This window comes from Sebastes umbrosus, chromosome 5 (assembly GCF_015220745.1).
Source record: "Sebastes umbrosus isolate fSebUmb1 chromosome 5, fSebUmb1.pri, whole genome shotgun sequence".
Lineage (NCBI taxonomy): Eukaryota > Metazoa > Chordata > Actinopteri > Perciformes > Sebastidae > Sebastes > Sebastes umbrosus.
Genome location: NC_051273.1, coordinates 11237174 through 11371481, shown reverse-complemented (window position 1 = coordinate 11371481; position 134308 = coordinate 11237174). Strand labels below are relative to the sequence as shown.

General features: G+C 40.8%; 7 protein-coding genes and 2 long non-coding RNA genes across 21 annotated transcripts in view; 4 read left to right on the top strand and 5 right to left on the bottom strand.

The window, feature by feature from the left end:
- The window catches only part of hps3 (HPS3 biogenesis of lysosomal organelles complex 2 subunit 1), a 17155-nt gene extending 9041 nt beyond the window's left edge, over positions 1–8114 (top strand). For all 5 annotated transcript variants that reach the window (XM_037770870.1, XM_037770868.1, XM_037770869.1 and 2 more), the window contains 10 exons: positions 2221–2329; positions 2872–3134; positions 3677–3854; positions 4312–4545; positions 5771–5968; positions 6119–6322; positions 6512–6616; positions 7003–7209; positions 7295–7382; positions 7823–8114. In XM_037770870.1, the coding sequence (XP_037626798.1) occupies positions 2221–2329; positions 2872–3134; positions 3677–3854; positions 4312–4545; positions 5771–5968; positions 6119–6322; positions 6512–6616; positions 7003–7209; positions 7295–7382; positions 7823–7950 (1714 nt within the window). In that variant the 3' untranslated portion in view covers positions 7951–8114. The remainder of the gene's footprint in view (positions 1–2220; positions 2330–2871; positions 3135–3676; positions 3855–4311; positions 4546–5770; positions 5969–6118; positions 6323–6511; positions 6617–7002; positions 7210–7294; positions 7383–7822) is intronic.
- A 3856-nt stretch (positions 8115–11970) lies between these two features.
- Positions 11971–24164, top strand: LOC119489002. 2 transcript variants are annotated; one of them, XM_037771101.1, is made up of 15 exons: positions 11971–12373; positions 13607–13762; positions 14166–14240; positions 15022–15140; positions 15594–15768; positions 15921–16046; positions 18287–18330; positions 18441–18516; positions 18653–18864; positions 19599–19779; positions 20048–20131; positions 20209–20354; positions 20520–20761; positions 20841–20950; positions 23199–24164. In XM_037771101.1, the coding sequence occupies exons 1-15, from the start codon at positions 12242–12244 to the stop codon at positions 23391–23393; spliced, it is 2073 nt and encodes a 690-aa protein (XP_037627029.1). In that variant the 5' UTR covers positions 11971–12241; the 3' UTR covers positions 23394–24164. The 2 variants fall into 2 exon arrangements, with proteins under 2 accessions (XP_037627029.1, XP_037627030.1); XM_037771102.1 differs by lacking the exon at positions 14166–14240.
- Positions 24165–36577: 12413 nt separating this feature from the next.
- Positions 36578–38498, bottom strand: LOC119487858 (salivary glue protein Sgs-3-like). Its single transcript, XM_037768915.1, has one exon. It carries the CDS (start codon positions 38185–38187, stop codon positions 37315–37317), a length of 873 nt encoding a protein of 290 aa, XP_037624843.1. The 5' UTR covers positions 38188–38498; the 3' UTR covers positions 36578–37314.
- Positions 38306–46511, bottom strand: LOC119488481 (mucin-2-like). The gene is made up of 7 exons (XM_037770202.1): positions 41328–46511; positions 41024–41289; positions 40622–40813; positions 40220–40351; positions 39713–39844; positions 39363–39595; positions 38306–38631 (listed from the first exon to the last, which is right to left on the bottom strand). Exons 1-7 carry the CDS (start codon positions 46509–46511, stop codon positions 38306–38308), a joined length of 6465 nt encoding a protein of 2154 aa, XP_037626130.1.
- Positions 46512–46577: 66 nt separating this feature from the next.
- On the bottom strand, positions 46578–59091 carry LOC119489129. Of its 2 annotated transcripts, none has more exons than XR_005207100.1 (3): positions 58831–59091; positions 46909–46985; positions 46578–46796 (listed from the first exon to the last, which is right to left on the bottom strand). It is a non-coding gene; the product is annotated as an uncharacterized LOC119489129 (long non-coding RNA). The 2 variants fall into 2 exon arrangements; XR_005207099.1 differs by lacking the exons at positions 46578–46796; positions 46909–46985 and adding exons at positions 53915–56895; positions 57010–57086.
- Positions 59092–68664: 9573 nt separating this feature from the next.
- Positions 68665–97958, top strand: ttc14 (tetratricopeptide repeat domain 14). Of its 3 annotated transcripts, XM_037770678.1 has the most exons (12): positions 68668–69257; positions 70980–71107; positions 72097–72296; positions 72738–72822; positions 73874–74003; positions 75768–75923; positions 77291–77362; positions 77499–77618; positions 78228–78350; positions 79289–79406; positions 81174–81280; positions 81394–82813. In XM_037770678.1, the coding sequence occupies exons 1-12, from the start codon at positions 69124–69126 to the stop codon at positions 82433–82435; spliced, it is 2415 nt and encodes an 804-aa protein (XP_037626606.1). In that variant the 5' UTR covers positions 68668–69123; the 3' UTR covers positions 82436–82813. The 3 variants fall into 3 exon arrangements, with proteins under 3 accessions (XP_037626608.1, XP_037626609.1, XP_037626606.1); XM_037770680.1 differs by lacking the exons at positions 81174–81280; positions 81394–82813 and adding an exon at positions 95068–95443 and having other exon boundaries at positions 68665–69257; XM_037770681.1 differs by lacking the exons at positions 81174–81280; positions 81394–82813 and adding an exon at positions 97506–97958 and having other exon boundaries at positions 68666–69257.
- On the bottom strand, positions 89689–113349 carry LOC119488784. Its single transcript, XR_005207031.1, has 3 exons — positions 112876–113349; positions 109510–109535; positions 89689–91526 (listed from the first exon to the last, which is right to left on the bottom strand). It is a non-coding gene; the product is annotated as an uncharacterized LOC119488784 (long non-coding RNA).
- fxr1 (fragile X mental retardation, autosomal homolog 1) lies at positions 112834–129088 on the top strand. Of its 5 annotated transcripts, none has more exons than XM_037770683.1 (19): positions 112834–112985; positions 116280–116332; positions 116451–116544; positions 116646–116717; positions 117034–117182; positions 118628–118721; positions 118911–119027; positions 120074–120244; positions 120578–120656; positions 121371–121480; positions 121628–121714; positions 123788–123913; positions 124074–124338; positions 124506–124599; positions 125202–125323; positions 125425–125634; positions 125962–126039; positions 126787–126872; positions 127212–129088. In XM_037770683.1, the coding sequence occupies exons 1-19, from the start codon at positions 112935–112937 to the stop codon at positions 127380–127382; spliced, it is 2229 nt and encodes a 742-aa protein (XP_037626611.1). In that variant the 5' UTR covers positions 112834–112934; the 3' UTR covers positions 127383–129088. The 5 variants fall into 5 exon arrangements, with proteins under 5 accessions (XP_037626611.1, XP_037626610.1, XP_037626613.1 ...); XM_037770682.1 differs by having other exon boundaries at positions 121619–121714; XM_037770685.1 differs by lacking the exon at positions 123788–123913.
- Positions 129089–129362: 274 nt separating this feature from the next.
- Positions 129363–134052, bottom strand: dnajc19 (DnaJ (Hsp40) homolog, subfamily C, member 19). Its single transcript, XM_037770687.1, has 6 exons — positions 133902–134052; positions 131654–131705; positions 130749–130822; positions 130525–130604; positions 130246–130316; positions 129363–129541 (listed from the first exon to the last, which is right to left on the bottom strand). The coding sequence occupies exons 1-6, from the start codon at positions 133902–133904 to the stop codon at positions 129468–129470; spliced, it is 354 nt and encodes a 117-aa protein (XP_037626615.1). The 5' UTR covers positions 133905–134052; the 3' UTR covers positions 129363–129467.
- Between the last annotated feature and the right edge of the window lie 256 nt (positions 134053–134308).

The following is a 134308-nucleotide window of genomic DNA, read 5'->3' as shown; positions in this document are numbered from 1 at the left end:
AAGTATGAAGTTCATCATGGATTTACATCGGTGCCACTAATGCACATGACCTTTTGATATAAAGTATATGAAGAATGACAAACCATATTAAACATTTGACGTGGATATTGAAAATCCACAACCTGCTGAGAATTTTTTTTACTTTTTGATTATATTTGACAGCAGACATTTTTTCCATTGGATAAAACAATAAAGTATCCATGTTCTACAAATGCTTGGAACATTTTTTCCTGTATCAAGTTTCTCCGTATGTCGATATACTAAAACCATAGAACAGCCAGTGAATTCAGCCTGTAGTTAATTAATAAACTGAATATCTGTGTGCCTTTGCAGCTTGGTCTTAAAGTGACAACACTTCCTGTTTTAGTTCCTAAACCAATCCAACCGTAACCTACCTAACTGCCCCAGTGTGTGACTTTTTGCTCACAAACTAATTATCTTTGGACTGAAATAAGAAGCTCTGTTGTGGATTTTACTCAGCTAACCTAATAATCCAGCCTCACGGGACAGGTTCCTGGTTTCTTGTTAACGATGCATGCAGACACGTGTTAATTTTTTTAGATATACCGTATATATTTTTATAAAAATGAAAATTAGTAATGCATTCGTTTTATAATTGCATTTACTATTTAGATGATGTCACCTTCTCCAAATATGGCTACTGCCCATAATTGCACGTACGCAGCAGTAGTATATTAGCGTTTGTTTATATATATATATATATATATATATATATATTCATGTCATCTGTGACCTCCTCACCAGACAATTCTGGACACCCACACTGCCAAATATAGGCAAAAGTATTTGAAAGATAATGTAGGAACTCCTAATGGTCCCAGCAGTGGGCTACCTGTCGGTCTGAAAAGTGAAGCCAATGTGGAAGGGACTTAAACTTGCATTATTTCTCATAGCCAGCAGGGGGCGACTCCTCTGGTTGCAAAAAAGAAGTCTGATTGTATAGAAGTCTATGAGAAAATGAGCCTACTTCTCACTTGATTTATTACCCCAGTAAACATTGTAAACATGAGTTTATGGTTTCAATCGCTATTTTAAAGTCTTCTTCAATACAGCATGATGTTCATTTAGTAAAGTATGGTCCCATTTAGAGTCAAATAGACCATAAAGCATGTTGTGCTTTAAGGCTTGGCTACCTTGTGATTGACAGGTCGCTACCACGGCGTTGTCCTGTCTGGGAGTTGTCCGTGTTTTCGTCTTACAACTTTAACCCTTTCACAGTGTGATTTAAGTTAATTGTAACATTTTGGTCGCCTAAAAATGTCTTATTTAGCTCCACCCTCTCGTGACACTTCTGGTTGCAAAATACCAAGATGACGATGGCCAAAATGCCAAACTTAAGACTTCAAAATGTGTGTGCTTTGTAGATCGTAAAATATGCCTGTTTGTATTAAAAATAAAACGACGGGTCTGAGGCCGCATGTCATGATTAGTGTGACCAGCGGCCATAATAACACACACAAATAGATTCCCCATCATGGCCATGAGCCACAGGAGCCCCAGATTGACCATGTTAACCTGCTCACTAACAGTTCACTAACTGTTGTTTGTTCATGTATAACATAGTAGTGTGTTGTAGTATTAGGCAGTTGATTGTACTGTATTACAAATGTACCCAAAATCTTGTTCTTTAATGGTAGTATGATGGTGATGTAGACAGTAGTATGAAACCCTCTCTGGTTTAGTAGTTTCCAAATACATGTTCAATGTCATAAAACGAAAACAGGAAGCATTTCTCCACTTGATTCATAGAATACCTGTTATTAAAATGTGTACTATAGTGTTTATGCATTTAGTGCAGTGTATTGTCAGTATTCTGTAAAGATTCATCCAGTTACAGATAAAAAAAAAACACTGTATTGAAAACCTGTCCACAATAGGAACAAAATATGAAGGTAAAGAAACTGCAGTTGTTATTGACATTTGCAGGAGTTATATAATCCTATATCTTTAAAGGATCTTTAATTAGGAAATATTTAGGCTCAATCCCTGTTTCTAGATACACATTCACATTCACATTCACATTCACACTTGTTGGCCTTTCGTGTGAGTCCATGAATCATGGGAAATTCCAAATGAACAGTCTGCAGATTTGGAGATTAGCTAAACATCTACTCTGTGAGATAAGACATTGGGATTTAGCTCATCTCTCTGTACTTGATTATTATTCTCGTTACCCCTGTGTTTAAACTCTGACCTCAGGAGCAGGAAGTGGACAATGTCTTCTCCCAAAGAAACCAGCACAGCAGGACACGGCTGGAACGTCTACGTGGTCGACACCGTCTCCCCTCTCGCTCTTTACCAAGAGATGGTAACACAAACACACACACTTCTTTAACTGTGGAAAAAAGATCCACTTAATCTGAACGTCAGTTCTTGTAGTTGTATACTTGTGAATTTATTTTCACAGTTATTAATGATAATCATGAAAGACTAAATAAATAAAGAAGAAAATGAAAATCGTAATTATATTGGGTCGTACACCTTATCAAGTCATTCTGTCTGTAATTGATTCCTTAAAGTTTTATTTTCTTAAAAAAGTACAACTTTGATAGTGTAATGAGATTATTTCAACTTGTTTCCATTGCAAATTATTTTGTTTCAAATATTTTCCAAGATCACATTTAATTTTTTTAAATCTAGTGCGACGATCTGCTGTATTCTTTCTTTTTTAAAGATACAGACTAGGAGTTCAAAGAAACATTTTCTTACTGTTTTTTATATTTTTTAAAACTTCTTTTAATAAAGTAAAGTTTTAGGACTAGATTACAGACAGAAAAGATAGATACAAATTTTGCACTGTGAATATGTGAAGCTTATGTTTAAGAGTCTGTATGCTCACCCGTGTGTCAGGTTGAATACAGCCAGCGATACGCGGAGACCAACCCGCAGGCCCAAAGCCTTCGGCACCTCCTGAGTGAAGCTCACCTCCTCCTCCGCGCCTCCTTACTCCAAACATCAGAGCAGCAACGTAACATGGAGGGTGACCCCGCGGTGTCTCTGCAGACGGATACAGATGGACCAGCTGAGGGACAGACAGCTGCACAGACAGACAGTCAAGAACTAGAGGAGGCACTCAGGCAGAACTGTGCACAGTTGGGAGACTGTTTCAGCAGGTAACACACACACACACACACAAACAAACAAACTTGCACTAAAGGAAAAACATTTTTCTCCCATAGAACCCATTTTCATTCACATATCTTGAGGTCAGAGGTCAAGGAACCCCTTGGAAATTGGCCATGCCAGTTTTTCCTCGCCAAAATTTAGCCCAAGTTTGGAGCGTTATTTAACCCCTCCGGGTGACAAGCTAGTATGACTAGTATGATTCCTTATGTTTTCTAGTTTCATATGATGCCAGTATCTGTAACTAGCTTTAAAACTGAGCCCGCTACAACCTTAAAATCGCAAGTTGCATTAATGCGTTAAAGAAATTTGTGGCGTTATCAAATTTGTGTTAACGCGTTATTTTAGCGTTAACTTTGGCAGCCCTAATATAAATATGAGAAAAGCAGCAAATACTCACATTCAAGAAGCTGGAAAGAGAGAATGTAGGTACTGTTTCTTAATAAATGATTTATTGATGATCGATTGTTGTTTTCTGTTGATAGACTAAAATATATTTCAGCACTAATTCTAATCTTTTCTGTTCTGTAAGGGGCAACCCGAAGGACTGCCACCTGGCTTTACCGTACTACAGGATGTCTGGTCTGTCAGTCACCGAGATCATGGCCAGGAACCGCCCGCTTCGTAGCAGCCCTCACTCCTACGGCCCTGGCTTCCTGTTCTACCTGAAGCATTACCTGTTCGAAGAAACAGAGCAGATTCTCAGTCAGGTAAAGAAGAACATAAAAAAACATAAAGCTTCACATGCTGCTTTTACCGTGCAAGGCTTGTTGTGATGGGAGACTTTTACTAGTAGAGATCTGTTTTAAGGTGCTATATGGAATAAATTAGTATTACATTTCCATTGCAGCCTTGAATGAAAAAGTCAGTCTCTCCATCTGCTTCTGTGCACCCTAACGTAGACATTCACAGCCGAATTTCAATGTTAATGTCTTCATAAAGGTCGTCCCTTAGCTTACATGGAAAAGTGACTATGAGAAGGCTATGATACAACCTATAAATTGTCTGTAAAACATGTAGTTAAGTAGTTATTCAAGTGCACTGTATCATTTTTTATACTCATCAGTTTATCAGCTGTTTTACACAACAACACTTTTAACACCAGTTCTCCAAAATAAGATAATTAATACACAAGGAAACTAAAGAAAAATAATTGTCTTTCTGCAGGAGGCAGCTGATGAGGTCATTAACATTTTCAGCCAATCAGAGTCCTCACAGCTCGTCAGCGTGTGTGCCAGCCCCTCCATGATAAACATCAGTCCTGCCCAGACGCTGCAAATCTTACAACATCTGGAGGACACAGCTGGCGTGTCTGTTCCTCTGACAACCACCATGGCAACCCTGATGCTGCGTTTGGACGACCTGCCACAGTACACACAGCTGATGGAAAGACACGCTGAGGTTAGAGGGGACAGGGGGTGTAGTGTGTGTGTTTAGGAATGCTACCTAGTGAAGAAGAAACTGAAATAAGTTTCTTTAACAGTATGTGTATGTCTGTAGCATGTAACAGTCTAATAATCAAATCTAATAATACACACTTACTATATCAAAGCACATTCATATTCAGTTGCTTCTAACTAGATGAACTACCTCCTAACTTTCCTAGAAACATGTAATAGGTCTATATCAATTAATTATGTGGACAAATAATGACAGTAGATTATTTTTAAATGCAAATAGGAGCAGTTTGACACCAGTGTGGTGCTATTTGTACAGTTTATTTTGTTTGTTTGAACATGCCTAAACTTTTGTTTGCATTCAATAATTATTGAACATACTGTCGTATTTCAGAGGAAAAGCATGGTACAACTGGACAACCACCACTGGACACACCTTGTTTACACCTCAACATAATATTCCATACTAAAATATTAACTTTTAATTTTTGCCGATGTTGTAGTAGTTGACTCCTACAGGACGCAATAAATAATTTAGCCTAACTTAAGGTCCGTAACTGTTTATGAAACAATCCCAATTTAATACTGATGCCTCTGTATGACCTACACATGTAAACGAGACCATCAGCGAGAAGATTGGCTATTTCTTTCTAGTTATTCTAATCAGAAACAAGCCAACGCAGAGCAGACTGTCAGACCCTGCTGCAGTAAAATGCGAAGTTTTTTAAAAGGGACTCTGTTGCTCAGAAACACTCCTGCTTTTGTCCACAGGAAACGCCAAAATCAACACAAAATGAAAGTTCCTCATAGTAGCTTTAAGTCAGGATGTGCTGTACACTGGCAGGAAACTGTAGAGATACACAGGAAGTGACACTGTTGTCTTGCTCCTAATGAACGGAAATGAGAAATACAATGTTGCTTGCAGATCGCAGTGGATTGAGAAACGTGTGGAATGGTAGAAACTGTTTTTGTCTGATATCATCAATATGACCCAATATCGAGTGCCAATATTGTGCTATGTTATAAAGCTTTAAGACACTGTACATTTGCTGATTTTAAGCCTTGATGTTGCGAGGTCTCCTTAACATAAACTCTTGATCGTAAAGGGACAATCTGGCTAAGTAGTTATACAACATACAGTATACGAGTCATTCCTGCAATGTAGTCAAGGGCAAATGGATCAATAATTTGGAACATGAGAAACCAGAGGACTGTCTGTTTGTGTCCAGATGCTGCTGGTGTACGGGTTCATCGAGGAGCCGAGGCTGTTGCTGCATGGCGGAGTCGGAGGCCAGCACACACACATCCGTCCCACAGCGTTGACTCGCCAAATGGCAAAGTCCCAACCAGGACTTCTGGTGGCTGGCATGGTGGCTTTACATGAAAACAACAAAGTCCAGCTGGAACAGGCAGATCACATATTCAAGGTGTGTGTGCGTGTGTGTCATTAGCAGCTAGAGGTGAAATCTTACTGATTTGTCTCATCGGTTACAAGCTTACAAGATGATGTTTGTCCATTTTGATAGACAAATGGTGGGAGAATGGCAATAAAAACATATATGTGTGTTTGCTTCTAGGAGCTGGGCTGTGAGAATTGCTTACAGGTGGACTTCTGGGAGGCGATGCTCATGGCCTCCTCACAGGACGCTGTCATCCAGGAACTTCTGTTCCGACTGGCATCTGTCTACATCGACCGACTGTCAAACACAAACTCGGACACACACGCCAACGAACCACAAACTCCTTCAAGACGCAGGCCACTGAAGAGCGCTGACGATCTGGTACGGTAGCTATAAATGACTGCCGTTAGCTATTCAAGATTCCAATGTCACCTTTTATTTTCTGTTGAACACCACCTTAATCTACTGTAAAAAAAACATCATTGTGTATAAAGCGTGATGTTCAGAAATCAGTTCATATGAACATCCCTCTCATGCACTAAGACACCTGCATGTCTGTGTGTGTTTCAGATAAACTCGTGCTCCCATTACGGTGCTCTGTACCCGTGGCTCACTGTTCTCAATCCAGCTCACACTACCAGCTCCCAACACCAGGAGGCGCTATACAAACTGCAGGTAAACAAAAGTAAAAAAGTCTGCTTCTATATGTCAAAAATTAAGTTAAAGCAGTATGTATCTCAAAGTTCAAAGTATCTTTATTGTGGTCGTGTCTAGAAGGTAACCCACAAGTTGCGAAAATGTGTGAAAACTCTCTCTATCCTAATCTAAGAGAGTTTCGCAATTTGTGGGTTACCTTCTAGACATGACCCTTTATTGTCCCTTACAGGGAAATTTGTTTGCAGCCAGGTTACATGCAAAACACACAAAACCCTAAACACTGATGGACAGCAACGTCAAACAACAGGACATAATTTACAGAGTGGTTCAGTAGGAACTTCTGAAGTACAAGTAAACAATCTTAAGTAATCTGTGCAAATGACCAATCTACAATCTGTCTCCAGTCTCTCCTGTGTGGTCCGTCCCTGTCTGTGGGCTCCGTCGTGCCTCTGATGGAGCGTCTTTCAGAGGAAACCTTATGGGGCTTCAGCCTGCACCTCCTCTGCACCACCAGAAGGGGGCAGTACGACACCAGCATTGAAAAGCTGCTGGACCGATGTCCTCAGGCCATCATAGCCTACGCCAACCACCAGTTACAAGACCAACACATGGTTTGTACTGACTCTGTTTAACGTCTGTATGTTCAGTATATTTTTAAGTTTACACCAGGGGATCTGTCTTGTCTAATCTCTGCAGGTGTTATGGTGGAAGAAGCTACTCCCAGAGCTCTGTAACAGGACGAGAGCTGCCGCAGACAACAGCATCCTATTGGCTGCCCTCAAAGGTAGAACCTTCTCCCAGAATACCATCAGTCTGTAGAAAGTAACCCAGCACTTTGTTTAGAGTTTAAGGCCACTTGACAGAGTTTTGTCATAGAACATCTAATATTTACCCACAAATTGCGAAAACTTGCAAAAAGCTCTCACAAGACTCGCTGTCCGATGACCTATCCTAACATTAACCATTCGAGGTCAATGCCTAACCTTAACCATCTCGCGAGAGTTTAGCTATTTGCATCTTACCTTCTAGCCACGATCCCCAAAAGTGAAGCCAAAACATCTCGATCGCCCCCTGGTGGCTGGCTGCGGTATAAGTCATAAGTCCCGCCTCCTCCATGTGAATGGCTGGGACACGGGCCAAACTAAAAAAGTCAAAGCAAACGTCAAATAATTTTTCCTAAAGATGGTTTCTGTCTGTTGATGTGGCCGATTTCAATGCCAACAGAGACGCTGGTTGTGGTTGCCATGGAGACGAGCCCAACAGATTTCTTGGAACTGATACCTGACGACGGCACCGCTTCCTACTTCCTGCCTCACCTGTTGACGTGCAGCCAGAGACACCTGCTGGCCTAACATAAACACACACACACACACACACTGGCTCTCTAATCTCTATGCTATGATCAGCACTTTGTTTGTCCTCAGACAATCATGTACAGATTTATGCATGTTTATGATGGCACAAATACTTTACCAACTTTTGAGTATTAAGCTGTTAAATTGAACATTTAATCAGTTACTCTGGTGATGTATCCTCTGTGTTTTTCGCTGACCGAGTAGATATAGAAAACAATAGTATATGCGGGATACACAGGAACAGACGACAGTATATACTTTAGAGCAGGTCATGCTGAGCAGATATGAATCTTAAAAACTGTTTTTAGGTGTCCCTGCAGGTTCATGTTACTGGAAGCTACACATAGACTGTATATAAGAGGTGGATGCAGTCACCATGACGTCACCCGTTGGTTTGTGGACTGCCGTTCTGAAGCCTCGAGTTCAGCATTTTAGCCGACGCCATCTTGGTTTTTGTCTGTCGTCATCATGGTTTGCTGCAACCAGAATTAACACGAGAGGGTGGAGCTAAGTACAACTGAAGGCTGAATAAGATGCTTTCAGGCGACCAAAATTAACTTTCATGAACTGAAAACACACTGTGAAAGGGTTAAAGTTGTGAGACCAAAACAACTCCCAGACCGGACAATAATAAACCGTGGTAGCAACCTGTCAATCACATGGTAGCCTCGCCCTAAAACATACCCTGATTTAAGGTCTATTTGACTCTAAATGGGACCATAATTTACTAAATGAACATCATGCTGTATTGAAGAAGACTTGAAACTAGCGATTGAGACCATAAACTCATGTTTACAATGTTTACTGAGGTAATAAATGTGAGAAGTAGGGTCATTTTCTCATAGACTTCTATACAATCAGACTTCTTTTAGCAACCAGATGAGTCGCCCCCTGCTGGCTATTAGAAAGAATACAGGTTTAAGGCACTTCCTCATTGGCTTCACTTTTCAGACCCGCAGGCTGCCCTCTGGAGTTAGTCCAGTACAGTCCGGCCTATATACCCAATATGCTTTTTTCTTGGATTTTTAGTTAGTTGTTTGTACGTCTTTGCATTTCTGACTTTTGTTTTCCTTCGTTTGTTTGTCATATTGCAATGCATTGTCATCTTTGTAGTATTTTTGTAGAGGATGCTCCGGTGTTTATCTTGTAGACTGAACTGCATGCTACCATCTTTTCAACATGTATGTGTACACTCCCAACAGAAAGGAAAACATCTTGGACATGTGTTATGGCAACATTACCAATGCATTCCGTTCCCGTTCATATCCACCGCTCGAACATGCCAAACACAGTATTGTTTCTTTACTTCTGCTGTACGAACAGGAACTGAAACGTCATAAGCCGCGATGTTACAACACCCCACAGCGGTTGGAGGACGTCATTATTCAACTCCAAGGCTCCCTGGCATGCACTGACTGGGATATTTTTGATGGAGATCTGAATGAAATGGTTTCTGTCATTACGGATTACATCAACTTCTGCATAAACAGCACCATTCCAGTTCAGACAATAATATCCCAACTCCAAACCTTGGATCACTCCCCAGATAAAACAGAGCCTGGAGAAAAAAGCACAAAGATTTTAGGCTCTAAGACTAGGCTAGCCTCAAACCGAAGAATAAAGAATGAGGTGTGGAATTTGGTAACATGGACACCACTTCAGAAGGTGAAATCCTTAGCTGGGTGTGAACTCATAACCAACCTTTTCCGCAATTACCACGCCCGCTTTGATACTCAGGGTTTCTCAGCTGAATGTGAAGAATGGTTTAGAGCTGTCCCTCCACCAGACCCTGAAGAACCATCGAGCTCAAGATCCCTGCAGTCATAGCTGCTTTAAACAGCAGCCTCACTGAATAGACCTGAGTGTGTACTGTTGTCTGTCATGTTGTTGGGTAACACTTCATTTTACAGGTCCGCAAATTTCATGGTATTTAGGTGATAATTAGCAAGTAACCCATTTTGTAATTTCTTTGGAATTACTGCTAAATAACCTCAACAATTACCTCAAAATGTATCGAAAATTACTTTATTATAAACATTATTTAATAATTATATTCCGCTATTTCCCAATAGCTCGTAATTTATTTAATACATTTCCAGGAAGAGAATACAAAGTTAATTGATATGCTTTATTTCCATGTCTGCTGATAAAAAGATGATAGTTAGCAAATAACTTCTTTGAAATTTCTTTAAAAACTCCCTGAATCATGACATTAGCTACCAGGTTTCATTTGTGTAGACAATAAGTCACACAATGGTGAGATTTGTGCTGATCAGAAGTGTCTTCTATTAGTTTGGTTTTCCACCTCTGATGAAGAGCAGCGCACAGCCGCTTCTCAAGCCTAAGGTCCCTATTTTAACCATTATTAATTTAGCATATAATTATAAATAATAGGTTACAAATAGTTTACTTGCTAATATCACCTAATGAACAAGTGTTTCCTGTTGTTGCTGTTGTATGTAATGTTGTCTGACATGTAAAGTGCTGTGGAGAGGAATTTTCCCTTGGGGACAATAAAGTCTAAAGTCTTAAAATATGTTTGTATCTAAATATGGTCCATACTGTATGTGATGATACAAACTTAATGTTTGGCTACTATGAGAATAATTGTTTATTTATTGGGTGCGAAAGCTGCTAACAATCCATCCTCTTCTACTGCAAAAAAAGTTATTATTATTCTGCTGCGTTTTTTGTCACTCAACTCCTTCAACATTTTTCAACGTAGAAACTCCATTGACACATCAAAACGTTCAGCTCAATTAGGTATGTGGAGGAAGTCAGTACGTTTTTATAAAGCACTTAAGAGCTTCATAAACCAAATTTCTGTCCACGCCATTTTTTGATTTGATTTTTTTTTTTTTAAAACCTTAAGAGTTTCATGTTTTGTTCTCCAACTCGCATATCCTTGGGATTTGTTAGAGAGCGTCATAATTCTACAGCTGTTGAATAGGAAAACATTTCATTGGATCAACAGTTACATAATGCAACAAATGTCTCGACAGATACCAATCAGCCTTTATGTTTCTGTTTCAATTTATATTGCCACTGTTACGTAAAAAAAGTTGTGATGTGAGATTTCTTTCAGGAAGGAGGAAAAAGATCCTTGTTTATCACTTACCGTAATCAACAAGTACTTTGGACTTTCGCCAAACTGCATTCAACATTCCACCAAAATTGTTTTGTAGCTAAAGTATTCTTACTCACAACTTCCTCCTTCCTTTAACTTGATTCTTTTTTTTTCTCACAAGATAAATCTGAGAAGCGTTAATTCCTGTCTTTGAAGTCCTATCTGGTTGAAACTGGTTTGACTGCATGAAGCTGCTGCTGCCTCAGTTGACTGTCACATTGATTACAGATTGTTCTGTGTGTTTGTGAAGAGACCGTGCACAGTTTTACCAGCGAAAAGTGGTGTGACTTTGAACAAATACTTTTCAGTTTGACCAAGAAGAACACATGATCAGATAGTACATCACTGGTGTAGTATCAGCTCCTGCTGAAGTCTGCAAACTGAAGTCATTTAGCAATTATTAAGCCTGTCTCTTGTTTTGGGCCGTTTGAATACAAAGTTCAAGAAATGTCCTCCTTTACTTGACTGGCAAAGACACTACAGCCCAATTACTTTGGGAACAGATATTGGGATAATGTTAAGTGATAAATCAAGTATCTCAATCAGCAGATTAATGATGAAACAGGCCACACAGACTGTGTGAAGAGGGGTTGATTAATATTAGTTGTGTATTTGTCTTTTCAATCTTGTTAGTTGACCTTCTGTGAACTCTATCTGACCTTCACGAGCCATGTGAGACTCTTTTAAACACCTGAATTCATTATGTAGAAACTGGAATCAACAATTTAAAAGCAACATGTTTTAACTCTAAAGAACCAAATCAGAGTTATTTCACGAACCCCTCAACCAGTGAGAGAACAGTCCACATAACCAATCACATCCTGAGAGCACAACTCTGAGCTAATCAGTGCTTCGGACTCTGATAGATCTCAGCTTGAGGTAATGAGAGCTCAGCTGTTCAGATATTTGGAAGGCCAACTTCACCTGAGGAATATTTGGAGGCTCAAGTGTTTGGGGGAAACTAGAGAGGAAATAGAAAGCAGTACCAGGATTGAAAACAATAAAAAAAGGACAAGAGATCAAGGAGATAAAAAGAAATAAAGGGAAACTAAAGCAAGGACAAGAATCTAAGACAAAACACAAAAAGGACAGAGAGAATTTAAGTAAAGAAAGAGTTTAAAAAGTAAGAATAAGAGGAGATCAAAAGTTGTATCAGAGAGGATGAAGCTGGGCGAGAGGAAGGTGGCGTTGCTGGCCATCACAGAGAACATTGAGATGAAGCTGTTTTCTTCAGAGGAGACCTGCGTGGTGACATCAACACCAGCGAAGGAGGAAGAGCAGAGCGTTGAACAGGTGTGTCTTCTGAAACACTGCATCCGGGCACACAGGTTGAAATGGAGTAAATTAAAAACGACTACAAAACTGTGGTGATCCTCAGACTGCTATGTGGTGTCTTTGTGTATAGTGACAGCCATAAAAAGTTCAAATGGCATGTTCTGCAGGTAAAACAACATTTCTACCCAATTGCCGTATGTAGGCTAAAAAGGTCACTTAATATACATTATGTTTTAAAATTTATAATTGGGGTCATGTGATCTATTAGGACTCTGTATAGTAGGAACTATGGTTATATGGAGTGAGATTAGACACTGCTGAATCCCTCTAAAGTTCATGTGACTGATCCATATGAGATATCAGAGTGATTAAACTGTTACTGTAGCAAGAATATCCTTTGATTAACCCAAGTACTGAAATTCACAATAAAGGATCAATCACCTAAATTACAAATAAACATATTTTCTCACTATTTGTCCAAGTTTTGAGAAAATTCTGCATGTTACCACCCAAACACAATGGAAGTACATTTGTGTTTGTCATGCAACCGTCATCTACAATGAGGTCTGTTATTTATGAAAAGACAACCTGCCGTTTGAGTTTTTCATATAGGCTATATATTTTTTTTCAATGCTTTTGAGGATCAAAAAAAACCAAAAAACTCCATACAGCTCAGTTTTTTGGGGATGTCAGCAAGTCTTAGCTGCTAAAATAAGAATAAGACCAAATAGCTAGATACTACTCGAGTGGTGGATCCCAACCTGGGGGTGCAAGACAAATATGAGAAGACATATTTATGTTAAAGCAAGTTTTCTTTGAAAATCGATGTCTTAATGGAAAATGTACCACTGAAAATTATACAGATATAAAAAAAAAGTAGATAGATCTTTGTCTGAAGGGGACAAAAGCCCAAAAGGCTGGGAGCTACTGCTCTAAGGGTAAGTAGGAAAATGTTTTTGTGTGTGTGATTTGGGTGAAGTGTCTCTTTTTAAACCATAAAGATTCCTCATTATAACAACTTATATACCATGCTTTAGTACAAAATTACAAAGTGCTTGACAAGAACTGAAACAAGAGACAAAGGTAGTCCTGCCTTGTCCAATTCAAAAGAGTTCACATTCATGGAAACGTTATGGTGTTTACAATAATCAAAAGCTGTGTTGCATCTAAAATACCATGTCATTCATGGAGCCTCATTATTTGTATGTGCATGCACAGTAAACATCTTCCTCTTCCTTTTCTTGAACCCAGAGACACCTGGAGCATCCTCTGGTCCCTGACTGTGAGGAGGAGGAACCAGAGCCACAGGTTCAAGGCCCACCCAGGCAGCAGGCCAAGCCCGAAACAGAGCCTCCCACCAAGGCAGAGGCCGAGGCCGAGAACGGCCCCCGTGAAATAGAAATGGAGGTCAGTGAATATGAGGGATGTGAGTAAAAGTAAATACATAAATAAATTGTCATCGTCTACAGTGGAAAAGGATAATTTATGAATGAAATCCAAACTCTCTGTTGAGCAGCTGTTCAGGAGCTTTATGTCCATTTATTTTTTTAGTTTTCATAACCAAATTAAAGCAGTAGTGGGTAGAATTGGAGCAAATATGAATTTAAGAAAGTTATTTTTTAAAAAACGGTCACTATATCCTGACAGTACTGCTTGAGACAGGTAATCTGAAAAAAAAATCATATGTCTCTGTGTCCTGGTGATCAAATATAAATCAATATTCTGGGATTTTTTTGCCCAATGATGCAAAAAACATTCTGCCAACTGCAGGTTTAAATTTCATGTTCTTGCTTTACATTCCTCCATGCAGGTGTTTCCTCCCGTGAGAGTGTCTGAGACTGAGCTAGTGGATATAAAATCATATGATCCTTCTATCATGACCCCGGTATGTCACCTCAGGTTTTATTTTGTCATTTCCTGATCAGCCCATCACAATACATTTCAGTGACTCAACATTCCAGCACGGTGATGTGTGCAAACGATTTTATCTGGTTGAATGATTATCACTGTAACCACATAAAATAACTGGTTAAAGTGGAATTTTATCAGGGTGAGTATCGGCCAGAGGTTTGTCGTGTGCTAATCCTGAGCACATACAAATGTTATTTACTGAGTCAGTCAATCAATCAATCAACACTAATCTATTATCTGTGTCGGAAGTTTCACGCATAGTACATGTCTGCTTACGTGCTTTATTGCGGTCCTTAATGTGGCCCAGGACACATCCGCGTACACACTGCTAAAAGAATGTGGCCATATGTGGCCCAGACCACCTCTGAATGTGGTCTGAGTGATCGGATCTCAATGCGACCTCAATGTGTATTGAGTGCGTTCAAACCTGTACTTAGAGCTGTACACTTGTGATCGGATCACTCAGGATGCATGTTATTACCAGGTCTGAACAGGACATCAGTCAGTTCAGGAGCAGTGTTTCTGTGGGTGAGAGTAACTCCCTTTGGCGTGGACTTTAGGCTTTGTAACTTTGTAGAACTTTTACATGCACAAAAAAAGAAAATGGAAACGGACAAAAGCATAATAGGTACCCTTTAAGACTCTTGTGCAATATGAAAAACTGTATGCATATAGTCAATGTGATTTCTCAATACGACTAATACCCATCTCTCCATTTTACTTCATTTTGTGTGATAATGTGCTGTGTGCTGCAGTCGTCTCCAAGCAAAGCCAGTTGTCTCAAGTGGAAGAGACTGACTAAGCAGAAGACAGGACTGGTGGTCAAAGATGTGGTCTGTCTATCCAGAGGACACTACCTGGCACAGCTGGAGAGGTGGGAGGTGTTAGTGTAGTGTAAGATCATCCTTCTATTGAAACCAAAGGCCAGGTTTCCCTGAAATGTTCTGTAGATATTCCTGTTCCTGAGTGGATGAATGTTTGCTGTGACCCCACTGACCTTTCCTCTTTAGTGCCACAATTGGTACAAATGTTCCACAACACCATCAACACTAATGGTTCGAATGAAATTGAGAGGATGAACACTCTCCAATTTTGACACCCTGTGAACATTTCTCTCGTGCCACCACTAAGCCAAAGTATCAATTTTGGGAAACTGCCATTAAAGTTGGCTAAATACATCCATGCTCTCTTAAACAGCAACGCATTTACAAAATGTAATTTGTGACCATGGTCTTTAGTGACGATCCTAAACTGCTGATGTATATAAATATTCTATTGTTCGATAAAAATATATAAATGAAGTAAATATTCCGTTCTGTTCTTCCAGATACTATGTTCCACGAGGCAAAGAACGAGCAGCTCTAGCGGCCATGGGAATGACTGCTCGCATCACCATTGATTATGATTGGTCGGCCAATCAGATGGAGAGTCGGCTGGCGATGCTCTTCCGGGGGCGGTTTGGAAAACAGGCAGGACAAAAGTTCTCCTTCACATATATACAGGTGTGTTTAGTGTATTTCTATCCCTTTTGACTGTATATTTTACCGGTTCACTCTTTCTTTCTAAGAATTAAGACTCTGGAAAAGTGGAAAGTTTCCCTCCAATTCTTCCACATTGTAGTAGATTTCTATCTGATGCTATGTGTGGTCTCCAGTGTATGCCGGGCTCCAGGGTGCTGTTTGTCCCAGACACCCCTGCAGAGGGCTGGACTGGAGAGCAGGTACTCAGGACCTCTGGACACGGTGCTTTGTACATCCTCAGCCACCAGGACTACCCACAGGTAAAACACAGCTGCTCTGTGTTTCTCTTCATTTCATTACTGCCTTGTTAGTGGTAGAGGCTTTTCAGAAATTGTGATGACTAAAAGTACATTTCTAACAAATGTGACCCATTTTCATATCTGCTTTTATTCCCATTGAAATCTTCCACTATAACTTCATCACAAATTAACCAATTGAAAGAGTCAGATCTGCTCTATTTGTATGCACTACGCAGGATCTGTAAAATGCATTACATGCAATGCATTAGCTTCCCCATAATTCCAATATTATTGCCATCTGTCTTTTGTGATGTGAATGCTCTGGCAGATATGGATTTAGTGCTAAATTGCATAAATATAATGGATGTGACGGTGTGTTGGTTCAAGATTCAAGAGTTTTATTTGCCATTTGCACCTAAGTACGTTGGAAGTGTGAGCAGTTTACACCGAGTCAGCTTTAAGAAAAGAAAAAGTAGAAAAGGCACAAGGTAATTACAGTACAAAATAAGTAACATATTCAACTCAACACAATAAATAAATAAATTATTAAAACATAAAAAGCCCTCAGTGTGGTCAATAAATAAGCTAAACTACCCTCTGCGTAGGAACGATACCCCCAGAATACAAATATACAGTATATATACTCCATGACCATATTAAAAGAACTTGTAGCTCTCATAAAAATATATGTTTTTAAATAATGAATATATTTCAGAGAATAACACAGTGGAAGGCAGCATATTGCACAGCATTTCAGTCCATTTAGTTCAGGTGTACTGTGTGTCAATAATGGTATTGAGGTGAGGTGTGGGGTATTTGTGTCCCTCTTTAATGTCCTTTGCCACCAGTCTTATTGTAGCTGGAAAGAAGCTGTTGTGAAACCAGAGGTGCTCTGTGAGTGGAGATGCTCTCTGGCCTGTGGTGCCTCAGGTTGTATCCTGATTCCCTCCACCTGAACAGAGAGTGAGTTGGGTGGTGTCTGTCCCTCAGGATGCCCTGTGCCCTCCTCCTGCAGCGCTGGGTGTATATTGTGTTTAATGGAGGGGAGGTTAGAGCCATTGATTCTTTCTCCAGTTTTTATGACACGCTGCAGAGATTTCCTCTCAGCCTGGGTAGCGTTCCCAAACCACACCGTGATGCTGCTGGCGAGGATGCTTTCCACCAGTCCTCGGTAGGCCAGGGTGAGGGGCTGACATCCGAGTCCAGCCTTCTTCAGCAGCCTAATGAAGTGCAGCCGCCGCTGAGCTTTCTTCACTGTTTCAGTAGTGTTTTTGGCAGAACTCAGGTTGTCAGTCAGGTGAAGGCCGAGGAACTTCAAACTGTCAGCCTTGTCTGTCTCCTGTATAATGAGAGGCTGAGGCCGAGGATGGTTGTCGTCTGCATACTTAATAATAATGATGTTGTTCTTCTCAGTGGAAACATTGTCATGGGTGTATAGTGCAAACAGTTTTGGGCTGAGGCAGCAGCCCTGAGGGCTTCCCGTGCTGACTGTGAGCTCAGCAGAGATGTTATCTCCCATCCTCACCACCTGTGGTCTGTCAATCCGAAAGTCCAAAATCCAGTTGCAGGTGGCTGTTGGGACCCCGAGGTTTGCTAACTTCACAGTCAGCTTCATCGGCCGGATCGTATTAAAGGCGGAGCTGTAATCCAAGAAAAGTATGCATGCGTATGTCCTGTTACTGTTCGAGTGTGGAGTGAAGTGCCAGTGCCACTGCGTCATCCACTGACCTGTTTGAGCGGTAAGCGAACTGTAGGGGGTCCAGTGAGTCAGGGATCACTGCGTTAATTGATTGAAGAACCAGCTTCTCCGGGTACTTCATGGCCACTAAGGGACCGGTATGATGACATATGACTTGAAACACCTAGGGACTGTTTCCTGTGTGAGAGAGGTGTTGAAGATGTCTGTGTACACCCCTTCCAACTGTTCAACACAGGCCCTCAGGACTCTTGGTGACACTCCATCAGATCCAGCTGCCTTGCATGGATTCACTTGCTTCAGAGCCCTCAGAACCTGTGTGTGTGTCACCTGCAATGCAGTCTCCTCAGGGTTATGGGGGGCTTTTGAGGGGGTGTTTCCATTCAGTCTGTCAAATCTAGCGTAGAAGCTGTTGAGGTTGTCTGGAAGGGTGGTGTCCCGAGCTTCTAACCTCATGTCCCTTCATGTTCATATAGTTTTCAGTAGTATATTAAATTAAACTCCTTAATTTGACATATATTTTTTTCCACAGTGCATACAATTTAAAATACTGTTCTCTCAACAGGCAGAATCTGAGCAGTCAGCAAGCGAGACACCTGTTGTGAACAGGTAAGAAAGCAGTAGCTGTTCCTGCGAGGAAGAGACATTTAAAAATGATTAATGGTGAACCGTATAATTGAATTACCTGAACATACAGTCTGTGCATTGTTTCTTGTAAGGAACGAGTTTTGTCTGGAGGTCATTAAAGAGAGCTGTGAGGACGGAGACAATCCTGTTCCCAGCACCACAGAGGAGGTCAGTACAAAGTAAAAGTACAAATACAACAACTCCATGACCAAATCTTAAGAGTATTTGATTAGTCCAAGAAACTAGGACAGAGAGGATACCATTTCCTCTGTCTCCCTTTTAAATCTGTCTGTGTGGTGTGCAGTTCACATTGGACCTGGATTCCATCCTGAGACTGTTCAGACAGGAGAACCTGGATCGAGACGTAGAAACCCACATCCAGGTGAGGAGGAGAGACCTGCTCCACAGCACTCTGAAGGTGGTGAGGAGGCCGGGCTTCTGTTTCAGGACAACACCCATCGTCTCCTTCAGCGGAGAGACTGACGGCCACAACGGACCTCTCAGAGAGTTCTTCAGGTTATGATTATTATTATTATGACTATTGACTGTGAACTGTAAACAGAGCTTTCAACACTCAGGTTTTCTACACTCCTGTAGCCTGTAGCTAGCCGCTATGCAAATATGTAACTTGGTGACATCACCACATTACTGAAGAAAAGGCGTGGACTTTCGGCTTTGTAACTTTGCACGAACAAAAGAATATATGACACACTGAAGGAAAGGGAAAAAGCACAGAAGCATAATAGGTCCCCTTTAATATTATTATTTGCTTGATTTAGTTTTTAGCCTTGAGATCCAATATGAATAAATATGTTTCAGACTGACATTTACATAATTCGAGGAAGAAATTACTTGCAAAATGATCAACATCATAAAAACTGCAGTGCTAAACAAAACAAAAATGTCCTCATCAATTAATCTGCTGATTTTATTTTAGAATAATAATTTAGTATGTAAAATGACTAGGTGACCTGGATGCTTGTGTTGTTAGACCAACAGTCCAAAGCCCAGAATATTGCTCATTAGTATTTACAATGACATAAAGCAAGAGCAACAAGTCACATTTGCTTCTGATAAATGACAAAATAATGCCAAATAATTTTCTATTGATCAATCGACTAGTCTTTTCAACACTAATATGTTGCTTTGGAGAGGAATTACATGTTCAATCTAAATAATAATAGTACTCTGAATGATGTTATAATGTGTGAATACCTGACAAAAAATACTTTTAATGTCTTCTCACACAGATTGACTTTGCTGGAGCTGCAGCAAAGTTCTGTTTTTGAGGGTCTTCCGGGGCGTCTGTTCTTGACATGTGACCTTGCAACCCTTGAAGACAGGAAGTATTATGAAGCAGGCGTTCTGATTGGCTGGTCTTTGGCTCATGGCGGGCCTGGACCTCGTTGTCTACACCCTGCACTCTACCAGGTTGTGTGCATTATCTTGTGTAGATGGAAAGTTTCCTAAATTACAAGTGCCAAATTATTAATGCCAGTTTAATATCTTTTTTGAAAGCATGACCATACACAGCCATAATGTGACATTAGATCACTGCTTGCTGATGCTTGTTCTGTTGTGTGCGTGTGTTGTACGCAAGCCTTGAATAAAACCCACTGTACATTATGCCTAGCAGCTGTGTTGCTTTGTATTTGCACATTGGTATTCTCTGTCATTGTATTGTATTTTATTGTCACAGTTGATGTGTGGCCAGAATCCATCTTTGGAGGACTTCAGCTGGAGAGACATTGTTGATGCTGAAGCACAGATCCGACTGCAACAGGTAACACACACACACACACACACACACACACACAGACACTCACAATAACAAATAATGCTCCTCTGCTTCTCTTGTAGCTGCATAATTGTACTGATGTGAAGCTGCTTTCTCCCAGTCTGTGTGACTGGGTGTTGAGCTGTGGGATCCCTGGAGTCTATTCAGCCCATCCTGATGAAATACCTTCCATCTATAGCCGCCTGGTCAAACATTACATCTACAACAGGTAGAACACACACACTGCTGGGTGCTGCAAGTTCAGCTGCCCTGAAAATGAATCAGTGCTGTCTCTTTCTTTAGCCAAACACTCAGACCAAATAGCATCTGTTATTAAAAAAAGGCTAGTGATAAGCCAATGAAACAATCACTCAGTCCCTTTGCTGTTCTTCAGGGTGGCTAGTATGATCTCCCAGTTCACAGACGGGATGAACAGCTGTGGTGGATTGTGGGATACGGTACAGTCCCACTGGGAGGAGTTTGTGCCAGTGATGACGATCAAACAGCAGCAGCCTCTGACCCTGGAGGAGTTCAAACGTCTTTTCACCGTCTGCTACAGCCATCCAGACAGCCAGCTCAGGGAGGCTGAGGAGGCAACAGCTGGACACTGGGAAACGGTCCTCACCTTGGTCAGGGGTAAGAATGGAGGGATGCATGGAGGATGGGAACATGGATGAGGAGATTTTAACAAAATGCTGTCCTTGTGCACAATCAGATGGTCAGGCAGATTTTTCCTTTGAAGACCTCCTCACCTTCATCACTGGAGCTGATCATCTGCCTCCTCTTGGGTTCCCCGGACTGATCTCCCTGCGTTTTTACTCCCAGGTTGGTATGAAATGTCCTGAAAATGATGCCGACTTCATGTTAAACAGAAATCTCAAAACCAGTGCTAATGGATTCTACAAGGTGCGGCTTTAACAGGATGAGACATCACAACTATTCCACCTATGGGAGAGACACACTGGCAATTTATTACAAAACACTTGTTTGATGTTCGACCCATCTAAAGGGACATCTTGCTACATTTTGGCTTATCACACAAGTCAGCTATTGTTAAATTACTACAGTATATGCTACAAAGTGATAAACTATACACAGTGGTGTCCTCACTGGTCCAGTATTTACAGGACACTGTTTCAAACTGGAATGTGTCTTTTTATGGATGCAAAAAATTATTTGAAGATTCGTAAACAAGGGAATAGCTAATTGTGACATTTAATCATTACTCAATATTTAATGATGAAATTGAATTACCAATGTATTTATAGCAATGAAGTATTTTAATGAAAACCTTTCAGGTTTGGAATTTCAAAATCTTATGGGATTCTTTTCGGGCTAAAAAAATTAGACTGTTGTCAGGCTATTGAATAGGCGTTATCAGTCGATAAGCACCATAGATGTGGATCAATAGGGGCCTACTACACCCAGTAGTAGGTTTATCATCTATTCACATAGCAGATCACTGAAAGAAGGTATAAAATAACACAACAATGACAGCAGAAGTGGAAGTCAGCAGCTGTAGCATAGATATCATAAAACTCCAAGTAAGGTGGGTATTGAGGATGATGGATGGGACACTAACAGGGTTTTCACCCAGGAGGCCAGGATTCGCATCCCATGTGAAACTAACAGCCTGTAGTTGTCTTTGTGTTCACAAGCATTAACTTTCGCTTTTGAAACATAGTTATTTTAAGCCAAAAGACAATGTTTTTTCCCTAAACTTAACTAATTGTTTTGTTGCCTACGCCTAACTGTTTTTTTTTTTTTTTAAATTGTAGTTTTTTTTGCCTAAACCTAAAGAAGCCTTTTTGTTTGTGTTAAAAATGTAACATTTCATTCAGTTTTACGTGTTAGAAAGTGTTGCTTTTAAGTTTCACTTTTACTACGCAGTACACCTCTACTAACCCACATCTATGGTGCTTATAGCGACCGATAATGCCTGTTTAATGGCCTGATAACAGCAGTGAATGGGACAGGAGTCCGATCTCTGTCCTATCAGGTTGCGCTTTATTAGTCAGTAATCCAAGTAAGAGATGTTCGAATTAGTTACTGGAATTTCTGGATCTTAAAATTGGGGAACCAACAATGGAAGTTTTTGAAATTGCAAAACTTGAAACTGGAATTTCAAAGTGGTGATTTCAAACCACATACATACAGATAGATGGTTTTCAAAGTAATGATAATAATAAATTGGACTTATATAGCACCTTTTAAGAAACCCAAGGACGCTTTACAAAGAGGGCACTCAAAATCAAACTAATAATAAAACGGAGGAAAGAACTGTAGCGAAGTAATTAAAAGAGTAATGGGTAGAAAGAGTTAACCGAGGTCATAGGCCTTGATGAACAGGTGGTGCTTGAGGTGTTTTTTGAAAGTGTCCAGGGATAATGCATTTCTGATTTCAGGAGGGAGAGAGTTCCAGAGGGCGGTGCTGAAGGCTCTGTTGCCCAAAGTTCGCAGCCTGGTGTAGGGGGGTGGAGAGCCGACCAGTGTCAGAGGATTGTAGCTTCCGGGATGGAGTATAGGGGTGGAGAAGGTCGGTTAGGTTCTGGGGGGCAAGGGCATGGAGGGATTTGTATGTAATAAGGAGGAGTTTATAGTTGATGCGGGACTTGATTGGAAGCCAGTGAAGGTGGATGAGAGTCGGGGTGATGTGCTGCCAAGGCCTAGTGCGGGTGAGAACCCTGGCAGCTGAGTTCTGAACATACTGGAGCCTGTCCAGGGCTTTGCTGGGTACCCCGGACAGGACTCCATTACAGTAGTCCAGACGGGAGGTAATGAAGGTGTGGATGAGGGTCTCTGCCACGGAGACAGAGAGTGATGGTCTAGAAATGTTTTTGAGGTGGTAGAAGGTGGATTTTGTGTTGGATTTAATGTGTGACTGAAATGAAAAGGTGGAGTACCGGATTAATTAAGAATATAAAATATTTCTTAATGCTATTATAATGATGCTAATGCAGTGTTATTTAAATTCAAACATTAAGTGTTCTTTTGTGGTTGAAGTTCACAATTAGGAAGATTAGAGATAAATCTTTATGTCTCATTTTCCCCTTGCCTTGAATTAATTTTCCAGGATGCGAGCATGTCAGGCGTGCGTCTGCCTCACGCCTCCACCTGCGCTCTGGAGCTCTTCCTGCCAAGAGGAGCAGCAGGGGCTGCAGACCTGTTGGCGCTGCAGAGCAGAGCCGTGCATGAGGCACTCGGCTTTACATGTTTCCAGACAGGAGATGGAGAGGGCAGCTGCATTGAAGTGGTGACAAGTTTATGAAGTGGGGACACCTTCCTGGATAATTGAGGTCATGCTGAAGCTGACTTTGTGGGGCTCAAAGATTTCTGCAGAATACGAACAATGTATAGGTGCTCCTAGACTAATGTTTGTATTGTTTAACCCTTAAAAGCCTTAAAGGCCATTATTAATTCAGAGTCAGGTGTATAATAGCAGCTGTGCACATACTATCATTATTGTGTGTCATGGGAACAACGATGTCTTTTAGAAGAGTAGGAGGGAATGGTTTAAGAGTTGTGGCTATTGTAGATCAGACATGAATTGTGTTCACACACCGTACTCAGTTGTTGACGCAGATAAAGGAAAGTGAACTTGAAATATGTACCCCTACATGGATGAATTTTTCAAGTTAAGATTGTCATCTGTGTTTTGTTTTAATCTTTTAATAGTTATTCCAATATATTGTAGATACAGATTTCACCAGAGTGCGTCTTTTTGACATCTTACAAAATAACTAGTGTGTATACTTCTTGCATTGTGTCTCTGCTGATATTTATAAATTGTTATATTGAAGAAATGTTTTACAAAATGAATAGAAATTAATTAAATTTGTCACTTATTATACTCTCTTGTGTTTTCATATAATGTTTTAAGGCAGATCTCAACAATGAATGTGTATAATTATATTTGCTTTAAAATCAAAGGTTGAATAGGTTTCTCTTCAAGGATTTATTAAAGAACACAAAGAATGGGTACTTAAAATAGATGTCTCTTTATTCATCATTTTAAAGGGCATAACACAAAATAAAATAACATAACTGTCAGTCTTGTGTTATAAATCTTGTTACACCAAAGCAAAACCAGTAAGTCTATAATGGTCTTATAGCCTTAAGTGAACGTGAATGGAAACAAAATGTACAAAACAAAAAAAATAATACAAAACAGTTTGCTGCGTAGCATTGCAGCAAGAGAATAATGACTAAAAATGACTGATACATACTGACCTATGTTCAGGGTCACACATGGTTTATCTTGCTTAAATACGTCACTTTTTTTATACATTTATATATATATTGCACACCTAGTAAACTCAATACCAGGAGAGGCAAATTTACTAAATGTACAAGAGCCTGAACAGAGGGCAAAACCACACATGAATAAACACTTAATCATTAATATGTGCCTCGGGTCATGTAATGGAAATGTTGTTAAAAGTTAATCTGCGCACAGAATGTCTTTGACTTCCTTCTCTGTACTAAAATATTTCAAGGTGTTGTTTTATAGCAGGAGTTCCCATGCAACAAACAAGCAGTGCTTTCATATTCTGGTTGGAAAGATACATTCTATAAGCTTGACAAATAAGTTCTTGATGGCAAAAGACAAAATAGATTCATATTCAGTAAACATGTCTTGCATTTTGTCACCAACACTTGACATATCTCTCATTTCCCTTATTTGGGCTATGAGGCACTCCCCAAGGTTGTTGTTGCCAGTGTTTTGTGTGAAATCTTTCCTCTTTCATGATGAAAGGGAGGAGTGTTTCCTGGTTACCAAACTTGGCAGCACGGCAGCTGCTCCTCTAGTTACAGAGCATGGGAATTATTGACACCTCTTAAAAACCTCTTTAGCAGGTCAGATTGCTTGGTTTGAGCTTCCCATTGTTCACATTCAACGGACATCTCCACTATTCACATCATTGGGAATATTGTTTGGGGATTATAGAGTGAAAATTGGTCCTCAAGTTGACGAGTACAGAGATTTTTTTAATGTAATTTGACAAAAATGATGATAATAAAGGCAGAAGATGGGACTGAATCTAAATGAGTGCAATCTAGGTACTTCTGATGATTTTTGAGATATTGATTGTAGATCACCGCAACACAGTGGAGTACAATGACATTTGATGTGTTGTGCTTAAACTGTTGAAAACTCAAAAGACATACTCTTTTCTGATATGAAATGGTTGAGGTGATTTGCCCCTTTACATTGTATTCAAACAATATCAGCACAACCTTGAATTGCTGTCTTTATACATCCACATTAAGCTTCTATGGGGCAACTCTAACCCTTTGAATGTTTGTCACACTGACTGTGTGGTCGGTTCCATTCAGGAGCTGTTCTCTAAAAAACTAAATGGAGAGAAAACACAGAGATTAAACATCAAAAGATATATCTCATTCTCTTCACCCCACCCTTTATCTTGTGTATATGCATTATCATTGATAATATTTGTTTTAGGAGCCTTCACAAAACAGTAATTTTACACATTCTGTTTTACATACCTGTTTAACATGTTCAGTAATGGTTCCATTGCTGACTTCCCCAGAGGAAGTTATCCTCATTTGCAGTACCAGTAATACCACGGCTGTAGACATTAAAAAAAAAATCACATGTGGAAATAAATTTTTCTATTCAGCTTTGAGAGCTTTGCTCATTTTTGTTTGACAAAATAGATTTCAAATGTGTAAACAGTCTAACCCATGGGCCTCTTTCTAGACATATCCAAAGATGACGGTAACAGAGTAACTCAGAGCATGGTGAATGTCAACTGTAAAATGCCACATCGTAGATCTAAATTGGGACAATGGGCTTTCCCCATGAAGGGCTGCAAACTCTAGAACGCATTACCAACTAAAATCAAATCAAATTCCAGATATGAAATCTTTTACAACAAAGGTTAAGTGCTAAAAGCAAACCAGAGCTGTACCCATTTTAGCTTATTATACTATAAATTACCAAGGTACATAGTGTATATGTCTTGGTGTGTTGTGTGATGTGTGTTTTATTGTATTTCCACATTTGTATTGTATTGTGGTTTTATGATAATGAAAGCTTTATATTTTAATTACAGTTTTCATGTAAAAGCCCAACTGGGGAAAATAGTTGAACATTAGCAATAGTTATAAACTGTCTAGGCAGCACATCAGTTTAATGCTTTGTAGAATGTTCTAAACAAATTTTCCATGTCAATTGACATTATTTGTGACCCATCAAACTGGTAGAGCTACTTAAAAAATGTACTGCATTGTATGAAATGCATTTGTCAGGGTGAGGTCAACCCTTCACTTATTGGTTTCAATCACATTTAATGAAAACTTACTCCAGAAAATTCCTGCATTATAACCATTGTGAAAGAAAAATGAAAAATGACTAGGATAAAATCATAAAGTCACATACCCTGGTTTATTGTTTCTCCTGTAGTTGAGATAATGTGGGTTGTGGCAGTTGTGGGAATTGTGGTGGACGAAGTTGTCGGGGCTTGAGTTGGCGGGGCCGCCGTTGTGGGATCAGCAGTTGTGGGGGTCGCAGTAGTGGGAGTTGCAGTTGTTGGAGCTGCAGTTATTGCGGCTATTGTTGTTGGGACGGTCGTTGTTGTGGGGGCCACAGTTGTTATAGCTGAAGTTGTTGGGGCTATTGTTGTTGGGACTGTCGTTGTTGTGGGGGCCGCAGTTGTTATAGCTGAAGTTGTTGGGGCAATTGTTGTGAGAGCCGCAGTTGTGGGAGCTCCAGTTGTTGGAGCTGCAGTTGTTGGGGCTATTGTTGTGGGGGCTGCAGTTGTTGTGGATGAAGTTGTTGGGGCCGCAGTTGTGGGAGTTGCGGTTGTCGGGGCTGCAGTTGTGGGGGCCACAGGTGTTGAGGCTGCAGTTGTCGGGGCTATTGTTGTGGTAACTGAAGTTGTTGGTGCTGCAGTTATCGGGACTGTAGTTGTCGGAGCCACAGTTGTGAGAGTTGTGGGAGCTGCAGTTGTTGGGGCTGCATTTGTTGGGGCCGCAGTTGTGGGAGCTGCAGTTGTTGGGGCAAATGTTGTTGGGGCAATTGTTGTAGGAGCAGCAGTTGTTGGGGCTGCAGTTGTTGGGGCAATTGTTGTAGGAGCAGCAGTTGTCGGGGCCGCAGTTGTTTGAGCCGCAGTTGTGGGACCTGCAGTTGTTGGGGCTATTGTTGTTGGGACTATTGTTGTGGGGGCTGCAGTTGTTGTGGCTGCAGTTGTGGCGACCGCAGTTGTCGGGGCCGCAGGTGTTGAGGCTGCAGTTGTCGGGGCTATTGTTGTGGTAACTGAAGTTGTTGGGGCTGCAGTTGTCGGGACTGTAGTTGTTGGAGCCACAGTTGTGAGAGTTGTGGGAGCTGTAGTTGTTGGGGCTGCAGTTGTGGGGACCGCAGTTGTTAGGACTATTGTTGTGGAAGCCGCAGTTGTAGGGGCTGCAGTCGTCGTGGATGCAATTGTGGGGGCCGCAGTTGTGGGAGTTGCACTTGTCGGGGCTGCAGTTGTTGGAGCAGCAGTTGTGGGAGCTGCAGTTGTTGGGGCTGCAGTTGTGGGTTCTGTAGTTGTTGGAGCCACAGTTGTGAGAGTTGTGGGAGCTGCAGTGGTTGGGGCTGCAGTTGTGGGGACCGCAGTTGTTGGGACTATTGTTGTGGGAGTTGCACTTGTCGGGGCTTCAGTTGTTGGAGCAGCAGTTGTGGGAGCTGCAGTTGTTGGGGCTGCCGCAGTTGTTTGGGCTGCATTTGTTGGGGCTGCAGTTGTGGAAGCTGCAGTTGTTGGGGCAATTGTTATTGGGGCAATTGTTGTAGGAGCAGCAGTTGTTGGGGCTGCAGTTGTTGGGGCAATTGTTGTAGGAGCAGCAGTTGTCGGGGCCGCAGTTGTTTGAGCCGCAGTTGTGGGACCTGCAGTTGTTGGGGCTATTGTTGTTGGGACTGTCGTTGTTGTGGCAGCCGCAGTTATAGCTGAAGTTGTTGGGGCAATTGTTGTGGGAGCCGCAGTTGTGGGAGCTCCAGTTGTTGGAGCTGCAGTTGTTGGGGCTATTGTTGTGGGGGCTGCAGTTGTTGTGGCTGCAGTTGTGGCGACCGCAGTTGTCGGGGCCGCAGGTGTTGAGGCTGCAGTTGTCGGGGCTATTGTTGTGGTAACTGAAGTTGTTGGGGCTGCAGTTGTCGGGACTGTAGTTGTTGGAGCCACAGTTGTGAGAGTTGTGGAAGCCGCAGTTGTAGGGGCTGCAGTTGTCGTGGATGCAGTTGTTGGGGCCGCAGTTGTGGGAGTTGCACTTGTCGGGGCTTCAGTTGTTGGAGCAGCAGTTGTGGGAGCTGCAGTTGTTGGGGCTGCAGTTGTGGGAGTTGCACTTGTCAGGGCTGCAGTTGTTGTAGCAGCAGTTGTGTGAGCTGTAGTTGTTGGGGCTATTGTTGTGGTAACTGAAGTTGTTGGGGCTGCAGTTGTCGGGACTGTAGTTGTTTGAGCCAGAGTTGTGAGAGTTGTGGGAGCTGCGGTTGTTGGGGCTATTGTTGTGGGGGCTGCAGTTGTGGTGGATGCAGTTGTTGGGGCCGCAGCTGTGGGAGTTGCAGTTGTCGTGCCTGCAGTTGTGGGGGCTATTGTTGTGGTAACTGAAGTTGTTGGGGCTGCAGTTGTCGGGACTGCAGTTGTTGGAGCCAGAGTTGTGAGAGTTGTGGGAGCTGCAGTTGTTTGGGCTGCCGTAGTTGTTTGGGCTGCATTTGTCGGGATGGCAGTTGTCGGGGCTGCAGTTGTCGGGGCCGCAGTGGTGGGAGCTGCAGTTGTGGGGGCTGCAGTTGTTTCGGCTGCAGTTGTCGGGGAATCAGTTGTTGGAACCGCAGTTGTGGGAGCTGCAGTTGTTGCGGCTATAGTTGTTGGGGCTGCAGTTGTGGGGGCCGCAGTTGTGGGAGCTGCAGTTGTTGCGGCTATAGTTGTTGGGGCTGCAGTCGTGTGGGCCGCAGTTGTGGGAGTTGCACTTGTCGGGAATGCAGTTGTTGGAGCAGCAGTTGTGGGAGCTGCAGTTGTAGGGGCTGCAGTTGTCGGGGCAGCAGTTGTTGGAACCGCAGTTGTTGGGGCTATTGTTGTGGGAGCCGCAGTTGTAGGTGCTGCAGTTGTCGTGGATGCAGTTGTTGGGGCCGCAGTTGTGGGAGTTGCACTTGTCGAGGCTGCAGTTGTTGGAGTAGCAGTTGTGGGAGCTGCAGTTATTGGGGCTATTGTTGTGGGAGCCGCAGTTGTAGGTGCTGCAGTTGTGGGGACCAAAGTTGTTGGGGCAATTGTTGTGGGAGTTGCAGTTGTCGGGCCTGCAGTTGTGGGGACCTCAGTTGTGGGTGCCGCAGTTGTTGGGCCTGCAGTTGTCGGGGCTATTGTTGTGGTAGCTAAAGTTGTTGGGAATACAGTTGTTGGGGCTGTAGTTGTGGAGGATGCAGTTGTCGAGGCTGCAGATGTTGGAGCCGCAGTTGTCGGGGCCGCAGTTGTTTGAGCAGCAGTTGTGGGACCTGCAGTTGTTGGGATAATTGTTGTTGGGACTGTAGTTGTTGTGGGGGCCGTACTTGTTATAGCTGAAGTTGTTGGGGCAATTGTTGTGGTAGCTGCAGTTGTGGGAGCTCCAGTTGTGGGTGCTGCAGTTGTCGGGGCTGCAGTTGTGGGGACCGCAGTTGTGAGGCCCACAGGTATTGAGGCTGCAGTTGTGGGAGCTGCAGTTGTTGCGGCTATAGTTGTTGGGGCTGCAGTTGTGGGGGCCGCAGTTGTGGGAGCTGCAGTTGTTGCGGCTATAGTTGTTGGGGCTGCAGTTGTGGGGGCCGCAGTTGTGGGAGCTGCAGTTGTTGCGGCTATAGTTGTTGGGGCTACAGTTGTGGGAGTTGCACTTGTCAGAGCTGCAGTTGTTGGAGCAGCAGTTGTGGGAGCTGCAGTTGTTGGGGCTGCAGTTGTCGGGGCAGCAGTTGTTGGAACCGCAGTTGTTGGAGCTATTGTTGTGGGAGCCGCAGTTGTAGGTGCTGCAGTTGTCGTGGATGCAGTTGTTGGGGGCGCAGTTGTGGGAGTTGCACTTGTCGGGGCTACAGTTGTTTGAGAAGCAGTTGTGGGAGCTGCAGTTGTTGGGGCTGCAGTTGTGGGTTCTGTAGTTGTTGGAGTCACAGTTGTGAGAGTTGTGGGAGCTGCAGTTGTTGGGGCTGCAGTTGTTAGCGCAGCATTTGTGGGAGCTGCACTTGTTGGGCCTGCAGTTGTCGGGGCAGCAGTTGTTGGAACCGCAGTTGTTGGGGCTATTGTTGTGGGAGCCGCAGTTGTAGGTGCTGCAGTTGTCGTGGATGCAGTTGTTGGGGCCGCAGTTGTGGGAGTGGCACTTGTCGGGGCTGCAGTTGTTGGAGCAGCAGTTGTGGGAGCTGCAGTTGTTGGGGCTGCAGTTGTGGGGACCGCAGTTGTTGTGGCTATTGTTGTGGGAACCGCAGTTGTAGGTGCTGCAGTTGTGGGGACCACAGTTGTTGGGGCAATTGTTGTGGGAGTTGCAGTTGTCGGGCCTGCAGTTGTGGGGACCTCAGTTGTGGGAGCTGCAGTTGTTGCGGCTATAGTTGTTGGGGCCGCAGTTGTGGGGGCCGCAGTTGTGGGAGTTGCACTTGTCGGGGCTGCAGTTGTTGGAGCCGCAGTTGTCGTGGATGCAGTTGTTGGGGCCGCAGTTGTGGGAGTGGCACTTGTCGGGGCTGCAGTTGTTGGAGCCGCAGTTGTCGGGGCTGCAGTTGTTTGAGCAGCAGTTGTGGGAGCTCTAGTTGTTGGAGCTGCAGTTGTTGGGGCTGCAGTTGTGGGGACCGCAGTTGTGGGGCCTGCAGGTGTTGAGGCTGCAGTTGTGGGAGCTGCAGTTGTTGCGGCTATAGTTGTTGGGACTGCAGTTGTGGGGGCCGCAGTTGTGGGAGTTGCACTTGTCGGGGCTGCAGTTGTTGGAGCAGCAGTTGTGGGAGCTGCAGTTGTTGGGGCTGCAGTTGTCGGGACAGCAGTTGTTGGAACCACAGTTGTTGGGACTATTGTTGTGGGAGCCACAGTTGTAGGTGCTGCAGTTGTCGTGGATGTAGTTGTTGGGGCTGCAGTTGTGGGAGCTGCAGTTGTTGGGGCTATTGTTGTGGGAGCCGCAGTTGTAGGTGCTGCAGTTGTCATGGATGCAGTTGTTGGGGCTATTGTTGTGGGAGCCGCAGTTGTAGGTGCTGCAGTTGTGGGGACCACAGTTGTTATAGCTGAAGTTGTTGGGGCAATTGTTGTGGGAGCTGCAGTTGTGAGAGCCCCAGTTGTGGGTGCTGTAGTTGTCGGGGCTGCAGTTGTGGGGACCGCAGTTGTGGGGCCCGCAGGTGTTGAGGCTGCAGTTGTTGGAGCTGCAGTTGTTGCGGCTATAGTTGTTGGGACTGCAGTTGCGGGGGCCGCAGTTGTGGGAGCTGCAGTTGTTGCGGCTATAGTTGTTGGGGCTGCAGTTGTGGGGGCCGCAGTTGTAGGAGTTGCAGTTGTCGGGGCTGCAGTTGTTGGAGCAGCAGTTGTGGGAGCTGCAGTTGTTGGGGCTGCAGTTGTCGGGGCAGCAGTTGTTGGAACCGCAGTTGTTGGGGCTATTGTTGTGGGAGCCTCAGTTGTAGGTGCTGCAGTTGTCGTGGATGCAGTTGTTGGGGCCGAAGTTGTGGGAGTTGCAGTTGTCGGGGCTGCAGTTGTTGGAGCAGCAGTTGTGGGAGCTGCAGTTGTGGGAGTTGCACTTGTCGGGGCTGCAGTTGTTGGAGTCGCAGTTGTCGGGGCTGCAGTTGTTTGAGCAGCAGTTGTGGGATCTCCAGTTGTGGGGTCTGTAGTTGTTGGAGTCACAGTTGTGAGAGTTGTGGGAGCTGCAGTTGTTGGGGCTATTGTTGTGGGAGCCGCAGTTGTAGGTGCTGCAGTTGTCGTGGATGCAGTTGTTGGGGCCGAAGTTGTGGGAGTTGCAGTTGTCGGGGCTGCAGTTGTTGGGGCTGCAGTTGTTGGAACCGCAGTTGTGAGAGTTGTGGGAGCTGCAGTTGTTGGGGCTGCAGTTGTGGGGACCGCAGTTGTTGTGGCTATTGTTGTGGGAACCGCAGTTGTAGGTGCTGCAGTTGTGGGGACCACAGTTGTTGGGGCAATTGTTGTGGGAGTTGCAGTTGTCGGGCCTGCAGTTGTGGGGACCTCAGTTGTGGGGGCCGCAGTTGTGGGAGCTGCAGTTGTTGCGGCTATAGTTGTTGGGGCTGCAGTTGTGGGGGCCGCAGTTGTGGGAGTTGCACTTGTCGGGGCTGCAGTTGTTGGAGCCGCAGTTGTCGGGGCTGCAGTTGTTTGAGCAGCAGTTGTGGGATCTCCAGTTGTTGGAGCTGCAGTTGTTGGGGCTGTAGTTGTGGGGACCGCAGTTGTGGGGCCCGCAGGTGTTGAGGCTGCAGTTGTGGGAGCTGCAGTTGTTGCGGCTATAGTTGTTGGGACTGCAGTTGTGGGGGCCGCAGCTGTGGGAGTTGCACTTGTCGGGGCTGCAGTTGTTGGAGCAGCAGTTGTGGGAGCTGCAGTTGTTGGGGCTGCAGTTGTCGGGACAGCAGTTGTTGGAACCACAGTTGTTGGGGCTATTGTTGTGAGAGCCACAGTTGTAGGTGCTGCAGTTGTCGTGGATGTAGTTGTTGGGGCTGCAGTTGTGGGAGCTGCAGTTGTTGGGGCTATTGTTGTGGGAGCCGCAGTTGTAGGTGCTGCAGTTGTCGTGGATGCAGTTGTTGGGGCTATTGTTGTGGGAGCCACAGTTGTAGGTGCTGCAGTTGTGGGGACCACAGTTGTTATAGCTGAAGTTGTTGGGGCAATTGTTGTGGGAGCTGCAGTTGTGAGAGCCCCAGTTGTGGGTGCTGTAGTTGTCGGGGCTGCAGTTGTGGGGACCGCAGTTGTGGGGCCCGCAGGTGTTGAGGCTGCAGTTGTTGGAGCTGCAGTTGTTGCGGCTATAGTTGTTGGGACTGCAGTTGCGGGGGCCGCAGTTGTGGGAGCTGCAGTTGTTGCGGCTATAGTTGTTGGGGCTGCAGTTGTGGGGGCCGCAGTTGTGGGAGTTGCAGTTGTCGGGGCTGCAGTTGTTGGAGCAGCAGTTGTGGGAGCTGCAGTTGTGGGAGCTGCAGTTGTTGGGGCTGCAGTTGTCGGGGCAGCAGTTGTTGGAACCGCAGTTGTTGGGGCTATTGTTGTGGGAGCCGCAGTTGTAGGTGCTGCAGTTGTCGTGGATGCAGTTGTTGGGGCCGAAGTTGTGGGAGTTGCAGTTGTCGGGGCTGCAGTTGTTGGAGCAGCAGTTGTGGGAGCTGCAGTTGTTGGGGCTGCAGTTGTCGGGGCAGCAGTTGTTGGAACCGCAGTTGTGAGAGTTGTGGGAGCTGCAGTTGTTGGGGCTGCAGTTGTGGGGACCGCAGTTGTTGTGGCTATTGTTGTGGGAACCGCAGTTGTAGGTGCTGCAGTTGTGGGGACCACAGTTGTTGGGGCAATTGTTGTGGGAGTTGCAGTTGTCGGGCCTGCAGTTGTGGGGACCTCAGTTGTGGGGGCCGCAGTTGTGGGAGCTGCAGTTGTGGGGACCGCAGTTGTGGGGCCCGCAGGTGTTGAGGCTGTAGTTGTCGGGGATATTGTTGTGGTAATCGAGGTTGTTGGGGCTGCAGTTGTCGGGATTGTAGTTGTTGGAGCCACAGTTGTGAGAGTTGTGGGAGCTGCAGTTGTTGGGGCTGCCGCAGTTGTTTGGACTGCATTTGTCGGTGTGGCAGTTGTCGGGGCTGCAGTTGTCGGGGCTGCAGTTGTGGGAGCTGCAGTTGTTGGAGCTGCAGTTGCGGGGGCCATAGTTGTGGGTGGTGCCGTTGTTGAAGCTGCAGTTGTCGGGGGTGCAGTTGTGGAAGCTGCCGTTGTTTGGGCTATTGTTAAAGAAAATAATAATAGGCTCTATTATCTGTCGGGTTATCAGTTTTTCTGTCACCAAACATCTCATGTATTTTCTGAAATGGGATGAACTTTCTTTTGAACATCAATGTACTCAAAAAGAAGATCTGAGTAATTTAGGTGAACCACCTTTACTTGAGCACCGACTATCTGGCGAAACTACCCTCGCATAAGTTTTCTGTCACTTGCTGTGACGGAGTAGCCGTCACTGACTGTGGGCAGCGCACACACATCACCTCAGGCCACACACACCAACATTTCTCCGCTGCGCCGCAGGCACACACACACACACACACACACACACACGCCAAACATTTCTCCGCTCCCTTCCTGATTCACTCCGTAGTTAAAACACATCGCGACATATCCCTCTCCCCTAAACTGTTTATCAGTAGTGCGACCAAAGGTGCACACTTGATTGTTCTGCTGTTTCCTATACGCATATATTTACACAAACATTATTCTCACTCACCAGTTGCTGAAACGCTGCGTGTCCATCCTGTCATGTCCCATTCATGGGATTGACGAGCAAACAGGGCCGTAACAAATCCCCCCGTTATAAAGGGTGCCCTCGCGCGTTTTTGAGATCATGTGATCAGTTTAAATATGTTTATTATTTGGAATTGTGATTATGTTGCAAATTAACTTGTTTTGGTTGGGGGGGAATGTTTAGACAGAGGTATATCATTTAAATGTAAAATATGCCTAGGTTAAAGGGACTATAAATATCTTCTATGATGAAAAATAATGTTAATTGTTATTTTTCTGTGTAAGGAATACGCCCAGGGGAGGGGCTATTGGTTTAAAAGGGGGTCATCTTGGCCAGCTGAGCTGAGTCTGATCTTGAAGTGTTGACAGAGAAGGTCACACTCAGGAAGGTAAAATATAGATTGTATTTTTGGATTGTTTTTGCCTATTCTGAAAGAAATCATGGAGTTATTGAGGAACTCGATTTTCAGTACTATTTGATGTTTTGTACATAGCTTATTTTCTATTTTTCACTTTTTGTAAATAGTAAGCAATGATTGCACTTTGGGAGGCCGGCATAATAAAAAGGGATTAATACAACGTGTTCCGACTACGCCAGTGTTTTTCATGTTGCACGGAGTTTTGACATAGAACCCCGCGACACTTGCATAGTACAGTTCCGACTGCAAAACTATTGTCTTACTCATAGATGGTTCACTGATTTATCTGTGATTTGTTGTTTTTTACACTTTCAAGTTGGAATGAATGTTTTTGGGGTTTTAGTGTTAATTAATAATGATCACATATAATGTTTTGTAAAATTAAAATTTCAATATATAGCAATACTATTAATCCAATACTGCTAAAAAGTACAAATAATTTCCAACCCTTTTTTTTTACTAATTTTCCAAACATGAAACAGGGGAACCTGATGCTATCTTCTAGTTATGATTTATGTTCATGCCCTTGTTTATTACTCTCCAACGTCCTTGACAGAGACTTGACATTCAGGCAGTAAATGCCATCTTGGAAAATAACCAGAGCAAATGAATCAGCTCTATTTACCATATTTTATATGCATATTTACTTATTTTATTTTTTTTATTTGAAGACGAATCAGTCAAACATGTTTGCATGTTTATACATAATAATCGTATTAGAATTTCTAACAGCAAATAAACACATTTTCAGTCCAATATTTGTTGTTTGATCTTGAAGAGATCAATAGTAGGCAAACAGAATGTCAATTGTAAAACAGATAGATATCCTTAACTTTTTGAATACTTAACACAACTAATGTCTCCAGTCTACTGTGATAGCATAAGGTACTGTATATTAGACAGTTAAATACAAACAATCAAAGCCATACAATATTAATTAAATAGTTACTTTGTCCAGAGGATGTATGTAAATATCCAAGCAACAATATCCAACAAATGATGATTCTTTCCATGATGACTGGTGTTACTTCTCACTACTCCATGTACAGATAAGTACTTTTGTTTGTGCATGTTGCACTTAGTTTGTGAATTACTCCTCCCTCAGCCATGGAGGGAGTGACAAGGCATTGGAGACAGGAGTTACATTCATATACTGTAACCTGAAAAACCACTAAGTCCAGTAAGTCACAGACACATGTTTACAAAATATATGACAGTACAAACTAAATCATAAACCCCATCATACCTTTTACCATGCAGCATTAGGCTGACAATCCAGTTTTTAAAGACTGTTATTGGTTCCCTTAATTTTTTTCTGAACTGTGAAGAGGGAAAACCCAGATATTTACAAAGTTTGTAATGAATGACGGGTTGTTTCAATTCAATTAAATTTATTTTTATATAGCATCAACTCATAACAGAAGTTATCTCGAGACTCTGTACTCTACTATAATTTAGAGACCCAACAAGAGATGCCCCATGAGCATGCATTCTTATGCAAGGCAAGGCAAGGCTGCTTTATTTGTGCTTTACACAAACAATCAAGAACATTGCAACAAAGTGCAAAAGAACATTAAGACATAATTAAAACAGTCATAAACACATAAAAACGTTAAAGATTAGAAAATAAAAACAAGCTAAAAATAAAAGCTATAATAAAAGCTAAAATAGAGTATAACACACAAGTAAAAGTTATAGTGCAGTATAAGATAACTATTTGGTTTAATAAAAGGCAGCAGCAAACAAGAAAGTTTGAATCTTAGATTTAAAAGAACTAAGAGTTGGAGCGGTCCTGCAGTTTTCTGGGAGCTTGTTCCAAATACTTGGTGCATAAAAACTGAACACTGCTTCTGCATGTTTATGCTTTTAAGCCTTGTGGCTTTGCCTCCCTGCATTTTCTTTTTTCTTTTGTATTTTCACACTCAAAGGGACTCCTGAGATTACACCCTCAGTTTTGCCATCGCTCCTGGAATATGAGCCTTCATTCTTTCCCCTTTAAGTGAAGTCATTCTGAGAATCTTTTCCTGCTGGTGTTTGTTTGCTGCATGCATCAGGACTCGTTTGTTATTCAAAACCTAGCGAACTTGATTTTACCAATCTCTTCCTCGATCGTTTAGTTCGTTTGATCGGGCGATAGTGCCCTCCATCCTGATTAAATTCAATCACTACTTTCCATTCCTGTTCTTGTGATTGACTCAATTGAATCTGCCTCTCATTGCAACTAGTTCTTGATTTCTTTCTGTAACCTCTCTAACCCTCGCTGCCATCTGACCAACATCTCGCTCTCGCTCTTGCTCGTCTTTCCCTTTCCCTCAATGCCTTTTTCTGCCTCCTAGATTCCATCCATTTTATATCCTCACCACTGGACCCATCTGAACTGGCTGTCATGATTTTACAGTCACAGTACAGTTTATGCTGATCCACCAAACAGACATTTGCTACCGACAGTCGGTGCTGCAGTTGTCGGGGCTGCAGTTGTCCGGACCGCAGTTGTGGGGACTGCAGGTGTTGAGGCTGCAGTTGTGGGAGCTGCAGTTGTTGCGGCTATAGTTGTTGGGGCTGCAGTTGTGGGGGCCGCAGTTGTGGGAGCTGCAGTTGTTGCGGCTATAGTTGTTGGGGCTGCAGTTGTGGCGGCCGCAGTTGTGGGAGCTGCAGTTGTTGGGGCTGCAGTTGTCGGGGCAGCAGTTGGTGGAACCGCAGTTGCTGGAGCTATTATTGTGGGAGCCGAAGTTGTAGGTGCTGCAGTTGTCGTGGATGCAGTTGTTGGGGCCGCAGTTGTGGGAATTGCACTTGTCTGGGCTGCAGTTGTTGGAGCAGCAGTTGAGAGAGCTGCAGTTGTTGGGGCTGCAGTTGTGGGGACCGCAGTTGTTGGGGTTATTGTTGTGGGAGCCGCAGTTGTAGGTGCTGCAGTTGTGGGGACCACAGTTGTTGGGGCAATTGTTGTGGGAGTTGCAGTTGTCAGGCCTGCAGTTGTGGGGACCTCAGTTGTGGGGGTGCTTGGTGGTGTTGTAGTTGTGGACGCAGTTATGGTGGGTGTAGTTGTGGTAGTTTGGGGTGGAGTTGTGGTGCTTGGTGGTGCAGCAGATGTGTCTGGTGTTGTTGCTGTGGTGGTAGGGGATGTGCCAGTTGCTGATATAGTTGAGGTTATTGGAGATGTTATTGTGGTGGTCAGTGTTGTTGTAGTTGTGGATGCGGTTATGGTGGGTGTTGTTGTGGTAGTTGTGGTGTTTGGTGGTGTTGTTATACTAGGGGGTGTGGTAGTTGCTTGTGTAGTTGAGGTCATTGGAGGTGTTATTGTGGTGCTCGGTGTTGTTGAAGTTGTGGATGAGGTTATGGTGGGTGTTGTTGTGGTAGTTGTGGTGCTTGGTGGTGTAGTAGTGGTGCTTGGTGGTGTTGTTGCACTAGGGGGTGTGGTAGTTGCTTGTGTAGTTGAGGTTATTGGAGGTGTTATTGTGGTGCTCGGTGTTGTTGTAGTTGTGGATGCGCTTATAGGGGATGTTGTTATGGTAGTTTTGGGTGAAGTTGTGATACCTGGTGTTGCAGTAGTGGTGTCTGGTGTTGTTGCTGTGGTGCAAGGGGATGTGGTAGTTACTGGTGTAGTTGAGGTTATTGGAGACGTTATTGCGGTGCTCTGTGTTGTTGTAGTTGTGGATGAGGTTATGGTGGGTGTTATTGTGGTAGCTGTGGTGCTTGTGGTGTTGTAGTGTTGCTTGGTGGTGTTGTTGTACTAGGGGGTGTGGTAGTTGCTTGTGTAGTTGAGGTTACTGGAGGTGTTATTGTGGTGCTCAGTGTTGTTGTAGTTGTGGCTGAGGTTATGGTGGGTGTTGTTGTGGTAGTTGTGGTGCTTGGTGGTGTAGTAGTGGTGCTTGGTGGTGTTGTTGTACTAGGGGGTGTGGTAGTTGCTTGTGTAGTTGAGGTTATTGGAGGTGTAATTGTGGTGCTCGATGTTGTACTTGTAGATGAGGTTATGGTGGGTGTTGTGGTAGTTGTGGTGCTTGGTGGTGTAGTAGTGGTGCTTGGTGGTGTTGTTGTACTAGGGGGTGTGGTAGTTGATTGCATAGTTGAGGTTATTGGAGGTGTTATTGTGGTGCTCTGTGTTGTTGAAGTTGTGGATGAGGTTATGGTGGGTGTTGTTGTTGAAATTGTGGTGCTTGGTGGTGTTGTTGTACTAGGGGGTGTGGTAGTTGCTTGTGTAGTTGAGGTTATTGCAGGTGTTATTGTGGTGCTCAGTGTTGTTGTAGTTGTGGCTGAGGTTATGGTGGGTGTTGTTGTGGTAGTTGTTGTGCTTGGTGGTGTTGTTGTACTAGGGGGTGTGGTAGTTGCTTGTGTAGTTGAGGTTATTGGAGGTGTTATTGTGGTGCTCGGTGTTGTTGAAGTTGTGGATGAGGTTATGGTGGGTGTTGTTATGGTAGTTGAGGTGCTTGGTGGTGTTGTTGTACTAGGGGATGTGGTAGTTGCTTGTGAAGTTGAGGTTATTTGAGGTGTTATTGTTGTGCTCAGTGTTGTTGTAGTTGTGGCTGAGGTTATGGTGGGTGTTGCTGTGGTAGGTGTGGTGCTTGGTGGTGTGGTAGTTGCTTGTGTAGTTGAGGTTATTGGAGGTGTTATTGTGGTGCTCAGTGTTGTTGTAGTTGTGGCTGAGGTTATGGTGGGTGTTGCTGTGGTAGGTGTGGTGCTTGGTGGTGTGGTAGTTGCTTGTGTAGTTGAGGTTATTGGAGGTGTTATTGTGGTGCTCGGTGTTGTTGAAGTTGCGGATGAGGTTATGGTGGGTGTTGTTATGGTAGTTGTGGTGCTTGGTGGTGTTGTTGTACTAGGGGATGTGGTAGTTGCTTGTGTAGTTGAGGTTATTTGAGGTGCTATTGTGGTGCTCAGTGTTGTTGTAGTTGAGGCTGAGGTTATGGTGGGTGTTGTGGTAGGTGTGGTGCTTGGTGGTGTGGTAGTTGCTTGTGTAGTTGAGGTTATTTGAGGTGTTATTGTGGTAGTTATGGTGCTTGGTGGTGTAGTAGTGGTGCTTGGTGGTGTTGTTGTACTAGGGGTTGTGGTAGTTGCTTGTGTAGTTGAGGTTATTGGAGGTGTTATTGCGGTGCTCAGTGTTGTTGTAGTTATGGATGAGGTTATGGTAGGTGTTGTTGTGGTAGTTGTGGTGCTGGGTGGTGTAGTAGTGGTGCTTGGTGGTGTTGTACTAGGGGGTGTGGTAGTTGCTTGTGTAGTTGAGGTTATTGGAGGTGTTATTGTGGTGCTCTGTGTTGTTGAAGTTGTGGATGAGGTTATGGTGGGTGTTGTTATGGTAGTTGTGGTGCTTGGTGGAGTTGTTGTACTAGGGGATGTGGTAGTTGCTTGTGTAGTTGAGGTTATTTGAGGTGTTATTGTGGTGCTCAGTGTTGTTGTAGTTGAGGCTGAGGTTATGGTGGGTGTTGTGGTAGGTGTGGTGCTTGGTGGTGTGGTAGTTGCTTGTGTAGTTGAGGTTATTGGAGGTGTTATTGCGGTGCTCAGTGTTGTTGTAGTTATGGATGAGGTTATGGTAGGTGTTGTTGTGGTAGTTGTGGTGCTGGGTGGTGTAGTAGTCGTGCTTGGTGGTGTTGTACTAGGGGGTGTGGTAGTTGCTTGTGTAGTTGAGGTTATTGGAGGTGTTATTGTGGTGCTCTGTGTTGTTGAAGTTGTGGATGAGGTTATGGTGGGTGTTGTTATGGTAGTTGTGGTGCTTGGTGGAGTTGTTGTACTAGGGGATGTGGTAGTTGCTTGTGTAGTTGAGGTTATTTGAGGTGTTATTGTGGTGCTCAGTGTTGTTGTAGTTGAGGCTGAGGTTATGGTGGGTGTTGTGGTAGGTGTGGTGCTTGGTGGTGTGGTAGTTGCTTGTGTAGTTGAGGTTATTGGAGGTGTTATTGCGGTGCTCAGTGTTGTTGTAGTTGTGGCTGAGGTTATGGTGGGTGTTGTTGTGGTAGGTGTGGTGCTGGGTGGTGTAGTAGTGGTGCTTGGTGGTGTCGTACTAGGGGTTGTGGTAGTTGCTTGTGTAGTTGAGGTTATTGGAGGTGTTATTACGGTGCTCAGTGTTGTTGTAGTTGTGGATGCAGTTATGGTTGGTGTTGTTGTGGTAGTTGTTGTGCTTAGTGGTGTTGTTGTACTAGGGGGTGTGGTAGTTGCTTGTGTAATTAAGGTTATTGGAGGTGTTATTGTGGTGCTCGGAGTTGTTGAAGTTGTGGATGAGGTTATGGTGGGTGTTGTTGTGGTAGTTGTGGTGCTTGGTGGTGTAGTTGTGATAGGGGGTGTGGTAGTTGCTTGTGTAGTTGAGGTTATTGGAGGTGTTATTGTGGTGCTCGATGTTGTAGTTGTAGATGAGGTTATGGTGGGTGTTGTGGTAGCTGTGGTGCTTGGTGGTGTAGTAGTGGTGCTTGGTGGTGTTGTTGTACTAGAGAGTGTGGTAGTTGCTTGTGTAGTTGAGGTTATTGGAGGTGTTATTGTGGTGGTCAGTGTTGTTGTAGTTGTGGCTGAGGTTATGGTGGGTGTTGTTGTGGTAGTTGTGGTGCTTGGTGGTGTTGTTGTACTAGGGGGTGTGGTAGTTGCTTGTGTAGTTGAGGTTATTGGAGGTGTTATTGTGGTGCTCTGTGTTGTTGAAGTTGTGGATGAGGTTATGGTGGGTGTTGTTATGGTAGTTGTGGTGCTTGGTGGAGTTGTTGTACTAGGGGATGTGGTAGTTGCTTGTGTAGTTGAGGTTATTTGAGGTGTTATTGTGGTGCTCAGTGTTGTTGTAGTTGAGGCTGAGGTTATGGTGGGTGTTGTGGTAGGTGTGGTGCTTGGTGGTGTGGTAGTTGCTTGTGTAGTTGAGGTTATTGGAGGTGTTATTGTGGTGCTCGATGTTGTAGTTGTAGATGAGGTTATGGTGGGTGTTGTGGTATCTGTGGTGCTTGGTGGTGTAGTAGTGGTGCTTGGTGGTGTTGTTGTACTAGAGGGTGTGGTAGTTGCTTGTGTAGTTGAGGTTATTGGAGGTGTTATTGTGGTGCTCGGTGTTGTTGAAGTTGTGGATGAGGTTATGGTGGGTGTTGTTATGGTAGTTGTGGTGCTTGGTGGTGTTGTTGTACTAGGGGATGTGGTAGTTGCTTGTGTAGTTGAGGTTATTTGAGGTGTTATTGTGGTGCTCAGTGTTGTTGTAGTTGAGGCTGAGGTTATGGTGGGTGTTGTGGTAGGTGTGGTGCTTGGTGGTGTGGTAGTTGCTTGTGTAGTTGAGGTTATTGGAGGTGTTATTGCGGTGCTCAGTGTTGTTGTAGTTGTGGATGCAGTTATGATGGGTGTTGTTGTGGTAGTTGTGGTGCTTGGTGGTGTAGTAGTGGTGCTTGGAGGTGTTGTTGTACTAGGGGGTGTGGTAGTTGCTTGTGTAGTTGAGGTTATTGGAGGTGTTATTGTGGTGCTCAGTGTTGTTGTAGTTGTGGCTGAGGTTATGGTGGGTGTTGTTGTGGTTGGTGTGGTGCTGGGTGGTGTAGTAGTGGGGCTTGGTGGTGTCGTACTAGGGGGTGTGGTAGTTGCTTGTGTAGTTGAGGTTATTGGAGGTGTTATTGCGGTGCTCAGTGTTGTTGCAGTTGTGGACGCAGTTATGGTTGGTGTTGTTGTGGTAGTTGTTGTGCTTTGTGGTGTTGTTGTACTAGGGGGTGTGGTAGTTGCTTGTGTAGTTGAGGTTATTGGAGGTGTTATTGTGGTGCTCGGAGTTGTTGTAGTTGTGGATGAGGTTATGGTGGGTGTTGTTGTGGTAGTTGTGGTGCTTGGTGGTGTAGTTGTGATAGGGGGTGTGTTAGTTGCTTGTGTAGTTGAGGTTATTGGAGGTGTTATTGTGGTGCTCGATGTTGTAGTTGTAGATGAGGTTATGGTGGGTGTTGTGGTAGCTGTGGTGCTTGGTGGTGTAGTAGTGGTGCTTGGTGGTGTTGTTGTACTAGAGGGTGTGGTAGTTGCTTGTGTAGTTGAGGTTATTGGAGGTGTTATTGTGGTGCTCAGTGTTGTTGTAGTTGTGGCTGAGGTTATGGTGGGTGTTGTTGTGGTAGTTGTGGTGCTTGGTGGTGTTGTTGTACTAGGGGGTGTGGTAGTTGCTTGTGTAGTTGAGGTTATTGGAGGTGTTATTGTGGTGCTCTGTGTTGTTGAAGTTGTGGATGAGGTTATGGTGGGTGTTGTTATGGTAGTTGTGGTGCTTGGTGGAGTTGTTGTACTAGGGGATGTGGTAGTTGCTTGTGTAGTTGAGGTTATTTGAGGTGTTATTGTGGTGCTCAGTGTTGTTGTAGTTGAGGCTGAGGTTATGGTGGGTGTTGTGGTAGGTGTGGTGCTTGGTGGTGTGGTAGTTGCTTGTGTAGTTGAGGTTATTGGAGGTGTTATTGTGGTGCTCGATGTTGTAGTTGTAGATGAGGTTATGGTGGGTGTTGTGGTATCTGTGGTGCTTGGTGGTGTAGTAGTGGTGCTTGGTGGTGTTGTTGTACTAGAGGGTGTGGTAGTTGCTTGTGTAGTTGAGGTTATTGGAGGTGTTATTGTGGTGCTCGGTGTTGTTGAAGTTGTGGATGAGGTTATGATGGGTGTTGTTATGGTAGTTGTGGTGCTTGGTGGTGTTGTTGTACTAGGGGATGTGGTAGTTGCTTGTGTAGTTGAGGTTATTTGAGGTGTTATTGTGGTGCTCAGTGTTGTTGTAGTTGAGGCTGAGGTTATGGTGGGTGTTGTGGTAGGTGTGGTGCTTGGTGGTGTTGTTGTACTAGGGGGTGTGGTAGTTGTTTGTGTAGTTGAGGTTATTGGAGGTGTTATTGTGGTGCTCGGTGTTGTTGAAGTTGTGGATGAGGTTATGGTGGGTGTTGTTATGGTAGTTGAGGTGCTTGGTGGTGTTGTTGTACTAGGGGGTGTGGTAGTTGCTTGTGTAGTTGAGGTTATTGGAGGTGTTATTGTGGTGCTTGGTGTTGTTGAAGTTGTGGATGAGGTTATGGTGGGTGTTGTTGTGGTAGTTGTGGTGCTTGGTGGTGTAGTTGTGATAGGGGGTGTGGTAGTTGCTTGTGTAGTTGAGGTTATTGGAGGTGTTATTGTGGTGCTTGATGTTGTAGTTGTAGATGAGGTTATGGTGGGTGTTGTGGTAGCTGTGGTGCTTGGTGGTGTAGTAGTGGTGCTTGGTGGTGTTGTTGTACTAGAAGGTGTGGTAGTTGCTTGTGTAGTTGAGGTTATTGGAGGTGTTATTGCGGTGCTCAGTGTTGTTGTAGTTGTGGATGCAGTTATGGTTGGTGTTGTTGTGGTAGTTGTTGTGCTTTGTGGTGTTGTTGTACTAGGGGGTGTGGTAGTTGCTTGTGTAGTTGAGGTTATTGGAGGTGTTATTGCGGTGCTCAGTGTTGTTGTAGTTGTGGATGCAGTTATGGTTGGTGTTGTTGTGGTAGTTGTTGTGCTTTGTGGTGGTGTTGTACTAGGGGGTGTGGTAGTTGCTTGTGTAGTTGAGGTTATTGGAGGTGTTATTGTGGTGCTCGATGTTATAGTTGTAGATGAGGTTATGGTGGGTGTTGTGGTAGCTGTGGTGCTTGGTGGTGTAGTAGTGGTGCTTGGTGGTGTTGTTGTACTAGAGGGTGTGGTAGTTGCTTGTGTAGTTGAGGTTATTGGAGGTGTTATTGTGGTGCTCAGTGTTGTTGTAGTTGTGGCTGAGGTTATGGTGGGTGTTGTTGTGGTAGTTGTGGTGCTTGGTGGTGTTGTTGTACTAGGGGGTGTGGTAGTTGCTTGTGTAGTTGAGGTTATTGGAGGTGTTATTGTGGTGCTCTGTGTTGTTGAAGTTGTGGATGAGGTTATGGTGGGTGTTGTTATGGTAGTTGTGGTGCTTGGTGGAGTTGTTGTACTAGGGGATGTGGTAGTTGCTTGTGTAGTTGAGGTTATTTGAGGTGTTATTGTAGTGCTCAGTGTTGTTGTAGTTGAGGCTGAGGTTATGGTGGGTGTTGTGGTAGGTGTGGTGCTTGGTGGTGTGGTAGTTGCTTGTGTAGTTGAGGTTATTGGAGGTGTTATTGTGGTGCTCGATGTTGTAGTTGTAGATGAGGTTATGGTGGGTGTTGTTATGGTAGTTGAGGTGCTTGGTGGTGTTGTTGTACTAGGGGGTGTGGTAGTTGCTTGTGTAGTTGAGGTTATTGGAGGTGTTATTGTGGTGCTTGGTGTTGTTGAAGTTGTGGATGAGGTTATGGTGGGTGTTGTTGTGGTAGTTGTGGTGCTTGGTGGTGTAGTTGTGATAGGGGGTGTGGTAGTTGCTTGTGTAGTTGAGGTTATTGGAGGTGTTATTGTGGTGCTCGATGTTGTAGTTGTAGATGAGGTTATGGTGGGTGTTGTGGTAGCTGTGGTGCTTGGTGGTGTAGTAGTGGTGCTTGGTGGTGTTGTTGTACTAGAAGGTGTGGTAGTTGCTTGTGTAGTTGAGGTTATTTGAGGTGTTATTGTGGTGCTCGATGTTGTTGTAGTTGTGGATGAGGTTATGGTGGGTGTTGTTGTGGTAGTTGTTGTGCTTGGTGATGTTGTTGTACTAGAAGGTGTGGTAGTTGCTTGTGTAGTTGAGGTTATTGGAGGTGTTATTGTGGTGCTCTGTGTTGTTGAAGTTGTGGATGAGGTTATGGTGGGTGTTGTTATGGTAGTTGTGGTGCTTGGTGGAGTTGTTGTACTAGGGGATGTGGTAGTTGCTTGTGTAGTTGAGGTTATTTGAGGTGTTATTGTAGTGCTCAGTGTTGTTGTAGTTGAGGCTGAGGTTATGGTGAGTGTTGTGGTAGGTGTGGTGCTTGGTGGTGTGGTAGTTGCTTGTGTAGTTGAGGTTATTGGAGGTGTTATTGTGGTGCTTGATGTTGTAGTTGTAGATGAGGTTATGGTGGGTGTTGTGGTAGCTGTGGTGCTTGGTGGTGTAGTAGTGGTGCTTGGTGGTGTTGTTGTACTAGAGGGTGTGGTAGTTGCTTGTGTAGTTGAGGTTATTGGAGGTGTTATTGTGGTGCTCTGTGTTGTTGAAGTTGCGGATGAGGTTATGGAGGGTGTTGTTGTTGAAGTTGTGGTGCTTGGTGGTGTTGTTGTACTAGGGGGTGTGGTAGTTGCTTGTGTAGTTGAGGTTATTGGAGGTGTTATTGTGGTGCTCGGTGTTGTTGAAGTTGTGGATGAGGTTATGGTGGGTGTTGTTATGGTAGTTGTGGTGCTTGGTGGTGTTGTTGTACTAGGGGATGTGGTAGTTGCTTGTGTAGTTGAGGTTATTTGAGGTGCTATTGTGGTGCTCAGTGTTGTTGTAGTTGAGGCTGAGGTTATGGTGGGTGTTGTGGTAGGTGTGGTGCTTGATGGTGTGGTAGTTGCTTGTGTAGTTGAGGTTATTTGAGGTGTTATTGTGGTGCTCGATGTTGTTGTAGTTGTGGATGAGGTTATGGTGGGTGTTGTTGTGGTAGTTGTTGTGCTTGGTGATGTTGTTGTACTAGGGGGTGTGGTAGTTGCTTGTGTAGTTGAGGTTATTGGAGGTGTTATTGTGGTGCTCGGTGTTGTTGAAGTTGTGGATGAGGTTATGGTGGGTGTTGTTATGGTAGTTGTGGTGCTTGGTGGTGTTGTTGTACTAGGGGATGTGGTAGTTGCTTGTGTAGTTGAGGTTATTTGAGGTGTTATTGTGGTGCTCATTGTTGTTGTAGTTGAGGCTGAGGTTATGGTGGGTGTTGTGGTAGGTGTGGTGCTTGGTGGTGTGGTAGTTGCTTGTGTAGTTGAGGTTATTGGAGGTGTTATTGTGGTGCTCAGTGTTGTTGTAGTTGTAAATAAGGTTGAGGTTGTTGTTAGTAGAGATGTTGTTGGTGGTGTTGTGGTGCTTTGGATTGTAGTAGTTGTGTTTGTGGTTGCAGCTCTGACCCTTTGAATCTTTGTCACGGTGAGTGTGCGGGCGGTTCCATTCAGCAGCTGTTCTCTAAAAAACTAAATGGAGAGAAAAGAGATATTTATATTGTGTATGCATCATCATAGATAATGTTAGTTGAAGAACCTTTACAAAATAGTTATTTTACACATTCTGTTTTACATACTGTACCTGTTTAACAAGTTCAATGATGGTTCCATTGCTGACCTCTCCAAAGGAAGTCAACTCCATCTGTATATGTACCAAGCCTGTAGGAAATATAATATGGAAATTAATACAAGACAAATAAAAAAAATGTGACTTGTTGACCCAACGTTAAAAGAATGCCTGTTAAATGCTACAGGTCTTTGATCATAGAACAAGTATTGCTTTTCAATTACTAGTGTTAAAGGAAATACCAGGAAATAATCACTGATGATGACAAATGAGAAGAAATTGTTTTTAAATAAGGTTGTAAAGCTAAATTATGTGAATCATTGATTCTTGTGGTCAGTTCATTGTGGTACTTGTGGTCAAGTAAAATTTAGGATGAATTCAAGATTCATTTTTTTTCCAGTCCAGTAACCTACAATTCAATATTCACTTTTCTATGACCATTGGAGTATCACTAGAATTCCAATGTAATAGATCAAAGTTTAAAGTACCTTTTTTATAGCATCGCCTATATCTTTCTATAACCACAAATTTCGTTTTGTATTTGTATTTATAAAAACCCAATGTTGTAACGGTATGGCACACACATGGTTCATACGATCTGATTCTGTCTGAACCAGTTACCCACTGCTGTGCTTTATATAAAAGGCTTTTAACTTTCGTACTTTTCTAATCTAGCTAGTCTTGGTTTGATTTTTTATCAGAGATATTGTTAGAGTAAAGTACATGAATATATTGACCAAACACAACACAAGAGTGTGCTGTACTGCACACTGATGAAACTATTTATTTTTGCTCCACATTGTAAATATCTGTCTTCTGTTTTAGTCTGGCAACAGAACCTCATCAACATCACAGGCGATGTTCTCCCTGGCCAATACTGTAAATACTGTATATAGGTACAGTAGGAATATAGGTCCCAATCTCATACATATATGCTGTATACTATATACATACTTTCCGCTTAAAGCACTATGGTGCACTTGCAATACTACAGTAAGCATTGAGTACTGTATTGATGCAGTACTACAATACTGTAATGAGAGTAGATTTCTTATCTTACGTACTGTGAACCTGCTTACAGTAAATTTGGTTGTACTCTCTGCCCAGCCACCCTCATTATTAGATCACAGTCAACCAAAGTGGCCCGAATCTCATCAGAGATTATGGCTCTCCTCTTTGTCCTCCTCAAAGGGGTCCTCCTCTTACTCTCACTCCTTTAGTTATGCCTCTCTCTCTTATGTTTGCATCCATAGCTCTAAAACATAAGAGCTGGCACTAGGAGACAGAGTGGATAGTAGGGAATTTAAGTTTAGCATTTTGAATGGCAGGGATTTTCCATGTAAACACAAGAGATTTTATTCATGAATATTGGGCCAAATGTATAGAATTGTGTATAGTGTTTTGAAAAAAAGATGTGGTTTAGAACTGCAATCTGAGTGAAAAGCAGTAAATGTGCTTGTATTTTAAAAGAAAATTTAGGTACAGTTTTTTCAATTGCTAAGGCACATTTTAGAAGACAGGCCTCTGGCTGCAAGGTTGCGCTGCCATTGCTGTTGTAAACAGGTTCTCAATTGTGCTCTTTATTTAGTGCTTACATCCTGAGTGCTGAGTCGACGATCAAGGGATTAAGGATTTGGGCAGGTGGCATGTGGATTGGCCAGTTGGTCCATGGGTGTGTCATTTTGAATGGCAGTGTTTTGAAATGACAAACAAGTGACTTAATGTCAGATTTGTGTGTCTTATGTAGAGAACCATGTGCCTTGTGTAGCAAATTGTACCATGTTGAATTTCAAATTGGGTGCAAAGCAAATGGGTTTAAAGTGTTGGAGACTTCAGCTGAGGTTTTGCTCTCTGAGTGTCAGTTTCAATAATTGTGCTTCATGTGTCATTTTAGTGTGTCAGCAATTGAAAAAAAAATCATCTGACAACGATTTTGCTTTTTATTAGCTTTTTATTAGCTTGTAAACTGGCTCCAATTGTAACAATTCGGTTTAAGACGTCATATCTCAACCACAATAGCCTCATCCGAATGAGAAATTTGCTCCGGCCAGTTGGCTCGACTGTTTTCAACATGGAAGCCGGGTCAGAAAACGTTCTCATTTTACAGATAAACATTACACTAAATATACTAAAATATGTTTCTTAAAACATTTGAAGCGAGAAATAGGCATTATTGTAACATAATCTTTATTCATATTGAATCAGCGCTGCCTAGTTTGACAATTTGATTAGAGTTTACGAGCAGTGATTGACAGCTGCGTTAGAGACTCCTCGTCTCTGATTGGTTGTTTTCCTTCAGGCGAGGTGGAATCTTACAAATGCCATTAGGAGCACTAGGAACCTAATTTTTTCAAAGATTATCTGTCTTATGCACTACTGTCAGGATATAGTGACAGTTTCAGCAAATATGACAAAGTTATTTTTTATACATACTGAACCTTTAAGCTCACCCCAATCTTGGAACCAATAGCCGATAGCTTAACCCCTCACTTATTGCTTCCGTCTTAGTTGTGTGGGGGTCGAAGCTTCTATTACGGTCATTGGGTCTGCGACTATTGTGATTGGGGCAGCAGTTATGGTTGTGTGTGAAGTTGCAGAAGTTGCATTTGTTGTTGCTGGGTCAATGGTTGTCAGTTTGTACAACTGTCACTAAACGTCTTAACTGTTTTCCAGATTGGTATGAATTTTTTGTGAACATCCATGCTCTCAAAAGGGAGATACTAGTGATTTATGTGATCCTACCACCTTTACTTGAGCATGGACCACCGGTCAAACTACCTTTTGTAAGTGTTGTCTTCTACATATTTCAATACAGACTGTAAAACTAATGTCTAACTCAGAAATGGTTAGAAGTTGATGAGTGCTTCACTGTTGTTCATTTGATTTTTTTGTTTTTATACAGTATGTGCCTTCAATTTGGAATGAATGTTTTTGGGGTTTTATAATTAACATTACATGGATGTCTGGACACATCTGTAGAACATTGCCAGGGATGTATCAGGAATGATAAGGTGTGATGTGGATGAGAACTTGTGGCCAAATGCAGAAGACAGGGTTGAGTAGCACTGTTGTATTTCTATATCTGTAGCTATCCTAGTATCTATAGTGAATATGTATAGTTTTTTATTGAATTACTGGAATTGCTTTAGTTTCATTTTGTGCACTTGGAATTACTCTATGAAAAAATGTCAAAAGATAAAGCCCATTGAAGCATATTGCAGCATTTCTGATTACTGTAATGACTGTGACATATACTGTAAGGTAGCACAATCCATGCAATTAAGAAATTACCTTATTTTTGTTGCAATGAAATCTTGGTTTATGCTAAATAAATAAAGGATACTATAATATACTATTAGCAGTTGTAAAAAACTGTAATCACAATCGGATATAATGTTTTAATATATACAATTTTCTAATGTCTAGTAATGCTTTTCCTTACTGTAAAATAGGACAATTCATGCAGTAAATGCCATCATACCAGTTGTTGTAGTTGCAGCTGGAGTTGTGGTGGTTGGAGCCCCAGTTGTGGTAGATGCAGCCGGAGTTGTGGTGGTTGGAGCCCCAGTTGTCGTGGTTGGCGCAAGAGTTGTGGTGGCTGCAGTTGTGGTTGATTTGTAATATTAATATGAAAGAATTTCAGAATAGCAATCATATCAAATATAACCTCCTAAGGAGGTTATGTTTTCACCAGCATTGGTTTGTTTGTTACCTCCGCCAAGGCCGGAGGCCTAGGAAGGAGGCTATGTTTTCACTGGCATTGGTTTGGTTGTTTGCTTGTTTGTTTGTTTGTCTGTTAGCAGGATTACTCCAAAAGTCCGTGATCGATTTGAAATTTTTTGGAGGGGTGGGGTGTGGCACAATGAACAATCCATTAGATTTTGGTGGCGATCCGGATCATGATCCGGATTCAGGAATTTTTTTAAGAATTTGGATTAGCCTGAGAATTAAAGGGACTGTTTGAAAGAATCAGAAATGCTTGTTAACAGCGACACCTGTGGCCGTTAAGTCAACGAAAGACAGCGTCGGGCTCGCGCTTGCTCGCTCTACATAGACATGAACGAGCATCACTCAAAACAGTGAGGCGACACACGTCAGCTAAAACCACAATATCACTCTATATTTCACCTGCATGGCAGTAATGTTAGCTGACCAGATGGAGGTCTCTCCATGAATCCACCCTCTGCTGATCCTATTGTTGGCTTTTCCTGCTTCAGCCTCCCGACCGCGGCCGGAGGGAGACACCGGCACCCGTTCAGAGACGATAACGTTTCTCGCTGCGGAGCCCCGTCACTTCACAAGACACGGAAAACCTCTGTTGGTCTGGAGGAACTGCAGCAGTTATTTCTGCACAAACGTCCACATTTACTAGATATTCTCACAGCTACGAAGTCTTCTTTAGTTTGTAGTGTGCGCGCATGCATGTGAGGTGGAGCGAGCTGAGTAAAGGCAAGCAGGCAGAGGAGCAGAGACTCCGACCCTGGAGACCAAAGCTACGGTCTTCCCCGCGTCCTCCGACCACGGCCAACACTGTTTTGCAGGACGGGCTTCACTGGATATAACTTTGTGGTTTTGGTGCTTCCGTGTAGTTTGTGTTGGAGTCTGAGTCTGAACAGCGTAGCCACACGCAAGCGCGCATCTGAGAGCGCACATGGGACACCGACCCGGGTGATTTATATGTGTAAGAAGTTACAAACATTCCCTTTAAGACCACAGGGTATCAAACATGTGCAGTGTAACTGATGACGCTTTGATGACGCATGACCCTGCCTCCTTCTGAGAGCAGAGAGATACATGTTTGGATGTGTGGCGAGACATTGAGCCGTGGGAGCTGCTGTCCATCCGCGGTGAGAAAGAAAAAAAGCGGTAGATGACGGGATGAGAGACAACGTAGTGTAACGTTGTACAGACAGAACAAGGCTGCTGAATGAGAGGCATCCGACGATACGTTACACGGAAACACACCGTGTTAATAATAAGCCGACCACCTCACGGTACCGCAAACTGTGAGCTGTGATCTGTTTTTAAAGTCAGGTACCTTGGCGGAGGTGTGCGCTCTCCGAGTGCCATTCTAGTTTTTTTATATAAATGTGCTCAAGAATTCCCATAAATAAAAAACTCAAATTATAATGCATAATTTTAATGACCAGTTATGTTTGAATATTACCACAGCAATCACGCAAATGTGTTTTACCACTGAAAAACAGGGCAACATTTTTTTTTTTCAAATGAATGTATTACTTCCGTATTAGAAAAGATCAATAGCAGGACATAATGAATAACAATACGTTGTAGAAAGTCAAATGTAAAAGGCAGACTGAAATAGCCCTACTGAAAAACTTTTTGAATACCTAACACTACTACTGTCTCCAGTCTACCGTGATAATAAGGCATATTAGAAAGTAATATACAAACAATCAAAGGCATAAAAATATCACTTACATTGTCCAGAGGATGTATGTAAATATCCAAACAAAATGATCCAACAAATGATTTTTCTTTCCATGGTGAGATACGTTTGTAGACAAGTACTTTGTCAATGATCGTTTGTGACATTAAGTTTGCTGATTACTCCTCCCTCAGCTATGGAAGGAGTGACAAGTCAACTGTGACATATTTCACATAACCTGAAAAACCAGATAAGTCATAGACACACAATATATAGGACAATAAAAACTAAATCATAAAACCATCATACAATTGGAAAAAATCTGCAGTGACCTTTTACCATGCGGCATTAGGCTGAGTCATGATTTGTAAGGTTGGATAGTCTTTACACATGTGGGTCTTTATTTGAATATGTTTCATCAGTGAAATCATTCTTTTCTCAAAGGATGATGATTCATATTCTAAGCTATAGCCAAAATGGGATTATCATGCTAACACAGAATGGGGTACTCGTAGCACCAACACACCTTAATAAATCCATAGCAGTGACCTCCGTAGTGCATTCTGTTGCCTCTGTTCCTCAATAGCCTTCAGTGTATAAGAGCAACTGTACATTTATGTGTAAACATGTAAAAAGTCCTGCAAGCAACTACGTCATTTGGCCATGTTCGGCTTTCATGGATGTACTGTATTTATGCCGCCATTGCACGACATGTAGCCTCATTAGTGACGCCTCACAACGGATCACCACAAAGATAATGCCGCACACTCTGACCAAAACTCTGTTTTTCCGGTCTACACGTCAACACTGAAAACTGAGTTTCTGAAAGTCTTCACCCTGTACAGTGTTTTACAAAAGCTCCGTTTTCAGTGATCTAAAATGCTGTTTAGGTGTGCACCAAAGGACAAAACGCATAGAAAAAGCTATGTTTACAAAAATACCTGTGTGAACTTGGCCTGATACCTGACCTGGCCTGACTCCTATGAACTTCTTGATTTAAGAACTACTTTAGCTGGTATCAAGTAATTAAATGCAGGGGAAAATACGTCACCATTTACACTGTCAGTGTTCCATAGTTAAAATGCCATTGCACTTAATGGGCAAAAGCCAAGCCATTATTAGAAACCCTCATCAAGGTTGTCAAACAGGTTTCTTATTTCAGTTATGCAATTCCTCTCTTCATCTGCTCTCTCAGCTTTTTGGTCGGTTCAAATTCTACTATTCTATGTTATTACTTTATGTTTTACTGTTATCACCACTTGAATTGCATCCACATGCTGTGAAGTCCAAGCGCAATTTTATTAAAAAATGAGTAGCCTAACCTGTGCTGAAGCCCTTATAATCCAAAATACAGCTATTTCACAACACTATACTGATGGGTGTGTTGTTGTTTCTGAGTGTTTCTAAGTTAAAATTTCAAATTATTGTGCCCATGAAAGCATAGTTGGCTAATAAAGGCTGTTTGTACCGTAGGATTTAATTGTGTGAGCATGTTTACATTTTAATATAATTGCTCTAAGAGGAGGCATTAGGGTATATTGTAGCTGATGCATTTTTCCATTTGATTTTGAATTGAATTGTTTGAACTCTGTTTTTATTGAATTACTGTTTTGATTAATAAACAAACAAACAAATGGACAAACAATTTATACAGATGTATAAGCCCCAAATAAAAATACAAGCTTTCTGATTAGGGCAACTCAAAAAGCAGGATTTGCTTGCTCTGCCTTTTCATACGATAGAACTATAATTCTTCTTGTGCAACATTTCAAAGTACAAAGTAGGAAATAGTTCAATATAAACTACTAATTTATACTTGCATATCTATGCAAGTATAAAATTATCAATAAACAAATATCAAAAATACAAACTATACACAACGCCAAAATATAAACATGGTTAACAATACAGATCATTATGCATTTCTCAAGTTGCTTCATTGTGAGTTGCATGTAGCTATGTATGAGAAGTGGCATGAAGTTATGTATGTACAATATCAAATCTATACAGGGAAATGTATATATAATTCAAAATGTTCAGCGATTATGTCCATGATATTGCATGTTTTGTCCCATTATTTCACATTAATAGTTATAATGATTGTAATTCACAGAGACAGTAATCCAGAGAGAAGAAAGTGAGAGATTAAAGGAGCAGAGCAGAACAGTGCTGTATCCATCTCTCGACACAAGTTAGATGAGTTGTAAAGTTTGTTTGCAAAGGCTGAAAAGATTTCTTGTGGCGTTCTTTGGTGCATCGTGGTGGTAACAGTGTACTGCTGAAAGTGCTCCTGTGCCAGCACATCGTGGAGAGGGTGAGAGTCATTGTCCATGATGCTCTGCAGTTTGAGCTACATCCTTCTCTCTGACACCGCCACAAAAAAATCAAGCTCCACCCGCCAGACAGAGCCAGCCTTCTTGATGATCTTTTTGATTCCATTGGCGTCGACTGCACTTACCCCCAGCACACGAAAGCAAGAAAATAGTACTAACTACCACAGACAGATAGATAGAACATCCTCAGCATGTATGAAAGTATGGCTCATCCTCAGAAAGTATGGCTCTTGCCCATCTTGTACACAATCTCATTGTTCTTAGCTCAGCCCAGATTCTTCTGCTTTTCCACACCCAATTCGAATGTTTGCCCATCAAATGGCCGTTATCAGTTATTACCACTGCTATTATAATGCTTCCGCACATTGTAAACTTAAAGGGATCGTTTGGGTGTTTTATCCTCAGTAGGTGTATTACTTACAGTAGATGACGGTCGGTGTGCCCCCACCATCAAGAAAAAGACAGGAGCACCGACATCGGAGCAAAGAAATACAGTGCTGTGAACGGGGACGGCAGAAAAATATATCTTAGCAACCTAAAAGAAAGGCTCACCTAAAAAAACTGATATGCGTTTAGGTGTATGCTATATTTAGAATATTTTGAAACGTATCTATACTGTTTTTGTCATCTGAGCTTGCTCGCTTTGGAGAGATCATAGGTAAGTTTCACTTTCAGTTATGTTTTCCATCGGAAAGGAGAAGGAAAGGGCTGACTAATGTCAAGATAAAGCGGTGAAAATATTCTGAATATAGCGTACACTTAAACAGATATTGATTTTTTTTAGGTGAGCCTTTCTTAGGTGTCAAAAATATTTTTTTTCTGCCATCCCCATCCACAGCGCTGTATTGCTTTGCTACAATGTCAGTACTCCTGTATGTCTCTCCAATCTGAGGGCACGCCAATCGCCATCTACTGTAAATAATACACCTACTATGGATAAGTACCTTATCCAACCCCACTTCAAAACACGGAACTATCCCTTTAAGTATGTGACATAAGTTAACTTATGCACATAAGTGAAAATAAGTCAACGTGTTGACTTTGGTTTCACACTGGACACAAACAGCAGTCTTCTGGGTGACAGTCCTGTGTTTGTTTGGCTTAGGAAAAGATCATGATTTGGATTAAAATAAGGTTTTATGTAAGTTTTCCGTAAATAAGCTACGTTATGTACATCACACAAGTTTGTTACGCAGCCTAAGTTAACTTACGTATGTAAGTTAAAATAAGTTAACATGTTGACTTTTGGTTTCACACGGGACAGAAACAGCGATCTCTTTGGGGAGAATCCTGTGTTTGTTTGACCCACCCATCCATTCCGATCTCCTCCCTACGCAGACATTGTCACTCTTTATACCATGACCTGACTTCCCCCTTTGCTCCCGTCATAATTACTAAGGTCACTACAGGTCACAGCCTAACAATTTTGTACCTCCCTGCTGTGATCCAGTTTACCAATAGATGATAAAGGCCTTCTGAGCCAATTGGGAGGTAGAGTAGAGCCATACCAGATGCTCCCAATGACAACTGATAACGGCCATTTAATAGTCTGATAACAATCGAAGTGGGTGTTTCCAATGAATTGGAAAGATAAATTCTATAAGCCTAATGAATTAATTCTTGATGGTACAAGGCAAAACAGTTTCATGTTCATTTTCCAGATTTACGGTACAATCATCACTTCGTATCAGGCACTCACTGAGGTTATCATTGTCAGTGTTTTGCGTGAAACGTTTCTTCATATGTACATGATGAAAAAGATTGAGTAAGAAACATAGTTTACTCGTTCCCTGGTTACCAGGCTCGTCAGCATGGCAACTGCTCCTCCAGTTACAGAGCACCCTTTTTGACATGTCAAATTACTTGGTTTGAGGGTGTTGTGGTAGTTGGAAGTGCAGTAGTGGTGCTTGGGGGTGTTGTTGTGGTGCTAAGGGGTGTGGTAGTTGCTGGTGTACTTGTGGTTATTGGAGATGTTATTGTGGTGCTCAAAGGTGTTGAAGTTGTTGATGTGGTTATTGGGGATGGTGTTGTGGTAGTTGGGGGCATAGTTGTGGTACTTGGGGGTGTAGTAGTCGTGCTTGGTGGTGGTGTTGTTGTGATAGGGGGTGTGGTAGTTGCTGGTCTTGTAGTGGTCATTGGAAGTGTTGTCGTTGTGGATGTGGTTTAGGTTGTTGGTGGTGTTGTGGTAGTAGTTGTAGTTGTGGTTGCAACTCCGACCCTTTGAATCTTTGTCACGGTGAGTTTGTGTGCTGTTCCATTCAGCAGCGGTTCTCTAAAAAACTAAATGGAAAGAAAACAGAGATATTTATGATGTGTATGCATCATCATAGATAATGTTAGCTGAAGAGCCTTCACAAAATAGTTATTTTACACATTCTGTTTTACATACTGTACCTGTTTAACAAGTTCAATGATGGTTCCATTGCTGATCTCTCCAAAGGAAGTCAACTCCATCTGTATATGTACCAAGCCTGTAGGAAATAAAATATGGAAATTAATACAAGACAAATAAAAGAAAATGTGACTTGTTAACACAATGTTAAAATAATTATTGTAAAATGCTACAGGCCCTTGAACATACAAGTATTGCTTTTCAATTACTAGTGTTAAAGGAAATACCAGGACATAATCACTGATGAAGACAAATGAGGAGAAATTGATTTTAAATGAGGCTATAAAGCTAAATTATGTGAATCGTTGATAATATCTTTTTGTAAATAAAATTTAGGATGAATTCAGGATTAATTTTGTCTTCAGTCTAGTAGCCTACAAGTCAATATTCACTTTCACTTTTCATGACCATTGGAGTGTCACTAACTTCCAATGTCATAGATCAAAGTCTAAAGTACCTTTTTTATAGCATCGCCTTGATAGATATCTGTCTATTCCCAGAATTGTGTGCTTTAGTTTTTAGTTTTTTTTAGTTTTTTTTTTAATTCACTTGGTGGAAGATTATGCACTCATGTATTTTAAAGTGTTTAACCAAAATGCATTCAAACCCCTTAAAATTATGACTTATGACTGTGTTACTCATTTGATTGTTCTAAACTCATTTCTCGTGTCATTTAACATTATTTTCAGTTGCAAATTTTGACTAATCAAATGGGTAGAGCAAAGCTTGGGGACAAAATGTATTCTATGAATTTTCTTTGTCAGGATGAACTTACAGTTTTTTACAATTGCTTAAGTACAATTTAGAAAACAGGGCTCATTTTGTCAAAACACTACACACAATTGGCATAACCACACACGCATGTAGCAGAACACCTCAGATCTTTTGCAAAATGAAACACCCGATTCAAAACTATAATAATTTATAAAAACCCAATGTTGTCACGGTATGGCACGCACATGGTTCATACAATCTGATTCTCTTTGAGCCAGTTACACACTGCTGTGCGCAACCTAAAATGCTTTTAACTTTCCTACTTTTCTAATCTAGTTTGGGTTTTTTATTTTTTTCAGAGATATTGTTAGAGTAAAGTACATGAATATATTGACCAAACATAACACACGAGAGTGTGTTGTACTGCACACCAATGAAAATATCTATTTTGCTCCACATTGTAAATATCTGTCAATACATTCATGCATTTTCAAAGGTTGTTTTTTTTCACTGAAAATCAGACCAGAACATATTCGACATATCTTACAAGAGTAACACTGAACGTGCCAAAGGAATACGTCTCTTATAATGAATTTTTACTAGTGCTTTACATTTTGCACATCAGTGTTCAATTTATTCTTGTAAATGTCTATTCATATGATGGTGTGTGTGCGTCATTTGAACACAAAATACCATTTTGAGAAGACATAACATTATTTTGAGGACAGCGTTTCATTTTGCAGATTTGTGGCATTTTGCCTTTTGTGTGTGTGTTTTTAGATTTGTTTGTAGAGTTCTGAGAATATGAGGTATGCTTTAGGAAAATGTGTGTAAACAATTTAGAAAAACTGTAAGTTTAATATTTTCAATGGCAGTGTGTTCCATGTTAACACAAGGAATGGCACTCATGAAGATTGTGCCACATATAGAGAATTGAGTGAAGTATTTTGAAAAAATTGTCGTTAAGAACTGAAATCTGAGTGTAGAGCAGTATATGTGCTTGTATTTTAGCAGAATTGGTTGTGGTCATTGTATCTCAAGTACCAGTGTTAATGTGTGTGTATTGAGGAAAAACTGTAATTATGTTACATGCAGTAAATGCTTCGTACCAGTTGTGTTACTTGCAGCCGGAGTTGTGGTGGTTGCAGGCTGAGTAGTTGTTGTAGTTGTAGTTGAAGCTGGAGTTGTGGTGGTTGGAACCGGAGTAGTTGTTGTAGTTGTAGTTGCAGCTGTTGTTGTGGTGGTTGCAGCTGCAGTAGTTGTAGTTGCAGCTTGAGTTGTGGTGGTTGGAACCGGAGTAGTTGTTGTAGTTGTAGTAGCAGCTGTTGTTGTGGTGGTTGCAGCTGGCGTAGTTGTTGTAGTTGCAGCTTGAGTTGTGGTGGTTGCAGCCGGAGTAGTTGTTGTAGTTGTAGTTGATGTTGCAGCTGTTGTTGTGGTGGTTGCAGCTGGTGTAGTTGTTGTAGTTGCAGCTTGAGTTGTGGTGGTTTGTACCGGAGTAGTTGTTGTAGTTGTAGTTGCAGCTATTGTTGTGGTGGTTGCAGCCGGAGTAGTTGTTGTAGTTGCATCTTGAGTTGTGGTGGTTGCAGCCGGAGTAGTTGTTGTAGTTGCAGCTGTAGTTGTGGTGGTTGCAGTCTGAGTAGTTGTTGTAGTTGCTGCTTGAGTTGTGGTGGTTGCAGCCGGAATAGTTGTTGGAGTTGTAGTTGCAGCTGTAGTTGTGGTGGTTGCAGTCGGAGTAGATGTTGTAGTTGCAGCTTGAGTTGTGGTGGTTGCAGCCGGAGTAGTTGTTGCAGTTGTAGTTGTAGCTTGAGTTGTGGTGGTTGCAGCCGGAGTAGTTGTTGTAGTTGTAGTTGCAGCTGGAGTTGTGGTGGTGGGAGCAAGAGTAGTTGTTATAGTTGGAGATGTAGTTGTGATGGTTGGAACCGTAGTTGTGGAGGTGACAACACCAGTTGTTGTAGTTGGAGCTGTAGTTGTGGTTGTTTGAACCGGAGATGTGGTGGTTACAACACCAGTTGTTGTAGTTGCAGCTGGAGTAGTGGTGGTTGCAGCCAGAGTAGTTGTTGTAGTTGCAGCTAAAGTTGTGGTGGTTGGTACTGTACTTGTGGTGGTTACAACACCAGTTGTTGTAGTTGGAGCTGTAGTTGTGGTGGTTGCAGCCGGAGAAGTTGTTGTTGTTGCAGCTGTAGTTGTGGTAGTTGTAAACGGAATTGTGGTGATTACAACACCAGCTGTAGTAGTTGGAGTTGTGGAGGTTGGAGCCGGAGTAGTTGTTGTAGTTGCAGCTGAAGTTGTGGTGGAAGGAACTGTACTTGTGGTTGTTACAACACCAGTTGTTGTAGTTGGAGCTGTAGTTGTGGTTGTTTGAACCGGAGATGTGGTGGTTACAACACCAGTTGTTGTAGTTGCAGCTGGAGTAGTGGTGGTTGCAGCCAGAGTAGTTGTTGTAGTTGCAGCTAAAGTTGTGGTGGTTGGTACTGTACTTGTGGTGGTTACAACACCAGTTGTTGTAGTTGGAGCTGTAGTTGTGGTGGTTGCAGCCGGAGAAGTTGTTGTTGTTGCAGCTGTAGTTGTGGTAGTTGTAAACGGAATTGTGGTGATTACAACACCAGCTGTAGTAGTTGGAGTTGTGGAGGTTGGAGCCGGAGTAGTTGTTGTAGTTGCAGCTGAAGTTGTGGTGGAAGGAACTGTACTTGTGGTTGTTACAACACCAGTTGTTGTAGTTGGAGCTGTAGTTGTGGTGGTTGCAGCCGGAGAAGTTGTTGTTGTTGCAGCTGTAGTTGTGGTAGTTGTAAACGGAATTGTGGTGATTACAACACCAGCTGTAGTAGTTGGAGTTGTGGAGGTTGGAGCCGGAGTAGTTGTTGTAGTTGCAGCTGAAGTTGTGGTGGATGGAACTGTACTTGTGGTTGTTACAACACCAGTTGTTGTAGTTGCAGCTGAAGTTGTGGTGGTTGGAAATGTACTTGTGGTGGTGACAACACCAGTTGTTGTAGTTGGAGCTGTAGTTGTGGTAGTTGTAACCGGAATTGTGGTGGTGACAACACCAGTTGTTGTAGTTGGAGCTGTAGTTGTGGTAGTTGTAACCGGAATTGTGGTGGTGACAACACCAGTTGTTGTAGTTGCAGCTGTAGTTGTGGTAGTTGTAAACGGAATTGTGGTGATTACAACACCAGCTGTAGTAGTTGGAGTTGTGGAGGTTGGAGCCGGAGTAGTTGTTGTAGTTGCAGCTGAAGTTGTGGTGGTTGGAACTGTACTTGTGGTGGTTACAACACCAGTTGTTGTAGTTGCAGCTGAAGTTGTGGTGGTTGGAACTGTACTTGTGGTGGTTACAACACCAGTTGTTGTAGTTGCAGCTGAAGTTGTGGTGGTTGGAACTGTACTTGTGGTGGTTGCAGCCGGAGTAGTTGTTGTAGTTGCAGCTTGAGTTGTGGTGGTTGCAGCCGGAGAAGTTGTTGTAGTTGTAGTTGGAGCTGTAGTTGTGATAGTTGGAACCGTAGTTGTGGTGGTTACAAGACTAGTTGTTGTAACAGCTGGAGTTGTGGTGGTTGGAGCCAGAGTAGTTGTTGTAGTTGCAGCTGGAGTAGTGGTGAATGCAGCCAGAGTAGTTGTTGTAGTTGCAGCTGGAGTAGTGGTGGATGCAGCCGGAGTAGTTGTTGTAGTTGCAGCTGGAGTAGTGGTGGATGCAGCCGGAGTAGTTGTTGTAGTTGCAGATGTAGTGGTTGGAACCGTAGCTGTGGTGGTAAGAACACCAGTTGTTGTAGTTGCAGCTGTAGTTGTGGTGGTTGGAACCGTAGTTGTGGTGGTTAAAACACCAGGTGTTGTAGTTGGAGCTGGAGTTGTCGTGGTGGGAGCCAGAGTAGTTGTTGTAGTTGCAACTGTGGTTGTGATGATTGGAACCGTAGTTGTAGTGCTGACAACACCAGTTGTTGTAGTTGGAGCTGTAGTTGCAGCTGTAGTTGTGGTGGTTGCACCTGGAGTAGTTGTTGTAGTTGCAGCTTGAGTTGTGGTGGTTGCAGCCGGAGTAGTTGTTGCAGTTGTAATTGCAGCTGGAGTTGTGGTGGTTAGAGCCAGAGTAGTTGGTGCAATTGCAGCTGTAGTTGTGGTGGTTGCAACCGGAGTAGTTGTTGCAGTTGCAGCTTGAGTTGTGGTGGTTGCAGCCAGAGCAGTTGTTGTAGTTGCAGCTTGAGTTGTGGTGGTTGCAGCCGGAGCTGTTGTTGTAGTTGTAGTTGCAGCTGGAGTAGTTGTTATAGTTGTAGTTGTAGCTGGAGTTGTGGTGGTTGGAACCGGAGTAGTTGTTGTAGTTGTTGTAGTTGCAGCTGGAGGGGTGGTGGTTGGAACTGGAGTTGTGGTGGTTGCAGCCAGAGTAGTTGTTGTAGTTGCAGCTTGAGTTGTGGTGGTTGGAGCCGGAGCTGTTGTTGTAGTTGTAGTTGCAGCTGGAGTAGTTGTTGTAGTTGTAGTTGTAGCTGGAGTTGTGGTGGTTGGAACCGGAGTAGTTGTTGTAGTTGTTGTAGTTGCAGCTGGAGGGGTGGTGGTTGGAACTGGAGTTGTGGTGGTTGGAGCCGGAGTAGTTGTTGTAGTTGTAGTTGCAGCTGGAGTTGTGGTGGTTGGAGCCGGAGTAGTTGTTGTAGTTGTAGTTGCAGCTGGAGTAGTTGTTGTAGTTGTAGTTGTAGCTGGAGTTGTGGTGGTTGGAATCGGAGTAGTTGTTGTAGTTGTTGTAGTTGCAGCTGGAGGGGTGGTGGTTGTAACTGGAGTTGTGGTAGTTGCAGCCAGAGTAGTTGTTGTAGTTGCAGCTTGAGTTGTGGTGGTTGGAATCGGAGTAGTTGTTGTAGTTGTTGTAGTTGCAGCTGCAGGGGTGGTGGTTGGAACTGGAGTTGTGGTGGTTGCAGCCAGAGTAGTTGTTGTAGTTGCAGCTTGAGTTGTGGTGGTTGGAGCCGGAGCTGTTGTTGTAGTTGTAGTTGCAGCTGGAGTAGTTGTTGTAGTTGTAGTTGTAGCTGGAGTTGTGGTGGTTGGAACTGGAGTTGTGGTGGTTGGAGCCGGAGTAGTTGTTGTAGTTGTAGTTGCAGCTGGAGTTGTGGTGGTTGGAGCCGCAGTAGTTGTTGTAGTTGTAGTTGCAGCTGGAGTAGTTGTTGTAGTTGTAGTTGTAGCTGGAGTTGTGGTGGTTGGAATTGGAGTAGTTGTTGTAGTTGTTGTAGTTGCAGCTGGAGGGGTGGTGGTTGGAACTGGAGTTGTGGTGGTTGCAGCCAGAGTAGTTGTTGTAGTTGCAGCTTGAGTTGTGGTGGTTGGAGCCGGAGCTGTTGTTGTAGTTGTAGTTGCAGCTGGAGTTGTGGTGGTTGGAACCGGAGTAGTTGTTGTAGTTGTTGTAGTTGCAGCTGGAGGAGTGGTGGTTGGAACTGGAGTTGTGGTGGTTGCAGCCAGAGTAGTTGTTGTAGTTGCAGCTTGAGTTGTGGTGGTTGGAGCCGGAGCTGTTGTTGTAGTTGTAGTTGCAGCTGGAGTAGTTGTTGTAGTTGTAGCTGGAGTTGTGGTGGTTGGAACCGGAGTAGTTGTTGTTGTAGTTGTAGTTGCAGCTGGAGTTGTGGTGGTTGGAACCGGAGTAGTTGTTGTAGTTGTTGTAGTTGCAGCTGGAGGAGTGGTGGTTGGAACTGGAGTTGTGGTGGTAGCAGCCAGAGTAGTTGTTGTAGTTGCAGCTTGAGTTGTGGTGGCTGGAGCCGGAGCTGTTGTTGTAGTTGTAGTTGCAGCTGGAGTAGTTGTTGTAGTTGTAGCTGGAGTTGTGGTGGTTGGAACCGGAGTAGTTGTTGTAGTTGTTGTAGTTGCAGCTGGAGGGGTGGTGGTTGGAACTGGAGTTGTGGTGGTTGGAGCCGGAGTAGTTGTTGTAGTTGTAGTTGCAGCTGGAGTAGTTGTTGTAGTTGTAGTTGTAGCTGGAGTTGTGGTGGTTGGAACCGGAGTAGTTGTTGTAGTTGTTGTAGTTGCAGCTGGAGGGGTGGTGGTTGGAACTGGAGTTGTGGTGGTTGGAGCCGGAGTAGTTGTTGTAGTTGTAGTTGCAGCTGGAGTTGTGGTGGTTGGAGCCGCAGTAGTTGTTGTAGTTGTAGTTGCAGCTGGAGTAGTTGTTATAGTTGTAGTTGTAGCTGGAGTTGTGGTGGTTGGAATTGGAGTAGTTGTTGTAGTTGTTGTAGTTGCAGCTGGAGGGGTGGTGGTTGGAACTGGAGTTGTGGTGGTTGCAGCCAGAGTAGTTGTTGTAGTTGCAGCTTGAGTTGTGGTGGTTGGAGCCGGAGCTGTTGTTGTAGTTGTAGTTGCAGCTGGAGTAGTTGTTGTAGTTGTAGTTGTAGCTGGAGTTGTGGTGGTTGGAACCGGAGAAGTTGTTGTAGTTGTTGTAGTTGCAGCTGGAGGAGTGGTGGTTGGAACTGGAGTTGTGGTGGTTGCAGCCAGAGTAGTTGTTGTAGTTGCAGCTTGAGTTGTGGTGGTTGGAGCCGGAGCTGTTGTTGTAGTTGTAGTTACAGCTGGAGTAGTTGTTGTAGTTGTAGCTGGAGTTGTGGTGGTTGGAACCGGAGTAGTTGTTGTAGTTGTTGTAGTTGCAGCTGGAGGGGTGGTGGTTGGAACTGGAGTTGTGGTGGTTGGAGCCGGAGTAGTTGTTGTAATTGCAGCTGTAGTTGTGGTAGTTGCAATACCAGTTGTGGTCATTGCAGCCAGAGTTGTGGTGGTTGGAACCCCAGTTGTCGTGATTGGCGCAGGAGTTGTGGTGGCTGCAGTTGTGGTTTATTTGTAATATTAATATGAAAGAATTTCAGAAAAGCAATCATATCAAATACCTCAGTATTTCCATATGCATATGAGCCTCAGAGCGCCATCTAGTGGGCCACGGCAAATATTTGATTGCGTAATTTACAACGCTAGGTATTTTTATATATAAATGTGCTCAAGAATTCCCATAAATACAAAATTCAAATTATAATGCATAATTTAATGACCAGTTACATTTAAATATTACCACGCAAATCATGCAAATGTGTTTTACCACTGTTAGCTAGCTAAAAGTAATGTGGGAGGCAACCCTTCCCCAGTAAAAGCTCCAAAGCGTATGGTGAAGAACCCTGAATACATTAAATTTGGATTCATAATGGCAGGCAGTGATGGGTGAGGATAAACACAATATTACTAGAGCGCCGGGGGTCACAGCAGGCCATGAAAACTTTTCTCAGTGTTCTGACATAATAATCTTGTTAATCCAGAAAAACAGGGCAAATTTTTGTTCTCAAGTGAATGTGCTTCTGTATTAGGAGAGATCAATAGCAGGAAATAATGAATAACAATATTTTGTAAAATGTCAAATTTAAAAGACAGACTGAAATAGACCTACTGAAAAATGGTTTGAATACTTAACACTACTACTGTCTCCAGTCTGCTCTGATACAATATAGCATATCAGAAAGTAAAATACAAACAATCAAAGGCATAAAAATATCACTTACCTTGTCCATAGGATGTATGTAAATATCCAAACAAAAATATCCAACAAAGGATTTTTCTCTCCATGGTGAGTTACGGGTGTAGACAAGTACTTTGTCAATGATTGTTTGTCACATTTAGTTTGCGCATTACTCCTCCCTCAGCTATGGAGGGAGTGACAAGCCATCTGTGACGGAAGCTACTTTCATATAACCTGAAAAACCAGATAAGTCATAGACGCACAATATACAGGACAATGCAAAATAAATCCTAAAACACATCATACAATTGAAAAAAATCCACAGTGACCTTTCACCATGCGGCATTAGGCTGACACTCCTTTTTTTTTTTTTAAGAGTACTTGCCAATTATTTAAACTGCTTTATGGATCACCTTCTAGTAAGTCATGATTTGTAAGGTTGGATAGTCTTTACACATGTGGGTCTTTATTTTAATGTTTTTCATCAGTGAAATCATTCTTTTCTCAAAGGATGATGATTCATATTCTAAGCTATAGCCAATATGGGATCATCATGCTAACACAGAATGGGGTACTCGTAGCACCAAGACACCATAATTCCTCTATGAAAGTGGTAGAACTTGATTTTTATCCTATATTATGATTGATATTTATTTGGGAGGACTTTTCTCATTCCATGATAGTTTTACTACAGTAATATTTAAACACAGTGGAAGACATTTGCTCTACCCACAGATTTAATACATGTGCCTTCTTTCCACCATATGAATAATTAAGTAATACAAGAGAAACATGTAGGGAATGATTTATATTTTAATTCATTCAAATGCATAAAAGCAAAAGTTATTAATCAAACACATTTACAGAATTCTACCAAGAAAATTAATGCTGTCAAATATTTTGGCAACATAACTCAGTGATTCTCAAAGTGGAGTCCGTGGCACTTTGTCAGGGGGTCCCCGAAATAATTTGCTATAAATTGGAAAATTGTTCTGTATCATTAAAAAGTGTGTATCTGGTCCATTTGCTCCAATAAAACAAAGCATATTGTGTCCATTACTCCCACCCACGTTTTGGGCCAACACAAACTCTGATATGGTTGTGACACACACTAATAAGTTCATTATTTTAAAGTTGAAGCACTTACTGAAAGTCAGCTTTAGACTGGTAAATTTAAATATCTAAATGTATTAGGACTACATGTATGCCATTCTTTCTACTGTTCATTTTCTGAAAGGTTTAAATAAATTATATTAATGCTCAATAACATTGCAAATTGCCCCACTGTGGGACTAATAAAGGATTATGTCATCTTATCTTAACATGATTCAGAATGTGTTTCTGAATGAAATAGGTCTGAAGTATTTAGGTTGAAATGTTTTAGAATAGGCTTACAAATAGCTCCAATGGCATCTAAGACTGCAAATGATGATGATACTCCACTGAGGATCTTCTTGGTTTTAGAACCACTTTAGCTGGTATTAAGTAACTCTAAATTAAATGGAAGGGAAAGTACATCACCATTAACACGAGTTTCCCATAGTCCAAATGCCATTGTACTTAATGGGCTCAAAGCCTTCTCTGGAAACTTTCATCAAGGTTGTCAAACTGGTTTCTTGTGTAATGCTACTCCTCTCTGCTTCTGCTCTCTCTGCTTGTTGGTAAGTTCAAACTCTGCTATGTTATTACTTTGTTGCTGTGAATTCAAGCTCAACTCTACTGAGCTGAAGCCCGTGCTGATTGTGTGTCGTCCTTGTGTGTTTCCAAGTTCACTGGAAATTGGAAGTCAAAAATTTGTGCCTGTGAGAGGGTGAGGACATAATGGCTAGTAAAGGCTGTTTGGTTTGTAGGGCTAAACTGCAGTAGCGTAATTTACCTTTAACACAACTGCTATAAGTTAGAAGTTACAGTCCAATACAAGCACTGAGTGAGTGCATTGAACAAGTCAATAATTGGATGTGCCAGAATTTTCTTCAGCTGAACAAAGACAAAACTGAGGTCGTAGTTTTTGGAGCCAAAAAGGAAAGATTAAAGGTTAGTGCTCACCGACAATCTGTAATGTTAAAAAGCTCGGACCAGGCCAGAAATCTTGGTGTAGTCATGGACTCTGACCTGAGCTTTAACAGCCATATTAAGACAATTGCAAAGACAGCCTTCTATCACCTGAAAAATAAAGCAAGAATTAGAGGACTGAAGTCTCAGCAGGATTTGGAAAAACTAGTCCATGCATTTATCTTCAGCCGACTTGACTTCTGTAACGCGTCTTTACTGGTCTTCCTAAAAAATCGATCAGACAGCTGCAGCTGATTCAGAACGCTGCTGCTAGAGTCCTCACTAAGACCAAGAAAGTGGATCACATCAGTCCATTTCTGAGGTCTCTACACTGGCCCCCTGTCTCTCAGAGAATTTAATTCAAAATACTGCTGCTGGTTTACAAAGCACTAAATGGTTTAGGGCCAAAATACATTTCTGATCGCCTGCTATGTTATGAACCATCCAGACCTCTCAGGTTCATCTGGATCAGGTCTGCTTAGTGTCCCCAGAGTCACAACTAAACATGCAGAAGCAGCGTTCAGTTTTTATGCACCAAATATTTGGAACAAGCTCCCAGAAACCTGCAGGACCGCTCTCCAACTCTGAGTTCTTTTAAATCAAAGCTTTAAACTTTCCTGTTTGCTGCTGCCTTTTATTAACCCAGATAATGATCTTATACTGCACTAGAGCTTTTACTCTTGTGTGTTATACTCTATTTTAGCTTCTATCCTATCTTTTATTTTTAGCTTGTTTTTATTTTCTAATCTTTAATGTTTTTATAACTGTTTTAATTATGTCTTAATGTTCTTTTGCACTTTGTCCCAATGTTCTTGAATGTTTATGTGAAACACTTTGAATTGCCCTGTTGCTGAAATGTGCTATACAAATAAAGCTGCCTTGCCTTGCCTATATTGCCGCTGCGTCTAACCGCGCCGCCATCTTTAGTCAATAGTATAGTGACCTATGCACTGGTCGGCTCTGTAAAAAAGCCAGCTGTATTTCCAAAGACCCCACCCACCCTGGACATGTACTGTTTGCTCCCCTTCCCTCCGGAAGGAGATACAGGACAATTAAAACACACACAAACACACTACGAAACAGCTTTTACCCACAGGCTGTCAAGTGTGTAGAACCCCCCCCCCCCCCAAGGCTGAGGACACTAGCTGCTGAACCATAATTTGCACTTTATGATGATCCACTTATTTATTGTTCTACTTGTGACTGAATGTTTTAATGTTTGTTTTTCACTGCAAAGAGCTGCTAAACTGTTTTTCGTTGTTTTCAATGACAATGACAATAAAGTATATCTATCTATCCTATAGGAGGAGACACTATGGTGTATTGTAGTTGATACATTTTTTTTTCATTTAATTTTGAATTTCTCTAAACTACTTTTTTTTTTTTAATTATTGAATTCATGTTTTCATCCGTCCACTTTTTAGTTCCTAGGTGGAGTTTGTTTCTCCCGACTGGTTTTCAGTGTAACACACACACACACACTGCACATGCGCTCTAGTCCAGTTGTCGTGGCGATGGTTGTCTTCATGAAGATCTGAGCAAGAAGAGTCCAGTTTGCTGCTCTAGATACACTTTGTGTTATTAAAACGATAGTTGTGTTATAGTTATAGAAAACGGAGCACTTAGCAGATGCAAAACTATCAGAATATCGTGAGTTTAATGAAGATAAATATCAACGTGGCCGTGTGTTAGCAGGAATAACTAGCGTTTGTTTTGCTAGCTAGCTAAACGTTGTGCATCAAACTGTATTTAATGGACCTTAAATAATTAAATACGTTCAGAGTTTGTGCACAAAAGCTGTTATCTTGACGATTAAAGAAAGCAAGACAAATAACACTTTTGCTAAGTGGTTATAATCAGAGCCAACGACTCTCACCAGCTGCTGTGTTTGTTGGCTTGAACAACAATGTGACTGCAGTCTGGTAGCAGTAGGATGGACAGAGACTTGTTGAGGCAGTGTCTCACTTATCATGGAGAATCACTGTTCAACAAGCTGAAATGTGAACAAACAGAAAACCCAGACTTTCAAGCTGTGGTGGCTGACCTGTGCAAGGTCACCTGTGAAAGGTGAGTTAGTTTGAACTTCTCTAGTAGAACAAAAAAAAAAAAAAAAACACGTGGCTTGCATATCCTATCTAATATTTTTTTATATTTCTAGTTTTTTTTTTCATTTGTATTACGTAGATCTTGACACATTGTTGGTCTCTCTTAGGCAGGGTCTGAAATTAACCTTTTTCCTCACCTTCCACTGAGCAGATCACTGAACATTTCTACTAGCCACTCATTTTTTTGTCTGCCACTTCTGAAATCTAAGTGGAACGCTTTAAAATTGTAAACACTGAGTCAGTGGTACCAGACTTTAGAATTATGGAATATATCATGTAACCTTAATCCATGACTATATTTGGTAACACTTCATTTTACAGGTCTGCAAATTCCATGGTAAATAAGTGATAATTAGCAAGTAACCTATTTGAAATTTCTTTGGAATTACTGCCAAATTACCCCAATATTTACCTCAAAGTTGATCGAAAATTACTTTATTATAAACATTATTTAATAATTCTATACTAAAATAGCATTTAATGGTTAAAATAGGGCCCTTAGGCTTGAAAAGGCTGCTCTTCATTGGAGGTGGAAAACCAAAACTAATAGAAGACACTTCTGATCAGGCATAAATCTCACCATTGTGTGACTTATTGTCTACACAAATGTAACCAGCTAATGTAATGATTCAGGGAGTTTATTAAGACATTTCAAACGAGTTATTTGCTCATTATTATCTATTTATCAGCAGACATGGAAATACAGTAGATCAATTAACTTTGTATTCTTTTCCTGGAAATATGTTAAATTAATTACCAGCTATTGAGAAATAGTGGAATATAATTATTAATTCATGTTTATAACAAAGTAAATTTCAATAAATTGAGGTAAATATTGGGGTAATTTTACCATGAAATTAGCGGACCTGTAAAATGAAGTGTTATAATAGATTTAATTTAGGCTTTAGAATTGCTTTTTAAAAATAATATTTCTTAATATAAAGAAAACCTATCTACCATGGTGGCCGGTGACCTGAAATTTTCACCTGCAACAGCCAACATTTAGCCTGTTATTTTGCAGGTGCTAATTTCATTCCCTGCTCTTAGGGCTGCAACTAACAGTTATTTTCATTGTGGTCTATAAACTCTATGAAAATAGTGAAAAGTTCACAAATCAATTCAATTACAAAGATGACAACTTCAGATTGCTTGTTTTGTCTGACCAGCAGTTCAAAGATATTTAGTTCACTATAATATAAAACAGACAAAAGTTGAAAACCTCAAATTTGAGAAGCTGGAATTTGGTAGTTTTGCTTGAAAATGACTGAATCAGTTAACAAATTATCAAAATAGTTTCTGATTCATTTTTTTTTTTGATTGACTTATCAACTACCGATCGATTGTTTCAGCTCTAGTCCTATTTAAGGGATGTTTTTATTAGTAATAGTGTAATTGACTTGTCTCAGGTGTTTGCGATGTGATGCTCCTTTTTATTGGTTGTTGCAGCCTGTGGCTCTAGAATAAAGATGTTCTTTTGTGAATTTGATGCCCGATGAAGGTCCATGACCAAAAATTGTATCTCTAATAAACTCAGCACCGATAGTGTGCGAGAATTCAGCCGTTTCTTTTCCCTGGTTTCCTTTTCCTATGCACCTGTCTGCTAAGCATGCATTACACAACACTTATTGTGACAACGGGTTATTCGCTAAAGAGCCTCTGCTGAACATGTGTGTTTTGTGTGCAGCAACAGTGATGGGCAGGATAGTCCTCTTGTGGAGCAGTTCATTGCCAGGAAAGCAGACATCCTGTTCTGTCCAACATGGAAGACCGCCACTCATCAAGAAGAGGAACATGAGGAGGAAGACGCTGCAGGTGCGTGTTGGTTTGACCGCATCTCTCAGGCTCCGTCCGCACTTATCCGTCAAATTTGTTTGTTTTGTAAAGATCTCTGTCCACACTAAAACACTTGAACTATAGCAAAACAGCTAAAAAACTGTCTGCCCTTGTCCTCTTTTCAGTTGCAAACAACAACAAAAACTTTGCATCATGGCCAACTGGAAAGTTGTCAGCTGCAATGCTGAGCTCTCAGCTTGTTAAACTGTTGTTCAGTCCCCTTCTGCTCTCTGTGATTACCTATACCGTGTTTAATACAGCAAAATGTACATTCAATTATGCTCATGTGCATAATTTTCTGTTTCTGCAACAGCAGAATTGCATACACCACGTCTACACAGGAGGCGTCGCGTGAGCAGCACGTGAGACGGCGCTGCTGCTAAGGCGACCTGTGACGTAGGGCGGCCTGTGTGGACAGCTGGATTGATTTTAAAATAGAAGCTTGTGGCTCATAACCGTTAACCAAGCAGTCATCATTACCAAGCAAATTCACTTAGGTGCTGATCACGTCACTATTTTATGAACGCAATGTCATCTGATAAATTAAAAACGGGTCACACGTTACACGTTAATGATAACAGCTGTGATGTGTGATGGGCTATATTGACATCTAAAATGAATGATCACAGAGAAGGTTATAGACGACAAGAAGTTGTCTCTCTTAATTGCCACACAGCCCCCAATTGTTACTGGGCAGGCTCATGTCATTGATTAGCAAAAGCTCAGTTTTCCCCATACACGCTAAAATGCTGAACTGGCGTTTTAAGATTTATCCACTCTGAAGTGAGTTTTGGAAAAGCTTCATTTTTGGGTGAGAAAAAAATTGCAAGCCGAGTGTAGATGGAGGGCCAAAACAGAGGAAAAGGTGTTTTTGAATTTAAGCGTTTTAATGTGGATATATTTGTAGTGTAATATAGAGAAATGTATCATTATATGCAACATGTTTGATTCTGCTTCTGCTTTCCCAGAGCCATATGCCATCATGCCACCAGTGGAGTTATTCATGGAGGTGTCTTATGAGGAAAGAAGAGTCATGCTGTACAGGGACTTGGAAAGAGGAGACATTGTGGTGGGGAGGATCAACAACATTAGAGAATACGGCTTCTTTCTCACTCTGCTTTGCACGGCAGGAGGACTGAGGAGAGACATAGAAGACCTAGAGTTGTCGGTATGTCAACAAGCTAAATCAATTGAATGCACTTGTGCCATGTCATAAACCTCGTAACAGATCGAAACCAACCAGTCAACCGTTGTAGATGCAGAAGACTTGGATTGTCAGTTGGCCAGCTATACCAGTACCAACGCTGATTCTGTGTATTCCTCAATGACTGTCAGTGGGATTAACAATGTGTCTCTCAGTGCAGCGCACACGTTAAGGTCCTAAATCACAAGCTTGACATGTATGAACTTTGTGCCTTTGTGGCTATGAATGTCGTGCTGCAACCTACATTTAGCTTCTTCAGGGAATATTCTGCCCTAAAGGCTCTGAGGAACCAGCGTGACTGGCAGTCCTCCAGGAATTCACTGAACTATAGATATTTCAGTAACTTCCTGTTCGACCACAAACCTGTTGCAATCACAGAAAACATCTGTCTGTCTGTACCTTCAGGCTCTATGTCACATCAGAGAAATTCCCTCCACTGGCAGCCATGATGATCCTCTTTCCTACTACCAGATCGGGGACTTCATCAGAGGTTAGTGTCTTAGTTGCTTTGTCTTCAACAAGCAGCTGTGTGCAGACTTTCTCTGACAGCCAGACTTCAGGCTTGTTTTCCCCTAAAGTTGTTACAAGGCTTTGATCCTCAACAAGTTGACTTTTGAATCATACAGGTTTTGGGGCGGAAATGGGCTTGATATAACAGCAAGCATATTTGCAATGAGTGGAGGCCATCTCCAAAACAACCAATTTTTTGGTCCTTAAACTGTTCAGAGTTTAACCTGGTTCCATATTTGCTGCAATGCAATGTGATTTAAACTGACAGTACAGTGCATTGTTAGTATTATAAACCACTTAGCAGTGATTTGGCATCTGATAAGCTTTCCAACTCATATCAGTCACTCAAATCATCTTATCAGTGTCTGAAATAACATGCTCTCATCAACACAAAACCAGAGCTGCTTTCAGTCTCTTCCACTGTCAGATGCCAATATATTCTGTTGAACCGATGACAGTAATATATTTCTCATCTAGCCCTGACTGCATGTTGTGAGAAAAAAACAGTTATAGTTTATATTAGTACTGCAACAAACAATTATTTTCAATATTGTTTAATCTTCCAATTATTTTCTTGATTAATGATTTGGGTTATAAAATATCAGAAACTGTGAAAAAGGTGATGTCTGCAAATGTTTTTTTGGCAAAACTTTCTATGACGCCCATTTCTATAATGCATTATAACCATACTTATAATGTGTCATAATCTGTTTATAGCACTGTGTAGTTATAGTTATAAGCACTCAAAAATAGTCATAATGTTTTATAACAATAATTACAACACATTATTTTTGATCATATTATACATTTTTGCAAGGTTCATAGTGTATTATAATTTCCGTAGTTGTAATACATTATAATCTTTTTTTTTAATGCATTGTTTTATACAGTGCTATAAGCAGATTATAACACATTATAACTATGTTTATAATACATTATAGACATGAGCATCATAGAAATTGTAACTGTTTTGGACACTCCACAGAAATATTTGTCAAATCTTCTGAGTTGTGATCTTTCTCGTTCTGTAGCTGCAGTGAAAGATATTGACCGCTACCAGGAGAAAATCACAGTTTCCCTCCATCAGGCGTCTATTTCTCCCATCTTTGAGCACGTCAAACTGGGTGTCTTTCCTCGGGAGGAGCTGCCCATCCACTACAGGTAATTACACAACATGACATGATAAAATACTACAAAATATACACTTAACTCTGCAAGACTTTGAAAAACTAACATGTATTTAAACAAACTTTGTAAAATTCATTGGAATATGCCTGAAATTGTTGTAGTGTGAGTATTACTTAAGTTATATTTACTTAACACTAATTGAAACATTAATATTGAATTTATGTCAGGATGAAGGGATGTGGGATGCAGATTAATTAAAAATATCAAACTAGTAAATCTGTTTAAAACAAAATGTACCTAATTTGTCTGTAGATGGTAGCAACCATTTCACCCTGTCCTGCCGTACTTCAGAAGATTCTAACTGCACTACATTATTTAATACAGATCAGCTGCATTCATGACTAATGCTCATGTAAACATTTTCTTTGTGATCTCCAGAGAAGATAAATATGCCCTTTAAGTGCAGCTAAGAACTCTAATTGTGGCATGGAATTATCTGTGTTTAGTGATTTTCTTGTAGATCCAGTTGGGCTATATTCTCAACTGCTGGCAAATCTGATTTTGTTTCACAAATCAGATCTATAAGACAGACTGTTATTTGCAAGTGATCAGATCGGATTTGCGTGTCTAGACTTTGGCTGGGCAATATGGCCAACATCTTCTACCACAATATATACATGTGAAGCTAGACTTAAGGAATCCATTGGTACCAACCATGTCATACTAGCAGGTCGCCAAGGAGGCTGAATAACGCTCCAAACTTGGCGCTAAATTTTGGTGAGGAATAACTGGCATGGCCATTTTCACTTTATGATAATCACATGCAGTTTGGGGCAAGTCATAGTCAAGTCAGCACACTGACACACTGACAGCTGTTGTTGTCTGTTGGGCTTGAGTTTGCCATGTTATGAATGAGCATATTTTTTATGCTAAATGCAGTACCTGTGAGGGTTTCAAGACAATATTTGTCATTGTTTTGTGTTGTTAATTGATTTCCAGTAATAAATATATACATACATTTGCATAAAGAAAGCATATTTGCCCATTCCCATGTTGATAAGAATATTAAATACTTGACAAATCTCCTTTTAAGGTACATTTTGAACAGATGAAAAATGTTCGATTAATCTCGAATTAAATCATTTAATCGATTGACAGCTCTAGTTTTTATGTAGTTTTGGCAATATATATCATCATATTACCAAGCCCTTGTCCAGACATCACCCTATCTGCATGGGTTGCTGTGGTAACGACGTAGGCGTCAGTAACTACGTAGCTACACTGGTGGCTTTCCAAAGCGGAAGCATGAAAAATAGAGGTCCATCATTTCACCTTCCAAACAATCTCGCTGTCAAGTCGCGGTGCAGAACTCCTCCAGGAGGTCAGTACACAGTATATGCCGGTATATTGCGATGTCCCGTGCTGCAGTCATGGCGAGCTTCAAAGTGCCAGCAGACAATTTATATAGCCGTCTGTCCACGGACTGTTGTTCTCCTCCATATTGTCCTCCATAGCGCTCTTCTAGTAGCAGCTAGTAGCGAGTGACGCAAAAACAACACTTTGAAATCTGATTTGAGCAGCCAGAGTGTCGGGACTGAGATCTGTAGAAAGGCGACTGGAATCACATTTCAAGCCACTTCCAAAATGTGGTTTGGATCTGATTTCCAGACTTTCTAAGATCAATCTGGATATGCCAAAAAAACAGATTTGGGTTTGCAGTCTGAACAAGGCCGAAGTGTTCAGTTCTAGTATGGCACTCTGACTCCTCTCCTCTCGCCTCTTCTCCCCTTTTCTTAGTCGTAGCGTTCGTGCAGCCGCTGACTCCACTGAGACGTATGAGTGTATACTCAAGAGTTGCCATGGTTACCACAACCCCTCTGTAGTGGACTACCTGCTGGAAAAGGTGGGAGTTAGTGACATCCACCCACCATCAATGATGAGAGGACTACAAAGGTAATAAACTGACCAATTAACTAAAGTACCACCACATTTTGTTGGAGTTTGGAGGATTGTTACTCATTTTTAGACTGATGATTTTAGAGTGTTAACTTTTGGTCTCTCTGTTTTACTTTTTTGAAAATGAGAAATCTAATCAAAGTAGCAGTTATCTAATTAGTGTTGCTTCTCTCTAATTACCAACTATCAGGGTAAGTTGCATAGTGTGCCGAGAATTGTAAGTAATTGTAAATAGACTTAAGGCCTGGAAAACTGTAAGAAAAATAAGGACATTTACAACACCGTTATCCTATTGTTATTGATCTAGGGCTGCCAACAAATTTATATTTGTAAAAAATAATAATTGTAAAAAAAAAACAGACATTTGGATATGAAAATGAATATTTAATTGTGAAAAAAAGCAGCACTACATGCTGTCTGCCTCGCGCACACTGCATGCACCGCTTGACCGAAGTCATACAACGTAATTTTCATTAACTGAAAATGAAATGTAACGTTAGGTCAAGCTGAACGAGGAATAATTCACAACAACCGTAACGATGGTCGAGAACTTGGCCGCAGAGAGAGTGACACCATCTCCTTACAACAAGCGTTACGATACGTGATGTAAAAAACAACTTATTTATCAGCTTTGCGGTCGAGATCAGACTTGAGACGTAATTACTTAAAAGATGGGTGACTAATACTCGCCATCTTCTGATGTTTGTACGTTTTAAACCGATAACGCATGTTTAATATTGTGATATTTACTGGAAAGGACCTACAATATAGCCAACAGCAAGCAGGAAACTTTCTCCTGGTGATCTCCCTCCAGCCAGCTGCCTCCTTATTTAGGTTTTTGTAGTGAAAAGAGGAGGTATCGTATAGATATCTCCTCATTTCAACTTCACCAATCACCCGTTCCTCATCAGTTGCGGCACTTTCAAAGCAAGCGACAGGAATAAATAGAAACAGGGCGTCCGACAAAAGCCCAGCTCAAAACTGCACGTCGCGCTGCACAGTGCTGCGTCGTTTGCAGCCATTTAGGACACGGTGTCGTGGACATAATGTGCAAAAAAAGGTATTTGAATACGTCAAACTTGTTTTTTTAGAACAAATATTCAAAAGTCATTTTGGGACAATTTTGACAGCCCTATATTCATGTCTTTGGTTCATGTGCCGCCATCGGTCAGTTAACAACTAATGGAACTGTCTATCATCAAAAACTTCTCGAGTGTTTCATATCAGAAGACTTTTCTTTCCAAATTAAAAGGAATAGCCTTCCAGGTAGGCCGGTACACTTTCGAAAAAGGAAGCCTACAATGTTGAGAGACGACTCCTTTGAGGGTCAGTAGAGTTCTTACCTGTGCTTCTTTTCTCAACAGTAAACTTTTCCAAGAGGAGGATTTTGCCTCTGCAATCAGGAAGAAACAGTCTGCATCGTGGGCTTTGAAGTGGTAATGCTAAAGTGTTTTCATCGGTCTATCATAGTCATCACTGCACAAAATGAACAACATCCCCTTTTATATGGTCCGTCTTCCTCAGGCTTCTTCTGACTTGTTCCGTGTTCCTCGTCTGTCTTTGTTCTTCCAGTGTCCGTGCAGGTGTGGACCACTTCAAACATGGCCGTCATGTGGAAGCCATGAACGAATACAACAAGGCCTTGGATATCGACACAAAAAATGTAGAAGCACAGGTGGCACGTGGAGCTCTGTGAGTTGATTATAATACTGTATAACTCTGGTTTGGTGTCATGATTTCCAGTAACTACCAGTCTTATATGGGGCCCACATCCTCTGGAAGTTTTTGATTTATTAGACATTCATTCATTGTATACCTATACTTGGAGTTTCACAAGCCATCTACTCTATTTTTATTTTGCATTAAGTAATTTGGAAGAAAATATGAGGAACAATGTCATACCTTTCCTTGTCTATGTTGCAATAAAAATCTGTCATTGGCTTGGTGCCAGATACAACAGAAAGGGATTTATGAACGACATAACGGATAAATGATGCAGAAAATTGCAGCAATGTTAAAATGTCCTTGTATATGTTTACATAATTGTCTGTTTTACGCATTTAAACTGCAACACAGACTTTATAATCCCTCTGTATGCATTAGTAATGTGTTCAAAAATCTAGTTAGTAATACCACAAAAGCAGGTTTAAGCAGAAGTCTTTTAAAAGAGAATGAAAATAAATCCTTCTCAGAGCGTAATTGTTTCCCAGTTGTGATACTGTCTGCAGATAGAATGATTGAATTGTCTTTTTAGATGTTTTTTTGTTCTTACTGTGCGTTTCCTTCATTTGATATTCACAGGTATGCTAACAAAGGCAGCATCGTGAAGGCTATAACAGACTTTGAATTGGCCCTGGAGAGCTGTCCAGATCACCGCAACGCCAAGAAGTACCTCTGCCAGACACTGGTGGAAAGAGGAAAACAGTAAGCAGAGCTAACTTTGCTTTGATAATAGTTTAGAGGTTTCCGATCTTTGAATTCAACACTGCTACAATAGATTAAAAGGAAAATAATAGCAATAAAGCAGTATTAATTTTGTTTTAATTAATAGACTTGTATTCATTATTCATGATGTTAGCAGAAGTGGTCTTTAAACCAAACTACAGTTGTCTTGTGATCTAAAGTAGCTTCAGGTTAAATGCCACCCCAGTGTTAATTTTTGCAGCTATTTTAGATTTAGTCTTAGTCTTAAGACGAAAATGCCTAATAGTTTTAGTCACATTTTAGTCATTTTTATCCTTCATAGTTTTAGTCGACGACAACTCAAAACGTTTTAGTTCGGTTTTAGTCACCGAAAAGTCATCCGATTTTAGTCAAAATGTTTTCTTTCTTAATTTTGTCATCTTTTTTTTTTTTTATTTAATCTCAGATCATCAGTCATCAGATTTATATTGAACATTTCTGTCATTTTAGTCAAACTTATTTCACATAAAATTATATCTTATCATTATCTGATGAAAAACACAGGTTGAATGATTAAAGAATGCAGATTAAGTCATTCTACTGAGCCACGTGTGAGGTAGAAGAGGCATCACCAGCAGTTGCACCGCACATAAGAACGTACATCGTTCATGTCATTTTTCTTCCTGTCAGTATTTCCCTTTTTAAGCTTTTTTTTTTCCACTAGTGAACAATTAAAAGTATATTTAGGCAGACAGCAGAATCCTAAAAGGGTTTAAAAGAATGACAGAAATGCAGTTTTGGTACAGACGAGGGAGCATCAACCGGTGTGGTTTGTTACTGTAATAAAAAACAGGCTAATGTAGAAATCGGAGTGGTGACGGTTATAATTCATTAATTGCTTCTGAATAATGACCGTGATGTTATTCACTCAGAGGTGTGTTGTGTATGTGTGTGTCTAGGCTTGCAGAACAGGAGAAACTAGTGACAGCGGAAGGATTGTACAGGAGAGCTCTTTCTCTAGATGACTCAAACCCTGAGGCGCAGGAGGCCCTGCACAAGATCACAGACATGATACAGGTGAGTGGGCCAACACCACCACACACACACACACATGCACACACAAACGCACGAGGGGTTTGGGGAAATGTGGCAGGTATGCACTGTGTGCACTTAAAGCTCAACTATTAAAACACATGCCAACAATAATGGGCATATCAAAGCTTTTGTTAAGTCTACATATGAATGTGGTGTTAAGTATGACTTTAAAAAAGGTGAAGCAAATACATAAAGACACCACTCAGCGTCTTTGTGACAAAGATGTGTGATCCACTTTCCTTCATAAAGCGACTATAATCAGTATTTTTTTATATTAACGATGAATCACATGACTACTACTAAACCTATTTACACTATTATAACCTATAAATAGGTTGTTTACTAACAAGTTCACCAACCTAAAAGGTGATAATATAGTATTTTGTTCACAGCTTTTTTCTGCTGCCCCAAATGGGCAAAAAATCAGTTATAGCAGGTGAAAATTCGTAAACTGCTGACTGAGACATGTATGAACGTGACGGTGCTCGTTTTTCTACAGTACCGCAGGTACCGTCAGGGCTCGAGCCTAACGGCGTCCCCTCGTCCCAGGGATGATAGTTTGGATGCAGTAAACTCACTATCAAAGCGTCCAGGGGACGCACCCTATTTTTTTCCTGATAATATTACTTTGTGAACAACAAATCCGTGTTGAAATCAACAGGGAGAGAGATAGTTAACGTTAGCGGTTAACAGTATGCAAATGGTGATAAAGGAGTGTATGTTGAAGTACATGGGATTTATCGTTTTACTTTTGTTTTTTATCGTGGTATCGAATTGGTATCGAGAATCATGGAATTTCACTGGTATTGGTATTGCTGTAAGCATTTGCAAAACGTGTTAATTGACTTCATATTCTGTGAAAACAACATGAATTGAGATAATGGTATGATCAGACGGACGCTCACCGACGGCCCCAAACTGTCTGAAGACCGTCGGCTTGGTGTGTCGGGGCCTTAACTTTATCTGGATCAGAGCACCATGAAGTGCTGTCCATGGTGCTTTACAAGGCCATGTTTTTTCAAATTCCCATGTGTTCTTAAAACAGCCGTTCATCAAGTACAGATGCTCTTCTTAGTCAAAGAAGTTCAAACATCTTCTTACACTGGGAATTTTGAGCATAAAAGCATGAATGTTACCGACACTGTTGGTTTGTAATACTGATGAAGTGTTTTGGTGTATGTGTGTGTGTCTGCGACCCTGGGACTCTGCCCTTTGACCCTTCAACTGCCGTGGCCTTGACACCTGCCTTGCGGGGGTGAAAATAAATAAACTGCACATTGACAACGACTCCTTCACTGGACACTTGTGTGTGCCGCGTCCCCGGTCCAAATACGGTAACGTTGAACCCTTCTCTGTCTCAATGGGGAACAAATGCTGTTTGTTTTCTCTGCACATCTCTGCCTGTACCTTTGTCCATCCATCTGCTTCTCTGCCAACTACCATTCTCTTGGAATCGCACCACTATCTCTGTGGTAAATATGTGTGTTTCTGTATATTTCTCGTTCATTCTGTCATCTGTGGTGTGTGATCGCAACTTTCTTCTTTCCTTCTCAAACCTTTGACTTCCCTCTTCCTCTCCATATCGTTTACTCAAACGCGAATGACTGAATAAATGAATGAATGGCTGAATACGGATTGATTTCGGGGTCTCTGTTGCATGTCTTGGGTCATGGCGTGTTCGAATGCGTCTCTGTGGAATTTTTGCCGCCGTTGTCATGTCTTGCCTTGCCTTGCCCGGCGACCATAAAGAAATCGATTCGCCTCCGAGAAGAAGCGCTGGCTAAGGAGCAGGAGAAAGCTACGAGCAGCCAGACCAGTGCTGAGAAATTGCGTAAGATCTTAAAAGAGGAGAAGAGGTGAGTTGGTTCTGATCTTATAACGGTGTGACAGGTAAAAATACTAATGCAAGTCATTTCATAACTTCAAAGCATCGGCTGTAAAATGTTCAGTGAATGTCTTTTTTTTACAGGATGAAGAAAAAACGGAAGAGATCGGCCTCTTCCTCTTCGCCGTCCACCACTTCCTCCAGGAACTCCTCTCCTTCTTCATCGTCTTCCTCCTCTCGCAGGAGGTCCAAAAAGAAGAAAAAGAAGAGGAGGAAGTCTGAACGGGGAAGTAAGCGCCATCGCAGGATCTCTTCACGGGGGAGCAGCAGGAGGAGTGAGGAGGGTAAGAGCGAGAGAGACAGGAAGGAGAAAGAGGAGGACGAGGTGGAGTGGTATCCCGCTCCTCCCAACACCTCCGCCACCTTTCTTTACCAGAAGGGCGGCCCGGGGTTTGGAGAGAGGGAAGAGGAGGAGGTAATGGAGAAGGATGCCGAAGATAGACGCATCTCTCAGCTGTATTCTCTGTCTGCAGCTTCAGGGGACGAAGAGTCCGACTCCTCACGCAGAGAAAGGAAGAGAAGGGACAGTGAGGAGAGCAGGACAAGGAGAGGGAAAAGCAGTCTGAGCAGAAGCCCAGAAAGAGAAGAGAGGGGGAGCAGGAGTAGTGAAAGGAGGGATAAGAGCAGGGACAGAGGGAAGGAGGATAACAGGAAAGACAGGAGAGACAGTGACTCTAAGAGGAGAGGTAGCTTAGACGAGAACAGAAAGCGAAAAGTGTCCTGCTCGTCCGCTGAGTCCGCGTATTCACGGAAATCCAGTTCCAAATCTGAATATTTAGGGAACTCCGGCTCTGCGTCAAAACGCGTAGAGAGTAGGATGAGACATGACTCTTACAACAGGAACTCCTTCGGTGGTGGCAGGCATGAGAACAGAGGGCGGGAGGAAATTCAGGAGGTAGAGGAGGCAAAGAGAGGGAAGGACAGCAGAAAGGGGAAAGTAGAAGATGACAGCAGCAGGTCAGATGCAGGAAACAGTAAAAGATCAGAAGGTGCTGGGAATCATAAACAGAGTAGTTTGACCTCAGTGCCGGGAGGAAGGCCTAAAACAGACCTCCCTTCAAACCTGCTGGACATTTTCAGTCAGATTGCCCAGTTTGAGAAGGAGAAAGGAGTCGGGCCAAAATAATAACGCAAAACCAAAAGTCCAGGATGTGCCCGATACTAGTGAAACAAGACTGTGAAACGGATGTTTGTACCATGAATTCATTCATTCATTCTGGACTGCGCGTCAAAGCTAACACTGTTGAAGCAGTGGCCAAATGTGTCATTGATCGAATGTTCCCAGTTGTTGTACCTTTAGTGTTAGAGAAAACGCCTGAGTCATTTTACTTTGAAATGTCTTATGTTAGATTTAAGGTCTGTGAGCAACTGTTGTAGTCAAAATGTATTAAAATGTTCATCTGAACTTGTTGAAAAACTATAATTTAAATTAAATACTTTCCCAAATAACGTGATAACATGTTATCTGGTGATTATTAGTGTATTTCAAGAGAAGAACATATTCAAAAAAAATATTTTTGACAGCATCAATGACTACAGATATTACATCTTAAGTTATTATTTTTTAATCTGTGATAATTTCCCCATTTTCTTGTTCGTTTTGACAAGTTATTACGGCAACACTTAATTTTACAGGTCCGCAAATTTCATGGTAATTAGGTGATGATAAGCAAGTAACCTATTTGAAATTTCTTTGAAATTACTGCCAAATTACCCAAAAAATAAAATGGCATATAATGTTTAAAATAGGGCCCTTAGTCTTGAGAAGCGGCTGTGCGCTGGTCTTCATCGGAGGTGGAAAACCAAAACTAATAGAAGACACTTCTGATGAGGCAAAAATCTCACCATTGTGTGACTTATTGCCTACACAAATGTAACTTGGTAGCTAATGTAATGATTCAGGGAGTTTTTTAAAGAAATTTCAAAGACGTTATTTGTTTATTATCATCTATTTACCAGCAGACATGGAAATAAAGCATATCAATTAACTTTGTATTCTTTTCCTGGAAATGTATTAAATAAATTACCAGCGAAATATAATTATTAAATGTTTATAATAAAGTAATTTTTTATAAATTTTGAGGTAAATATTTGGGTAATTTGGCAGTAATTCCAAAGAAATTTCAAACAGGTTACCTGCTATTTATCACCTAGTTACCATGAAATTTGCGGACCTGTAAAATGAAGTGTTACCTTTATTACATTATTCAGCACGTCTGATGTCACATCAGTTGCTACAGGCTTTAATATCTCTTTTGTGTTCATCTTAAGTTGAGACTTGTATCTGTTAAAGGAGATACTGCCTTATGTTTACTGCCTTGTACCATTTTGTGCATTCTTTCTGTGGCTTGTTAAATCCCAAACAATTTGACTGTTAGTACTGCAGTACTTTTTCCAGCTTTACACAATGCAGATGTTCCAGTTGTATCCCAACACATGTTCTCCTGTTGTAGAACGAACTCAGTTGAATCAATAAAGCATTTGAAATGTCAGAACTACATGACGTGTCACACAAGTTTTTCAATTCTGTTGTTTTCCTACACTTTTGTTCCTCGCTGTCTTATTTGTGTTTGATGGAGTTTGAGAGATGAAGCACTACTGTCATATACAGTAGATAATATAAGCAAATGAGTTTGTCACCCATCTACCTAATGCTAATAGACCAGAAGTATTTCTCGAATTGAATGATGCATCCTTTGCTAAGTTATAGCAATATCAATCTGTCTGATGACAGAGAAGACTCTTGTGGCAAGGGGCTATAAACTGTATCTGGGGTGCCGGTGTAGCCAGCGGATATCCGCGCCGAGACTTCCTTTTCTGTATGCTGCTAATTGTCTACAGTCCGATTAGCAACTTGAGATGCGAGACTGGAGTTGGAGTTGAGAGACGACGTGTACGACCGGATTGTTTCACCAGTAGCCAGTTTACAAGCTAATTTTAAACCAATAAAAAGCGACGTCATCGTCAGATGGTAGCCGGTAGGTTCCCAGATTGCATTTCAGCCAGCCATTTCAGACATTTTACCTGCATTGAACCAGATTCTGCTCAAACATGATTGGTCAATACGACTCGGACTACAAAAAAACGGAAACCAGAACGCTTCAGATTCCAAAATCTTGTCCCATTGCTACAGATTCTCCATATGAAAGCAGAATCTGTTTATAGAGATTATAGTAATATATCAGCTACAGAAAATCTTAGTAATTCTAAACAATAAGAAACTTAAATATCCTCTTTAAGGCAGGACAGTTAAGCCCAAAGTCTGAGTCGAACACAAGGGCTTTCATCCAGGAGACAGCTGATCGTGCTCCTTGTGAAACCAACAACTTTTTGTTTGTCTTTGTGTTCATAATTTTAAGTTTCACCTTCACTTTACAAGTGTAGTAATTTCAAGCCAAACCATGATGTATTTTCCTAAACTTAACTAAGTAGTTTTGTTGCCTAAACCTAAGCGAGTGTTTTTGTTTGAATTCACAATGTTAACCACATGTTTACTGCGAGTGTAGTGGAGCGTCATAGTTTGAAGCGCTGAGCTACCCAGTGTGTTAGAAAGTGACGCCAAGGAGTCCTGACAAAGCGTCAGCATGTGACAAGTTGAGAAGAGGAGGGGTTGCTTCTTTACATACCATTTACTTATCTTGTTACCATATATTTCTTTCAAATATTTACTTAATTTTATGCTCATAATGTGTGTATTATATTGTTTTTAAACACCTAATACCAGATATTGACTAATTTAATATAACCCTCTGTGTTTACTGCTACTAGTGCTTAGTACAGAAGGCTGCAGTGACATTACATCTAAAATTTAAAGTGTGTTTGGAGGCTGTGCAGTGCGCTGGAGAGATTTTCACAAAGTACAATTTTGTTTTTTTACCTCACAAGACCAAAACAGACATAAAGAGACCAGTACGTTAAAATAACATCTCTGATAGAGGACAGCATCCAAGGTCAAATGGTCATTGTGCCGTTAAAAGAGTCAGTTTTAACTTGACGGTTGCAAAGGGCTTGCATATTCAAGGCCACAGTCCATGATGATGTAAATGCAACGGTGCAGAAAACCTCCAGTCAAACTTTATGGTGGAAATATTGCAGCTGTGGGGCTGTTTCAAGTGACTTGCACAGGATCAGCTACACACCTTCCAGAGAGAGAAATACCACTTTATTTTGCAGAGGCATGCTACCCCTTCTGGCTCAGTAATATGTGTGGAGGAGGATTCATTTTCCAGCAGGATATTGATCCTGAACATGCATGAAAGCTGCTGTATACTAGGACTGTTTGAAGTCTAAGGAAGAGCAAGCTCTGCTGGCTTGTGTGGCTTTCCCTCCGCAGTCACCAGACCTAAAGTTTACTGACGAGAAATGGGAAAAAGTGCAAAAGTGAAAGGGGGAAACGCATAGCAACATCACAAGACACTGATCTGGGATACTGTCAAAGGGGTTGGTTTGCTCAAATGACAAAATCAATATATTGTCACACGTTTCTCTTGTGGTGTCCAGCCATGCAGGTAGTTTTGATAGTATTTCCCCTTTTGGAGATATTATGCTTTTTTATACTATTATAATAGTGTTTATATTAAGTGTTTATGTTGTAGAAAGAAGTTCATAGTCCATTTTTATGCCACGAAAGTCGTGGCTGGGTTATGTTTTCGGGTTGTACGTCTGTCCTAACCATTCTCGTGTAGGCGATTTTCAGGAACGCCTTGAGGGAATTTCTTCAAATTTGGCACAAACACACTTTTGGACTCAAGAATAAACTGATTAGATTATGGTAATCAATGGTCACTGTGACCTTTTGGTCATAACTCAAGAATTAATATGCTAATATGGCAATTTCACACAAATGTTATAAAATGATGAAGTGACGACATGTTGGACAGACATGGCTGTAAACTGCAACTTGACTGGTTGGTGGAGGCATACATGTGTGAGGCAGAAATTGAAGTTTTTATACACTGTTTATATGAAGTTATTTATTTGGTAGCAAGTAGTTCATAGTTTTCATAGTTTTTTTTTTGCAGTTGTAGGAAAGCTCCAGCTCAAGAGAGTAAGAGGACGTTGAGAGGAGATTGTTTCATGTTTGTTGTGATTTGGGTGAACTGTAACAGCACCCATGACCAGAGTTGTACTTGAACTATTAGTGCAATACCGTGTGTGTGTGTGTGCAGTGCAGTGCAAAGTGACATAGTGGTGTGATTAGTAGCAGTAAAGTAATATGATACCACCACCATCTATAACAATGTACAGCAGAAGGTGAAATGTATTGATATCATATAACATAATGTACAGTATAGTACAGCAATGTAGCACAGAATATGAAAATAATTAAGTATAGTATAGTATGATATATAATGAATAATAATAGTACTACTACTAATAATAAATATAGTATTTTATATAATAAAATATAATACATACTATATGCAATGCGTATTTGCAGCCCCTTTCTCATTCCCAGGGTGTCAAATGAGGACGCTTTGTCACGGCCGTCTGCGTTCGATACCCCTGCACAAGGCACCCTTATGAGATGCACTGTGCTTTCCGTTAATGTGAACCCATCCACGGCAACAGTAAACGCACAGGGAAAGTGCTGTGGTGACGTTGCTTAAAGAGCGTAAGAGACGCACAGGGCGGGAGGGCCGAGGTGGATGGGTCCAACAACACAAGGTTTTCACCCAGGAGACTGCTGTTTGCGTCCCGTGCATTACGTTTCACTTTACAGTCGGTAGTAATAAGTCATTTTAAGCCCAGCCATGTTGTTTTTTCCTAAACCTAACTAAGTAGATTTGTTGCCTAATCCTAAGCATGTGTTTTTGTTTAATTCAACCTGTGTTTACTGTGACCGAAAGCGTCAGTATATGACAAGTTGGGATGAGAACTGGTCGGTATTTGGTGTGCAATATTTGCAAATCAAGTCCAACAGAGACAACAGAGATTGAGGAGAGTGTGCCAGACACTGTGTGTATGTTGTGTGTGTTTGTGATTTTGTCTGGCTGGTCAAATTGAATGGGTCTGTTGTCTCTATAAATTGGGTCAGATGATCTAGTGGTTAATTTCTTGCTAAAGGGTAAAACATGAGTTTCTGTAGCCGCCTGTATATTTCTGTGTAACTCATCATGTTATCCTTGTTTGAGTTGAGGCAACATTGCCCCAACATGCACATCTGGTTGTCTTTCATCCTTCAACTAAGCAAATTAAACCCAAAGTGGCATTATGTCTTATTAGTGCTTTAAGCTACTTGGTGTCACATATTTGATTAAATAACTGGACACACACACACACCAGTGGCTGTGCGACCAGCCGTGCGTCGCCCCGTGCCAAAGTAGCTTACTTCAGGCTTAGCTGCCAACCTCTCGCTTTCCTCCTCCATCATTACTGGTTCCATCATCAGCGATGCAGCGGAGAGGCTGCAGTCTATCTTGTTAGGGCAGATTAACCACTAATATACAGGCAGTAAAGAAGCCTCCTCATCCAATGCTGTACACACATCAAGGCTCCTGATCCTGCACTTTCTGTCTCAGACGCCTGACATCTTAATCTTTATAAATACTGACTACAGGAGATCTCGCAGTCGTTCCTCTGGCCTCGCTGGGTGCTCACTCTGCGGGTCATCATTAGTCCTATAAAGAGCCACCGGAGGAGTTTTTGGTGTTGAGCAAGACGCATCACTGAGCACATGGATTATTCTGATGCTATTATGCGTCCTAAAAATGACTGGTGTAAGGATTGCAGTCTGAGTTTGCTCCACACTCTCAATAATAGTTGTCAAACTCTGGATACAAAAAAACCCCCAAAAAACTGTGAAATCTGATGTCATCTCTTAATGGCAATAATATTTAGGTCATCCATATATTTTTTTATACATAAATTGTGATTATTTATCTTCTCCTCCTTGGCTGCAAATCTTGACCAATAAAATGTAACACATATGTTGATACAAGAATGAAGAACTTTGTGTTTGAGGCTTAATAGAAATAGTGGAAGAAAAAGTCTGATTAACCGTTTTGTTAAGACGAGAGCAAAAATATACTCTGTGTACATTTAGTCTCTACAATTTCAGCTTCAGTAACAAAAAATAAAACTTAGTCGGCACTCTGCCCCTTTTCAGTAACAAGGACATTATCATCCAGAGGTCCACACATATCTCTACAAATTGTTATCCAACTTTCATTTAGCAACTACTGTATATTCACAATACCAACACGAAATATTGTTAATTCACTGGCATTGTTGCCAAATGGAGAGACTGATTTAAAAATCTATATTTGTATTTTTATTATATTAGAATAATACATCATATATATAGACTAGTACTGGCAATCGATTAAAAAATGTAATCGTGATTAATCGCATGATTGTCCATAGTTAATTGCAATTAATCACAAATGAGTCACACATTTTTTATCTGTTCAAAATGTACCTTAAAAGCAGATTTGTCAAATGAAATAAGTGTTGTCACTTTATCATCTTATCCTTTTGATTGGTGTGTTTTTGTAAATCAATAAATACATCAACAAATAACAAAACTAAAGTAAAAGTGAAAGATGGATATATTGCCACATAATTTAGTACTGAAAGAAGAACTAAAACTCAGGTTTTACAGGATGGGCAGGATGAATCAAATCTTAATAGCAATGGTATGTATAGCTTTTAGGGCTGTCAATTGATTAAATATTTAATCGCGATTAATCGCATGATTGTCCATAGTTAATCGTGATTAATCATAAATGAATCACACATTTGTTATCTGTTAAAAATGTACCTTAAAGGGAGATTTGTCAAGTATTTAATACTCTTATCAACATGGAAGTGGGCAAATATGCTTGCTTTATGCAAATGTATGTATATATTTATTATTGGAATCAATTAACAACATTTAGCATAAGAAATATGCTCAAATCATATCATGGCAAACTGAAGCCCAACAGGCAACAACAGCTGTCAGTGTGTCAGTGTGCTGACTTGACTATGACTTGCCCCAAAACGTCTTGTGATTACCATAAAGTGGGCATGTCTGTAGAGGGGAGACTCGTGGGTACCCATAGAACCCATTTTCATTCACATATCTTGAGGTCAGAGGTCAAGGGACCCCTTTGAAAATGGCCATGCCAGTTTTGCCTCACCAAAATTTAGCGTAAGTTTGGAGCGTTATTTAACCTCCTTCACGACAAGCTAGTATGACATTGTAAGTATCAATGGTACTTGTACAATGCTGGTACAATGATATCACTATCTTCACTCTAGCTTTAAAACTGAGCCTCCGAGTGATCGAAAAATGTCTGGGCCCGATGGCGGCCTGTCGGATTTTTAAGAGGTTATTTAAAATTCGCAAGTTGTGTTAATGCATTAAAGAAATTAGTGGCATTAAAACAAATTTGTGTTAATGTGTTTTTATCCCATTAACTTTGACAGCCCTACTATATTTATGTCCATTTAGTGATTTTTGGTAACATGAAAGAAGTGCAGAGATTTCTGTTAACATTGTAGTTATAATCTGAGCTTCTCATCCACAGCGTCCTTGAGAGAGCTCACTGACTCACCTTCTCTTGTAAAGATTAGCCTTATCTGACCCACGAGTGAACACTTAAATGTTTCTCAAATTCCAAGTGGCATAACATGCGAAACTATTTCCTCATTACTCTACAGATGCATTAGATCTGCAGTTCTGCAGCTCTCCACTGGAGGGCAGTGGTACACTGTGTCTGTGGACACCCACAGTGGATTTTAGGAAAGGGAACAGGTCACATTAGTCTTCTCCACATCCGTACTGATGGAGCCGTCTGCCTTTGTTTTAGTAAGAAAGTGCATTTTACATGAATTTATGTTCCGATGTATCTGTGAGTGAATCTGAAACAGACATTATAGTGGTTTTAATAAAGATGCAGCCTCTGTGGTTCTCACAGGGGTGCTGCTAGAAAGTCTGAGTCCCTGAAACATATCTCACTTGGGACCCTGAATCAGAAATATAATGGTAAAATATCTGTAATTTTTGATATATTCCCGGGCTCCTTTATTCCTGTAAAGTTTTATCTCCCGCTCAACACATCACACCTGCTCATAAAATTTGTTTTGGTAACTTATGGCTACAACAAAAACGAAGCGAATCGAGGGAAATAGTGTTTTTGATCTTATAACCAAATTGAAATATATTTTATAAGGTACTATGTAGACATCCCAGTAAATATCCGACAATCCTTTATGAATAAAATATAATAATGAGAAAACAGAAATAAAAAATAAGATAAAAAACAACGTACCAGGGGACATTAGGTAAGAACATTATAATAGGTAGAAAGAAAGAAAAAGAATATCCACTAATAAGGCTGCAATAATTTTTTTCTTGCTTTATCAGTAAATTATTTTGTTGGTAAAATGTCAGAATATTGTGGAAAAATGCTACTTTATATTTGTTATCATACAAGACAAAGAAAAAGCATGAAATCACCACAGAAAACATTTGGCATATTTGCTTGAATAGTTACTCAACACAATATTTATACATATCTATAGGAACATTTTATAATTTTCTATCAGAATCAAATAGTGAAAATGCACAAAACAGAGCAACGATAGTTTTGCATCCCATATAAATGAAGTGGTGGGTAAATTCAGTTTATGCACCTTTTAGGCATGAGTGAATGACAAATGTGTTTCTTATATGTCATAGTACTGTAATTGGTTATCAGTGTAAATTATGAATATGGGGCTCTTTAAGGAAAAGCTATATAATGCTTTTCTGAAGACAACTGTGTGTTGCTGTTTTTTCGCCTCATGAGGGAGGACACAGTCGTCTTTGTGTTTACCACTCCATCACTCACACACGTTCGCAGAGACACCTCGTCACTGTCCTTTTCTGCAGACCTGAAGGACTTTATTTCTCTGGGGGGGTTAAGTCCTGACCCTGCTCTGTTGCAATAAGCTGAGAGTGAAAAAGTGGTAGAGAAAGAAAAGAAAGAGGGAGGGAGAACGGTGTGACTGCTGGAGGGAAAAGAATAAGAAGACCTTTAGTCCTTGAAGGTGTGGGTCCCTCCACTAGTTCGGGAGGTCAGCAGCAGCAGCAGCTGTCCTGCTTGACCGACTCTGATGAAGCTGCAGATTCTCCGCGTTCATGAATCATCCCTCTCCATTCTCCTCCTCTGCTCCCACCTGGACTCCCTTTCACAAAGAGAGGGGATTCCTCCTCTTAGGCCTCTTTCTTCAGCACTGAGGCAATCAGACTGTTGAACACGCAGAAGGAGATGAGACATTTTAAATTAGTGTTAGGAGAGGGGGAGAGAGGGAGGACAGGAGGGGGAAAATGACATTTTTCATTTTCTACAATAAAAGGTACTACATTGAATTCTCGGAGCATGACAATACAGAGGAGTAAGTAATGGAATAGGAGCAGACGTGGCGCCTGTGTGTTAGTGGATAATGAGGAATTTAAAGATGTACGGTCCTCTGCTGCCATTCAATCAGACCGTCACCCCGTCGCTGTCACTGGCCCTCGTCTCAGCGCTGTCACAATACTGCACGGAGACTCAAACTTCTTTTTCAAATTATTTCTGTAGTCATCCAGAGCTGGTCTTAAGGGTTTGGGCATCAGCCAATCAAGCAAAATGCACCCTTTTAATATCCTGCTAACCTGCCCGACCACAGTATTTATCCAGGCAGCTTTGACTTGTACAGTATGGTAACCGGGGCCCGATTACCGACCAGACACATATGGGCCCCTGACCATCAAGGGCCACCAAAGACCACATATTGATTAGCAAATTGGCCTTGATATCAGACCACATTGTCTCTGGAAAATATGTTTTCAGCCTTAATGTTGCTAGGCTAGCGAGTTTTAGTTTAAGTGTATCTAACCAGTTTTGGCCGGAGACCGAATCATTTGTCAAGAAAAGCAAAGAATTACTGGTGTCACAGATGATGAGGAGCTCAAAAAGACCAAATAAAACCAAATAGACGAGAAAAGTGATCGCTCCCGAGAGTCTCGCAGTGCGTATGAGTGATAGAAAAGCTACACACATAAGGGATTTGTGTTCTGCTTACAAGAGAAAATGATTCAAGGATGAGGACTTCTCTTTGTACTATTAGTATCTCAGGGGATTCTTTATCAATAGGACTAGTCTGAAAGTGTTTCGAGTTCTTCATAAAGTCTCATTGGAAAAAGGGGACCGTCTTGTCATCAGGGTCTCAATAGTCGTAGTAATGTGATTCATTATGAAGCACAATATCAAACTATCAACTCAAACAATAAGCGTGACCTGTACTTGTCTTGTAGATATTCCCTGTAAGCACTTGAGGTTTAATCTGGCCAGCAAGCCACAAATCACAGCAAAATGTATCTATAGCACATTTTTTTAAGACAGTGTAATCCAAATGCTTTACAAACATGATAAAAACAGTAAAACACCAGTAACAGAAACAAGATAACCGAACATTATTCCATCAACGGACACTTGATCGGGGTTGGAGTTTAATAGCAGTACTAAATCTGATTATTGAATTTGAATCTTTATGAATCAAATCTATTCAAGTTTAACAAATGCAAATGACTTAATATTTACGAAACTAAACTCAAAATATTGACATTCAAAGAACGTTTTTTTTTTTATTTAGATTGATAATTCTTGTTGCTCTTGGTCTACATGATGGAGTCATATTAGTTGGAGAGGAGGTTGTGTTGCTCTGGCTTTATCTGTTTGGCATGGAGAGGAGGCTGTGTTGCCCTGGCTCTCTCTATTTGGCACGGAGAGGAGGTCATGTTGCCCTGGCTTTATCTGTTTGGCATGGAGAGGAGGCTGTGTTGCCCTGGCTCTCTCTATTTGGTGCGGAGAGGAGGTTGTGTTGCCCTGGCTCTATCTTTTTGGTGTGGAGAGGAGATCATGTTGCTCTGGCTCTATCTATTTGGCGTGGAGAGGAGGTTGTGTTGCTCTGGTTCTATCTATTTGGCATGGAGAGGAGGTTGTGTTGCCTTGGCTCTATCTTTTTGGCGTGCAGAGGCATGCTTTTTTTATCCGATGAGAGGGTCGCAATGTAAAGGACGGACGGTGTCGTATCCTGTACAGATTGTAAAGCCCCCTGAGGCAAATTTATGATTTGTGATTTTGGGCTATACAAATAAAATTGACTTGACTATTAGTTGAGTATGCGTTTCCACATACCTTCATAAAGTAGCGATAAAATGGTAAAACAAGTGAAAAGTAAGTGCCTTATAATGCAACATGTACTTGGCTTTGTTCTGCATTGCCACACTCTTAGTCACTCACGTTTTTATATCAGCTGTGTGGGGTTTCCAGGAGAATGTATATGGTTTATAATTACATATGGCCATAGTTACCATAGAATAGAAGAAACTAAGATCCTCCGTATTTTTTAAGGAAATGTTTGGGATTTTAAATGATCTGAGGAGGAGTTTGCAATCTACCAGACATATTATACATTTATTTAGGTTAGTCTTTACAACTGATTCGTATACTTTTTAGAGGCCAGTAAATCTGACAGTTTTACGCCAAAAACATAAATTAGAAAAAAAGGGATTTTTCATATTACTTCAATAAAACTGTGTTCCTGGCATTGTGGGGAAGGCTTTGAAATACCATTTTTGACAACCTTGTAGGTAAGAGAAAATGAGCAGAATAAATTGTTTTTAATTTATTTATTAATTAAGATAAAGAAAAAGAAAATGTCAGCCTTTTTCTGCTGGCCAGTCAAATGTTTCATGGGGAGGTAGGGGTCGGCGCTGGAGGACTTTGGACTCTTGGCCTCAGTATTCATAAAATCCTGGCTATGGCCGTGTATTATACACCCAAATATTTAACTTCCGTCCATACATGTTTTGACTTCATTGGCTTTTTTTGATTCACAATAACCTTAAATCATTATTTTTAACGTAAAATAAACACATTTCCAGCAGCTTTCGCATTAAATCAATTGTAGGTTGCTACAGAGTCAAATCTGCATTATTCCTTCTTAAACTATACGCTGCAGTCATCCAGTGGTGAAGTGTGCCAACACAATCACATATCTCTAGAGCTTTTGTTCAGTCCTCACACTCTGTAACAATAATAACCACAGTATTTGTAAACTGCAGTATATCATTTAGAAACATTATGTAGTGACATCATCACAAAGCGCCACAGTAATTTCAACCTCAGCCCTCGTGCATAAAGAAAACCTGTCAAGCACAGGAGAGGAATATTCTTTACGGTTCCAACTATAAACAGTGTTTTGACATAATTGCTGCCCTGAGAGGGCACGAAGTGAAGAGTGAACCTCATTTATTAGAGTCTTAACATCCCCCAGAGGTGGTTTTTCCTCCCAGCGAGCAGTCATTAGAGAGCACACACACAGCAGGAAGCCCCAAGACAAAATGCAAACAAATCCACGCATCATTGTTCTGTGTAGTTATTCCTCACAGCCTGATGGCATAATGTTGTTTCTTTTATTTCTTCCATTCAGAGAGGCATTCAGTGTCCAACTCAGTATACTTTTTTAATATAAAATGCGCAAAAGCTTAAAACATTGTTTTTGCCGTACAGTTTTGACAGCTCCATTGTCGGCAGGTGAACACTCTCTTCTGTCTTTCCGAGCAGCCAGGCAGCTTTTTAATTTCACACAATGTCAGGATGTCACCTTCGAGTGTTCAATTCAGTTCCAATTTAGAATTTTTTTTTTTTTCACCTAATGAGTTCCAGTTTGGATGTTGTTGTATTTCTTTTTCTCTCTCTCTCTCTCTCTCTCTCTCTCTCTCTCCACTCATTGTTGAATCAGAGCGATGAAGAGGCAGGGGTTCAGGTTGGAGAGAGAGAGGCTGTGCAGCCAGCCATCAGAACATCCTTCAGCTTGCGTGGATAAAAAAGGATGAATGTTCTGGAAGTGTTCAAGGCCAAAGTGAGAGATGAGAGGAATCTGTTGATTTGCTAATGGAGCAGAGGTGGTAGAGAATATACAGCGCCCTGTGTACAAAAACACTCCTGCCCTGACCTCTTTTTTTTATTATTTATTATTTTTTTTTTACCCATTTTACACCTTGCCTACGTTCTCTCCCCTCCTTTCCCAATTTCGCCTCCCTTTCTGCCAATGCATAGATAAATATTCCAGTCACCACTTATGACTGATATTTTTCCGAGCCTTCAGCATTCAATTGTTACATCCTCAGCTACTCTGAAGATGCAGGGACAAGCACATTGTACACCCAAAGGAAATTTCCCTCCAACAACAAAATTACACTCGGATACAAAACAAGCATGCACACTCAAGGATACAAACGTACGCTGGAACACACACACACACACATACACACACATGCATACTCCCACTGGTACATATTAGCATACACGTAAGATAGACACACACACACACACACACACACAAATAGATGTTCTCACAAAGCTTGCAAATTCCATTACACTTCAAAAATTACCCCCCCCAAAAAGAGGATTTGGGTTAATTTAGTAAACACAGGGTCAGAGCTGCCACAAGAGCTGAGAGGAGGTGAGGGGTGTGTGCACAAGCTTCACTCTGTGTGTGCATGTGTGCACGTGTGTGTGTGTGTGTGTGTGTGTGTGTGTGTGTGTGTGTGAGGAAGAAACGCTGACTGTGTGAAGCAAAGAGTCCTGGCAGCAGCAGCAGCAGCAGCAGTCTAAACCCAACCACTCTCTCCAGAGATAGCGCTTCTTTCTCATTTGCTCTGGCCCTATTTTAATAATAGCTGTGCATAAGTAATTTCTAAAAGGCCAGGCAGGCACATGGGCGTGGGTGGGGGGGAAATTAAACTCATTTTATCTGCGAGCAGGTGGATTCCTATTTATCATTAACATGCATAGAATTTGCACAATGTTATTTCTTGCTGCTGCTACTGATGGAACGTCATCCAAATAATGTCGGAGGAGGGTCTGCCTTTTTTTTTTTTTTTTGCTTATGCTGGAGTGAAATTCATAGATAAAAGTACTAGGGTTTTTTTTTTTCTCGCAATTTTCTGCAAACGGAAACTAATTCTGGGAAGCTTCTTATTACAGCGCAGGCTCATTTGGTTTGCATTAAAAGGGGGGACAGGAGCGACATTAGGATTTCTGCCAGATTTCCAGGAGATGCTCCAACATTCGCTCTTATATCATTAGTAACGCCCCTCTCCCCCCTCCTCTCTACTTACAGAAGCCCTTTTCCTCTTTTAACTGGCATTAAACAATCTCGGCTCATTATTGGCCCAATAATAAAACTGGAATATATTTGACTTCCTGATTTAGATCCTATCAAAATATTGGAATGTAAATGTGTAATTTTGAATGCATGATATGGAGGGTAATAATTGCTGGATATTCTTTGTGTTATTTTAGCATAATTCAACAGCAGGATTATTTGTCATTTTTTTAAAATTAGGATTGTGCTTTTTAATTTGTTTTGGATTGTTAATCTTTTTTTGTTACGGCATAATGGGAACTGTTTCCAGTTTATACAATTCTGTCCTCAAAACCAACTGAAATGTATTATTAGTCTTACTGTTGCTCTCATATATATATTATATATATATATATATATATATATATATATATATAATATATATATATATAGTATATATGTATTAGGGCTGCAACTAACAATTATTTTAATTTCTCAATTAACTGATTTATTATTTAATGTAAAAAAATGTCAGAAAACAGTGAAAAATTTCCATTGCATGTTTCCAGAGTCCAAGTTGACATTTTTTTTTGTCCCACCAACAGTCCAACACCCAAATATATTCAGTTTACGGTGATATAAAACAAAAAAATAGCATCAGATCTTCACTTTTGAGAGGCTGGAACCATAAAATGTTTTGCATATTTGCTATAATTGTTTTAAATTACCTATGCAATTAATCAGTTATCAAAATAGTTGCAGATTAACTTACTAAATTATTGTAGCTGTAATATTTATCATCTAATTTTTTTGTTCTCGTGGGTATTATCTATCTTTTTTATATCTGTAAATAACTGTTTAAACTATAAATGCATTAAGTCAAACCACACCTGACTGACACTTCCTGTCACCCCTGCATCCACATCCATGTTGTTGTCATGTAGTGGAACAACATCACACAGCAGACTTTGTAGAGGGGGATCATGGGAGATCCGTCTGCATGGCGGGATTAGACTCGCCGTTACAGGCGATGAGGAGCGAGATGATGATGTGTGTCTCTGTCTCCTTTTCACTCCCCTGACAAATAACAGCATGGCAGCTCATGGCAGCCCCACCGCTCCTGACAGCCATCCAAGCAGCCAAGCAGGCAGGCAGTCAGCCATTGTTTTGTAATGTGTTTCACTCTGCCAGCGCTGATCCTTGCTAAGGTACTTACCACCCCATTGTTGTCTAAGTATGCTATTTTCTGGCTGGGCACCTCCACTATAGAATAGGGTGCTTTTTTCCCCCCTTTCTTTCTTTTTTTTTTTTTTTTTCAAAGAGAGGTTTGTTACAGTCACCGTCATGCTAATCCTGCTGTGTGATATGTATATGTGTCAACACAGAGAAAGAGAGAAGGAGAGAGGGGAGTCTTAACCCAACAGACAAATGGTGTGAATGGCAGATAGACAGACAAGTCCCATTCACTCCTTACTGTCCTCCATGACACCAAATTACTGTTTATCAAAATAAGACGAGCAGTATAATAAGGATGCTTTAGGAGTGTGTCGTCTAATGCCTCTTGAATGTGTACGGGCCTCATGGTGTTTCTACAGAAACATTCACCCAGCGGTCAGATTAACAGAGCAGGTCAGAGGAGGACTTTAGCTTCTGCAATGATTGAATTTATATACAGTCAGAACTGTGATCTTGAGGTACAGAAAGACTCTTTTGCTATATAATATTGCATATTTGAAATGAGGTAAAAGAAGAGTGCCATTGTTTGATTTGTCTGAAAACTATAGTTTGACATTTTGGGAATTAAGTGGTAATACTTCTATTGACAGGTCTGCAAATGTCATGGTAAATAAGTGATAATTAGCAAGTAACCTATTTGAAATTTATTTGGAATTATTGCCAAATTACCCCAATATTTACCTCAAAAGTTATTGAAAATTACTTTATTATAACATTATTTGATAATTATACTTCGCTATTTATTATATACATTTCCAGGAGAAGAATACAAAGTTAATTGATATGCTTCATTTCCATGTCTGCTGGTAAATAGATGATAATTAACAAATAACTTCTTTGAAATTTCTTTAAAAAACTCCCTGAATCATTACATTACTGTAGCTACCAGGTTACATTTGTGCAGACAATAAGTCACACAATGGTGAGATTTTTGCCTCATCAGAAGTGTCTTCTATTAGTTTTGGTTTTCCACCTCCGATGAAGAGCAGCGCACAGCCGCTTCTCAAACCTAAGGGCCCTATTTTAACCATTATATGCTATTTTGGCATATAATTATTAAATGATGTTTATAATAAAGTCATTTTCGATAAATGTTGAGGTAAATATTGGAGTAATTTGGCAGTAGTTTCAAAGAAATTTCAAATAGGTAACTTGCTAATTATCACCTAATTACCATGACATTTGCGGACCTGTAAAATGAAGTGTTACGGTTATGGTAAATATGGAGTTGCAGCTAAAAGCCGTTTAGCTCAGCTAAACATAATGGCTGGAAACAGGCGGGGAAACAGCTAGCTTGGCTCTCTCTAAAGAAATTCGCCAACCACCATCTGTAGAGCGCCTGGCCAAGAAATGTTCCCTCTAGTGAGCATGGTATCATGAGAGTGGCATCGCTCTTCTCATCTAACTCTCGACAAGAAAGCAAATAAGCATATTTACCAAAATGCCAAACAATTCCTGTAAAGCTGACTGACCTTATAGCCTTGACAAACTCATGCTGTGCCGCCAGACATTGTTCAAACCCACAGAACTTTGTTCTTTTATTCTCCCAAACTTTCCAAAAATATCAAAAAATGAATCAATTTTGAGGATATGCATATAAATTGAAGTACAAGACAGCTTGAATATTTCCATTTGATGTAATGGTGCCGCCAAAAAAATCATGGAGTCTTAGGTTTGAAAATTCCACTCGGTGTAAACTCTCGGAATAAACTAATACAGATTACATATGATACTCTCAGACATTTTTCCAACCCTAAAGCTACTTAAAGGAACAGTGTGTAGCATACAGGAGGACCCATTGGCAGAAATGGTATATAATATTAATATGTTTCTATTGTGTATAAGCACCTGAAAATAAGAGTTGCTGTATTTTTGTTACCTTAGAATGAGTCGTTTATAATTAAGGAGCGGGTCTTTTTCACAGAGCCGGCCGCCATGTTTCTACAGTAGCCCAGAACGGACAAACCAAACACTGGCTCTAGATAGGACCATTCGTGTTTTCGCATTGACGTCACTTTAGGATTAGGCAATAAAACCATTATAGTTAGGTTTAGGAAAGAACTACATGGTTGGACTTAAAACTACTTTTGTGCAGTGAAAATGACACTGAACATTGTGAACTGGGGACACAGTTGATTGAGACGTGACGCACGGGACACGAACAACGGTCTCTGGGATGAAAGCCTTGTGTTTGTTGGACCCTCCACCTCCCCTCTTGCACGCATGACGTGTCTCTTTTGCTCTTTAAACTACGTCCCGGCGCACTTTTTCAGAGCGTTTACTGTTGCCGCGGATGGGTTTAACTCGTAGTTAATAGAACGCGCGGTGCATTTCATACCGGCGATAAAGGGCGCCTTGTGCGGCGGTACCAAATGCCGACGGCTGTGACAAAGCCTCGGTATTTAACGCCCTGGGAATGAGAACGGGCTGTTCTCCTGCAGGCATGGCACACGGTAGAAGTTTCAGTTGGTGGCATTCTGCAACCTCACCACTAGATGCCACCAGATCCTACACACTGCACCTTTAAGGAAAAAAGTGGGAAATTGTATGTTAAGAAATTAACCACCATGTGGATATCAGGTCTGTAGTTGTGATTTTAGAAACAATCAGTCACCCATCGCAACTCCACTTCCTTCTGAGAAATGTTCAACTAGCCACTTAAAACATTTGTGTAATTTTCTTCACGTTTGATATGTTGATTTAAATGTTAAACCCTGCATGATGGTCCAAATGCTATTTCAAAAGTCTCTTCACAGTGCCAGGATATAATCGTGGAGCAGAAATACAAAATATATTTATGTTTTATTATTTTTCTTTACCTAAAAACAACCAAAAGTATGAATATTGACTCAAAATACAAGCTTTAAAAAAAAAAAATCAGGTGTAATCTATGTAAAATAGTAGAATGTAACCTCCCCAGGTAGTCAAAGACACTACAGAGGATTTGTCCTCAGTGTGCTTAATGGTTGTGTTTGATGCAGCATCGTCTAACTGCAGCACTTCTCTCTGTTGGGTGGTGTATCGCTGCACAATCTCCACTTTAATTAATCATCACTCTGAGACCTTTTATTTCCCCGTTTCTCGTTAAGTGTGCACATTTCACTCGCCCACTGTGACGGTGGAACAGGAAATCTGTGGGAGCATTAATAAGCCTAATATAGAAACATATTTGAACCCTTGCTCCTCCACTAAGTAGATTATAAACATTTATTATAGCATGTTATCATAATATCCTGCGCAGCATATTGCAAAAACTTCTGTGGGCCAGTTTTTCTCCCGGTGCAGTGGAAGATCATAGTTAATTCAGCAGCGTTATGGTAATGTAGAGGTCCCTATCGGTCCCGGCATCACACATACTAACAAGCTTAGGATAAGCCCAGCCTGGAATGGTATGAGGTTTGAATTTCTGGAACCAGCGCGGTCTCTGCAGCCAAATCTCACTTCAGCAGAAACCAGTGGGGTGATTCCTCTGCTTAAAAAATTAGTGCTAGTGCATATATATTTTTCTGCAAGGAAAGGAGGTTTGGTACCTTGCGAGGAGAAAAATGCACTGCATGTAAAAAAAAATGTATTTTAAGGATGGCAAAAATCGTCTTGAGAGGGCTAATCAGCTGGCAACTCTGAAAAGCCTGTAATGTGCATTAAGAGATTTATACACAGCGCAGAGGTAAAGCCTCGCAACATTGTTGACTCATTTAAAGATGCCAACATCTCAACTTTGTGCACTGTTAACAAATGCACACATGTTAAGTTGGTGTACTCTGCACTTCTCCTGTCTCTGTAAATCGCGGTGTATCTGCCATAAGCATGTTATGCCCCAGGGCTCATCAGTAGCATGTGATCCCAGGCAGGGCTGCCACTGTGAGACAACATGATAAATCCTGTTTGTGAGACTCGGCTGCTCTCAGCTCTTAGCTCTAATCTAACCACCCTCAACCTCGAGCACAGGAGAGGAGCGTCTGTCAATCCGAGCAGAGAGGAGAGAGGAGAAAGGAGCCGGGGCGCAGGGCCGTATACATTACCGAACATTCAGATTATTCTCCATCAGGTTGAGAAAACGGGCTAGTTTGCAAATGAAAAATGCACTTTGCTTCTCAGCATCTGACGGGCAAACAGCAACACACTGGAAGTGGCCAAAAATTTGTATTGGTATACTGCAACCTGCAACTCTGAGCAGGAATTTTCATGGACCTGATACATTTCTAAGAGTTTTCACTACTGGTGTAACTCAGGTGTATCTTACAGAAAATTGACTAAATAGACAGAAGTTCTTTACCCTGACAAAAAAAAAGGAAATGCTGAGTTTACTATACATGAAAAAGTAATAATGAGGTGACCATAAAGCTGACCGTGGAGCCAAACAAATCATGAATGGCCACTGCAGTGCTAATTGCAGAAGGACAGCAAGACTGCTTTCATTTCCAAGTGTCAGAATCTGCTCCTGATAATCACTTCCATGCCTCTTTTAATGTTACTGTACCAACAGAGAAGAGCCCCGGAGTGAAAACATACTGCAGTCAAAATGATGTGAGGTCATAACCTAACCTAATCTAACCATAATATAATCTTGACCTAACTTTACCTAACCTCATACAACACAACAAAACACAACACAAACTGACATGAATAACTGTAGCTGTTAGATCTTTATTGAGCCTCAAAGAACCGGTGCACACTGGTTTGCATTTTTTGCACATCTGGTCTGCATAATTGTCATTGTACGAGAGCTTCATGTCACCTTTTCAAGAATAAAAAAATGATCAAAATTTGAATTTTTCCTCTCGATTACTATATGATTTATCATTTAACAATGATATAACTGATAAAATTAGCAATTCTTCACATTTGAGAATCTAAAATTAGAGAAGTTTGCCATGTTTGCATGATAAATGATAACCCAGCAATGACAAAAAATGCGGAACTTCAACAGAAGCAAGTATCTGAAATATTGTAGAACAGTGATACTCAACATATGGCCTAACCATTTTCCAATTCACAATGAAAATAAATGGATTCACAACAGGATTTTTTTTGTACTTTGAATGTAAGGTGCCATAGTGCATTAACAAAAAGCATCAAAATAGACTAATAGAGCTTTTTTATCCAAAACAAAGAGCCAGGGGAGGATCCCCGAATGTCCTCAAATCCAAGAAAGAGATGAGTTATGGACCTTTAAATGTTTATTAATTTGATCTGATACTTATTATTAATGTTTATTTATTAACTGGCCTCCTGTCATTTTGCAAAAGTAGCCCCCGAGCAAAGCAAGTTGAGTATCGAGTAAGAATTCCTTAATTTCATACATTAAAGGTGCTGTATGTAGGATTTGGCCGCATCAAGCGTTGAGGTTGCACATTGCAACCAACATAAATTCCTCCCGTGTGCCAAACGTGTAGGAGAACTACGGTGGCTGATGCGAAAATGTGAAAACGCGATAGGCCCTATGTAGAGCCAGTGTTTGGTTTGTCCGTTGTGGGCTACTGTAGAAACATGGTGGCCGGCTCCGTGAAGAGGATCCGCTCCGTATTTAGATATAAACGTCTCATTCTAAGGTAAAAAAAACCTACAATGATTCTTATTTTCAGGTGATTATAAAGTAAAGAAAACATCAACAATCAAACACAACGATCCCCCTAAATGCTACACACTGTTCCTTTAAGTATATTATAGTGTGGAGTTTGACTTTACACTGCATGATCGTTTACTTTTTACTTTCTGTATCCGCCACAAAGTTTGTTTTTGTTCAAGACACCAAATAATTCACTCACGTAAAGTAAACGGATTCACAGTGACACGACAGCAAAAACAAAGAAGAGCTGAAGTAAAAGTTAGTATTTGTAGTTTGTCTCAGTTTTATTCTCCTCTGTCACTGTTACAGCAACTGTCTGTCCGACTGTCTGTCTGCCTGTCTGTCTTTTCTTTCTCTCTAAATGATAATTCAGAACATCACAGATTTGGCACTTGTAGCAGGTCTCGCAGAAAAATTAATTAATGCAAACTCCAAGTGCTATCAAAATTATACATTTGGAGCGAGCGCAGATACAGATACAGAGAGAGAGAGAGAGGGAGAGATGTGAGGACGTTCTGGTCTCATTAAGAGAGCAGGCAGAGTGGAATTAGTCTGAATATAATGACAGGCCACACTATCTCATGTAAAAACAGCCCTGTTTTCCTCTCTCATTCATTGGCACTAGTAATTAGTTTTGGCCCTAAAACTGTCACCCTTTACTCTAGAAAAGGCAGATGTGATTTGAGGTGCAATTTAATCTTGCTTTAATGAAGAACTAATGGACGCATTGCAAATTACTTTTTTCTCCACCCCCCCTCCACCAACCCCCTGTGTGATTGAACACAGGGGCTTGGAAAAAAAAAATCTATTTCCTGCTTTTGAAAAGATCAAGAGTATCTTTGATAATGGTGAGAGCGTCACCGGCAGCTTCATTGCATCGCGCCAACAAGCTCTTTTACCCCGAATCACAATTCAGTGGAGAGGAGGCCACAATTAGTGACAAAGCAGAGAGAGCGCTGCGGGGCCCGGGCGAGCAGAAAGCCTCCCGGTGCTCCAGGCTCCTTGTTAGAGACGGGCCCTGGAGGTGTCACACAGGAACAATGAAGCCTGATAAATTACCCCCACGAAAAAAAAAAAGATGTACTACTAATTTTCAATTACACCTATAATGCATTCCCGATTGGAGAGGAAAAATTGGACATGTGTGGAGGAGAACAAACAGTCATAGGCTCAAAACACCTCTATCCAGAGTGTATTAGCAATAAATTACATGGTGTTTAATACAGCAGCTCGCTGGTGATTTCACTCCACAGAGATATATTGGTGCCAACTAATGTCTCCTCATTACATTTGAGTTTTGTCAGAGGATAATCTCAGCCAAAAAGACCAAATTGCATTTTTTTCTAATTTACCCTAATTTTAAAAAAATGATGTTTTTGTTTGGAAAAAAAGAACATTTGTGCGAGCCCTTTTCAGAACAGAGAGGAGGAGTGTGTGTGTGTGTGTGTGTGTGTGTGTGTGTGTGGGGGCAAACTGACTGCCTGTCTGCAGCTCTCTAAACCACTTAAGGGACACTGTGTTTCAAACTGGCATCGCTAACGGATGATGTTGTAGAGAATATATCAAGGCCAAATAATAGTCCTTGAAACGGGTGAAAGGGGATGTGAGAACTGAGGAGGGTCAGACATGTGGAACATGTGTATCTGTCTTCCTGCATGTGTGTGTGTGTGTGTATTTGACTAGAGCAAGGCAGAAAGCCTAATGGGAGTGGGCTTAACTCTTGCACACAGCCTCGCTACATATCTGATTACTGGGACCAGTAATTTTCTTTCCTTAAATAAGGAAGAAATTGGATAGGATGAATGAAATTTGGCTGTCATATTGCAATGATGGTGCAGCAGGGAGATTATGTGTTTCACATAATCGTTCATCATTTCCCGACCAGTGTTCGGGCTTAGCATAATGGAATTGGTAAACTGGTTTAAATCAGAACGTGAGAACAGACTATCAGGCAGACTGTGAGGGTCTTGTGGTAATGTCTTCAGACCAAAGCAGAATATTTTCACCACGGAGCCGCACACATACACACACTGAGTTACACACACGCAGCACAAACACTACAGGAACACGCTGTCTTCATCTCTGCTTCGTCACATTGTCAGAAAACATGAAAAGGTACCTTAAAAAATTCCTAAAGATATATATATATATATATATTATTTGTTGTTGCATAATAACTCATCTTTTTGTCATTGTGCAGCAGTTTTCACATGCATTGGTTTAATACTGAATTTATAGTAGAATGTAATAACTATGTCTTGTTCTTAAATGATAAAGACAGGAAACTGCAGTGAATCAGACAAGACAAAAAACAGTTTTAAACAATTTATTTTCAGATGTGAATCACAATACATCTAATATAAACATACATGATTAAATGTGCTTTTGGTATGACTTAATATTCATATTCCATTCTGTGTTAATGGCTACTTTTTGGTGCTAAAAGTCAAATAAAGTGCAATGAAATAAACTTATTTGCTCATTTGCATATGTCTTAATTTAATTTTTAATTTTCTTATCTTTTGTTTTCTTTTTTTTTTTAATTGTGTTTGCCCAGAGTTTTATTTCAGTCTCTAGGGAATAAGTTGTAGATGTCCACTTACTTTATTTCATGTTCTTGTTTGTTTTCCTACACGTGTAACTACTGTATGTCCAAATAGTCCTCACGGGGTGGTTGTGGAATAAAGAAAAGTATTTTTTTGTAAATATTTGGCTCAAAATGTTATTTATTGGGCTCATCATTATGCCTCTTTTATGGCAAATTCTTATTTTTGTCCTCATATTAACAAGTAAACAACCTTGATCATACCTGTTGAATGTAACACTTTCAGGGAATTAAAACTAAACTCCCTGTGTGGCCCAGTCAGCAGTATATAAATGACTGATATTTTCACTCACATAACTGGAGAGAGTTTGACTATGGATGGAAAATATGTGTTTTTAAATTAATGATAATTGAAAATAAAGACATTTAGGGCTAAAACCTTTTCCAACATCAGTAAGCATATTTAGTCGCTGTCCTGCATTAATGTGCGTATTTATGTCTAATCTTGGGAGTGATAGCTGCTTACAGTCATTTGTTTTAAATATTGGTGTTGAAAACTTCTCTCAGGTAAAAGTGATCATTTTGATCTCATGACCATGCAGAAGTCAGAGTGACTTTTCCAACTTACAATTGATCACCTGACCCAACATGACAGGTTACTTTTGTGAGCCTTGCAAATCCGAAATGGCTGAAAAGACTTCCTGTAATACATTTCTTATAACAATAGGCTATATTTGACTTGATTTGACACTGATATGCCACATTACAGTTTGTTTTACCCGAGTGTTGTAATGTATCTCTGGTGCAGTCTCATGGTGGTGCCAAATCAGAATCAATATCTGATGTACAGGAGTAACAGTCTCCAGGAGGTTATCTGTTGGCCACTAGGTGTCACAGTGGTTGTTTCTAAAATATGCTCTCTGTCTGACTGACTACTACGCTCAATGTTGAGTCTAATGTGTGTTTGTATTAAAGCAGCCCTGTCCAAGAAGTCGTGAATGTGAATGAAAAATTGACCTGGCTAAAGAAAACCCTCCAACTGTCTCCAACTATCTATGAGCTGCAAGGAATGAATGAAGAGTCAAATGATGTTGGACTCACGAGCCATCAAACCTGCCCTCTGGATGTAAAGGTATTTTCAGTCTTGAAAATATAATATTTTGGCAAATTTGAGCAGTTGCTTTGTATTTTACAGCTTGCACACTGTACCACATTATGTCCTCCGTGAAGTAGGAGTGAAGATCTGCTAAAATAATTATGTTAAATCTGACATCAGACTTTATCAATTTGTTAAAGAGGTCCTAAAATAAAAAATACAGTATATTACATTACTCCAGTCTGCACATTGAGGATCAGCTGACATGTGTCTTCTGCATAACAAAAGAATAAAGATACAGCAAATGTGAACTTCAGACTATTTTTGCTCTGAGAGTGAAACTTTCAGTTAGAAGGGCAGATTTTTACTGGTTTTAACACTGCAGATAAACAAAGGTGAACACGGTGATTCTTCATCGTATTGCATTGGTACATCCAGATCGACAGTACACGTCAGTCACATAATAACAGGAACATCAAAATGAAGTGTCTCAATAAGGCTTTTTTCCCCCCCACAAAGTGCAAAAGCAGCTTAAGTGAGTCCAAGTCACTATAAGTGTCTGAAACTGGACTGCACAGATGGAAAAAAAAAAAAACACAACATAGTGCTCTGATGAAGGTTGTTCTCACGTTGAAGAAGATTGAACTCTCATCAGGACAGAGCTGCTTCATCATTGGACAAATGTCTTGTCTCACGTTGAACTGACTTGCATTTGCAGTGGCCATGCATTCCATGATTTACTGGATCTAATCCACATCTGTAAAATAGAGCAGAGCAACCACAACTCTTCACTCAAATGAGGTGTGGTCTATATCTTCTTTGTCTTTTTCCCTCTTGATGTAAGCCCATGAGGTTTGGTTTATCAAAACAAGATGGAGGATGATTCCTTGAACTATTCTCTGATTATTCTCCGCTGCTCACTGAATTTGTTGTACCTATATTACCTGCAAAGTGTAATTTTAACACGTAATAGTGTAATGGACCAAAGAATCTGTGTCTTAAGTTTGAAAATGACTAAACCCTATATGTACTAATCCAAAATTATATGGCAAATCATTTCTATCAAATAAGTAATACATACCTTGGTGGTGAAACCAAGGTGTTATTGGGACAAAATGTGTTTTAAAATAAATAAGTAAAATGTTGGGAATGACATTTTTAGAAATTAAAGTATGCTCACATGTGACATTTTGGACACTTTGTAGGACACTTATGGCCACTACATGCGATTTAAAGGAGCTAAAAACAAGTAGCACGCCACCTGAGCAAACTAATAATCCTGCTATAACCCCCATAATATATAAGAAATATATATAACTGTTGTTAACTGACTGCTCTAGCCAGTGGTGGAAGAAGTATTTCAATCCTTTATTCAAGAAAAAAGTAGCAATATCACTATATACTGTGAAAATACTCCATTACAAGTAGTCCTTCATTCAAAATATTACTTAAATAATCATGTATTTACAGCAAAATATACTTCAAGCATCAGAAGTAATACACATTATGCAGAGGAATGACCCCTGTTTTATTATTATATACTATATTACTTGTGTATTATTAATGATACATGTATGTGTAAACTGAATTTTAATTGGTTGAGAGGGATCTAATTTTAATTATTCCATATTCTAGGCCTATATATTATATCACCGGATTATAATTAGGCTACTGATGCTTTAATTAAATGTACATCACTTTTAAGGATGCACTGATCCGACATTTTCAGTCCCAATACCGATAACGATACCTGGGTTTTGGGTATCGGCCGATACTGAGTACCGATCCGATACCAGTGTTTAATTAATAATCTGTATGCCTCACTGTGTGGAAGTGACTGGGATCATTCTTTTATGTGTAAGGCAACATCAGGCTTGACTTAAATATTGCTTTCTTAACTTTGCAAAGCAAAATGTAATAAATAAATACATAGATAGAAATGTTTTAAACCAGCAACTTGGTAAAAAAAATCTTCAAAATTAACAGGAATTAAAATGAAGGTGTAAACATTTTTAATGCAGCAACAAATTGGTCAAAACTGAAACAGGAATACAAATTCCAGTATATAATGTATATAGTATATAAACATAGAATTGAATTGAATAGATTGGCTCCATTGTCACTGATACCGATCCAGCTATTTGAGTCAGTATCGGCCCGATATCCGATATCGGTGCATTCCTAATCACTTGCAGCTGGTAAAGGTGGAGCTAATTTCAACTACCTTATATACTACTTGGTAGCTTAATCCATAATAATACATCATTTATTAGTTGATTTATATTTTGTATTAATAATCTGCAAAGTAACTAATGTTGTCAATTAAATGTAGTGGAGTAAAAGAGTACAAAATAGTCCTCCAAAATGTAGTAGAAGTATAAAGTAGCAAGAAATGAAAATACTCAAGTAAAGTACCTCAACATGTAATTTATGTAGGGTACTTGAGTAAATGTACTCAGTTACTTTCCACCACTGCCTGCCTTTATTACACTCTCTCTTAAAGGGATAGGACAACCAAAATACAGAAAGAATACAGTCGGATGAGGATAAAGTTTGATTTTAATCAAGCTTTTTCCAGAGATTAATATTTGTATGGAGGTATAAGAGTTGGCAGTAAACACACCACTACTACTACCCTAGAGCAGTTACCTCTGCAGCCTTCAAACTCTCCTCTCCTGATGCTTCAAGGAGCACCTGTTATCCCGGCATCCTTTGCGTATCCTGCTGGTTTACAAAGCACTAAATGGTTTAGGGCCAAAATACATTTCTGATCTTCTGCTATGTTATGAACCATCCAGACCTCTCAGGTTCATCTGGATCAGGTCTGCTTAGTGTCACCAGAGTCACAACTAAACATGCAGAAGCAGCGTTCAGTTTTTATGCACCAAATATTTGGAACAAGCTCTCAGAAAACTGCAGGACCAACTCCAACTCTGAGTTCTTTTAAATCAAAGCATCAAACTTTCCTGTTTGCTGCTGTCTTTTATTAAACCAGATAATGATCTTATACTGCACTAGAGCTTTTACTCTTGTGTGTTATACTCTATTTTAGCTTCTATCCTAGCTTTTTATTTCTAGCTTGTTTTTATTTTCTAATCTTTAATATTTTTATAACTGTTTTAATTATGTCTTAATTTTCTTTTGCACTTTGTCGCAATGTTCTTGAATGTTTATGTAAAGCACTTTGAATTGCCCTGTTGCTGAAATGTGCTCTACAAACAAAGCTGCCTTGCCTTGCCTATAAGAGGAGTCACTATGGTGTATTGTAATTGATAAAAAAAAATTCCATTTAATTTTGAATTTCTCTAATTTCTTTCTATGTTTTTATAACTGTTTTAATTATGTCTTAAAGGGACTATTTGTAACTTTGTACGTGCATAAATGTAGCGGGTCGTCACACATGCACGCTCGCATGTGCGCGTTCGCGTGTAGCCGCTGTACCCTCCTCCTCTGCCTGCTCGCCTTCACTCAGACAGCTCAGCTCGCTCCACCTCTAGACGGAAATAACTGCTGCAGCTCCTCCAGACCAACAGAGGTTTTCCGTGTCTTGTGAAGTGACGGAGCTCTACAGAGATTTACGTTGTCTTCTCGTTACCGACCAGGTGCCGGTGTCTCCTCTGCTCTCTCCGGCTGCGGGCGGAGAGAGCAGAGGAGACATGCTGCAGAGCTCCGCTGCCTCAGCCTGCACATAGGCAGGAAAAGCCAACACTAGGATCAGATCTAAATCCTGTTCATGGAGAGACCTTCGTCTGGTCAGCTAACATTACTGCCAAGCAGCTGAAATATAGAGTGATATTGTGGTTTTAGCTGACGTGTGTCGCCTCACTGTTTTGAGTGATGCTCGTTCAGGTATATTGAGAGCGAGCAAGCGCGAGCCCGACGCTGACTTTCGTTGATTTCACGGCCACAGGTGTCGCTGTTAAGAAGCATTTCTGAAAGTTACAAATAGTCCCTTTAATGTTCTTTTGTTTCAAATATTTTTATTAGGAAGCATGTGCATGTCAGTGATACAGACTACTGTGGGGTGTGTATCATGCCTCATTTTTGATATGTATCAACAAAAACAGACAATACTAGGAACTATGGGCAAACAAAAATGGAGACAAGCAAATACAAAGAACATAAGTAGTTAAAGGAAAAAATAAATAAATAAATAAAACACAGACAACACCCTAAAGCACACAAATCAGGGAGACATTGTCTTAATGTTCTTTTGCACTTTGTCGCAATGTTCTTGAATGTTTATGCAAAGCACTTTGAATTGCCCTGTTGCTGAAATGCGCTCTACAAATAAAGCTGCCTTGCCTTGCCTATAAGAGGAGACACTATGGTGTATTGTAATTGATACATTGTTTTTCCATTTAATTTTGAATTTCTCTAATTTCTTTCTTTGTTTTTATAACTGTTTTAATTATGTCTCAATGTTCTTTTGTTTCAAATATTTTTATTAGGAAGCATGTGCGTGTCAGTGATACAGACTTCTGTGGGGTGTGTATCATGCCTCATTTTTGATATGTCTCAATAAAAACAGACAATACTAGGAACTATGGGCAAACAAAAATGGAGACAAGCAAATACAAAGAACATAAGTAGTTAAAGGAAAAAATAAATAAATAAATAAATAAAACACAGACAACACCCTAAAGCACACAAATCAGGGAGACATTGTCTTAACCCTCCTATTATCTTTGGGGTCAATTTGACCCCATTCAATGTTTAACGTCTCTAAATAAATGATTGACATCATTTTTTTTGCTTCATATTTAATGACTTTTCCTAATTTAATGGGAACAACTGGGTAAACATAAAATTAAAATGATGATATGTTTTCAATGTCCTGTACACATGCTGTACGCATCGGTGTTCTTTGGGGTCAATTTGACCCCAGGCTGTTTTAGCTGTATAAAACATATAAGAAATATCAACATTTTACACACATTTGTTTTGGATGATATTGAGGTCACTATAACATGCAACTTTATAATCTTCAAAAAGCTTTAGGGCCCTAACCTAACATAACCATAACTGTAGTAGTGCAAGAACCACTGATAGTTCACACGACATGGGGGAGGGGAAACATCAATCGAGAACTTTGATATTTCCCCACGCTTTGGGGGCGGCAAAATATGGTTCCTGTGAAGATACTGATTTTATTTAAAGGGCTATTTAGGTAGTCAACAAACAAACATAAAGTACCTGACACATAAACTTGGGTAACAATTTTAATTATAATCATTTTCTGGAGGTTTAAATTGCTGGGGTCAAATTGACCCCAAGGATAAAAGATGTTAGTAAATTTGAAGGTAACAGGAGGGTTAATGTTCTTTTGCACTTTGTCGCAATGTTCTTGAATGTTTATGCAAAGCACTTTGAATTGCCCTGTTGCTGAAATGTGCTCTACGAATAAAGCTGCTTTGCCGTGCCTATAAGAGGAGTCACTATGGTGTATTGTAATTGATACGTTTTTTTTCCATTTAATTTTGAATTTCTCTAATTTCTTTCTTTGTTTTTATAACTGTTTTAATTATGTCTTAATGTTCTTTTGTTTCAAATATTTTTATTAGGAAGCATGTGCATGTCAGTGATACAGACTACTGTGGGGTGTGTATCATGCCTCATTTTTGATATGTATCAACAAAAACAGACAATACTAGGAACTATGGGCAAACAAAAATGGAGACAAGCAAATACAAAGAACACAAGTAGTTAAAGGAAAAAATAAATAAATAAATAAATAAAACACAGACAACACCCTAAAGCACACAAATCAGGGGAGACATTGTCTTAATGTTCTTTTGCACTTTGTCGCAATGTTCTTGAATGTTTATGTAAAGCACTTTGAATTGCCCTGTTGCTGAAATGTGTTCTACAAATAAAGCTGCCTTGCTTTACTACCCTAGAGCAGTTAACCTCTCCTGTTGTCAATTAAATGTAGTGGAGTAAAAGAGTACACGAAAGTCTTCCAAAACACCACTACAACTACAACTAGAGCAGTCACCTCTCCAGACTTCAAACTCTCCTCTCCTGATGCTTCAAGGAGCACCTGTCATCCCGGCATCCTTTGCGTGTCCAATATGGAGGAACTGGTGGTGGAGGTCCGTGGCTCCAACGGGGCGTTTTACAAGGTAAATACTCTCAAATACGTATCAATCCAGCCTCGAAACACACACATAGTCACTTTAAACTATGCAGTATATTGTTAGCTGAAAGCCTCAAGTAACCACGGCAACAGTTCCAGACTCTCTGTGAAGCCAGCAGCTGCGTTAGCCGTTAGCTCGCACTAGCATTGCTAGGCAACGTTAGCTCGCTCGAGCTAGCATCGCTCGCTAGCTTTACACCAACTTGTCACCTTATATCGACCTTTCTTCGTATTTATAGTGGACGAAACAACATATTATGTTAGGAATATCTAAAGCGCGTCTTATTAGTGGAATATATGATTGATAAATGCTTTTTTATTAAGTGTACGTGACGTAAAAGTTAGCTAACTTGCTAGCTAGTTGCATCAACTGTTGACGTCACAAGATGTGCTGCTCAAGTAAATATCTGCTGCTGATTGTGACTCTATATGTCATGTATTTGAGTTATTAGAGCTGTTGATGATCTATCTTATTAACATAGGTATAGTATGTGATGTTTAGGAGGCACCGTGGCTCGTTATGACAGTGATTTTGAGCTCTATTATTTGATACTTCATCATGTTGAAGCTATTTTTTGTGTGTGTTCGTGTGAGCCAGCTGTTCCTTGTCAATCCTGACCAGCTGGCATGCCAGGAGAGGGGTCACTGATACCGTAGACTTAAAAGCTATTTCTAGACCTTGCTGTATGCAACAGTCCCTTCTCTTCTTCTCCTGTGCTTCCTCTCTCCTTCACTCGTCTCCCTCCTTTCCTTCTTTCATTTTTCCTTTCTAGCCTCACCTCAATTCCTCACATGACTCGTCCTGCACGAGTGTTTGATACTGTCCCACTGCTCACTGAATTTGTATATCCTCCTGAGACCCAGCCCATTGATATATGTCCTCTGTAGTGGACATTTTGTCCACATGCATATCCTCCTACTCTTTTGATCTACTCTATCAAGTCCTGGTGTATTGTAAAGAGGACATCCTAGGCTTTCCAGTGATATGGCATGTGTTTGTTTTTAATCAATTTGAATGTATTCTTGGTTTAATATCACTCTACAGCCATAATATGTTCATTTTTTTGTCTTTATACACTGAAATAGTCCTGTAGTCCACTACAGTGGACAATGCAAATACAGTTTAACAAGCCCTAAATTGTTAAGATTTTTTTTTAACCCTAAATAGGAAGGAAATCACAAATTTTTTTTTTATTGGAAGACACTTGTTTTTAACTCGGTTCCCAGGAGGATATTACCTGCAAAGTGTCATTTTAAGACGTAATAGTATAGGTTTAAGAGATGGACCAAAGAATCTGTGTCTTCAGTTTGAAAATGACTAAACCCTATATGTACTAATCCAAAATGATATGGCAAATCATTTCTATCAAATAAGTAATACATATCTTTGTGGTGAAACCAAGGTGTTATTGGGACAAAATGTGTTTTAAAATAAATTAGTAAAATGTTGGGAATGACATTTTTAGAAATTAAAGTATGCTTACATGTGACATTTTGGACACTTTGTAGGACACTTATGGCCACTACATGCGATTTTAAAGGAGCTAAAAACAAGTGGCACGCCACCTGAGCAAACTAATAATCCTGCTATAATCCCCATAATATATAAGAAATATATAACTGTTGTTAACTGACTGCTCTAGCCAGTGGTGGAAGAAGTATTTCAATCCTTTATTCAAGAAAAAAGTAGCAATATTACTATATACTGAGAAAATACTCCATTACAAGTAGTCCTTCATTCAAAATATTACATAACTAAATCATGTATTTTCAGCAAAATATACTTCAAGCATCGGAAGTAATACACATTATGCGGAGGAATGACCCCTGTTTTATTATTATATACTATATTACTTGTGTATTATTAATGATTCATGTATGTGTAAACTGAATTTTAATTGGTTGAGAGGCAGCTAATTTTAATTATTCCATATTCTAGGCCTATATATTATATCACTGGATTATAATTAGGATACTGCTAAACTGACTCCTTTCTTTCTTTTATTTTCCTTTTTAGCCTCACCTCAATTCCTCACAGAGGAATGCTGTTTGACACTGTGTCCCACTGCTTTTCCTCTGTTAACCCAACCCTGGTTTCATGACTCATTTGGTCCACTTCCCTCCCTCCCTTGTCAGACTGAATCTTGAGTTTTATGTCTGTGTGATTCTGTTTGTTTTTAAAATGTAATCTAATTGAAACCCCACCTTCAAACAAGAGGAGCTGGTGGCTTAAATTGCCTTTTTTTTTTTTTTTTTTTTTTTAAAGCTTATCACTTTGAAAATGTACAATGCTGGTGTGTGTTTACGGCCTGTCAATAAGCTTATTTACAGCTAGGTTTGAATTGTTTATGATATACAAAAGACAGTGGAAAACAATTCATACACTCAATTAGAACTGCAGCTAATGTTTTTTATTATTATTGATTAATTCGCAGATTATTCATTATTTTTTTCTTTTACAAAGTAGCATAACATACCCATTACAATTCATCAGATCTCTCAAATTGTATGTTTAATTTGACCAAGTTTGTCCAAAACACAAAGATATTCAGTTAACTATCATACATGGCAAATAATAGTGAGAAATCCTCACATTTGAGAAGCTGCAACCAGAGAATATTTGGCATATTTTCATGAAAACTACCAATCATTAATAATAATAACTAGCCTAATTGTTTCAGCACTACACTCAACATCTATTGCACATTCGAAATACTGTTGATGACAAATTGACATAATGGCTTTTAAAGCTTCATTTCAAATTAAAAAAAAAAAAAAAAAAAAAAAATCCTACTTTCTCCTTGTGGTCTCTAGTCACACACACACACACACACACAGATGCTATAGGTGTTATTTGCTCTTATTTTAAGATGTCTGCTGCTGAGACTAATGTTGACAATCAAAAACAGTGGGGTTGAATGGAGTTTTGTTTGATTCCCAAAAGCATTGAAAAGTGACATGAAAACTGTCTGTTACTCTCGATAATCAGCAGAACTTGCTGTGAATAGTCTTAGTTGTGAACTATTGTCTACCTTGGCCAAAACTTATATGCACACTGACAAACAAGTTAGATTAAAGGTAAAAAATATATGTATTCATGTGCACTTTACATTGCACATCTCAAGCTTGTAATTGAGCTGTCAATGCCTTTTTTAATATATATTTTTTTATTTCCATCACAAAGGAGAGAACTCAATCAAAGTCAACTCTTTCTGCGCTGTACAGTCAGTGTAATATGTATTATGTGTTTACCCTGTCTGTGTCTCTGTCTGTCTTGCAGGGCGTTGTCAAAGACATCCACGATGACTCTCTCACCATTGCCTTTGAGGACAAGTGAGTCTCTCTTTCTCCTGTATTCCAGCTGTTTTCATAAAACATGTTAAGGTCAACATTTTAAGACAAATGTAGGACCATGTTTTAACAAGGTGAGAAATTACTATCTTATTTTCAGTTGGCAGCCAGAGCGCCAGGTGCCCTTCAGTGACGTCAGGATGCAACCAGCCGCTGACAGCAAGAAGGAGATCGGAGAGGGCGAGGAGGTGGAGGTGAGGAGGACACACATGTAGTCTTCTTTTTTTCTTTCCTCGTTTTCTTCCTTATCCCTTTGTTTGTATCTCACTCTGTTTCTGTCTTGATCTCCTGTCAGATCCTCTCCAGAGCCAACGATCAGGAGCCTTGTGGTTGGTGGCTGGCTAAAGTCCGCATGATGAAGGGATCTGTGAGTATTGTTCCTTATGAAGACACACTTCTATACTATACACTCAATATTTATGTGCAAATGAATACTAAAAGTATTAAAGTCTTACTGATATTCTATTGCAGCAGTATTTTCATTCTGCCAAAGTGACCAATTTTGCAGCTATCATTCTATAATACCATGTAACTAGCAGAGCGTTGAGTGAAGAATGTGGCTAAAATACAGTGCTATTTGAAAACCTAGTTTTCACTGTTGCCACAATTGCTATATACAGCATATACTAAAATGAATTAATGTTGGTTTCTTTATTTTACACACTGCCTGTCTGTCTTTTCAGTTCTATGTGATTGAGTATGCAGCCTGCGACGCGACCTACAATGAAATAGTGACCTTTGACCGTCTGCGTCCAGTCAACAGTAACAAGGCCATCACCAAGAACTCCTTCCACAAGTGCACTGTCCCTGTTCCTCAGGATCTACAAGAAGCGTATGTACAGCAGCTTTACACTAACAACAGTAGGGACGGATAAATCTTAAATTCACATGCCTGTTCTCTTCATAATTCATTCATTCCCTGATCTGGAGAAGGTTGTCCACACTTTTATCTCATCATGTCTCGACTATTGCAACTCCCTGTACACATGTCTCTTCCAAAAGTCTCTCAAAATCATTCAAAATGCTGCAGCTCGGCTCTTAACTGGCTCTAAGAAATGTGACCATATTACACCTATTTTAGCTTCTTTACATTGGCTACCTGTGTCTTCTAGAATCATTTTTAAACAAAGAACTAGCGGTGACGAAGGCCGCCCATTGAGTCTCCTCACGTGGCCTTCGTCTTGGCCAAATAGTTGCACTCGAACACACCGCAAAGACTACAGCCGACATCCAACTACCAAGTATGTGCGGCGCTTGCGTGAGATAAAATATCTCTCCACACCAGCAGGTTGCGGTAGTCTGTATTTGTCATACAAAAAGGGAAACCGGATGACCGAGGACTGCGGATAATACAAGCTGTTGTAATCATATGTACATGAAACAAAGCGGCCTCTGTCGACCATTTTCACACCACTCTCACTCACAACTTGGCTTCATTCCAGATGGCCATGTCGTAGTGAAAACATCATGGTACTGAAATGATCAGATGAGATGAAGATGAAAAATGAGAAGAGCCTTCTGTGTTTTTCCTCGTCGACTTCACTCGTTGCCTTGCTTTCCTCACTTTCGTTTTTACTTCTCGTGCACTGATTCGTTTAAGCTGAACCACCAATCGGAGTGATTTCTCTCACCAACGGGCGCCGCCGCCGATTAAACATGCTGAATCGGCCGGAAAAACTCAGGTACGGGCAGACTAGAGCCGACGGACGCTCACCGACGACCCCAAACTGTCTGACAGCCGACCGTCGGCTGGTGTGTCAGGGTCTTTAGAGCCCCCAGACTTTGGAACGCACTGTCTGAGGAGCTGAAACAGTGCCCCATTTTAAATCACTCCTCAAAATACACTTTTACAGAGCTTCTTTTAATTCCTGATTCTGATGCTTTTATATGTGTTTATTTTGATTCTAACTTATTTTTGTCTTTTTGTTTTTTAAATTACTTTTATTGTTTTTGTATTCATATTCGTAATCGCCCCTGTAATACTTGCTTTGCTGCCTGACACTTTGTCTCGTTGCCCCATGACTTTTGATTGTTTTGTTCTGTTTTATGTTCAGCAATTTGTAACTCTGTTTTTAAAAAGTGCTATATAAATAAAGTTATTATTAATTTTACTATTATTATAATTATAATAACATGCATATATACAGTAGTGTGCTTTGAGAGCTTTGCAATTCTCTTAAAGATTTCTCCAATCCCCTGTCAGCTGTATGTCAGATGTAGGGGTCAACCATTTGTTTACAGTACATATTAAAGTCATACATTTTTCTCATATTACAGGTGCCAGGGTGAGAACGCCCATAAGGACTTTAAGAAAGCCGTGGGAGCCTGTCGCATCTCGTACTGCCCTGAGACCAGCCAACTACTGATTATGGTAACTGGCTCGCCATAATCCTGTGCATCTACACTACTACATGATATGTCGCAACTTTGTCCTCCTCATGTTTGTACAGAGGAGGACTCAGCTATTCCTTTCCTTCTAGTCGTCATCAACAAGGAAGCAGCTCAACATATGTTAATTCTTTCTTTTATTTCCTCTGTGTGTGTGTATGTGTGTGTATAGTCCTACAATGAGTCGACAGTGAAGCGTGTGTCCTTGCTGAGTGACATGCACCTGCGCAGCATCAGGACCAAGCTGCTGCTGATGTCACGCAACCATGAGGCCACAAAACACCTGGAGGTCAGTTGGTTTAGTCACTGTTGTAACCTGGAGGTCACATAGGCAGCTGAGTAGCCTAGGAGGAGGGATGGGTGGTAACTTTGACCTGCTAATTTAAAAGTCAGTTGGTCACCATGGTTACATGATGGGCAGTTAGTAAACATATGACCATACCATATGAGGTTATGGTGTTAAACATTTTATATGAGCACTTATGGTGTGAAGTAATGGTAAATGAGTTGGTAGGAAAGAATTAGGGCGGTCCCGAATACCATTTTTGGGGCTTCGAAGCTCAAACTTTTGGTCATTATTTACTTATATTTTACTTTTCTTAGCTATTATATTCAAATGGGAGATGAGGACAAAAATCGTACTTCAAGGATTTTCCTTTTTATTGAAACAAAAACGACTATAAAATGTGCAATAGTCACATCAAATAAATTACAGTGATAACCAATAAAACAAATTTGCTCATATGTAGACCTATAAACACTAATGAATAGATAAATAGACTTTAGCCTATGCCGGCATATAAAATAAAAGACCTGGCTTTGTTGAGACTGTCTTGTCTATCGACCTCCTGAGCTCCGTTTTAGTTCCCAGGATAGTGCCACACCTACAGACAACAAACAGCGCTATACGTCTGAGAATAACTAATAACAATTAATGTTGATGCGTAATGAATAATGTGGGATTACTATTCCTTATTTCATGGGCTCATTTGGGATTTTTGAGATAATACATATATAATAATGAAAACAAAACAAAAAACGCTGAACAGTTGAAACTTCGAAGCATTTGGGTCAGCCTTATAAAGAATATTCTGATGGAAAGGCAACAATATGCAATATGGGCACTTTACTCTTCTTTTCACCATAAAATTCTGTCAAGCCAGCTTTTTTTAAGATGAATAACATTTTTGACACTTTGAATTATTTTCTGAATTTCTTATAACTTCTAATATCTGTCAGTTTTGGCTATAAAAATTAAGTTCAAGGATTGTGAATTAATTAAAACTAAAAGAAAGAACTAATAACAAATCAAACTTTGCTCTTGTGTTTGGGCAGAGCTCCAGGCAGCTGGTGTCGTCCTTCCAGGAGGAGTTTGTGGTGAGAGCGGATCTGATGGGCCTGGCCATCGGCAGCCACGGCAGCAACATTCAGCAAGCACGGAAAGTTCCAGGTGTCTCTGCCATCGACCTGGATGAGGAGACCGGCACTTTCAGGATCTATGGAGAGGTACGGTGTTGTGTGCTTGAGTGGCATGAGAGGGATGAGTGTTACAATGATGGGGAAAAGGAATGAATGAACAGACATCTCTTATATAACGACACATGTTGAGAGTAACAGAGTGGACATATTTAAACCTGTGTATATACTGAAACAAGTGTGTGGGAAAGTGTTCATGTTGCATTCTTATCATATCACCATCGTTATTTGTTGATATTTTTTGTGGATATGAGCATTATCTTGTTATGATTAAATAACTGTATTTGTATGTAGAACATACAGATGCTGTGCATCTGTGTGTTGAACGAATAACATCGAAAGTAACCTTGTGTTGTCTCTCAGACAGCGGAGGCAGTGAAGAAGGCCAGGAACTTCCTGGAGTTTCTGGAGGACTCTGTCGATGTGCCCAGGGCTCTTGTTGGTACGTAGTAGGGATGTCTCAGTATGGACATTTTCCCACTGGTGAATAAACTTGTGACAACAAAGGTGTTACCGATTACACCGGGCATTTTACAATAAAAGATGAGGCTCAATATGCAGAGCGCTTACTTTGATCATTAACGTCGGGTGGCTGTGCGTATGGCCTCTCCAGTCGAGCTTTCGCTGTGGGGCCGCACGTTTTCACCCGGCGCCGGTCCGCCGGGTGAAAAGTGTCTGCTCAAACATGCGGTTGATGCATGCTTGAGCAGACACTTTCACTTTCAGTTTGAAGCATCTGTCGTCCGACTGTGTATTGATAACACAGCGCTGATACGTGAAAATGAACTAAATGGATTTTCTTTCTATAAGAAAATCAAAACAACGGTGTAATGTAATTGGTGTACGCCCAAACAACATGCGACACCGGTTTCAACTAGTGCGGTAAGCCTAGTGTGTAGACACACATTTACTCCCTGAGCTGGAAATCCCCAAAACTTGTGTTTACTAGGAGCAGTCGTGGGGCAGACAAGGGGCCACATTGCAAGACAGTCATCTAATAGTCATTACAATATCTATGCAACTCCCTCATATACCATAGTTATTTACTCCATTATGAAGTGATTTCAGTTTTGTTAGTTCATCATCTCTTTGACTTGCAGCTGTGTTTCATCATTACTAATCACCCTCTCATCTTTTCCCTGCTCTGTGTCACTAGGCAAAGTGATCGGTAAGAACGGTAAGGTCATCCAGGAGATTGTGGACAAGTCCGGTGTGGTGAGGGTCAGGATAGAAGGAGACAATGACAACAAGCAGCCCCGACAGGAGGTAAGCCTGCTACTGCCACATCTGTACTGCTACTGATAAAGCTGCTTGTAGAGTACTGATAAGTGTCACCAATTCTGTTTACGCTACACAAATAATGTCAGTCCCATACTAACATGTGTGTGGCAATTTTGTGTTTTGTCGACACAGGGAATGGTCCCCTTCACCTTTGTCGGTACTAAGGAGAGCATTGGCAATGTTCAGGTCTTGCTGGAGTACCACATCTCTTACCTCAATGTAAGGATACCTTTATATGTGTGTCTGTGTGTGTGTGTGTGTGTGTGTGCTGAATAACGAAAAAGGGGCTTGCATTTGATGCATGTTTGTGTATGTTTTTGCCAATTATTTGCTTTCACTCAATGCCACTGCCTCTTAATGCATCTTCTGGCCAACCAACCAATGTTTCAATCACTTGGCACTGGCTGCATGAAGTGGCACAATGGACACATCATTTCCATACATAAGGCATTCCTAACTGGCATTTACTTGGCCATCAGCATGTCTATAGCGCTTCATACGCTTTGCTAAAGTCTAAAGAGTAACGGGGCTTTGCTTTTGTGCTGTGCAGGTACTTAAATATGTAAAACCAATCAGTAATTATAAATTATTTTAATATGAATAACAAACACCTAAGGATGTCTCATACAAAATGTAAAAAATACTCACTATATGTTTGTATGTAGTAAATACAAGGATTATCAAGGTTCTCCACACAGTAGCATTTTATCGTGTAAAGAGCACCTTTTCTAACATCAGAAATATTTTACACACTTCTGAAATGCAATACTAAAATTTGTGGAGGAAGAGCAGAAGCCATATATTTGATGGGTGAAAAGATGAATCACAGCTTTAAGGCAGTTACAATGGTGTCGGGAAACGGTAGTGGGGTTTTACGCTTTCTGGTGTCACCGGTGGCCCAACCGTAAAACGTACTGCGGAAGAGACAAAGATGGGGACAAACCATGGATGTATAAAAAGAACTGGATACTGCGTTGAAGGCGGGCTCCCATTCATTCCTATGAGAGCTGCTCGGTGGCGCATGAAGCCAAAATGCCTCGACTGCCGAGTGATAAAGTACCCGGATCATCCGGCGATCTTCCGCATCCATTGGGCCCATACAGAAGGCGCAGTAGCGTTTCCTTTAACCCAGCCCTCTGTCCAGCCTCGGTCTGGGGCTCATTCACATGAACGGAGGAAGGGAAATAACTCTGGATTCGGCTATTAATGCATTTTACAACTTTTAGGGCCTAATGATTTAAATAAGGGCTATCCAAGTGTTCATACTGGGAAGTTGATTTACCTAAAAAAAATGATCCGCCGACTTACAAACGTCTATTTCCCAATGTAAGTCTATGGGGAAAAAGTATTTTTGGCCCCAATGGCATCTCGTGATGGACACGGAAGTTATAGTACCACCGTTTGGCCACTACGAAAATTTGCATCAAAGCCCGGCGCTCTTCCTGGGGGGCTTGGGACAAATGCCAACCGCGCTCTCTGTCTCTCTCACGTGTGCGCTCACCCTGCAAATGTAAAAAAGAAAAGGTAACACAAAGTCTACGGATATTACAGTAAAAAAACATTTGGTTTATGAATTGAATGCATGTGATGTGAATAAATCAATGGATATGTATAAGTTACAAATGTTCTTTTTAATAAAATGTGAGCTCATTTATAATTTAATAATTTCCGTGGTGTTTTGTTTATGCCACGCATCACTTTTAATCTTGGAAATAATTTGTATTGTAGAAGAAAAAAAACTAATTGGGACGGCCAACATTTACTTTGGTATGGTTTAAATTGTATTTCGGGACGATTTGGGACGGTGGTGAAAGAAGTTAAGTTCGAGCCCTGTTTTGCAGCGTCAGAAAAACAACAGATCTTTTTTGAGTTTATTCTGTTTTGAGGCTCACAGCTCAGTCAGTCACAGTTTGATGGAGATGTTTGAGGGAGAAATCCACTGCACAAGCAGAGGAGTGCAAGGAGCTGAAGTTACTTTGAAGAAAATATCCTCCCAGACATTGACTTGAAGTTTTAAATACTGACCAGCTGGTCATATAGTTTATTACCACCTCTAGTAAACAATTTCCTGGCGGGAATACCTGGGTATTATTATTATATTTTCAAGGTTAATTGTGAATGCCATACAATTGTATGATAATCTTCATGGATAATCACTTTGCTGTTCTGCGGTGTGAATTTCACTGTGTACGTTTTGCACTTTGTATGTACGGATGTGTTTGTCCTGTTTTGTGCATGTTCTGTGCTGTGGTGGTGCTTTGTGTGTGTTTGTTTTGCACGGTGTGTGTGTAGGACATGGTGGAGCTGCTTGCGGAAGGCCAGCAGCTAGAGGAACAGCTGAGGCAGATTGTGGATTATACACAGGGAAGCAGCCTAGCAAGATTCAGAATAAGCAGCACAAGGCACAATGGATGTGATGTGTGTATGATGATTATGCATGTGTATGCAGCGATGACCCCTTCATAAGAAACAATATATTTCTCAGACATTTTCTGTGTTCTGTTTCTTGCTTTTCCTTTTGTCTCGTTTTCTTTCTCGTTATTCTCACCGTTTCCCCTTATTTCTTTTTCCCCTCTAGGAAGTTGAGCAGCTTCGTCTGGAGAGGATGCAGATTGATGAACAGTTACGTCAGATCACCCAGAGTCACCGCCCCGGAGAGAGAGGAGAGAGAGGAGAGAGAGGAGAGAGAGGAGAGAGAGGAGAGAGAGGGGAAAGAGGGGAAAGAGGAGGAGGGCATAATACAGATGGCAGTGCCAATGCCTCCTCGTCCTCTCTACATGGCAGTCGCTCCTACAACAGTCGAGGGCGCGGGCGTAGAGGCCACGGCCACAGCTCTGGACATGGTAAGCACCTTTATACGCAAATATTCAACAAAAAATAATCACCTTATTTGCTGCAGGATACTGTGGTGTTTAAAAGTTGTGAACAAAATGTGCCATTTGCGCAAGAAATCCTAATATTTCCTAACCTTTCTGTGTGGCGGTCTCTCTCCTGTGCTTGATTCTTCCAGGAACCAACTCAGAGCAGTCCAACGCCTCTGAGACAGATTCAGAGCGCAGGGATGAGCTCAGTGACTGGTCCCTTGCTGGAGAAGATCAGGACAGGTGAGTTTTAACAAACCCAAACATGTACAAAAGCGTCATGTGTGAACTTCACAAAGATGCTCACCGATGCCTCGCAGACACATTCCAGATATCTAGCATGCTAAATATCTGGACCTGTCGGGGACTCAGGCCACGAGCTACAGCCAATGAGAGCGCGAGACACGGGTTGAGGGGAAACCTGGGGGAGGAGCCTGCAACAATAGGAACTTACTGTATGTTTTTGCATTTGCAACACCGAGCAAAGTTATTGTTGCACCTAAAGGAATAAATAGTAAAATTGATGTGTGGAAACCGGTGGGCTATTTTGTAAATTTGCCAACGACAATATCAGCAATGTGTCTCGCGTATGGTATCACGCCATTTACCGTGTATCTCTCGCGTGTGTTTTCGTGGCAAAATGTAGTTTGGAAACCTCATCGGGGATTTCTCCTGGTGAAAGATCTTGTAGTGTGTGACCCCCTGTCGCCCGTCAATCATGTAGTGTGGAAACCACAACGACTTAAAAAACAGTACTGCGATCTTACCACTTTGAAAGTCATCTAGTGTGAACTTAGCTTAACATGCACATACACATTTTTATCGATTGACTTACTGACTTACAGGGAGAGGGAGAGAGGCCAGCGACCACAGAGAGATGGCCGCAGGAGGCCTGGACCCGGCAGAGGTCGAGGAGGGCCCGGAGGATGGGGGAGAGGAGGAAGAGGAGGGTACAACAACAGCTCTGGTAAAATTCACTCCTCGAGGAAGCATTCATCTGGTAAAAGTCTCGTCATATGGTAGTTTGAGTCTAGATATAACGTATTTTCTGTGAATCTGACTTGGCAGCAGGACTTCGGGACAACGAGGACAACAACGCCTATGGAGCCGCAGAGACAAACACAGAGACAGACCAGACAGCTGATACAGATGCTAGCGAGTCCAACTTGCCCGCAAACCGCCGCAGAAGATCCCGACGGCGCAGAACAGACGAAGACACCACGCTGATGGATGGCATGAGCGAGTCGGACAACGCCTCAATGAGTGAAAATGGAATAGGTAGGGTAGTCGTGTTATTTGGAAAGATCATTTGACAAGACTTCCTCATGCGCACACAAACTCAAACAGTGTATACATGTAAAACATTGTTGTCAGAGTACATTAATCACAAGTGCTTTAGCAGAATATCTTTGTAAAAAAGTCTGTCATACATTTCTTAGAGCTAACAGTGCTGTTTTTAGCTGTCGGAGCTGTGCAGAATGTGCAGCAGTGCATCATTTCCCATTTGAAGTGTTAAAGGAGCCTGTGCAGTTCAAAGACGGGTCTCTGGTTTAAAGGCAATTTAAGCCCCAAATCCCTCTCTTTGTGATGACCTGACACCCTTAGATGACTCAGAAGTTAAACCTCAGCGTCGTAACCGTAGTCGACGTCGCCGCATCCGCCTGCCTGAGGAGAGGCAGCCAGGTAACCATGGCAACTGCCAGTAAACCCCTCCCCTGAACAGTCCTCCTAATGGCATGGCTAAAAGGTGGCACACAAGACCTGTTTTTTTTCTTCGTGTGACACCAACAACATACTAAACCAAAAAGTTGTTAAAATCATTTAGATCTCTTTAATTACGTGGTAATAGTGTGTTGTTTGCTTTTGATTGATTAACGATCGGATGTGGTTGGTTGACTGACTAGCCAAAACTGTCCACACGGGTTTGCCCTGCAAAGTGAAAGTATGCATTTTCCTTTTTTTCTGTGGTGCAATACTCGTTCACTAACAACTAGGCTACAGCTTGTTTGTTTTCGCGTTGTCAGGCTGTCAATTACACCGGTGGCATTCCTGGTTTGTGTGGTGTGTCATAAAAAGCCTGACTTTAACATTAACATAACTTTTCTGTGAAGTTGTGTTGGTTGTCAAGTATACGTGGCCTCCAGTAAGGCTAGTGCACTAAACAAGAATAACTGCTACTGTAATATTCTCAAAACTGTCAAACATGCTTGCGTTCCACAGCAGTTGACCAACAATGGGGCAAATGTGAAAAATTATTTTCTCCATTCCTCATTTACAACTTCTGCTAACTCTCCACATTTACTACTAAACCACAGAGTGTGTGAATAAGTTAGATATGCTCAGTTTCACAACACTTGGCTTCTGTTATTCAAAGAAAACAATGTCATGATCAGTGGTTTTCTTTTCTGCTCTGTTGTCTTGTCTGTACAGTGACGGTGGCTGACTACATATCCCGGGCTGAATCTCAGAGCAGACAGACGACCACCACTAAGGACACCAAGAAAAACAAGGATGTGGTTAGTACCTAAATGTCGTGTTAATAAAATGTTATCAAACATTTGAAACCGTTTCAAGGAAGAAAAAAAGATTTTGATCAGATTTTGATGTAAAAATAATCTAATACAAAAAAATTTGTTGACATATATTTGCCATATAACAGAGAGAAATGTACAATTAACACAGGGAGGCAGGATTAAAACTGGGAAAATGTATTTTTCATTTCATGGGGACTTTAACCTGGATATTTTTCTACTTTTGAATGTAGATGCTGCTTCATGAAATGTTTTTTTTTTCCTGGCTACTTAGTTTGAATACATTAAAAGTGCATTATTTGTTCGTCCCACATTTTTGTTCAGGTTCAGGTGGACGCCATCGCTGAGGACAGCCCACCGTCTGCCCCGGCAACCACCAACGGTTCTAACAACGACCCGGGTGACAGCGAGTGCAGCAATGCCACCGGTGCTCCCGCTAAAGTCTCCTGCCACGGGGACTCTAACCCACAACCTGTTGTTAACGGACTCTCCTAGTCAGACCTGAGCAAAGGAAATGGTTTCAAATATTTGAAATTCTTTGGCTGCACTTGATTTAATCTCCCTGTCTCTGGAGCAGCCTTAAAAGCGAAACATTTAAACACAACATGCACTGTTCCTTTTTTATTTTACTTTACAAGTATTTGAAACCTGTTCCACTGCAGAAGTTTTAGAGGTCTGAACTTCAACCTCCCCTTTACACAAGTGTTCTGTCCAACTATTCATTTTACTACAGTTTTTTTTACAATAGTTCTTCCTGTACGAGCTTGCCAAAGATAGTCGAACACACACAGACTTATAGACGTCTACTTAACTGTACTTTTCGGTCCACTCTTCATTGAGAGCTCAGGAAGAGGTCAGACCGAATGCAGTATTTATAAAATGCAGACAGGGATTCCACTCAAACCCATACTATGGTATGAATGCAGCAGTTCTTTTTTTTAAATCAGTGAAAATAATATCATAGCAGGATTTTAGAAAGAAACACGTCTGCCTTTTACCAGGCGGACTCAGAAAGATGCTTCCACAACCTTTTTCAGGATGTTTTGTGCATCTGAAGTAGTTTGTAAATTAAGTATTCTGCACGAGCAGTACCACAGTGCAGATAGGTTTGTTGGAAACCCAAGTATGTTTGACATACACGTGATCATCTGTTGTGCCTTGAGAGTAGATTCAACATGTCGTTGCCTGGCTCCACACACCATCTGGAATCGTTTCACTTACTTCTGTGTTACTCGGTCACCGTCGCCCGCCACATATGTACCCTCACGGCACTGTAGGCAGGTGGAGACAAACACCGAAAGACCCTGAAAGGATTTCAGAGGCATATCTTTTTAAAATCAGGTGTCTATTCTTAATGTTTGTGGGGAAAATGAGTCCAGTTATCCTTTATATATATATATATATATAAATATATATCTGTTGAGGAGTTTGACATTAGCTGCTTTCTGTTTTTTCAATATGCAACCACTTTGGTCATACAAGAAATGTAATTACAGCGTGTCTGGAAAAGAAACAAACAATAGAAGAGTTGTTTTCTTTGCACTGAAACATAACCTTTTTCTGTTTTAAAAAGTTGATTGTAGTTGAGTCTGGAAACCGGCCTGTTACCGTTCAGTGCTGGACAGAGATGTAGCCATCAGCGCTGGGTTTCCTGGAAACATCTCATTGCTAAACATCCGACACTTTTCCAGCTAAATCAAAGAGACTCAAAGCACGTTTGCAGTAATCTTGGAGATTAATATCCCCTTTTAAATGCCCCTTATTGCAAAAGTCCTGTTTTGATTACCCTGGTGTTGAGATGCTTCTGGAAAACCAAGCCCAGGTGACGATGATGTCATTTTCATGGTTCTTCCACAGACCGGCTGGCTGGAAACTGGCCACGACTGTTCCACTAAGGAAGGAGATTTATTTGGTTTATTTATTTAAAACATGTACAGTATTTAAAAGTAAAAAAAGCAAAAAACAAGAGAAGCTCTTTGTTTTCTTGACACTAAAATATGCGTTTACCGAGGGTTTTCTTTTGAGACAAATGACAATTTGGACTACTGAGAGTTGTGACATCCCCAAGTGTTTTTGTTGGGTCAACTACAGTACGTTTTGTTTTTTTAAAAAGGATCATTCTGGTTGGTTGATGTGCAATATGTTTTGTATGCAGGTAGTTCTTAAATAAACTTGATCTTCCATGTAGATCTAAAACTCAACGGTGTCTGGCTCTTGTTGTACACAAATTTTACAAATACAATGCAAAATGGTGATGTTTTTTTTAATCCGTAAGAGTGAAGGTTCCCCAAAAGTGATTGAGAGAGTGCATGTGTCACGTTAAGACCGTTTTAAGACAGACTTGAAAAAAAAAATGTGTATCTCTTAAAGTCTATCATTTAAAGTGTATGCCTTGTGAAAAACACCTTAGAAACATTCCCTGAAAAGTACACAAAGTAAATCTAAAATACAACATAATAATGAGGGAGAATTCAGTTAACAATTTGTACATTATGATTTTATTTGAGAGTTAGAAAAGTCTGGTAATTGCTCAAGTCAAGTCAGTGCAACCTGCACGGATAAGAGCAGTGTGGAATCACGTCACGACTTCTTTGCCTGGTTATCCAGGAAATCCTTCGCCTCGTTTATCTTCGCTGCCAGGTAGGGAGATCCACCTGTGGCCCACACACACACACACACACACAGTGTCCATGGTTACATTTCAGGAAAGTCAAAACTATGAATCTTAACTTATGCGATTATGCTGCATGCATCACTTCCCCTTTTAGAACTGACTAAAACCTGTTGAAGAGTGTCACCATTAAATTTACTTTTATTTCTAAAAGTTAACATTTACATACTGGCAAATAAAGTAATTTCAGTAACAAGTAGGGCGTGGTATCGTTGCTTGATACCTTTTAAAGGTATCGACTGAATTAACCCAGTACCAAGTAGTATCGAAACTTTGTACCTAGCTCTAGGAAAAAAAAGACCATTTGTATCGGTTTGCTCGCAACCAATCACCACAAGCGTTCTTCGATTTAATGCGACGTGTGATTGGCCCACTACCACAGCAGCTATAACCCATACAGTCTGTGGTGTGGTGAAGTCTAGCGTGGTGTATTTGACGGAGTTGGCAGTTTGGTGTTCCACCAAAACGTTCGAAAGTATGGATATACAACACGCCTGTGGCATCTGTTAAAATAAATGTGGTGTTGGGGGCATTTTACGCAACTGAATGCTTCCACTCACATGATTGGTATCGAATGAAGTAGAATAAAAAGAGTGGTATCGGTATCACTTTAAGAGTACTGGTATCGAAAAAATTTTAAACGATAAAAACTATATTGTAACCTATAGGAACTGATGCCTCACTCACCTCTATCTGGATGGTTCAGGACCATCAGTTTTCTATGTGCCTCTCTGATCTTGTTCCTGTTGGCTGTGGGACTGCAAGACAGAACGGTTGTACAACAGTGAATTGTTATCGTAATAATCAGTGTGAATAGTAGTAAATAGCAAATGATAGCCAGCAGCAAGACAGGTCAACATCCAGCATCCCTTAACTTGTATGCATAACCTTGGACGCACAGTAACATGTAACTGGTGGACTTAACTGAGGCCAAGTAGCGCTGGGTGATGGTAAGAATCCACATACCTGACACCTAAAACCAGGGATGCTTCTCTCTTGCTCATCTTTGGATCAAAGCCACCTCTGTAGTACCCTCCTCCAAAAGCCTGCAACGACACGCACAGTTCATAGCTCAACATGACGGCGGGCCTGCTCACTGATCCGTACTTGCAACAACATGTAAGAGATCTCAAGAGCTATCCAGCACGTATAGTTCCATTTGGAGATAAACTTATTGTGTGCATGTTTACCGTCTTGGGGAAACTCTGAAGGGCCTGTTTCATCTGAGGCTCCAACTGCCTCATGGCCTGCATGGCATAGCGACCTGGGAGACAAAGGAGGGAAGCATGCATGATTATATCATCTGATATTTGGTTTATATCTACTTTTTAACTCCGGATGGATATGTGGGTTGTAAATAAACTTGGGATGCTGTTCATATATTTAATTTGGGATGTAAATAAATCTGGGAGAGTTTATATATTATATTATATTATCATTCTATGATATATGAGTTATTAGAGGAGAAGCGAGAAAGGAGTAGGGAAATATAAGTTTTACTTCTACCTACTCCTTTTCAGACACTATTACTCGTTTTGTTTATTATTATTTTATCTGTTTTTTATTTATTTTTATGTTCGAAATAAAGTCTTTCATTCATTGATATTATCTGTCAAGGTGAGTCACATAATTAGCTTTGGTTGTTTAACTTGTTTCAGAGCTTTTCTTCTCTGTGAAGCATTCTTTTTTTATATATTTTGTTAATACAACAACAATGGCAATCCACTGCACAAACATGATTGGACTGATAGATATCCCACCCACCCCCCACCCATGACAATACCCCAAGGGCACTCAAAAAAACAACAAACAAGTGTACAAAAATAAATATAAATAAATAAATAAGTATAAACAAATAAAAAAATAAAATAAAATATTCATAGTAAAAAAAAATAAAAAAATAAAAATTATAAATAAATTAAATAAAATAAAAAAATAAACATAAATAATGAAGTGTCTGTGAAGCATTCTTATGTGGACTTCACTTCAGACAATGTCTGTCAACTTTGGACTAAATGCTCAAGTTTAACTTCTCCACATTATCTGTCAAGGTGAGTCACATATTTAGCAGTGTGCCAGTTGTTCCGTTTGTCACCTGCAAATCCAGCTGCAGCCAGAGCCAGTCCCACGGCCACCATGGAGCTGGCCTGGAGACAGACAGAGAGAGAGACATCAGGAACAAATTCTTTACAAAAATTAAATGTAAACTCCAAGATTTTGATTCCCTCTCTGACCAAAATAAAATACAACATCATCTACTTGGAGGAAATAGTGTCATCGCCATAGAAGCTGCAGGATATGTCAGTGCATGTCACAGCCTAAGAGACAACCACAACAACAACAACACATAATAGATGTAACTCACACTCTGCCTTTTATTTACTCCTCTACTTCATGTTTTTTTTTTTACATTTATCCTTTGATATTGCAATATATTGTTATCAATTGTTTTTTATTTGTTTGTTTTATTGACACAACAAACATTAATTACTTCTTTGTTTTCTTCCATTTAACGGCGCTGATAAATGAGTGACATATTTAAAATATATTAAGCTGTAACACTGATTATCTTAAACATTGTAAATATTCACTAAACAAGCATAATTTGGCGGTGTTTTATTTGGACCTATTGTCTCCTAAGTACATGTATAAATTCATTAATGCATGTTTCTTTTTAAATATCTATATATTGTAATTTGCTTAATGAATTGTATATATGTATATATATGTTTTTGTTTTTATTTCGTTCTTTTTTTATTTTATTTATTATTGAATTGACGCTTTGGCAATATTGTTCACCTGACAGTTATGCCAATAAAGCAAATTGAACTGAATTGAAAATTGAGAAAGGTGCATATCCCAGCCTAAGAGACAACCACAACAACACATAATAGATGTAACTCACACTCTACCTTTTATTTACACCTCTACTTCATGTTTTTTTTTTGGTTTTTACATGTATTCTTTACATTGCAATATATTGTTATTAATTGATTTTTATTTGTTTTATTGACATAACAAACATGAATTACTTCTTTATTGTTTTCTTCCATTTACATGCATGTTCTTTTTAAATATCTATAAATTGTAATTTGCTTAATGAATTGTATATATGTATATATATGTTTTTATTTTGTTCTTTTTTTATTTTTATTTATTAATGAATTGAGCTTTGGCAATATTGTTCACCTGACAGTCATGCCAATAAAGCAAATTGAATTGAATGCCTTTCAATGTTCTCCCTTTCACTCTGCCTTTTATTTACTCCTCTACTTCATGTTTTTATTTTATTTTTTTACATGTATCCTTTATATTGCAATATATTGTTATTAATTGTTTTTTATTTGTTTTATTGACACAACAAACAATAATTACTTCTTTATTGTTTTCTTCCATTTACATGCATGTTCTTTTTAAATATATATATATATATGTAATTTGCTTAATGCATTGTATATATATATGTTTTTGTTTTGTTCTTTTTTTAATTTTTATTTATTATTGAACTGAGCTTTGGCAATATTGTTCACCTGACAGTCAAGCCAATAAAGCAAATTGAATTGAATTGCATGCCTTTCAATGTTCTCCCTTTCACTCTGCCTTTTATTTACTCCTCTACTTAATTTTTTTTTTTTACATTTATCCTTTATATTGCAATATATTGTTATTGATTGTTTTTTATTTGTTTTATTGACACAACAAACAATTACTTCTTTATTGTTATATATATATATATATATTTATATATATATATATATATATATATATATTTATATTTATATATATATATATTTATATTAATATATATATATATAAATATATATATTTATATATATATATATATATATATATTTATTTATATATCTGTAATTTGCTTAATGAATTGTATATATATGTTTTTGTTTTTATTTTGTTCTTTTTTTAATTTTTATTTATTATTGAATTGACGCTTTGGCAATATTGTTCACCTGACAGTCATGATCAATAAAGCAAATTGAATTGAATTGAGAGACATCCCAGACTATCACCAGCTAATGAGAGCTGTCATACAATATAAACACACCACCAAGCTGTCGCACATTGTGAAACCTGAGCTATTAACGTTACTACTACTGATGATCTCTTCTCCCCACACTAAGGTTGGTTAGCTGGCTGAACAAAGCGGGAGGTTAGATCTAAGGTTATCTGGGTTTGTTTTGTAATGCACACTCCAGTGAAGCTAACGTTAGCTTAGCGCGTTTAGATTGGACGTTTTTAGCCTAGATAACTTTAATGCAGACTCCTGATCATGCACTCGTTTTGTAGGTTGTCGCTCCAGTTAGTAGTTAGTTAGTTAGACCTACCATGTCTGTGTGTTACGTTCCGTTTCTGTTAAAGATTAGGATCATAACTTTTGACCTCTCGGTGTTTTCGTTGCTCGGGCAGGCATGTGTGTGTTTGTGCCGGAAATTGTCGCGGAGAACTGTCGTAAAGCGTTGAATCTGCTGCTCCTCCTCTCTCTCATCCATAGCTCATATATGAGATTTCTTAAAGGTCTTTAATTTTGAAAATCTACATCAGAATGTCCTATAGTTTTTTTCCCCCAGGCCATCAGACTTTTAAATAGATAATTCATACGACACCTTCTCACACAAATATATATCTTATACTGTATATACTGTATATGTTCTTAATGTATATGTTCTTAATATGCCTGTATATGTTATTAATATGTCCTTGTCAGAAGTATTTCCGTTTATATTTGTAATGT

Excerpts from the sequence above, each read along its gene's own strand:
- LOC119489002 (XM_037771101.1), top strand. The coding sequence starts at position 12,242 with ATGAAGCTGGGCGAGAGGAAGGTGGCGTTGCTGGCCATCACAGAGAAC. Across the intron at positions 12,374-13,606 it reads AAGAGCAGAGCGTTGAACAG|AGACACCTGGAGCATCCTCT; the intron begins GTGTGTCTTCTG and ends TCTTGAACCCAG. Across the intron at positions 18,865-19,598 it reads CCTCTCAGAGAGTTCTTCAG|ATTGACTTTGCTGGAGCTGC; the intron begins GTTATGATTATT and ends CTTCTCACACAG.
- LOC119487858 (XM_037768915.1), bottom strand. The coding sequence starts at position 38,187 with ATGACCTCAACTACACAAGCAACTACCACACCCCCTAGTATAACAACA.
- LOC119488481 (XM_037770202.1), bottom strand. The coding sequence starts at position 46,511 with ATGAGCACCACAATAACACCTCAAATAACCTCAACTACACAAGCAACT. Across the intron at positions 41,290-41,327 it reads CAATAACCTCAACTACACAA|CACCACTACTACACCACCAA; the intron begins GCAACTACCACA and ends AACACCACCAAG. Across the intron at positions 38,632-39,362 it reads AAATAACCTCAACTTCACAA|TACAACAACACCACCAAGCA; the intron begins GCAACTACCACA and ends CACACCCCCTAG.
- ttc14 (XM_037770678.1), top strand. The coding sequence starts at position 69,124 with ATGGACAGAGACTTGTTGAGGCAGTGTCTCACTTATCATGGAGAATCA. Across the intron at positions 69,258-70,979 it reads TGCAAGGTCACCTGTGAAAG|CAACAGTGATGGGCAGGATA; the intron begins GTGAGTTAGTTT and ends TTTTGTGTGCAG. Across the intron at positions 75,924-77,290 it reads ATGATGAGAGGACTACAAAG|TAAACTTTTCCAAGAGGAGG; the intron begins GTAATAAACTGA and ends TTTTCTCAACAG.
- fxr1 (XM_037770682.1), top strand. The coding sequence starts at position 112,935 with ATGGAGGAACTGGTGGTGGAGGTCCGTGGCTCCAACGGGGCGTTTTAC. Across the intron at positions 112,986-116,279 it reads CCAACGGGGCGTTTTACAAG|GGCGTTGTCAAAGACATCCA; the intron begins GTAAATACTCTC and ends TCTGTCTTGCAG. Across the intron at positions 126,873-127,211 it reads CCAAGAAAAACAAGGATGTG|GTTCAGGTGGACGCCATCGC; the intron begins GTTAGTACCTAA and ends ATTTTTGTTCAG.
- dnajc19 (XM_037770687.1), bottom strand. Across the intron at positions 130,605-130,748 it reads TTCAGAGTTTCCCCAAGACG|GCTTTTGGAGGAGGGTACTA; the intron begins GTAAACATGCAC and ends GTGTCGTTGCAG. Across the intron at positions 130,317-130,524 it reads TCCCTGGTTTTAGGTGTCAG|TCCCACAGCCAACAGGAACA; the intron begins GTATGTGGATTC and ends TCTGTCTTGCAG.